Source organism: Moschus berezovskii, chromosome 27, assembly GCF_049115385.1.
Source record: "Moschus berezovskii isolate FMDL1 chromosome 27, NW_MosBer_1.0, whole genome shotgun sequence".
Classification (NCBI taxonomy): Eukaryota; Metazoa; Chordata; class Mammalia; order Artiodactyla; family Moschidae; genus Moschus; species Moschus berezovskii.
Window position 1 is genome coordinate 41,692,610 of NC_142486.1, and position 128,371 is coordinate 41,820,980.

General features: G+C 63.7%; 16 protein-coding genes and 1 non-coding gene across 41 annotated transcripts in view; 6 read left to right on the forward strand and 11 right to left on the reverse strand.

The window, feature by feature from the left end:
• The first annotated feature begins 6,439 nt into the window (after positions 1 to 6,439).
• FBXL16 (F-box and leucine rich repeat protein 16) lies at positions 6,440 to 11,313 on the forward strand. Its single transcript, XM_055408856.2, has 5 exons — positions 6,440 to 7,107; positions 8,016 to 8,524; positions 8,899 to 8,983; positions 9,273 to 9,336; positions 9,526 to 11,313. The coding sequence occupies exons 1-5, from the start codon at positions 6,466 to 6,468 to the stop codon at positions 9,672 to 9,674; spliced, it is 1,449 nt and encodes a 482-aa protein (XP_055264831.1). The 5' UTR covers positions 6,440 to 6,465; the 3' UTR covers positions 9,675 to 11,313.
• A 970-nt stretch (positions 11,314 to 12,283) lies between these two features.
• Positions 12,284 to 17,613, forward strand: WDR24 (WD repeat domain 24). Its single transcript, XM_055409055.2, has 8 exons — positions 12,284 to 13,455; positions 14,612 to 14,789; positions 14,932 to 15,604; positions 16,125 to 16,243; positions 16,322 to 16,443; positions 16,512 to 16,616; positions 16,713 to 17,053; positions 17,197 to 17,613. The coding sequence occupies exons 1-8, from the start codon at positions 12,975 to 12,977 to the stop codon at positions 17,548 to 17,550; spliced, it is 2,373 nt and encodes a 790-aa protein (XP_055265030.2). The 5' UTR covers positions 12,284 to 12,974; the 3' UTR covers positions 17,551 to 17,613.
• Positions 17,608 to 19,817, forward strand: JMJD8 (jumonji domain containing 8). 3 transcript variants are annotated; one of them, XM_055409059.2, is made up of 9 exons: positions 17,608 to 17,916; positions 17,999 to 18,097; positions 18,286 to 18,334; positions 18,415 to 18,511; positions 18,601 to 18,669; positions 18,756 to 18,875; positions 18,963 to 19,030; positions 19,115 to 19,249; positions 19,340 to 19,817. In XM_055409059.2, the coding sequence occupies exons 1-9, from the start codon at positions 17,825 to 17,827 to the stop codon at positions 19,418 to 19,420; spliced, it is 810 nt and encodes a 269-aa protein (XP_055265034.2). In that variant the 5' UTR covers positions 17,608 to 17,824; the 3' UTR covers positions 19,421 to 19,817. The 3 variants fall into 3 exon arrangements, with proteins under 3 accessions (XP_055265034.2, XP_055265036.2, XP_055265035.2); XM_055409061.2 differs by having other exon boundaries at positions 19,115 to 19,244; XM_055409060.2 differs by having other exon boundaries at positions 19,115 to 19,240; positions 19,340 to 19,475.
• STUB1 (STIP1 homology and U-box containing protein 1) lies at positions 19,467 to 21,825 on the reverse strand. The gene is made up of 7 exons (XM_055409058.2): positions 21,556 to 21,825; positions 20,865 to 21,063; positions 20,612 to 20,777; positions 20,339 to 20,426; positions 20,134 to 20,190; positions 19,930 to 20,046; positions 19,467 to 19,853 (listed from the first exon to the last, which is right to left on the reverse strand). Exons 1-7 carry the CDS (start codon positions 21,712 to 21,714, stop codon positions 19,728 to 19,730), a joined length of 912 nt encoding a protein of 303 aa, XP_055265033.1. The 5' UTR covers positions 21,715 to 21,825; the 3' UTR covers positions 19,467 to 19,727.
• Positions 21,826 to 21,897: 72 nt separating this feature from the next.
• LOC129545203 (uncharacterized) lies at positions 21,898 to 23,334 on the forward strand. Of its 3 annotated transcripts, none has more exons than XM_055409063.2 (5): positions 21,898 to 22,171; positions 22,243 to 22,336; positions 22,469 to 22,628; positions 22,795 to 22,947; positions 23,027 to 23,334. In XM_055409063.2, exons 1-5 carry the CDS (start codon positions 22,044 to 22,046, stop codon positions 23,209 to 23,211), a joined length of 720 nt encoding a protein of 239 aa, XP_055265038.2. In that variant the 5' UTR covers positions 21,898 to 22,043; the 3' UTR covers positions 23,212 to 23,334. The 3 variants fall into 3 exon arrangements, with proteins under 3 accessions (XP_055265038.2, XP_055265037.2, XP_055265039.2); XM_055409064.2 differs by having other exon boundaries at positions 21,902 to 22,171; positions 23,048 to 23,334; XM_055409062.2 differs by having other exon boundaries at positions 22,795 to 23,334.
• Positions 23,335 to 23,523: 189 nt separating this feature from the next.
• Positions 23,524 to 26,424, reverse strand: RHBDL1 (rhomboid like 1). Of its 2 annotated transcripts, none has more exons than XM_055409057.2 (8): positions 26,007 to 26,424; positions 25,413 to 25,571; positions 24,961 to 25,185; positions 24,732 to 24,880; positions 24,502 to 24,614; positions 24,330 to 24,430; positions 24,188 to 24,248; positions 23,524 to 24,117 (listed from the first exon to the last, which is right to left on the reverse strand). In XM_055409057.2, exons 1-8 carry the CDS (start codon positions 26,289 to 26,291, stop codon positions 23,846 to 23,848), a joined length of 1,365 nt encoding a protein of 454 aa, XP_055265032.1. In that variant the 5' UTR covers positions 26,292 to 26,424; the 3' UTR covers positions 23,524 to 23,845. The 2 variants fall into 2 exon arrangements, with proteins under 2 accessions (XP_055265032.1, XP_055265031.1); XM_055409056.2 differs by having other exon boundaries at positions 25,413 to 25,574; positions 26,007 to 26,418.
• A 1,121-nt stretch (positions 26,425 to 27,545) lies between these two features.
• RHOT2 (ras homolog family member T2) lies at positions 27,546 to 32,819 on the reverse strand. Of its 2 annotated transcripts, none has more exons than XM_055409049.2 (19): positions 32,663 to 32,819; positions 32,516 to 32,574; positions 32,352 to 32,433; positions 32,230 to 32,273; positions 31,334 to 31,387; positions 30,860 to 30,912; positions 30,675 to 30,783; positions 30,491 to 30,592; positions 30,320 to 30,418; positions 30,107 to 30,215; positions 29,895 to 30,015; positions 29,625 to 29,709; positions 29,409 to 29,551; positions 29,227 to 29,327; positions 29,017 to 29,147; positions 28,854 to 28,928; positions 28,622 to 28,744; positions 28,332 to 28,531; positions 27,546 to 28,100 (listed from the first exon to the last, which is right to left on the reverse strand). In XM_055409049.2, exons 1-19 carry the CDS (start codon positions 32,697 to 32,699, stop codon positions 27,974 to 27,976), a joined length of 1,854 nt encoding a protein of 617 aa, XP_055265024.2. In that variant the 5' UTR covers positions 32,700 to 32,819; the 3' UTR covers positions 27,546 to 27,973. The 2 variants fall into 2 exon arrangements, with proteins under 2 accessions (XP_055265024.2, XP_055265023.2); XM_055409048.2 differs by having other exon boundaries at positions 28,332 to 28,534.
• A 152-nt stretch (positions 32,820 to 32,971) lies between these two features.
• Positions 32,972 to 47,883, reverse strand: WDR90 (WD repeat domain 90). 8 transcript variants are annotated; one of them, XM_055409045.2, is made up of 42 exons: positions 47,128 to 47,883; positions 46,835 to 46,926; positions 46,537 to 46,713; positions 46,343 to 46,451; positions 45,983 to 46,144; positions 45,610 to 45,724; positions 45,466 to 45,533; positions 45,015 to 45,112; positions 44,714 to 44,932; positions 44,495 to 44,557; positions 44,191 to 44,259; positions 43,459 to 43,569; positions 43,246 to 43,391; positions 43,119 to 43,176; positions 42,617 to 42,735; positions 42,364 to 42,507; positions 42,148 to 42,278; positions 41,963 to 42,079; positions 41,427 to 41,662; positions 41,141 to 41,280; positions 40,904 to 41,034; positions 40,431 to 40,561; positions 39,998 to 40,159; positions 39,692 to 39,820; positions 39,462 to 39,592; positions 39,329 to 39,369; positions 39,025 to 39,153; positions 38,733 to 38,900; positions 38,338 to 38,435; positions 37,819 to 37,921; positions 37,533 to 37,654; positions 37,265 to 37,424; positions 36,981 to 37,171; positions 36,734 to 36,902; positions 36,502 to 36,613; positions 36,187 to 36,358; positions 34,828 to 34,950; positions 34,472 to 34,646; positions 34,236 to 34,366; positions 33,801 to 34,130; positions 33,605 to 33,689; positions 32,972 to 33,363 (listed from the first exon to the last, which is right to left on the reverse strand). In XM_055409045.2, exons 1-42 carry the CDS (start codon positions 47,714 to 47,716, stop codon positions 33,206 to 33,208), a joined length of 6,114 nt encoding a protein of 2,037 aa, XP_055265020.2. In that variant the 5' UTR covers positions 47,717 to 47,883; the 3' UTR covers positions 32,972 to 33,205. The 8 variants fall into 8 exon arrangements, 7 of the variants coding, with proteins under 7 accessions (XP_055265020.2, XP_055265019.2, XP_055265018.2 ...); XM_055409044.2 differs by having other exon boundaries at positions 45,983 to 46,451; XM_055409043.2 differs by having other exon boundaries at positions 46,835 to 47,883.
• Positions 47,884 to 48,025: 142 nt separating this feature from the next.
• On the reverse strand, positions 48,026 to 59,691 carry MCRIP2 (MAPK regulated corepressor interacting protein 2). Of its 5 annotated transcripts, none has more exons than XM_055409051.2 (7): positions 59,530 to 59,670; positions 53,026 to 53,611; positions 52,803 to 52,917; positions 49,970 to 50,125; positions 48,971 to 49,098; positions 48,638 to 48,739; positions 48,026 to 48,414 (listed from the first exon to the last, which is right to left on the reverse strand). In XM_055409051.2, the coding sequence occupies exons 2-7, from the start codon at positions 53,075 to 53,077 to the stop codon at positions 48,344 to 48,346; spliced, it is 624 nt and encodes a 207-aa protein (XP_055265026.1). In that variant the 5' UTR covers positions 53,078 to 53,611; positions 59,530 to 59,670; the 3' UTR covers positions 48,026 to 48,343. The 5 variants fall into 5 exon arrangements, with proteins under 5 accessions (XP_055265026.1, XP_088689370.1, XP_088689369.1 ...); XM_088833244.1 differs by having other exon boundaries at positions 53,026 to 56,551; positions 59,526 to 59,543; XM_088833243.1 differs by lacking the exon at positions 53,026 to 53,611 and having other exon boundaries at positions 59,526 to 59,691.
• A 120-nt stretch (positions 59,692 to 59,811) lies between these two features.
• Positions 59,812 to 59,882, forward strand: TRNAG-CCC (transfer RNA glycine (anticodon CCC)). Its single transcript has one exon. It is a non-coding gene; the product is annotated as a tRNA-Gly (tRNA).
• A 422-nt stretch (positions 59,883 to 60,304) lies between these two features.
• Positions 60,305 to 61,985, forward strand: METTL26 (methyltransferase like 26). Its single transcript, XM_055409038.2, has 6 exons — positions 60,305 to 60,588; positions 60,749 to 60,911; positions 61,087 to 61,146; positions 61,475 to 61,542; positions 61,634 to 61,712; positions 61,792 to 61,985. Exons 1-6 carry the CDS (start codon positions 60,392 to 60,394, stop codon positions 61,837 to 61,839), a joined length of 615 nt encoding a protein of 204 aa, XP_055265013.1. The 5' UTR covers positions 60,305 to 60,391; the 3' UTR covers positions 61,840 to 61,985.
• Positions 61,986 to 62,334: 349 nt separating this feature from the next.
• On the reverse strand, positions 62,335 to 66,181 carry WFIKKN1 (WAP, follistatin/kazal, immunoglobulin, kunitz and netrin domain containing 1). Its single transcript, XM_055409035.2, has 2 exons — positions 64,778 to 66,181; positions 62,335 to 63,896 (listed from the first exon to the last, which is right to left on the reverse strand). Exons 1-2 carry the CDS (start codon positions 64,946 to 64,948, stop codon positions 62,415 to 62,417), a joined length of 1,653 nt encoding a protein of 550 aa, XP_055265010.1. The 5' UTR covers positions 64,949 to 66,181; the 3' UTR covers positions 62,335 to 62,414.
• Positions 66,182 to 66,321: 140 nt separating this feature from the next.
• On the reverse strand, positions 66,322 to 87,109 carry RAB40C (RAB40C, member RAS oncogene family). Of its 2 annotated transcripts, none has more exons than XM_055409036.2 (7): positions 86,970 to 87,109; positions 86,028 to 86,246; positions 75,241 to 75,301; positions 74,753 to 74,813; positions 69,086 to 69,163; positions 68,566 to 68,788; positions 66,322 to 68,090 (listed from the first exon to the last, which is right to left on the reverse strand). In XM_055409036.2, the coding sequence occupies exons 2-7, from the start codon at positions 86,167 to 86,169 to the stop codon at positions 67,810 to 67,812; spliced, it is 846 nt and encodes a 281-aa protein (XP_055265011.1). In that variant the 5' UTR covers positions 86,170 to 86,246; positions 86,970 to 87,109; the 3' UTR covers positions 66,322 to 67,809. The 2 variants fall into 2 exon arrangements, with proteins under 2 accessions (XP_055265011.1, XP_055265012.1); XM_055409037.2 differs by lacking the exon at positions 86,970 to 87,109 and adding an exon at positions 86,826 to 86,941.
• Positions 87,110 to 92,437: 5,328 nt separating this feature from the next.
• On the reverse strand, positions 92,438 to 104,722 carry PIGQ (phosphatidylinositol glycan anchor biosynthesis class Q). 4 transcript variants are annotated; one of them, XM_088833196.1, is made up of 11 exons: positions 100,951 to 101,649; positions 99,257 to 99,388; positions 99,058 to 99,178; positions 97,574 to 97,700; positions 97,246 to 97,399; positions 97,024 to 97,135; positions 96,632 to 96,695; positions 96,377 to 96,457; positions 95,758 to 95,872; positions 94,403 to 94,464; positions 92,438 to 93,719 (listed from the first exon to the last, which is right to left on the reverse strand). In XM_088833196.1, exons 1-11 carry the CDS (start codon positions 101,637 to 101,639, stop codon positions 93,427 to 93,429), a joined length of 1,950 nt encoding a protein of 649 aa, XP_088689322.1. In that variant the 5' UTR covers positions 101,640 to 101,649; the 3' UTR covers positions 92,438 to 93,426. The 4 variants fall into 4 exon arrangements, with proteins under 4 accessions (XP_088689322.1, XP_055265005.1, XP_055265006.1 ...); XM_055409030.2 differs by lacking the exon at positions 96,632 to 96,695 and adding an exon at positions 104,598 to 104,722 and having other exon boundaries at positions 93,421 to 93,719; XM_055409031.2 differs by lacking the exon at positions 96,632 to 96,695 and adding an exon at positions 103,918 to 104,377 and having other exon boundaries at positions 93,421 to 93,719.
• Positions 104,723 to 105,832: 1,110 nt separating this feature from the next.
• Positions 105,833 to 107,758, reverse strand: NHLRC4 (NHL repeat containing 4). Its single transcript, XM_088833197.1, is given in 4 exon segments — positions 105,833 to 106,827; positions 106,829 to 107,172; positions 107,175 to 107,369; positions 107,744 to 107,758. Coding segments are annotated over 3 exon segments (912 nt in total). The 5' UTR covers positions 107,251 to 107,369; positions 107,744 to 107,758; the 3' UTR covers positions 105,833 to 106,335.
• Positions 107,759 to 109,292: 1,534 nt separating this feature from the next.
• Positions 109,293 to 111,280, reverse strand: PRR35 (proline rich 35). The gene is made up of 2 exons (XM_055408855.2): positions 110,178 to 111,280; positions 109,293 to 109,914 (listed from the first exon to the last, which is right to left on the reverse strand). Exons 1-2 carry the CDS (start codon positions 111,278 to 111,280, stop codon positions 109,293 to 109,295), a joined length of 1,725 nt encoding a protein of 574 aa, XP_055264830.2.
• A 7,886-nt stretch (positions 111,281 to 119,166) lies between these two features.
• CAPN15 (calpain 15) overlaps positions 119,167 to 128,371 on the reverse strand; it is a 16,514-nt gene continuing 7,309 nt past the window's right edge. For 3 of the 4 annotated variants that reach the window (XM_055409023.2, XM_055409024.2, XM_055409026.2), the window contains 11 exons: positions 124,842 to 126,270; positions 123,979 to 124,187; positions 123,726 to 123,909; positions 123,429 to 123,652; positions 122,657 to 122,782; positions 122,427 to 122,579; positions 121,802 to 121,963; positions 121,487 to 121,713; positions 121,131 to 121,297; positions 120,865 to 121,043; positions 119,167 to 120,794 (listed from right to left, as the gene is read on the reverse strand). In XM_055409023.2, coding sequence (XP_055264998.2) covers positions 120,617 to 120,794; positions 120,865 to 121,043; positions 121,131 to 121,297; positions 121,487 to 121,713; positions 121,802 to 121,963; positions 122,427 to 122,579; positions 122,657 to 122,782; positions 123,429 to 123,652; positions 123,726 to 123,909; positions 123,979 to 124,187; positions 124,842 to 126,270 — 3,238 coding nt within the window. In that variant the 3' untranslated portion in view covers positions 119,167 to 120,616. The remainder of the gene's footprint in view (positions 120,795 to 120,864; positions 121,044 to 121,130; positions 121,298 to 121,486; positions 121,714 to 121,801; positions 121,964 to 122,426; positions 122,580 to 122,656; positions 122,783 to 123,428; positions 123,653 to 123,725; positions 123,910 to 123,978; positions 124,188 to 124,841; positions 126,271 to 128,371) is intronic. The other variant, XM_055409025.2, reaches the window with a different exon arrangement.

Sequence of the window (128,371 nt, forward strand, 5' to 3'; positions counted from 1 at the left end):
GCCGCGCTCCCCATGACGGGAGGACGCCCGGTGGACATCGTGGCATGAGCCAGGAGCCCAGGCCGAGGTAAGGTGTGTGTGCCGGGCCAGGCTACAAGGTGGGGAGGGGGCAGGCCACAACACCGGGGAGGGGGCAGGCCACAACACCGAGGAGGCCACAATGAGCAGGAGGCGGGGAGGGGGCTTGGGACAGCGCCGCCACCCCCTAGGGCTTACGTAACCGCAGCCCCTTCCCTGGCGGCTGTAGCTGGGCCTCCAGCCCTGCCAGACCTTCCCTCAGCCCTTCACCCCAGTAGCTGCCTGGTTGAGGCCGGATCCCCATGGCAACTGGACCAAGGCTGTGGGTCGGTGCCACTGTGCTGTTTCCCCATGTGTGCCAAATTACAGGCCCCCAGCTGGGCTGCCTGGGTAAGGTCCCAGACCCCACAGTACTCGGGACTCCTCACCCCAGCACCATGAGCCCCTGTGCCTGGAGACAGGTGTTGGATACAGTTACACTCCAGGAGGAGCTTGTGAACGCGAGGCCTGGTGGCTGACCTGCCCCTGGACACCTGAGCCCGGCCCTGCACGGAGCTGCCACAGTGGGAGGTTGAGGGGAAGGGAGGGCGCTGGCCAAGGCTGGAGGGCCCCAGAAGCAGAGCTGGGCACCCTGAGACTTGCTGGGGGAGGGTCTGTCCTTCTGGGGGTTTGAGTGGTTTGAGGAGTCCCCCACCCATGACCCGAGAAGGAGAGAAGGCCTGGCTGTTGGAGCCTCCAGGAGCCTGCAGCCCGGCGGCCGCTCCTCCACCCCTCCCGGCCTCTGCACGGGAGGCCTTCCTTCCATGGACAGGGCCCATGTACCAGAGTCAGCCCAGGCCCCCCTGGCTGCAGGCAGAGCCTGGGCCCCTTTCTTTCCACAGATGCTTTCGAAGGATGCTGGACAGCAGCCTTGGGGCAGGAGACCTGGGCGGGTTGGGAACCTGAGAGGTTTGGGGTTCCCCAGGGTGACCCACTGGCTCCACAGGAGGTGGCCCTGGGGCTGGCCGAGGCTGTCTGGGGAGGAGGGGGATTCAAGGCCCAGTCCCAAACATGGGCAGAGCGGGGAGGCCATGCAGGCCCCAGGGGACCCCAGGACTCACCTAGCCTGGTGCCTGCTGCCTCTGTGGCCTGGCTCCCCCTCACCGGGGGCCTGGTGGGTCTCTGCCTCCCCTTGCTGTGGGCCAGGCCTACGGGCATCTCTGACGCTGCTGGGGTTCATGGGACCGATGCCACCCTCCAGCTCACACCCACTTTTGGGATGTTCACACAAGTCCTGTCACCCACTGGTCAGAAGGGAACAAGTGGCTGGAGGTCGGAGCACCCGGACACTCACGCCAGCTGGGCCCAGCCTCGAGAAGGGCTGCGCTGTGGGGACCAGGGAGACCTCTCGCCTGGAGGCTGGGGAAGGGGTTCCTGGGCTGGCACTGTGAGCTGTCTGCAGCCCCTGTCTCGTCATACATGGGAGCTGCTGCTGTGTCTGAGGGCTGGCTTGAGGGACAAGCGGAGGTGGCAGTGAAGTGGGTGGCCCGGAACCTCCCCTCCCAGTGGCCCGGGGAAGCCTCAGTCAGACCCACTGCAGAGAGTGGGCTTGGACACGTGCCTCCCTTGGGCAGTGTTTGAGGCACTGGATGCCCCAGGCCCTGAAGGGTGCAGACACTTCAGAGCAGAGAGGCCTGGAGCCTGGCACATACTCCCGGAGGCGCCTGGTCCCATGTGGCTGAGCTGCCCTGAGCTTGGCCACAGGGACGTACTCTGATGGAGCTCCAACTCGGCTCTCTCTTGAGGCCCACGTGCTGCCTTTCCAGAGCCCCAGGCACCCGGGTGGTGCAGCCCGCACCCCCAAGCATCTCTGAGCTGGGGGCGGGAAGGGAGCGCTGCTGCTAGGACGTGTGCAATGTGGTACGGATGTGCGTGTGCCTGAGTCACAGAGCTTGTCACGGAATTTGTCAGCCCGCACCGTGTCCCCAACCCCAAGCTACCCCAGTTGTCACCCCAACCCCTGGGCCGCCGCTGCAGGTTGACCTGATGTGAGCTTTTCTGGCTACCCATGCCCTGTCCAGCTCGATGACCCTCAGCCGGCAGGGGGAGCTGGTCAGTGCGGGCTCTACTGTATTAGATGGGGTATCGGGGGTGAATGAAGAGACCTCTGAGCTGAGGACCGGGACCATGGGTGTGAGCGCCCTTCCTGGGTATGAGCAGTCCCAAAGATGAGTGTTTCAGTGGTTAACACGCAGCTTGCAGACCCTGGAAGGAGAGCAGGGGCGTGATAGGGGGTACACTGGGAGAGACCTCTGGCCCAGGGCTCCAGGCTGGCAGAGCATACGGGCTGAAGCAGAACAGAGCAGAGAAGGGAGGCAGCAGCAGCAGCAGGGGGTGGGGGGGAGGTGCAGGGTTGCACTCTGGACAGCCATGCCTGGCCTGAGTCTTGGGAGTAGGACAGCTGGAGGACTTGGGGTCAAATCCTGGCTTTGTGCAATTTCTGAAAATGCACTCTGAGCCTTGCGGTCCTGACTTGTGTGTGATGGACTGAGATCAGCAGTGCAGCTGGAGGACGTGGCGCTGGGAAGCTTCCCTCCCTTCTAATGCGTCCTGTCCCCTTCCCCCTGGTCCAGCCAGACCATTGGGAACAGGCAGCCAGCACCCTCAACCCTGCAGCCCTCAAGGGGGGACTTGGCCATAAAGGAGACACAAGCCGTCCCCTTCCTGAAGGTCTGAGTAAAGGCACAGCCTGCCCCAAGCCCCAGGGTCTTGAGAGCCTTCTCAGAGACCCTGACATCACTCTCTCCCTCCCCCATGGACACCGGCCTCTGTTACAACCTGGACTGAGGAGCTGAGCCACAGCCCTTCCGTCGACTGCCCTCCATCCTGCTTCCGGGGAAGCTGCACCCCTTTCTACATGACCCTGATCATTGGACTGGCATTCTTCATTCATTCAGCCACTCAGCCGTCATGCTGTCTGTCCTCAGGCGAGACAGACAGGTAGACAGTGATGATAGTCCACGTCATGGTGGACATCTGGAGATACTTTCAGGCCAGGGGTCCCACGGGGAGAGGCAGGGTGGTGCTCACACTGAAGGATAGAACAGGAGGAGCTTGCGGGGTTAAGGATCCCGGAGGCCTCCTGAGCAAGCAGGGGTCCAGCATGTGCCCAGGCAGAGGGGGAGGGGAGTACAGGACAGCAAGTCTCGCTGAACTGTAGGGTCAGGTCTGGAAAGGGGCCAGAAGTGAGGCTCTAAGGTGGATTTGCTGGGTCTCAGGGCCCGGTGACTTCATCTGCAGAAGAGGCAGCTCCTCAGGAAGCCCCAGCGTGGCCATCTCCAGACCTGGAAGCCACCAAGGTCTGGAGTCCTTGCAGGACTCACAGTGCTCCCCAGGTGCCCTCTGGCCCCCACGGTTCCTGTGAGTCTGCTGGGGAAGCAGAGGCCTGGTTTGCTCTCCTTGATTCACCTCTGGCTCAGGCTGGTGAAGACAAGAAGCTAAACTAGTGACCACCTTCCTCCTCCTGTGGTGAACCAGGAGCCTGGAGCCCCTGCAGCCATCATAGGAGAAGCCCTCCCCCAGAATCCCACTCCTCATGGAGACACAGCACACCAGGGGCTGAGGCTGAGAATAATGCAAGCCTGACTATCTTATTTTAAAAGCCTCTTTCCCTGCGCATTAGCTGCTGGTGCTTTTCCCTAAAGGGGAGTAGTCCCCAGTGGACTGACTGCCCCTGCCCCATCCTGACAGGAAGACCAGGCGGCTCCTCCTGGACACACTGGGTGCAGGGCGGGCAGGTGCCAAGAAGGCGGAGGCTCTGCAACCTTACTGCTGGGTCAGGGGGTCAGAGCCAGGCTGAGGGGCCCTTGTCTCAGCCCCCCAGGGGCCTCTTGCCTCACCGGCAGGAAGACCCATTTCTGATTTGAGCATTGTCCCAAAGCCCTGACCCCTGAGCTAAGGTGTGGCTGTTTCCAGCTTTGAGCTGAAGATTCAGGGCTCAGACTAAGTCAACGAGGCTGGAGGGTGAGGAGCAGCTGGAACGCAAGACCATGGACAAGGCCGGGGAGCAGCAAGCCTGCCTCTTTGGGAAGGAGGCTCAAACCCAGAACGTAGGGGGCGGGGAGGCTAACCGATAGGCCGGCCAGGGGCTGGGGAGAGAGGGGCGGCCAGGCCTCGGACACTCCCTGCAAGCTGCTGTAAGCTCTTTTCCGTGGATGGGCTCCACCCAGAGGTCTAGGGGGTGGGGATGGGACTGTGGGTGTATGCAAATGTGAGCTCCTGTGGGGGACGGAAGGGAGCCCCGCAGATGCCCGGGGCATACACGTGATCCCCTCGACTCAGGCTCCACGTGCGCACCCATGGCTGGGAGAATTTTCAACCTAAATCGGCACTGCTCTTGAGTTATTTCTCCCTTGGTGCCGCCTCCGCCGCCTCCTCCTCCGGATCTTAGCCGAGCGGGCATCTTCTCCCCCCTCCCTCTGCAAGTCTCCCGGGCCCCTCCCAGCCAAGCTGAATTTGCCGGGCCGTACCCTCCCCGCCGCGTGCTGCCGCTGTCCGTGGTGGCGCGGCCCGGCCTGGCCCCGGAGCCCGCACGAGGCGGCTGCGGGGGTGCTGTCCATGGTGCTGCCGCCGCCGGACGCGCCCTGCTCTAGGGACGCAGAAGGTATTCAGACAGGGGTTGCCCCTCTAACCAGCACAGCCCGCACGACGGAATTGCCAGGATACTTTCCCCCTTGGCCCCAGGATGGGGGGGGGCACTTGTGGGCTTCATACTGTCCCTCCATGCGGCGCTGTTGTCCCAGGATGGCCCCTCCTATGTACTGGCATTAAGGGGTCTGGGGCAGCCCTCACGCTGGGCCACCCCTGCCACTGTGGGCAACTGTAACTCCTGGGAGCCTCAGGTTCCTGGCCTGAAAACCGTGATCACAGCAGTGCTTCCCCCTGTACCCCCCAACCAGCCAGTTGTGAGGCTGATATACACTATTCTCCCAGTGGGCACTCGGCAAGTGCTGTTAGGGATGTCGTGTATCAGCCCAGATGAGGAATGCAACTACCTGGTCATGACCTACAGTGAAGGGGCAGCCAAGGTGTGGGGGTCTCCTCTTGGGGCGTGGATTGGCAGCCTGAAGGTTCATGACTACCAGGGCATGAAGGCCTTTGGACTCAAAGCTGGCAGCTATGAGGGCCATGTGTCCCAGTTAGTCCCTTGGGCCCAGCCCCGGATGCATCCTCCCCAGATGTGGAATGCTGGCAAGTGTTGTCCTGTCCACAGCTTGGAAACCAGTGGAGGTGTGACGCTGGGAAGGACAGGGCAGGACCACCAGCTCCCCTTCCTCTTAGGTCAGTGAGCCCATGCCCTCCTCACTGTGAGCCATGCCTTGCACTTGGTCCTCTTCTTTTGCTGTTCCATGGGGCATATCGTCACCCCCAGGCTTTGAAGTGAGGAAAGTGAGGCTTGGAGCAGGGAAATGGCTCCCCAAGGCCACACCGCCATTTGGGGTGAGCCACTGGGTACCCACCTCCTCGCTGAGTGTCAGAAGTGGGGACGGGCAGGAGATCTGGAAAGAGAGGCAGATGGTAGCCCTGTGAGGGACCCACTGCCTCTTCTCTCTGGGCTCATCTGCATATCCAGTGCCCTCTGCCACTCATTCACAGCCTTGGAGGCCTGAGCAGGGGAACAGGGGATGGTCTCAGTCCCACCCTGTGGGAAGATCCCTACATATAGCCTTCCGCAGCCAGTTCTGTGTCTGTGTCTTGGCTCCACCACTTACTGTGACCTCACTCAAGCAATTCATGCTGCCTCAAGCTATGGTTTCCTCATCTGTACAATGGGTACAATCATCAAAGCATCGTCCTCCATGGGTTGAGTGGGAGATTAAGGAAACAATATGTGTGCAGAGCTCATTGTGCTGGCATCACCGTGAGCACCCTGGGAAGACACTTGCCCTTTCTCTGGGTATGTTCTGAGCCACAGAACCTCCTGCAGCCACGGAGATTCTCAGTGCATGAGCCTCAGATGGAGCACTTAAACCACTCCAGAGAGCTACACTGGCGTGGCGTAGAGGCATGGCCAGAGAATGCCCCAAACCCTCAGTTCCCCAGCCCTGCCTGGCAGAGAGGCCTGGCAGGGGCCGATGGTGGGCAGCAGAGGTGAAGGGGGCGGTCACCAGCGAGTGTCCCTCCACTTCTGTTCTGTCCTCCATAGTACCTGGGGGTCAAAAAGCTCTGTGGTGGTTGGAGATTAAGCTCAGTTCATACAGTAGGTGCTCAGGAGTGTCGTAGTCATGACCAGCCCTGCCTTCCTGCACCTGCTCAGTCAGGGAGGCAGGGCTTACCCTCAGACCCTTTCTGTTGGGCGTTTCTGGGAATGGCCTGGGAGGGGCCGCCGGGGTAAGGGACGGAGCCTAGTCCTCCCACGCAGGACTCACTGTCATCTCCCGGACCCTGTCTGCAGCCCGAGCGAGGAAGATGTCGAGCCCGGGCGTCGACGGCGACCCCAAGCCTCCATGCTTGCCTCGCAATGGCCTGGTGAAGCTGCCGGGCCAGCCCAACAGCCTGGGTACAGCCAGCATCACCAAGGGCACGCCAGCTGCCAAAAACCGCCCTTGCCAGCCACCCCCGCCCACCCTCCCACCACCCAGCCTGGCTGCCCCGCCGCCCCGGGCTGCCCTGGCTGGGGGCCTGTGCCCCCAGGCAGGGCTCCCCCTTGGTGGACCAGCCTTAGCCCCAGTGTCCGGGCCCCCAGCAGAGCGACCGCCCTTGGCCACAGATGAGAAGATCCTCAATGGCCTCTTCTGGTACTTCTCAGCCTGCGAGAAGTGTGTGCTGGCGCAGGTGTGCAAGGCCTGGAGGCGTGTGCTCTACCAGCCCAAGTTCTGGGCGGGCCTCACGCCTGTGCTGCACGCCAAGGAGCTTTACACAGTGCTGCCTGGAGGTGAGAAGGAGTTCGTGAACCTGCAGGGCTTCGCAGCACGTGGCTTTGAGGGTTTCTGCCTGGTCGGCGTCTCTGACTTGGACATCTGTGAGTTCATCGACAACTACGCGCTCTCCAAGAAGGGCGTCAAGGCCATGAGCCTCAAGCGCTCCACCATCACTGATGCTGGCCTGGAGGTGCGCACGGCCACGGGAGGAGCAGGGGTGGGGGGCTGGGCCAGGCAGCAGCCACTCAGCACATGTGTGTTGGTGGGGGGGAGGGTGAGGAAGAAGGTTTCACACACAAGCAGTAAAGTGGCTGAGGGTGGGGCTGGTGCCCTGAGGAGTGTGGCTCTGGGGTGGGGGGAGCAGGGCTGGCTACTTAGTTTGGGGGATCTAGTTCAAAATGAAAATTTGGGTCCTTTGCTCAGAGATAACTAAGGATTTCAAGGCAGTAACAGCAAAGCAGGGTGGCCCTAGTGCTAAAGAACCCACCTGCCAATGGAGGAGACAGCTTCAGTCCCTGGGTTGGGAAGATCCCCTAGAGGAGGGTATGGCAACCCACTCTAGTATTCTTGCCTGGAGAATCCCATGGACAGAAGTTGCAGAGCTGGACATGACTCAACCGACTTAGCACTCTTGCATGCAACAGCAAAGCAGACAAATGTGAGACCCTGCATGCCGAGGTCTCCTTGGGTAGGGAGGATGCTGGGGGAGGTGGGAGAAGCAGGGGCAAAGGTCAGAGGAACAGCTGTGGAGGTGGCCCCTTCCCCAGGAAGGGGACTTTAATCATCGCATCATTAACACCAAGGGCTCTGAGCACCTGCTCCAGCCTGGCCCCGGACTCTCAGATCCCCTGTGCCCTGCCTCCTCTCTTAGAATGTTGTTTATGTGCAACGAACACACTGTAAAGTGCACTTGGCAGAGTCCAGTTTGATGGATGTTTACACCGTCTGCACCCTCAAGAACATAGCTTCCTGCCCCTCGGTGGGCTCCTTCTACTCTGTCTGCTATCAGCCCACCACGCCAGTGGGGAGTGTCATGCTTGGGAAACCACAGTCGGCTTGAGCCCCATGGAGGCCTCCTGACCCCACACCTGTCCACAGGTGATGCTGGAGCAGATGCAGGGCGTGGTGCGCCTGGAGCTGTCAGGTTGCAATGACTTCACCGAGGCTGGGCTGTGGTCCAGCCTGAGTGCACGGATCACCTCACTGAGTGTGAGCGATTGCATCAACGTGGCCGACGACGCCATTGCGGCCATCTCGCAGCTGCTGCCCAACCTGGCTGAGCTGAGCTTGCAGGCCTACCACGTGACGGACACAGCCCTGGCCTACTTCACGGCGCGCCAGGGCCACAGCACGCACACGCTGCGCCTGCTCTCCTGCTGGGAGATCACCAACCATGGCGTGGTCAACGTGGTGCACAGCCTGCCCAACCTCACCGCACTCAGCCTCTCTGGCTGCTCCAAGGTCACGGACGACGGCGTGGAGCTCGTGGCTGAGAACCTGCGGAAGCTCCGCAGCCTCGACCTCTCCTGGTGCCCGCGCATCACCGACATGGCGCTTGAGTATGTGGCCTGCGACCTGCATCGCCTGGAAGAGCTCGTGCTGGACAGGTGTGCACGGCCCCACCCCTAGGCCACGGAGGGCAGGGCCAGGCGAGGCTGCTGGACTTCTAAGAAAGGAGCCTAGTGGACAAGCCTGTAGTTAGAGGGGGACTGCAGCGAGGGGGTAGGGGCTCTCATAAGAGGCTAGCCTAGTGTGGACTATAACACGGGGGGGCGGGACTGAGCAGTGCCGGCCACCACCACCTCCCCCCAGGGAATACGACCGAGCGGCCAGTTGGCAGAGCCTGGGTGGGGCGCGGCACGGTGGGGCAGAAAGGTAGCTCAGCTCTGGGTGTCTGGGGCGGAAAAGGAGGAAGGGGCCAGAGCTAAGGGGCGGGGACAGGTGTTTTGAAGGTGGGCAACCCCTTCTGTTGTGACCACAGGTGTGTACGCATCACGGACACTGGCCTCAGCTATTTGTCCACCATGTCGTCCCTCCGCAGCCTCTACCTGCGATGGTGCTGCCAGGTATCAGCCCTCCACGCCTCCAGAGACTGGGGAGTAGGGGGGGGAGGTGGGGGGCGCGGGGAAAGCCCCCACCCAGATATGCCGCTGACCTGCACCCGGCCTACTCAGATCCTGTAAGGAAGTCTGGGATCCCTTCACACCCAAGCGGCAGGCACGGAGTCCCCAGGGCCCTCAGCGACTCCGTGGGGACCTGAGAACCTACCCCCTGACCCCTACGGCCTGACGCTAGGAGTGGGGCTCCCTCGAATCGCGAACGGAAATAGCTAACTCGCCCCGCCTTCCCGCCCAGGTGCAGGACTTCGGGCTGAAGCACCTCCTGGCCATGAGGAGTCTGCGTCTCTTGTCTCTGGCAGGTGAGACCCTGTGCCGCCTTCCTGGGCAGTGGCCACTCATCCCCACAAAGGCCGACTCCGCCAGCACTACCGGGACCCTCGTGCAGACCCACGCCTGGTGTTGACTCACCGTGGCCCAGGTCCCACCCGGCCAGAGGGCGGAGTCTCGCCTGGTCCGGGCCACGCCCACTAAACCCCGCCCCTCCGCAGGCTGCCCGCTGCTGACCGCCACCGGGCTCTCGGGCCTGGTGCAGCTGCAGGACCTGGAGGAGCTGGAGCTGACCAACTGCCCCGGAGCCACCCCCGAGCTCTTCAAGTACTTCTCGCAGCACCTGCCCCGCTGCCTCGTCGTCGAGTAGTCGGGGCCTCCCTGACCTCGGCCCCTCGCTCTCCTCCCCGCCCCGCCCCGAGCAGGGAGGGCGGTGGGCGGGCCAGCCCCGCGCACGCACGCACGCTCGGGGAATTTGTGCATGCCCCTCGCGCCCGCAACTGCACGCCCGCCCTTCGCCACGCCACAGTCGCCTCCATCGTTCGCCCGCCCGCCGGAGGCGGAGCGCTGGGGCTCGGTCCTGGGGGCGCTTTGAGCTCGCCAGACGGCCGCCTCTATCGCCTTCTCCGCCACACCCCGCTTTGTCTCCCCACCCCGGGCAGGGCCCAGGGGGATTGAGGGGAGCTGGGTCCCCTAGGACACAGGGGCCCGGAAGAGCCCCCAGGGCTTCCCGCATCTTCCACTGCACCGCGCCTGGAGCCCTCCGAGGGGTGCGAGGGGAAACAGGCCGCCGCCAAAGCCATGGCCCGCCCAGGAGCCCAAGTCCCACCTGCCCTTCCCCCACTCATGCCAGACTGACCCCCAGCGACCTCCCTTCTTCCTTGCCGCTGTGTGAGAGAGGCCCGGCTCGCCCCACCCCACCCACAGGCCTAAGGTCCTTGGACCCTGGCCAGGCTAGGGCAGAACTGGATTAGGAGAGGGGCCACCGGGCTGACAGTGACCTTGGCATAATCAGCATTAGCCCAGCTGGCCCCAGTCCACCTCAACCCAGAGGTGGCATAGCTACCTTGAGAGGTCTGCAGCTGGAACGACCATTAGGGCCTGCACACCTTGGGAGCAGTCCTGAGTGGACCCTGCCCTGCAGCCCCTTTAGCCAGCTGGGCCCAGGCCCCTCCGCGCAACACTTCATCCTGGGCAGGTCTCCACCAGGTGGAAACTGGAAAAGGGGGCCCTAGCCAGTGACCAATCTTCCAGTGACCAGCTCCCCCTCAACACCCAAAGGGAGGGCTCCTTTCTAGCCACAGCCTCCCTCTCCCCAGCTTCCCAGACTTCTACCTGCCCACGTGGCTCACCGTGTTCTGTCCAATCCCAAGACATCAGGAAGTCCTGGGGTGCTCGCCCATCTTGGCGATTGCTGAGGAGGGGGCTGGGACCCCTTTCCATCCCAACCTTGAGCACCCACACCCTATCTTGGGACACTCCCCCCCCCCAATCTGGTTGGAAGAGAGTAGCCAGTTTCCAGAGAGCCAGAGAGTGACAGAGAGAGAGAAAGAGCGAGCGAGAGACGCTGTTGAAGGGAGACAGTTCAGCAGCCCAAAGATTTCCCTGCCCCTGGAGCGCTGGCCAGAGGCTCCAGGGCTGAGATGGTCAGGAGCCAGTTTCTTCAGCCCCTCCTCCCCACAGCTCCCAGTGGGGAGGGGCAGCTGTCCATTTGTCCAAAGTATTAATGCAACTGAAGCTGTGATATTTCCAACGACTGTAGGAGGAAAAATTAGGGGGACAGAGGAAAACAAAACCAACCAACCCCTAAAATCATTTTCTTATTGTACATAACGACCTCATTCTCCTGTATATGCGGAAGATATAACCTTATATTTGGTAAGTGTTTCTTGTGCTATTTTATCACGTGACCTGTTTATAAAAATATATATTAAAAAAGTTGTAAAAACACATGTCTGAATTGTTTTTAGGTCATCACACCATGGTGGGGGGAAGGTGTTATCTGTCCTGAGTGGCCCAAGTCTGAATTTTTGTGCACCCCTCATCAGGTTTATTGGTTCTTTCAATAAACATGCAGAGACTGGTAACACTGCTCCAGCCTGGAAACCCAGCAGTGGCCACCACAGAAGGCCCCTAACCTCTCACTGTGTCAGCGAGGAGCGACACTAAAATCATTACATATAACACTGCTTCCAAAATATTTAGGATCTAGCCCATTTTTCCAAGGGCAGAAATGAGGGCTGCTAGGGGTATCCTAGCGCAGCAAGCACAGGCCAGGGCGCATACCCAGCAGAGAAAGGCGGCTCAGAGAGGGTCACTGATTGAACCGTTTATGTGAACAGGTCCAGTCAGGCACCAGAGCTCTTGGAGACAGATGGATGCGTGTGAAACTGATGTAATCTGTATACCAGCTTGTGACGAGCACCGTGGAGGCCACTTAGATGGGTGGCCGGGGAAGGCCTCTAAAAACGTGCCATTTAAGCTGAACTCTGATGGATGAGGAGAAGCGTTCTGGGGAGGACAACGAGCGAGCACGCGTGATGACCGTGCGGCAGGCAAGGGTTCGGCCGGCTGGCAGCCGCCGTGGCGGGAGGTGCGCGGAGAGAACGGGGTCGGGAGCTCGAGATTTGCCTCCCAGCGCGGTGAGGACGTGTGGAGTCCCGCAGGCCGAAGAGTCCCTGGCTGTGCGGGGCTCAGATGAGGCAGGAGGGGGGACCCCTGGAGAGCCGCTAGGAGGCTGTTCCCGGGTCCCGAAGAGGGCGAAAAAGAAGGCGGAGACGGAGGAGGGCTGTGGGGCCAACCTGGGGATGCCTGGGCTTGCTGATGGACCGTGAGGCAGAGATGAGCACTAGCGTTAAAATAACACTACTAAAAGAGGAAGAGGAAGAATACCGGAGGCGGAACCGGAGGAGCCTCTCCCCCACCTCTGCTCGTCCCTCCGCCTCCAAGCCGCGCTCCCGTTCCGGAACGTTTGTAGTGTGGGCACCCGCTTCCAGCGCGGGGCTGGAAAGAAAAGGACCACGTTCGGCGGGGGGCGGGACGGAGACGGGCTGCTTCCGGCGCGGCCGTTCCTCCCAGGCCTGGCGGTTTCGGGAAATGGCTCAGGTGCCTGCGGAAGAAGAGACTTCTCCGTTCCTCCGGTTCTGTTACTGCTGTCTCCGTTCCCGCCGCAACCTCTGCGCCGCCGGACTCTCCTGAGCGGTAGCGCCAGCCACACCTCGGACTCCGTAAACAGCTCGGTCCTGGAAGCCCCTCTGACCCTCGCCCTTCTGTAGCCTGTCTCCGGACGCTACCTTTCCAGAGGCCGACTGTGCACGGTGGGAGCCATCTGGCTTCCCTGGCAGTTCTCACTGCCCGAAGGTCCAGTGACCATCCTGATCTGGCAGTTAGGGGGTTGGAGAAGTGGCCTGGCCTGGGGCTGACCAGGTAAGGTCTGCCCAACAGGTCAGACATGGGGCTGGCTAGCCTCAGGGCAACCATAGCGCCCTCCGACTGCCCGGCCAGGGTGATGGAACTTGCCTTTCAGACCGACTGACTAACGGTGGACTCCCCTGGACTAAGCAGTTTTGGAGGAACCACCCAGGGTGAAGGGTCTGAACGGACACGCCCCTGCCGCCAGGCTGACCAGGCCTGCCCACTTCACCGATCTGTCCTCGCTATCCGTGCAGCCATGGAGAAGATGTCCCGAGTGACCACAGCCCTCGGTGGGAGCGTGCTGACTGGCCGCACCATGCACTGCCATCTGGATGCGCCGGCCAACGCCATCAGCGTGTGCCGTGACGCGGCCCAGGTGGTCGTAGCAGGCCGCAGCATCTTCAAGATCTATGCCATTGAGGAGGAGCAGTTTGTGGAGAAGCTGAACCTGCGCGTGGGCCGCAAGCCCTCCCTCAACCTGAGCTGTGCAGACGTTGTCTGGCACCAGATGGACGAGAATCTGCTGGCCACGGCAGCCACCAACGGCGTGGTGGTCACCTGGAACCTGGGCCGGCCGTCCCGCAACAAGCAGGACCAGCTGTTCACAGAGCACAAGCGCACAGTGAACAAAGTCTGCTTCCACCCCACTGAGGCCCACGTGCTGCTCAGCGGCTCCCAGGATGGCTTCATGAAGTGCTTTGACCTGCGCAGGAAGGACTCTGTCAGCACCTTCTCGGGTGAGGCCCTGGGAGGCAGGTCAGGCAGGTGTGCATCTCTGTAGGTGGCCGGCCTGTCTAGGCAGGTGGAGAAGCGCTGTGTCAGAGGCCCTCAGGAGTGCTCCCAGAGGGCTTCCTGGAGGAGGAGCCAGCTGAGCTGGCACTGGAGGAGGGGGTGGAGGTCAGCAGGGAAGGAGCAGGGGTGGGCCTGGTGGAAGTGTGAGGGGTACCTGCAGTGTGGGCACAGCGTTGATACACTTGCGGGGCCAGCAGGAATTGAGGGTAGCGTGGGATCAGGGAGAGGGCAAATGGGTGGCTGCCCTGGCAGCTGAGCCTCCTCTCGCCATACCTCAGAGCTCCAGGTCACCTCATTGCATGAAGTGTGCTCCCAGGGTCCTCAGCCCAGGGAACTAGTGGGGAGTGGGACACTGCCTGGTTCCCGCCTCCCCCCAGTTCCCTTCCCAGCAGGCCCAGCTCCTGACATCCGCACCTTGAGCCAGCTCTTCTTTTTACCTCGATGAGACCAAATGAAGGACAGGGCAGAGCCCTCAGATAATCAGGGAGCCTCTTACGACAGTCCTTGAGCTCCCTGTGTGGGGGAAAGCTGGGTGCTGCATTCGAAGGCTCCTGGTGTGGTGGTCCTCAGGGCTGGATGTGTCCCCTCAAGGTCTTCAGTCCTTGGGGGCTGGCCAACCTGGCAGCTCCAGCTCGAGGTGTAGGGCCTGGACAGAGCCTGGGGCATTCTATCCCTGCCTCCTGGGGCCTGAGTCTTCCAGAGGATTGTATTCGGCCCACCGAGGCTCCTGTTCACACAGTGCTCTGACACCTGGTCCTGAAGCTGTGACAGCTTTGCACAAGGACATGTCAGATGCAGAATCCAGAAACAATCAAGGTCCAGAGTCCATTACAAACCACCTGATGCCTGGTGTCCCTCTCACCTGCCTCGGCATTATCTGCTTTGCCACGACGCTCTTCGCCCCTGTCCACCTGGACAGGCCTTGGCAGCGTCTCCGCCACCCTCCAGGCCTTCTGGTCTGGGCCACGGGCAGGCATGCAACGCCAGCCCACATCCCTCCCGAGGATTCCCCCTTGGTTGCTTACTCTCCCTCCTGGAGCTCCTGTGGGCCACCCTGTCCCCCACCCCCAACCTTCTTTCTTCACTAATGTCCGCTCACAGGCCAGTCTGAGAGCGTGCGTGATGTCCAGTTCAGCATCCGGGACTACTTCACCTTTGCGTCCACCTTCGAGAATGGCAACGTGCAGCTCTGGGACATTCGGCGACCTGACCGCTGTGAGCGAATGTTCACAGCCCACAATGGGCCTGTATTCTGCTGCGACTGGCACCCCGAGGACAGGTGTGGGGTGGGGGCCAAGGCAGCGGGGCAGGGTGGGTGGGCTTGTGGAAGGGCTCTCTCACTGCCTCAAGACCCGTGAGACAGAGTGGGGAGCCCTCCCACCTCGAAAGAGGTCACTGAGGACTTCATGGGCCTTCCCCAGGGGCTGGCTGGCCACAGGTGGGCGTGACAAGATGGTGAAGGTCTGGGACATGGCCACACACCGTGCCAAGGAGGTGCACTGCGTGCAGACCATCGCCTCCGTGGCCAGAGTCAAGTGGAGGCCCGAGTGTCGCCACCACCTCGCCACGTGCTCCATGATGGTGGACCACAACGTCTACGTGTGGGACGTGCGCCGGCCCTTCGTGCCCGCCGCCATGTTTGAGGAGCACCGGGACGTCACGACGGGCATCGCCTGGCGCCACCCGCATGACCCCTCCTTCCTGCTTTCCGGCTCCAAAGACAGCACTCTATGTCAGCACCTGTTCCGCGACGCCAGCCAGCCTGTTGAGCGTGCCAACCCTGAGGGCCTCTGCTACGGCCTCTTTGGGGACCTGGCCTTCGCAGCCAAGGAGAGCCTCGTGGCCACTGAGTCGGGGCGCAAACCCTACACTGGGGATCGGCGCCACCCCATCTTCTTCAAGCGCAAGCTGGACCCTGCCGAGCCCTTTGCGGGCCTTGCCTCCAGCGCCCTCAACGTCTTTGAGATAGAACCCGGCAGCGGCAGCATGAGCTGGTTCGTGGACACGGCCGAGCGTTATGCCCTGGCCGGCCGATCACTGGCTGAACTCTGTGACCACAATGCGAAAGTGGCTCGAGAGCTTGGCCGCAACCAGGTGCGCAGGGCGGGCTGAGGGCCAGGGTCTTGGTACAGGGCCTGGAGCTCCTCTGACAGCTGCAGCCAGACCCTGCCCTGAGTTCAGAGTTCAGCTCTGGCTGAGGACACCCCCAGCTTGCCCCAGTAACTGAGAGTGTCCAGAGCCCCAGGAGTGGGCCAGATGCCAGTGCTGTTCCTGGGGTGCAGGCCTGGGTGTTGTGGGGTCTTGGCCCCTCTTGGCTTGTCCTTGCTTCTAGATTTCCCAGGATGTCTAGCCCTACAGAGAATGTCCACATTGCCTTGCTCATCACCTCCCTGGGACCTCAGGCCCATTTCCATGTTTCCTCTGCCCCTACAGGATGGAGGCTAGGATTTTTGTTTTTCCTGTGGGCCTTGGCTTCCCACCTGGGGTGGGCCAGGACATTGGGTCCCTGGGGCAGCTGAAAGCTGAGGGTTTGTGGTTCTATCCAGGCAGAGGGGGGTCTGTGCAGGGTGCCAGGGACCCAGGACCCCCATGAGTGACTAGTGCCCACCCCTAGGTGGCTCAGACGTGGACCATGCTCCGGATCATCTACTGTAGTCCTGGCCTGGTGCCCACCACCAATCTCAACCACAGCGTGGGCAAGGGCAGCTCCTGTGGCCTGCCCCTTATGAACAGGTAGACACCTGGGGGCGGTTCTCCCCAGAGGGTGGGACTGTTGGTGCCTACCCACCCATCGGCCCTCCCTGCCCCCAGCTTCAACCTGAAGGATGTGGCCCCAGGGCTGGGCAGTGAGACTCGGCTGGACCGCAGCAAGGGTGATACACGGAGTGACACAGTGCTGCTGGACTCCTCAGCCACACTCGTACCCAACGAAGGTAGGGTGGGGGCGGGCAGAGGGCCTTCATGCGAGGCAGTCCTGGAATGCCCTCCCTCCCTTGGACAGATAACGAGGAGACTGAGGGCAGCGATGTGCCCACCGATTACCTGCTGGGCGAGGTGGAAGGTGAGGACGATGAGCTTTACCTGTTGGATCCAGAACATGCACACTGTAAGTGGGGCCGTGGGAAAGGGGTGGGGTGGGGGGCGGGGCGGGGCGGGGCGGGGCTGGACCAGAGCCTGCCTACCCTTCCTGCCTCTGTTGCAGCCGAGGAGCCCGAGTATGTACTGCCCCAGGAGGCTTTCCCGCTGCGCCACGAGATTGTGGACACCCCGCCGGGGCCTGAGCACCTGCAGGACAAGGCCGACTCTCCCCACGTGAGCGGCAGTGAGGCCGATGCAGCCTCCCTGGTGCCTGTGGACTCCTCCTTCTCACTCATCTCTGTCTCTCACGCGCTGTGCGACAGCCGCCTGCCGCCCGACTTCTTCAGTGCCCTGGTGTGTGACATGTTACGCTTCTATGCCGAGCAGGGTGACGTGCAGATGGCCGTGTCTCTGCTCATTGTGCTGGGTGAGCGCGTGCGCAAGGACATCGACGAGCAGACCCAGGTGGGTGACAGGTCTGGGGGTCTCCCCGGAGCAGCTACCACCCCGAGGAGGACTGCCCCTGCACACCCCGCCTATACCCGCACCTGTGTCTGTGCCCAGGGAAGCCCGGGCTCTTAATCCGCCCTCCCCGCCCTGCCCACCAGGAGCACTGGTACACGTCCTACATCGACCTGCTGCAGCGCTTCTGCCTCTGGAACGTGTCCAATCAAGTGGTCAAGCTCAGCACCAGCCGCGCCATCAGCTGCCTCAACCAGGCCTCCACCACCCTACATGTCAACTGCAGTCACTGCAAGCGGCCCATGAGCAGCCGGGGCTGGGTATGCGATCGCTGCCGCCGCTGCGCCAGCATGTGCGCCGTCTGCCACCACGTGGTCAAGGGGCCCTTCGTGTGGTGTCAGGGCTGCAGCCACGGCGGCCACCTGCAGCACATCATGAAGTGGCTGGAGGGCAGCTCCCACTGCCCCGCCGGCTGCGGCCACCTGTGCGAGTACTCCTGACCCGCTGCCGGGCTGGTGGGGACGGGCTTGTGAACCAAATAAAGGACGCGGGAGGCATTCTGAGCGGCTTGTCACCTTGGGGTCTCGTGCCGGCGCGACCCATTTTGCCGGGCGGAGGGCGGGGCCTCCGCGGCGCAGTAGCCAATAGCAGCCTTTGGAGCGGTCCTCGCCCCGCCCCCGGAAGCGCTCCCTCCTTCCGGGCCGAAGGAAGCGGTTCCCCAACCAGTCAGTGCCCCACGGAGGCGTTCCCAGCGTGCCTCGCGCCTGTGGGCTCATGGCGCTGGAGGCGCGGCCGCTCGTGTGGCTCGCGCTCTGGACGCTGGCGGTTCCCGCCCGGAGCTCCGGGGAGGACGCCGACGGAGGGTGGTGAGCGGCGCCGGGCGGCCAGGCGGGGCGGGGCGGGGAACGCGGCGGGGCAGCCTGCAAAGTTGAGCCGCTGTGTCGGCAGGCGGCGGCCCGGGCCGGGGGCGCCGGTGGCCGTGACGGAAGAGGAGCACTGCACCGTGGAGCGCCGGGCTGACCTCAGCTACGCCGAGTTCGTGCAGCGGTACTTGCGCCCTCCTGCGGGGCCATCTCCCGGAAACCTGTCCCTAGAACCGTCCCCTGCTCCGCCGAGGACGCGCACTATTCGTCCTCCCTAGGCCGCTTTCCCCTTGAGCCCCTTCAAGCGCGTGTGGGCGGGAGCCGAGAGTGGGCGCGGGTCAGACCTGGCCGTGACACTGCCCTTCCTTCTAGCTACGCCTTTTCCAGACCTGTCATTCTGCAGGGGCTCACAGACAACTCGGTGAGTATTCACGCCCCTCTCGTCAAGCGTGAGAGGTGGATTCCCCCCTCTCACGTGAAGTCCTTTCTCTACCTCCGCAGAGGTTCCGGGACCTGTGCACCCGTCAGAGGCTGCTGGCCTCCTTTGGAGGCAGCGTGGTCCGGTTGAGCACCGCCAACACCTACTCCTATCAGAAAGGTGAGCTGCCCCACCCTGCAGCCCAGCGTACTTGCCAACATCTTGCAGGCAGCACCGACTAGTCCTGACCAATGCCTTTCAAACTGCAGTGGACCTGCCCTTTCAGAAGTATGTGGAGCAGATGCTGCACCCCCAGGACCCCATCTCCATGGGCAATGGTGAGTCAGACAGGTGGCCATGGGTGTGTGTGTGTGGGGGGGGGGACTTGGAGATCCCCCTGTTGTCCTGTGTTTTCTGCCGGCAGACACTCTGTACTTCTTTGGTGACAACAACTTCACCGAATGGGCCTCCCTCTTTCGGCACTATTCTCCACCTCCTTTCAGCCTGCTGGGTACAACTCCTGCTTACAGCTTTGGAATTGCAGGTGGGTGCCCTGCAGGACGAGGGGACTTGGGGGCTGGGTGGGGGAGGATTAAGCTTGGTAACCAGGTGCTGGTAACTCGCCCCATAGGAGCTGGCTCTGGGGTGCCCTTCCACTGGCACGGACCTGGGTTCTCGGAGGTGATCTATGGCCGTAAGGTCAGCACAGGGTGCGGGCTGAGACTCTGGGTTCACTGACCAAAACACAAAGCATAACTTTGCTGCTCCCCCCGCACCCCCCAGCGCTGGTTCCTGTACCCTCCTGAGAAGACACCCGAATTCCACCCCAACAAAACCACACTGGCCTGGCTCCGGGACACATACCCGGCCCTGACACCATCTGCACGGCCCCTGGAATGCACTATCCAGGCAGGTGAGGTCAGTGGCTGGCAGGCGGGGCCAGGCTGAGCTGGGCCAAGGACTCCCAACCAACCCATCAACCCACATGTCCCCCCCACCCCTCGCCAGGTGCTGTATTTCCCTGACCGATGGTGGCATGCCACACTTAACCTCGACACCAGCGTCTTCATCTCTACCTTCCTCGGCTAGCCAAAGGGGGTGGCTGGCGAGCCCACCGCACAGCAGCACGCATCCCTGCAGTGCTCACAGGTTTTATTACAGGGACAGAGGTGGTGGCGGCAGCCTCAGCCCAGCCCACCCTCACCCCCGCTTTCTGGCCCAGAATGAGGATGAAAGGCGCATTGCCCAGCAGAACTGATGGGGGTGGGGGTGGGGACACCAGGGTGGGGATCTAGGGACACAAACTATATACAGAAAACTAGGGGCTACTGCCCCAAGGCCCTCCTGAGCTAGGGTACCAGGCAAGGCAGGTGGGTGGCCCATACACCCACCCTGCTCAGTAATCCTCTACCCAGCCATTCTCAGAGATGAAGGCATCGATGACCTCTTTCATGGCCAGGTTGGGGATGAGCTGTTCCTGGGTCAAGGGGCTCCGAGTCACAGGGTCAAAATGGCCCACGCGCTGTAGTGACAACAGGATCAGAATTAGGAGCTGCTCGGTGCATGGGGGTCCTGCTGCCAACACCCACAGGCCTCACCTGCAGGTGCTCCTCGATGTCCTTGCGGTCGTACGTGATGCCGCTGGGTGTGATGCAGGGCTCCCGCATCAGCTCAAAGCTGATCTTGCCACACAGGTAGTCGGGGATGTCTCGCTTCTGCAGCACACAGGGTCCAGTCAGGTCAGGGTCTGGGAAGGGACACTGCTCCAGCTACCCACAAGCCCCAGAAGACAGGCAGCTCACCTTTCTCTTCTCGTCTACCTGGGAGAAGAGCTCGTCCATGTCTGCCAAGTACTTGTCCTGCAAAGAACCAAGCAGCCACTTGTGGGCCTGACACCCCTCTCCCCTCCCCAGGGCACCGAGACACACAGACCCAACAGGAGCCAAGGCACCTCATGTCACAGCACGCGCACACACAGGACCCACACTTGGACTGGGGCACCCTCACATGCTTGGCTTCAATGCAGGCTTGCTGTGCCCGTATGTGGCTTTCATCCTCGTCACCCTCGTGGTTCCGCTGACACTCTTCCAGTTCCCTGGGGGTTGACCAAAAGATGATCAGAGATGGGTCTGGCCAGGGGCAGTCAGACTCCACTCCAGTCAGGCTCATTCAGGCCTCATTCCCCTTCATCTCCTGCGTGCCAGAGTTGGCCTTCAATAAACACTTGTGTTCACACCTCAAGAGTTAACCTAAGAGTGGTGACTCGAGGGGGGAACCCACCTCTCACGCTCAGCCACAATGAGCCGTGTGAGGTAAGAGTGCAGCTCATTTTCCTGGTGGATGCGTCGCTCCTCGATGCTGTTCCAGCGCTTCTTCTTTGCGATGCGTAGAGCACTGGGGATGTCATCCCCAAAGTTGAGCCGCTGCTCCTTGGCCAGGTTGTAGGCTGGGAGATGAGAGTATTTGTGTAAACTTCAGCCAGTCCACCCGCCTGGTCCCAGGCACCCTGGAACCGGCTAGCCTGTAAGCCCACCTCGCTGAAGGTTGGCAATAGCCTCATCATAGCTTTCCATCTCCAGCTGGCATTGCCCCAGGAAGAAGTGTGCCTTCACAGACTGCCCGTCCAGCTCCAGGGCGCGCCGACAGTCAGCCAGGGCTTGCTCGTGCTGCTGCATCTTCAGGTAGCACAGTGCCCGGTTGGTGTAATACACCGCCACCAAGGGGTTCCGGGTCTGGGGACCAAGGCCGGACCAGCCAGCATGAGGAAGTGAGCTCAGAGTGAGCCCACTCTGTCCCAACTTGAGGCCCACATTTGGAACCAAGATACTAGAGTTTTTCTCAGCTTCCAAGCCCGTGTTCTGAGAGAGGGTGAAGCCTACGTGAGCCCACTCTCTGGACTCCAACGAGTCTTGTGAAGGTAGCTTTTCCAGACTCATGGAAACCCCCAGCAACGCGTTTGACTCCTCAAGGGGCAAGTGTGCCTGGTCCCCCAGCCCAGTGGGCCTCGAACACCTACAGTTCCCACCCAACACAGTTCTCTGGCAACCCGTACTGGCTTGGGAAAGGCGCGGCCTTGGCCCCAGACCCCAAGCACCCACCCCTCCTTCCGAAAGTCTGGCGGGCACGGCCTGACATGTTCTGGGGAGGGCACGGGGCAGAAGCCGCAGCCCGGCCCCTCCCCTGGGTCGGACGCCAAGCCCCTCCCGCAGCGCGGGCGCACTCACGATGGCGCGGCCGTAGCAGGCCGCCGCCTCCGGGTACTTGCGGCCCACGAAGAGTCGGTTGCCCTGCTCCTTGAGCTCCTGTGCGCTAGGGCTCTTCTCGGGGCTGCCGCCGCCTGCGCCCAGCCGTGCGCCGCCCTCCTTCTCCTCCTTGCCCTTCATGGCGCCGCGCGGCACCGCCTGGGCTCCGCTCCCAGGCTCCGCGCCCAGCCCGCCCTGCGCCCGCAGCCCGCTCGGGCTCGGTCCAGCGCTCCGCCACCGGAACTTCCGCTCTGCACGTAGGCGGGGCCAGAGGAGCGGACCGCCGCGCTGGTGGGCGTGGCCGCGCGTGCCGCCCCCGGCGCGCTGCGGGGGCGGGGCCGGCGGGGAGCGTGACTCTCTGGTAACTCGACGCGGAGTCGAGGTTTGCGAAGCGCCGGGTTACCCGGGCAGACGCCCGCCGCGGCAGCGCTTCGACGCCCCGCCCCCGAGGCCCCGCCCGCCGCGCGGAAATGGCCGCGGCCGGCGGTCTCTGGAGCTGTGCGGACCCCAGCCGCTGGGCTGCCGTCTTGGAGTGCCGCGGGGCAGTGCTGCGGGCGCGCGCGGGCCCCCAGGGGCGGCTGGAAGCGCTGGACCGGTGGTAGGGCGGAGGAGGCAGGGGCGGGCGGGCCGAGCTCCGTGGCCCGTATCCCTAGCACCGCCTTCCCCCAGGTACCGAGAGGAGCTGCCCGCGGCCATCAAGGCCCGCGCGGAGAAGCACGTGACACGAGACGAGCTGGAGCGGCTGCTGGCGTGGAAACTGGCGGTAAGGCTTCCCACGTGGGGCGCGGCACAGCCACGTGGACGGGGCTTCCCTGGGGGCGCACCCTCGTGGCAGTCTTGAGGGGGCTCCTGGCGAGGGCCACCATCCGTGACACCCGACCCGACCTGGCCACAGAGGGGCCGCTTCCGACCGCGCCTGCAGCAACTCGTGGCCGCCAACACTCCGGAGCTGGTGGTGCAGCGTTCGGCCGCCGCCTTCCGCCTCCTACCAGACATGCACGCAGCGGTCATGGCTCTGTGCGCCCTCCGTGGCGTGGGCCCGGCTACCGCCTCGGGTTAGTCGGGAAAGCTGGACTACCCCCAGGCAGGGTCGCGGGCGGAACATGGCCTGTTAGTGTTCTTATCCATGAAGTGGTCTGAAGGCCAGACAGGTGACACGGGAGAGTTGCTGGAGACAGCAGGCCCAGGTGGGGCTGAGTGCCGTCCGTTCACCGCCCACAGCGGTACTGGCTGCTGGAGCTCCTGAGGTGGCAGCCTTCATGTCTGAGGAGGCAGTGGCCGCAGTGCCCGGCCTGCCCGCTCTGCAGGACACGGTCAAGCACTACCTGCTCTACCTGAGCCGGGTGCAGGAGCGTGCGACAGCCCTGAGCCAAGGTGTGGAGACTACAGGTGGCCAGGGTGGTCACGGAGAGCTCTCTCTGACGGTAAGAAGATCGGTATCTCCAATCCCCAGACTCCCTCTGCCCTTCTCTAGGCAGTGCGTTTGGGCTGTGGACCCCACACTACGTGGAGACAGCCCTGTGGACCTGGGCTGTAGGGCGGAAGATGTGCCCGGACCTGCTGCCTAACCTGGGTCCCAGCCCGGTCCTCGCTGAGGACACCAAGCCAGCCAAGAAGCGCAGGACCCAGGCTGAGTGACTTGGCTGCGACCCAGAGCCTGCTCACCTGCCCTGTGATCTCAGGCCATAAGTCTCTGGACAGGAGGCTGGCTGACCAGGAAGCTGGCTGCTGTCGAAGCTCAATAAATGCCTCTTGAACTGACACCTGAATGTGAGGCCCACAGCCCCTCCTCAGGGCTCCCGGCTCCCACAGACACACCTCATGCTGGGTACAGAGAAGCAAGTTGTGGGGGGGTGGGCCTCAGCCACTCTTGTGGAGGGAAGGGCTCTCACCGTTGCTCAGAATTAGGGGGAGACGAGCCCAGCCCAGGGCCCTAATATAGCCAGCTGATGCTGTGTAAAATATTTATTCGTTCTTCAAAAAGGCTCAGACTGCAAGTCTCAGGGAAGAGGCGGGAGCAGGGTCTCCTCTGGGGCCACCCTTGGGGATCTCCACCACCTGGCCGAGGCCAGCAGTCCTGTCCCTCTGGCCTGGGAGGGGGTGGCCAGGGCTGGTGTAAGTCTCGGCCTAGACTCAGTGGGCCACAGGGCCACCAGCCTACACTGGGAAGGAGCAGCCTTGAGACTACATTCACTGTGGGTGGATATGCAGGCCTGCCCGGTGGCTGGCCCTGGGGTCCTGCACCCTGGCCCCTGTGGCCTTGGGGACCCTATCAGGGTGGTGGGGGGATATGGGCACCCAACAGGTCATAGGCAAAGATGTTCCAGAAGATGGCGAACAGCAGGAAGGTGCCATAGGCAAGCAGCACCACCCACCAGCCACACTGGTCCCGCAGGCGCTCTTCGTAGCTGCGCAGGATGGTCAGGCCCATGCTGACGCCCACCACTGCGCCCGCCAGGTGTGCCATGAAGCTGGGCTGTGGGCCTGAGGCAGGCAGTGGCGGGGAGAAGCGCAGCCACACGGCCCGGCCCACCTCGGAGCTCACTGCAGGGGGAGGCGGCAGGTGAGGCCCCCTGACCAGGGGCTGAGGCCCCCACCCTGGCTCCCTACTTACTGCACACCAGGGCCAGCACCATCCTCAGCAGCTTGTAGGGACACCTCATCCCAGCCCAGTTCTGATGGGTTGCAAAGAAGAGGCAGTGAGATAGGTCTCATGGGCCCCTCCCCACACCGCATCCCAGGGGCTGCCCCATTACCATGACGACATTGGCCAGGTGTGCAGAACACAGGGCATAGACCCCGCCGGAGCCCCCCACCACAGGAGCCCGCATGTCAGTAATGGAGACGGTCAGGGAGCCTGTGTGAGCAAGAGGAGAGCCGTGAGGGTGAGGCCGGCTGGGGTGGCCCCGACACACGCAGCTGCCTCACCTGCCAGCACGCCTGCCAGGTAGAGCAGGCTGATGCGGAGCAGGCCGTGCACCATCTCCAGCGGCACCCCGATCATCAGCTGCAGGAGGGCATTGAACCCCAGCTGCTCCAGCCTGGCCGTGGAGGGGCAAACGGGTGTGAAGGGCAGGGTGGGGTCCCCAGTGGGGCTACCAGCCCCCTGCCCCCACCTTGAGGGGCTGAGCTCTCCAGACCCAGTCGGGGGTGCTCACCCGACGTGCATGAACATGTAGGTGAGAAAGCGCCAGGCCCGAGCGCGGTGGCCGGGGTGGTACACGAGGGGGCTCTTCATGAACTCGGGGTGGTAGGTCTGCAGCACCCACTTGTTGAGCCGGGCCCCATAGCACAGGAACACGATGATCTGGGGGGACAAGTGCTGGGGCCAGACAGGACCAGGGGCGCGGGAGGCTCCCGGGGAGCTGGCTGGACAGGCAGGCCCACCTGGGCGAGGGTGACCGAGGCCATAAACACGGGGGGCGGGCAGCTGCGGTGCCGGTAGAAATACCAGTGGCGGTCCACCTCTCGGGGCAGGATCTCGTAGGCCACGTAGCGCACGAACCGCTTGTAAACACCCAGGCCCGGCTCATCCAGCAGCCCGTCCCGAGGCAGTGCCCGCTGTCCGTTGGCGATGGCCCGCTTGAAGCTGCTTGAGCGCTTGCTGCTGATCTAGGGGGCGGGGCCCAGGCATAGACCACCACACTCCCCACCAAAGGCCGCCCCTCCTGAGAGGTCCACCCAGCTCCTCATAGGGTCCCAGGCTCTGCCCCATGTCCACAGCCCTCCCCAGTGGGCAGGGCAGGGAGGAGGGGCCACCTGCCCACCCCATTCCAGCCAAGGGACTGCACGTGCCAGGCCGGGCCCCCACCCCAGCTGCCCACCCACTGCGCACTGACCAGGTCCACCAGCTCCTGATAGCAGACCTGGCCCCGCTCGTTGCTCTGGGCCAGCGCCACCAGCATGTCCAGCTTGGCCGGGTCCAGGGGCAGCTCATGGCGGTGCACCAGGCCAGTGAAGGTGTCTGCACCGATGAAGCCTGTGTTCTCAGGGTCCAGCTGCTGCGGTTGGGGGGCCAGTGGCCAATGCTTGAGCGTGGGCCCAGCCCCAGACCACAGGACTGAGGCCAGCCTGAAGAGGCAGCCTCTGAACACTCCAGGTCCAGGCCCCTGTGCCCACGTGGTCCCAGGAACTGCAGGCACCAGCGCCTAGGTCCCTGGCCTGAAGCTCCCCTAGTTCTCCAGGGTTCTCCCCCCTTCATTTCAGCCCTGCCCATCGTGGACAGGTAGGGCCAAGGTCTGAGGGCAAGCACCCACCTCCCGCCACGCTGCGAGCGCCCTGCTCTGGCTCCCCTTTTCCTGGGTCTTGGGCAGGAAGCTAAGGTGCAGGGAGAGGTTGGGCTGAGGGTCTCTGGGAAGTCTGTTCCCCCGGCCCACCCAAGGGCGAGGGGCCGCGGCAGGGGCGGTGCCGTCGCCCCCCACCTCCGCACGCACCTGCTCCTGGATAAGCTGCAGCAGCGAGCTCCTGTCCATAGAGCCGGGCCGGGGGCCGGGGCCGGGGTCGGCGGCCGCGGCCGGGAGGGGCTGCTCTGCGGACAACTCCGCTCCGCCCCGGCCCTCCGGCTCCGCCCGCTCCGCTCGGCGCCGCGTCACGGAGCCGCCCGCCCCCGCCGCACACGCCGCCGCCGCCGCCCGCCCAGCCACGCGCGGTCGGGACCCGCGCGCGCCCCGCACGAGGACGTGCCCGGGCAAGAACGGTGCGCGGCTCCCGGTTCCCATCCCGCTAGTCCCGCGGGGCGGCAGCCGTGAAACTGAGTCACGCGCAGCACCCAAGCCCCTCCTGCGCACGACCCGTTTTCCCGGGCGGGGTCTCAGCGCCAACGCCACCTCCTCGGCGAAGGCCTCAGGGAACAGCCCACTGCTGGGACTCTCCAGGCGGGGGCTCCCAGAAGGTACCTCCCTGTAGGCAACTTGCCCGTCCTGACAGCCTGGCGTCACGGCCCAGCCGACAGACAACTAGCAGAGGGCAGGGAGGGCCTGCAGCTGGCCCTGCTCAGCAGGTGGGGACCAACACACCTAGGGCTGGAGGCTCCTGACCCCGTCTGTGGCCACAGCTGGGATGGGGAGGGGACCTGGCTCCCAGGGAGAGCAGGGAGACCCCTCCAGTAAGGAAGGTGGCACTCGGGACGTGCACCATAGGGCCACTCTCACCCCGGTGCAGCTGGGCCTTGGGATGGATGCAGCAGCAAAGAGCATCCTGCCAGGCCTGGCACCAGTGAAGACTGCACTAGGAGCCTCGGGTGTAGAACTAGGGGCCAGCGGGGTGGTCGGACAACTTCCAGGTCTGACCCCCAGCCCCTCCTGGGCTAGGCCTGAGCGTCCCTGCTGGGTGGGCAACTCCCCGCCCCCTAGAAACAGCTTGTCAGGGCTCGAGGGCCCGGGCTCAGGGCCTGCCTTGCACAGAAAGACCAAGCGCAGGACGAAGAGGACAGGAGCCCTAGGTGCACACTGGAGGAGGGCCTGAATGCCAAGCCGGGCCCCCGCCTCAGCTCCAGGAAGGCTCTCTGCCCCCTTGTCCTCAGGCTGTCCCCTGCCCAGTGGGAAGGGCAGAGGCTTTGGGGAGGGGCGGGGGGAGTGGTGAGAAATAAGGCAGCTCCCCCAGAGCAGGGCCACCTCACACTGGGAGCAGGGCACGCCAGCACGCCCCAGAGTCTCAGCACACTGCAGCCAAGCTGGCAGCCGGAGGCTGAGACTGGAGTGGGTACTTCTGGCATCGAGAAGGGGGTTGCATCAGGGGGACCTCCAGTATCAGGCACTCCAGCCTCTCACTCTCAGCCAGTGTGGACTCAACAGTCCTCAAGGCTCGGAGGCTGCATCAGGGCTGAACTGGTCCTGACCTGGACCCGAGGTCTCAGGGTGGTCACCCAGGCCCAGAGGGGAGGCATGAGCTCAGGAGGAACGTTCCCAGCCCACACCCACAAGGACACACTTGAGTTAATTCAAGAAGTCATTTTCAGTAAGCAGGACCCAATATGGAAAAGACACAAGTGACCTTTAATCAGGAAACACAATCTCACGTCTGCCCTGGACTGGTCTTAAAATCGGGGGTGGGGGGCACATGCTGGGCCAGCCGTTTCTTGCTCTCACCCCCTACCTTTAGCCCCAAGTCCCTGCCTTCGTACCCCTTTCACATCCACTGGCCATACACCAAGGACCAGGAAGAAGGGATGGAGCCCTGAGAATTCGGGTCTGGAGGCACTGACTTGCTCAAACACCCCCGGTCCCTTCAACACCTGATGCCCAGAGGCAGGCCACACCCAGCACCTGCAGCAGCTGGGAGCCAGGCCTACCCGTGGGCGGGGCAGGGGCAGGGCAGTGGGGGGCTGTCCTCAGGAGGAAACCGAGACTGGGGGAAGCCCTGCCCCCCCAGCACCCTGAGATAGACCTCGGGGCCCGGGGCCTCATCGGCTCTTCACCAGGACCCTGTAGAGGGAGAAGCTGAGGACAGCAGCGACGGCGGCCCCCACAGCCCCCAGCGCCACCCGGAACCAGAAGGAGGTAGCCTGCAGCTGCCCGTGGACAAGGTGTCTGTAGGAGAGATGAGACCCTTGCTGCTGTACCCTCGTTTCCCAGAGACCATGGAGCCCCTGCAGCTGCTCCCTGCCCACGCCCACTCAACAGACCACCCAGAGCAGGGGCAGCCTGCGAGGCCCGGCCCCTAGGGTCCTCCCTGCCCCACTGCAGTCCCGACACCACAGCCACGCTGCCCTCCTGGGACAGGGTGCCTCTCCCACATGGGGGCTGCGCGCTGGTACCCACGGGAAGGTGGCCATGGTGGCCAGCTGGGTGAAGATGCCCACACGGGCCTCGACTGGGCCGGCACAGGAGAATGGGGTTGGGGCGGGCAGCCGGTGCCGGCGGCAGAACTCAGCAGGTGACAGGCTGGGCAGTGGGATGCCTCCGGGCAGGTCAGCCTTGGAGCAGACGAAGAGGCAGGGGGTCTGCCCGTCCATGTAGTGCTGCTGCAGGGCGGGGGCCATGTGAGCACACTGGGGGTCCCTGCTCACGTCCTGCTACCCCGCAGGCCCCCAGGGCGGGCGGGACCTTGCCTTATAGATGCTAGCGCACAGCGCAAAGGACCTGGGGTCACTGCCGTCAAACATCAAGCAGGCCACGTCACAGGAGGCGTCCGCCGAGGCAGTCAGCAGGCTGTCCGCAGCCACCTCGCACAGCTAAACAGGATGGCCACAAATGGGCACAGGGCTGGGTCCCTGGGCCACGCTGGGCAGCCCCCACTGCATGCAGACGCCAGGCCCACCCTGGGGACCCCCCGGCACTCACGATTAGGTATTTCTCCTGCCCGTTGACCTGCACTGTGTCAATGGCATAGACGGAGGGCTCCCCGGCATCCTGGTGCTGAGAAGGGAGGCCCCTGCAGCTTAAGGCTCGGCTGCTCCCCAGAAACATAGCCCCCACGTCCCCTCACAACCTCACGGATGCTCACCCCCAGGCCATGGCCAAGGAAGGCCCGCAGGAAGGATGACTTGCCCACTCCACGGGCCCCCACCACCTTGCACAGGAGGACATTTCTCTGCGTCTGTCCCTTCTCCTGGTCCAGCCTCTTCTCCCGGGTGACTGTGGGCAGGGAGAGAGGATGAGCAGGGTGGGCTGCCAGGGGGGCACTGGCCGGGGCCGGGGTGAAGCGGGCGCCCACCTGTGACGGCATGGGCCTGGGAGTCCTGCTCGCAGAGCGTGGGGTAGCCCAGGTAGCCCAGGTGCTCAAGAGCGCGCCGGACATCCAAGTAGGTCACCAGGCTGGGGACGGGAGGGGGGCACGTGGCATCGCTGCGGGGCAGAGGGCACAGGCCTGTCTGGGCGAGCGAGGGTTACACTTACGTCCACTGGCAGAGGTACCCGTGCAGGGGCAGCCGCCCAGCCTTGGTGCGAACCGTGCTGGGGAGTTGGGGGCCCCAGGGAGCAGTGGGAAACACGCTGAAGAGGCTCTGCAGCTCCGCGGGGGAGAGGGCACCGTCCCGGTCCTGCGGGCAGAGGGGCAGCGGTGACAGGCGCTCAGAAGGCCGCAGGGGCACAGCCGGGGCCCAGCGCCCTCACCTGGTCATGCTTCTCAAACATCCTCTGCACAAACTGGTAACCTTGGTGGTTGAGCTCGGCGCTGCAGCCAGGGGGCACACGGAGCCTGTGGGCACCGGGGTGGGGCTGTGCTCAGCTCCCGGGCACTGCAGGGCACTTCCTCCCAGCACAGGCCATCCAGGCAGGCAGCCAGCCCCTCAACATACCGAGGGCCCCCAATGCAGGGTCCAAGAACCCCATGCCCAATCCGACACAGAGCAGAGGTGAGCCCTGAGCCTGAATGCCACTCACGGTGGGCAGAGATAGTCAGCTGTCAACTCCAGCGAGTCTCCATAGCCAAAGCGCCTCAGGATGGTCCACGTGGTCTCGTGGCGGCCTCGCTGGATGAAGAGCGTGTTCAAGAAAAGGAAGCCTGCTCAGGGGTGCAGAGGACAGAGTGGCACCGGGCACAGCCTGGCCTTGCCCACCCCCGATCCCCGGGCAGGAAGGGCATCAGGCCTCACCGTCCAGAGTCAGCTGGTCGTCCCGCACACCTCCCACCACGTTCTTGCTCACCACCATCTTCACGTCCTCCAGGGCCTGTGGGGCCAGCGGGTGCCCGAAGCAGGACGTCTGTCTCCAAGAGAAAGTAACTGTTGGTTGGGCACCCTCTCCCTCTGTCTCAAGGGCGGCCCAGGAGTGGGGGCCGCTGTTGCTGGGGGGCAGGGGTGCCACACCTGGAAGGCGTTAAGCTCCTGGTCACTGAGCGCCTGGTCCATGTCCTGGTCTGAGAGCCTGAAGATGCGGGTGAGTGCTTGGGCGCACGCGGGCCTCAGCTGTGGAGACAGCAGCTCAGCACCCCTGCTGCTCCCTCCTGCTCCCCCCCACCACCGGCGCCTGCTGCCCACCTGCTTGGCCTCGGGGTCGTAGAGGGGGCCTGTGGGGTGCAGCACAGCCTTCTGAGCATAGTAGAATAGCTCTGAGATGTTCTTCAGGTTCTTGGCCGAGCACTGGGACATGTGGCAGCAGACTCAGATGAGATGCGAAAGCGCACACCCTTGCCTCTGCAGCCCCGTGGCCCTGTCCACTCACCTCCACGCAGGTCTCGATCTCGGGGAACTGGCTCATGATGGGCAGCACCGCCTCCATGGAGCCCCCTGGCCGCAAGTCTGACTTGTTGCCCACCAGGATGATGGGAACCCTGGGGAGAGGCCCACAGTCACCAGGGATCAGGGAGCCGGCAGGGCCCAGACTCCTCCCCAAGCCCTGCCTATTACCTGGGTCCCCTCTTGGTATCCCTGTTCACCAGCGGGATCCATTTGGTTCGGACCTGAAAGGTAAGAGCTGCTCGTGAGGGCTGGGGCCCGCCCGGCCCACAGCTTCCAGGTGGAACTCTCACTTGGCTCAAGACAGGCCCACTGAGGAGTGAAGTCACAGCCACCAGCAACAAGGCCAGCGTGGGAGAGCAGCCAGCAGGCGGTTCCCAAACACCCACAAAGGGCCTGGCGTCTGCAGCCCTTCCCCCAGGCCTGAAGAGACTCAGATGTCAGGCCATCCACCATCTCTGCTCAGACATGTTCTGGGGAATTCCAGGGAAGCTGGGTGCCAGGGACCCCAAGAGACTCCGCAAAGCCCTCGTGAGACACGGGGTCAGCTGCGGGTGCAAGCTGCCCTGAACCAGGGCCAGCCTGGGGTGTGTGCGGACACCAGGCAGGTGACCGGGCTGAGCACCTGGAACCTGGAACACTCACCTTCTCGACAGTGGCCTCTTCAGACACGTCATACACCACGCACACCACGTCTGCCTGTTGAGGGAGGGCAGAGGTCGCGCGGCGGGACCTGAAGCTTCCTGCTCTGCTCACAGGCGAGACAGGATGGGGCTCAGAGACCAGGGAAGCCCACTGTTCCAGCTGCTCCCAGGCTGAGTCACTGGCCGTTGGCCACCCACACCTCAGGCCAGCCCTTCACTGCCCACTTCCGCTGCAGAAGCCAGGACCTAGTACTCAGCTCTGGCCAGCGAGTCCCGTGAGGGCTCAGGACATAGCCACCCTGACACTTGGCGCCCCAACCACAGCCTAAGCTCTTCGCTCCCTAGGCCCTACCAACAACAGCAGATAGAGAGAGACAGCACAACGGGGGTGATGGCAAAACAGTGGCTGTGGCCTGCACCCTGCGCGGCCGCACCCCAGGACACAGTGGAGGCTGCAGGGGTGGCACCTGAAGCTTGGTCCAGGCCCAGGTCCTCCCGAAAACAGGAAGGCAGAGAGCCCTCAGCCCTGGTTACGATGCCCAGTGCAACTGGGAGCCTCAGGACGGTGCGCTAGACTAAAAGGTCAGGACTGGAGATGTGCGCACACAGCTGTCCAACAGATCACTTTCAAGAACTTGTAGACTGCTCCCCAGGGTCCAGCAGAAGAGGGAAGACGAGGGGAGGAGAGCTGGAGGACTGACCAGCCCAGTGGGCCGGAGAGGCGGAGCCCCGCCCCCGCCCGAAGAGCTCCCCGCAGACAGGTCGGGACAGAATTAGCAAGGCTGTGGCTCCTTAATCCGCTCCCTCGGAGGATGAAACAGATCAGGCCGCGGCGGCCCCGCCCCCAGGCCGTGAGCCCTGACCCCGTGCCCAGCAGCCCCCCAGGACATCCTGTACCTTGTCAATCTCACCCTGGAGCTCCTCCACCGTCTGCTCGGTTTCTGAAACAAGAGACCCCGCTGCAGACTTGCCAGAGATGCCGGCTCCTGGGGGGAACGGTGGGCGGGCGGCCGCGCTACCTGAATAATCCACGATGTGGGTGGGCACCTTCTCCGGGGTGACGTCCGCGGGAATTGTGATCTCCTCCGCCCGGGCGGGGACCTGGGCATACGCGGCCGTGAGGGAGGAGGACGGGGTCACGGGGCGCGCGGGGGTCGCAGGGCCGCGGGGCGCTCGGCCTTACCTCCTCGGGGAACTCCTCGCCCACCAGCGACAGTATCAGCGACGTCTTCCCCACCTGGGCTGCGCGGGGCAGCGCGGTCAGCGCGGCGGCCGAGGTCGCGCCGCCCCGCCCCGCCCCGCCCCGCCCGCCCCGGACCCAAGCGCCTACCCTCGCCCAGCAGCAGGATGCGCACGTCCCGCTTCATGGTGGCGCCGGGAGCTGCGGCCCGGGCACACTCGCTGACCCACCACCGCCACCGATACCGCGATCGCGATCCAGATCCGGCCCCGCGCTCCCGGAGCGCGCACTTCCGGCCTCGCCCGCGCAGCCGCACTGAGGCCGGCGGGCCAGAGCGGCGGCGCCCCCACGTGGGCGCGCCGGGCACTGCGGGCGCGTGCGGCCCAGGCCTGGAGCGGGGCTGGGGCTGGGGGGAAGCTGAGCTCGGGCAGTAGTCTGCAGTGACCAGGAGACGATGCCTCACCACTACACGCACATTTATTTGAACTGTACAAGGCAGAAACAAAACCCCAAGGGAGAGGGGCTCCGCGTACTTCACACACACATGTTCAGGGTCCTGATGCTTCACACACGGTCCTGAGGCGCCAGTGCGGAGAGCCCAACAGGCCGACGGAACCAGCACAAGGCCTGGGGCCGACCCAGCTTCTCAGTCAAGCCTCTGCCCAGGCCAGGGGCCCAGATGAGCGACAGGGCTCAGCGGCCTGTGACTTCCCACACCAAGATCTCGCTGTGGGCCGCCGTGAAGAGCAGCTGGGCTGACGGGGCGAACCTGCACAACTGCACGGAGTCGTCATGGCCCACGAAGTCCTGCATGGCCCCCGATGCGCAGTCTAGCAGCCGCACCACACGCTCTGCAGGCAGACAGGAGGGGCTGGGCCAGGGCTGCCCCCTGGCCCTCTCTCCAGATGGAGCTGGTGCCTTGCTGGGGAACCCGGCGCCCCACCCCCTCACAGATCCTATCTGTGAGCTCTGGGAGTGGTGTCCTCAGTCCACTTTCAGGGACAAGGAACCCGGGGCCCAGTGCTGAAGAGTATGGCTCTATGAGGGGACACAGGGAGCCCAGCTGGCCTCACTCAAGTCACCAGCACTCACCAGAGAAGCCAACGGCCACGAGGTGGGCCCCAGGGGACAGACTCATGGACACAGCAAAGAAAGGCAGCGGGATCTTCTCCACCACCTGCAGGCGGCAAGCATGAGGCTCTGGGGGAGGGGGCCCCTGGCCCTGAGACCTGTCCCTCCCCAGCCCTAGGTCCCTCGGGCTCCCAGCACCACGGAGAGATGCACGTGCCTGCTTCTGGTGGAGGCTGTAGAAGACCACCTCGGGGTACACGCCGAGGCCCGCACACAGCAGCAGCGCCGGGTCCCAGGGGCAGAAGGCGGCGAGCGAGGGTGGCAAGCAACCAGGAGCCTGTCGGGGCACAGTGCAGGGTGGGAGGCAGGGGTACTGCGCCCACGATGCCGCCGGGACTCTTACCTCTGTGAGGCCAGGCGCTGGGAAGCTCAGCCAATCCACAAGCTCACAGTGGTCCTGCAGCCAGTCGGAGGCCCACACGCTGACTCGCTGGTCCCCGCTGGCGGCCAGCCACAGGTCTGTGCCCTCTGCCCCGAAGTCTCCACACTGGGGGACAAGGACTGGTGGGTGCCGCCTGCCCTGTTCTCCCACACCATCCCGCCAGCATGCCGGCCTGGGCGGGCTCCGCCCAGGAAGGACCAACCATGTCACCTCCTTCCTTGTGCCCTGGAGGGTGCAGATGGGGGCGCCGCGATGGTTGCTCAGCACCCGGAAGGTCATCCCCGTGCGGGGGCGGCTCACGGCCACGAGCCCGTCCTTGTCACCAGAGACGATGGTCTGACCTGGGCCAGGCAGACCCCGTGCTGTCACTCGTGCACCCGGCCTTCACCCCAAAGGTGTAACCTGGGCCAGGCAGAGCCAGGCCGCCACCGGGAGCCCAGCCTCACCGTCAGCAGAGAAGGCGAGGGCTGTGAGCGCAGCCGCGTGTGGGTGCATCTTGAGTGCTACGGCCGTGCGCGGGACACTGAAGACCCGCAGCGTCCCGTCGCTGTAGCCTGCTGCCACGTGCTGCTCTTCTGGGCGTCCGCATGATGGGGGGCTCCAAGCCAGGCAGAGGCAGCTCTGGGGACCACCAGCAGAAAACATCAGGACTCCCCGGGACGGGAAGGGGCCCAGGCCCAGCCAGACACCAAGGCTGGAGGGAGGCTGTGGGGCCTGCAAGAGCCAGGCCGGCAGGGACCTAGCCCAGGCGCTACCCGGGCGTGCCCCCAGCCCCGGGCGTGCCCCCAGCCCCGCCAAGTACCTGACTGAGCACCTGGAACTGGATCAGCAGCTCCGTGCCAGCCACACACCACACCCTCACGCTCCCGTCATCACTGCACGTGGCGCAGTGGGACTCGTCGGGGCTGAAGACCACCTCGTTCACCTGTGAGGGACCACCAGCCTGCCTGAGGCCCACGGCCAAGGAGAGACACAGCATAGCCACGTGGCTCTGGAGAGCATCCGTCTCCCCCTGGAGCCTGCCGGGCCCCAGCCCTGCCACGTGACACAAACTCACTGTCCCAACCTCCCCCATGAAGCCTGAGTGAAGGCCCCCTCCCGAGCTCCCCCACGAGGCCTGGGTGAAGGCCCCTCTCAAGGTCCCCCATGAGGCCTGGGTGAAGGCCCCCTCCCGAGCTCCCCCACGAGGCCTGGGTGAAGGCCCCCCCAAACTCCCCCACGAAGCCTGAGTGAAGGCCCCCTCCCGAGCTTCCCCACGAGGCCTGGGTGAAGGCCCCTCTCAAGGTCCCCCATGAGGCCTGGGTGAAATGTGAACCACAGGAAGCCCACTGGTCAGTTGAACTTGACCATCCACTTGCCGGGACATGACAGAAAGAACTGTCCTGACAAAACCTAGAACACGGGACTCCTGGGGGACACAGACAGAAGTAAAGGACGTGCTGTTCACCGGGCCTCATGGGGGGTGCGCAGTGGGGTGTGGCCGGAGATCATCACGTGTGTGGAAAGAAAGATTACACGGAATCGGGATCTCTGGTATAAAAAAACGAAACAAAGACCACGCACCAACGACGGGAGGACAAATACCAAGTCTTGAATTTGAATAAAAAGGTAAGAATTGAGCCCTGCTTGGGTGAGAAGTGCTGGCCCCTCTGGACCTCAGACCGTGACCTCTAAGCCCAGTTCCCACTGGAGGGGCACAGAACCGGGGGCAGGCAGGCCAGGGCCAGGAAGAGCCGCAGAGGGAGGGCCTGGAGCACATGTGCCCCTCGGGAGGCGGGATCAAAGTCACCACCAGCTCGGGGGGACTCAGCAGCAACAAGGCCACTGCCGCTGCCACCGCCAGACATGAGCACTGCTGGAGAGACACAGCACTCCCCAGGGAGGCAACGCTGGCTGTCTGGCCCTGCCTAGACCCCGGCCCGGCCTCCAGACCCTGGGGACCCAAGAGGGGCACACCCAGCCCCGCTGGTGGGGGATCCCAGCAAGGACAACCAGCTTTCTCCAGCAAATAAACTATAAGAAAAGGGGCAGGACAAGCAAGGTCGCAAAGGCCATGGGGCCTGGGGCTGCTGCGGGGATGCTGCGCAGACACAGCGCCCACGGGCACGGGGGAAGGAGCAAGGTGGCTTCCCGGCCATGTGAGCAGTGGCCCAGCACTCACCTTGCTCCAGTGGCCACTGATGAGGCGAGTGCTGGTGCCCTCGGCCCAGCTGACGTACCAGAGCGTGCCTGCCGTGGTGCCCACCACGCCCATGTCCATGCTGTCGTGGAAGACCGCACTCACGACAGCCCCATCGAGGATCAGCTCGCGCTCGAGAAACACGGAGCTGGACCTGGAGAGCAAGGATCACAGGGCAGCGGCGGGAGCCCAGGGCGCCAGGTGACAGCCCACGGCCCTGCCTTGCCCGAGCACGCCCCTGGGGGCCGGGCCCAGCTGGGCCAGAGTTCCCGCTCCGGACACAGCACAGATGCTCACCTGGCCCCCGGGCCCTTGCACCGCAGCTCCGGCACAGCCCCCACAGCCCATAGGCGCAGCCGCCTCGTATTGCTGCCGCTGACCAGCCAAGTGCCCGAGCACAGCAGCACTCCTGGGGAACAGGGGCTGGTGTGAGCCGCGTCCCGAGGCCTGGGGCTCGAGAGGGTGTCCCACCGCCCCGGTACCGTGACTCCCGGGGGAACCAAGCTCCGTGGGCTCGTCAGACACCCACCAATCTCGCCGTCGTCTGCCTCCCAGGCCAGGAAGCAGCGGCCAGCACGCGTGTCCCACACGCACACCTGGCCCTCGTTGGAGCCGCAGTACAGCAGGGGCGCAGCCCCATAGCAGAGCGAGCTCAGCGTGCAGCCCCCCGCCTCCCTGGAGACAGGCCCCCAGTGGACCTGGCAGGAGAACAGCAGGGGTCAACCACGCCCAGCCGCCTCACCCCGTCTTCCAAGGCCGCCTCCCAGCCCCGGCACCTGGAGGCTGACGTCACCCGCCCGCTCCCTCAGGAGCTGCAGGGTGAGGACGCCCCGGCCCACGCAGATCAGCTCGCCGGCATCCCAGGGGTTGAAGGCCACGCCGTGCACCAGCTCCGGGAGGCGCATGGAGGACACAAGCTGGCAGGTGGCCGTGCTCCACAGGGCCAGGGTGCCGTCGCCGTGGTCCCCTGGGGAGACGCAGAGGGCCCGTGTCAGCAGCCCAGGAGTCTGAGGACTGGTAGGGACTCAGAGACCACCGTCCTCCAGCCCCGCCCACTGACCCAGTGTGACAAGGAGCCTGTCATCCGGTGAGAAAGCCAAGGCCTGGACTGCGGTGTTGTGGTGAGAGAGGAGCTGCCGGCAGGAGCCCTGGGGCACGTCCCAGAGACGGATCTGGCAGCGGGAGGCAGCGCCGCTTTGGCCTGAGGCTGAGGCCAGGACCTGGCGGTGGAGGGGCGCTGTCAGCAGGGAGGGTGTGGTCCACGGGCCTGCTTGGGTTGCAGGGGCACCTCAGCTCCGGGCCTGCGCAGGGGACCGCAGGGCAGGCACCTGGGCATTGTGGCTGAGGGCCAGCGTGGAGATCTCCTCGGGGTGGCCGAGCCAGTGCTGCTGGGCGCCCGAGTGCAGGTCCTCCACCACCACCAGGCAACCGCATGTGTAGGCGAAGAAGCCTGTGGGTGGGATGGGGTCCGGCGGGTCAGCATGGCATGGCACGCGCACCCGCAGGCCCAGCCACAGGGGCTCACACCCACGCCTCCCCACGGAGAAGGGCTGGGGACGGGGCCCAGAGGCACATCAGGACAGGCCCCCTGCAGCCCCTGGGCCATGGCTGCACCGGTGTCCGGCCTCCAGACCAGGTTGGCGCGCCCGTTCCCGTTGTAGCCCACGACGGCCTTCAGGCGCAGCCACTCGTCGCCGGCAGGTGGCAGAGAGAGGCCCTGTGGGGAAGTGACCAGGATGCGGGTCCCCACCTCAGACTCTGCCCTCAAGCCAGGTCTGGATGGAGCCTGCAGGTGTGGCTCCGGGGGGAGGTGGCAGAGGGCAGGAGTGTGGGAGGCCAGGCAGGGGCTCCTGGGAAGGGCCTGGGGTGCGGGGAGACCTGGGCAAAGCAGGGAGAAGCCTGGAGAAGGCCGTGGTAGGGGGAGGCGGGAGGGAGCTAGCACAGTGGGCTGGCACACAGGATACTCCTGGTCCCACTGGCACGGCAATGAGCCTTAACCAGCCTGTCGGGAGCAGGGGTCGGGCTCGAGGTGGAGGTGACCCTCGGACACCACACCACAGGCCGCGCTGCCCGAGCCCGGCCTCCACAGCATCCGTCGGTGGCTAGGCCCAGGAGGTCCCCTGCCCTGCCCACCTGTGCCGGGGAGGAGGCCTTGTAGCGCGCGGTGAAGTGCCTGTAGGAGTCCGGGCGAGCGGGGGGCCAGGCCCTGGCTCTCCCTGTGCTGCAGGCGCCTGTCGGGCAGGGCAAAAGGCTGTGGACCCCCAGGACCACACAGCGACCTCCCCACTGTCACCCTGCCCTGACTAGTCAGACGCTTGGGTTCAGAGGGCACCGATGGCCATGTCGCCCTGCCCATCTGGCTCGACCGGGGCCTCAGGCTATCTGCCCTGCAGATGACCCCCCCCCTTGTCCGCTGGGGCAGCTGGCTTTGCCCTTAGACCACTTGGAATCCACGAGGTACATGCACGTGGGCCCCGACCCAGATAACGAGGGACCCTGCCCCAAGCTGCTGCCCCGCCCCTGCTTACTGGGCCAGCCACAGGGGTGGGGATGCCTGCTGAGGTCCCAGGGCCCTCCTGTCACCCAACAAGCCCCATCACCAGCCCGGTCAGCCTCCTTCTGCACCAGCACAGATGGGCCTGAGGCCTGACGGAGATCTTCGGGGCCACGGCTCTTGTCTGGTGGGAAGAGGGCACCTGGGGAGGTTGGGGAGACAGCAGGGGTGGGGAGCAGGTGCTTGGAGCCCCCAGCCTGCCGCCAGGCCAGGAGCAGCAGAGCATGTACAGGGGAGCCTCCCCTTCCCAGGACCCCCGCCCTCACCATCAAAGCCCTCAGGGGGCCCAGCACAGAGGCCCGGCTGGGGTGGGAGTGCCGGGGGGGACACGGACACCTGCTGGGGGGGCCCTCTGGCCCTGGACAGCACGCCCTCCAGTTGTCCTGCACCCGGGCCTGCGGACAGAGGAGCCAGGCTGTGCTCAGAGTCGAGGGCCAGGGACACAGAGCAGGAGGCATGCCAGCCCCCCACTCCCAACCAGCTCTGCCCTGGGGCCCCAGCACAACATCAGCGTGTGCCTCCCACACCTGGGGTCACCATAGGGCCTGCCAGCGTGGTGAGGCCACTCACCTGCTTTGCAGGTCAGGGGGGGCCTGGGAACACCCTGGACACTGCAGAGGCAACAGGAGAGGCTGTCAGTGTGTGTGGGGTGCGGCGGGGGCCCAGAGAGGCCTGGCAGGTTCAAGTGAAGGGAGACACTTGCCTTCCTGGAGGGCACCCCTCACGGGGAACCAGAATGTCCCAGAGGAAGATGGCGTCTCCCACGCTGAGGAGCTGCTGCTGGTTGGGGGTAAAGGCCACAGCCCGCACTGGCTCCGAGTGGCCAACGTACACCTGCAGTGGTGGTGCCACGCAGACCTGAGGCTCGGCCCTCGCCTGGGGTCAGCCCGGGGCCATCCTCCACCCTCCTGCCCACCTGCCCGGGGCACATACCTGGCAACCAGGGCTGGCCTGCACCACGTAGTCCCACAGCCTGACAGCCCGCTCGGTGGCTGTGAGCAGAAAGCGGCCATCCGCACTGAGGGCCAGGGAGGCACAGGCCGTGGGGTGGCCACAGGACAGCTGCAGGAGAGCGCGCTTGCTGCGAGTCAAGGTGGGCACACCCAGGACCGCCAGCCAGGGGAGCCCTCCCCAGAGCGCTGCTGCCCAGGAGCAGCAGGCAGCCCAGGGCCGCCTCGCCGCAGCAAGGCAAGAGCCAGGAGGAGGGGGGCCAGGCCACCAGCCACGGCCTGGGCTCACCTCTCGGACCACGTGGCCCGACCTGGCGTCCAGCACAGCGATCGTGTTTGAGGATGTGGACACCAGCAGGTGGCCAGGGGGCGAGGGGCCGAAGCAGAGGGCCACAGCTGAGTCCAGGCAGCTGCCAGCCAGGTCCAGACTGCAGACGTCAACCCTCAGAAGCTGTGGGAGGAGGAAGCATTGCCCCCACGAGCTCCGGGCGGAGCTGGAGCCCTGAGCAGAGGCCCATATGGTGGGCAGCCTCGGGCACTCTGCCCTGCCCAGCCACCCACAGCTCACGGGTCCTCTGTGCCCCTAAGGGGTCCAGGGCCTGGGTCCTTCCTTCAGTGAGTGTGGTCTCCTGCCCATGGGAACGACCCAGCCACCAGGGTCAGGGGTGCCCACGGGGTCTGTGCACCCTCAGCAGACACACGCAGGGCTCTGGCTGACTCACCTCATCCAGCGAGGCTGCATCCATGACAGTCACCGTGTACTTGGAGGGACCCACGAAGGCCAGTAGGCGGCTGTCCCCGCTGACCGCCAGGACGCTGGAGCTTGGGCAGGCCTCCTGGCATACCACGTTAGCTGCCAGCACACAGGGGCGGGAAGTCAGCTGGCAGGGTGGACCCCACGGCAGTGTGCACTGCCGGAGCGCCGGGGCTCTCCCAGTGACCACCCAGAGACCGCCTGGCTGGCCCGAGACACAGCGTCCATTGGGGGCCGGCCCTGCACCCTGGTGCTCGGGCTGCAGGCGATCAGCCCCTGCTGGCGCAGGGTGGGTACACTGATCTCCCACTTAGGGGGTGGTAAGCAGTCCTAAGACCACACCTGGCCCTGTGGATCATCTATGAGTGAGGTTATGGGACGCAGTGCCACGGTCAGGGAGGTACTGGGAGGCCCGAGCAGGGCGGGGCGTGGGGGCCTGACCTGCCACTCGCAGGACACGGCACCGGGGTGCACTGCTGTGGTACTGGGCCAGGGCACCCTGGGAGCAGGTACTGAACAGGAAGCGACCGTCGGGGCTGGTGGCCAGGCCAGTGATGGCTCCTCGGTGACACCTACACCACACAGAAAGGTGTGCGGATGCCCACAGGGTGTCAAGGGGCAGAAGAGGGTGGGTGTGCGCTGCGGGCGTCTGTGGGGCAGGCCCTCCTGGGCACGCACCTGTGCTCCACCAGGACCTCAGCGGCCTCCAGGCTGAAGGAGCGGACAGCCCCGCTGCTAAAGCCGCAGAAGAAGGTCGGCTGCATGGGGTGGAAGACGACAGCACGCGGGGCCTCCTCAGGCGACGCAAAGTCATACAGCTGGGGGGGTGGGTGGGGCGTGTGAGGGCGGACGGTGGGGCCCGGAGAGTCAGTCTCCCCAGGGGGCTTGAACCTCGGGCCCCAAACCTGGGCAGGAAGACCCAGGGTCTGCCCTCCCAGCTGGTGTCCCTCTGGCCACACCCCACCTGCTGCAGGGTCGCCAGGTCCCAGATGCGCACAGTGTGGTCCTGGGACACGGTGGCCAGCTGTCCCCGGCTGGGCTCAGTGGCAAGGGCCAGCACCGGGGCAGTGTGGGAGCGCACCAGCACGCGGTACTCCTGGGCTGGGATGTCCAGGAAGCCCAGGTGACCCGAGGAGGTGGTGGACAGCACACGCAGGCCGCCAGGGCTGACGCAGACGGAGGTGACGGGGCCCTCGTGCTCTGCAGGCAGGGGGCTCGGTGACCGCCCAGCCTGCAGTGGGGCGGATCCCGCACCACGGCCCACCTGGGCAGGCTGACCACAGCCAGGCTGTACTAACCACTAGCCCCGCATCCAGGACAGCGAGAAGTGCGTTTTCCTGCTGCCTGGAGCCCCATCTCCCTGTGAGCTAAGACCAGCACCACCCCCATGATCACCCACTCCCAGGTTCAGGACAGAGCCCCACAGAGCCCCGTGCTGTCCAGCCTGGGGACATGGCCCTCCTGTGCCGCCCCTGGGGCGAGGTGGTATGCAAGCCCCACCTGCCTCCAGGAGGACAGAGGAGAAGTCCAGCGGCCAGAGGCGCAGGTAGCCATCCTCAGAGCCCACGGCACACGCGGACCGGGAGACGCCGAGACTGCTGATGGCGATGCCGGTGCCTGGTAGAGGGAGCTGGGTTAGCCCCAGACAGCAGGGCCCCTCCCCCTGCACAGCAAGGCCCACCTACCCGAACTAAATGTCTGCTTCTGTGTGAGGGGGTCGCGGGGGGTCTGCAAGGGCAGGAGGCGCCGAGCATGCCGCACGGCCATGTGCTGGTGATCGATCTCCAGGATGTGGCCGCTGCGGCTGCACACATAGCTGCCAGGGAATGGCAAGTGAGAGCTGTGGCGGCGGGGGCGGGGAGCCAGGCCCTCAGGGAAGGGGCGGGGAGGGTGGTACTCACAGCGTGTGGCCATCCTGGGCTGGCCCGAAGGCCAGGTCGGTGAACTCCAGCGCATGGTGCTCCCCCAGGTCCACAGCGCAGGAGCGCAGTGCCCCACCTCGGAGCCGCCACAGCCGCACACTGCCCCGCCCGCACGACGCCATCCTGCAAGGGTGGGAGGTGAGCGGGACGAGGGGCCAGCTCACGGCTCAGCGGGAAAAGGGGCAGGCTCATGACTCAGCGGCCCCAGCACCCAGAGAGAGCAGGTAATCACCTGGCTTCGTCAAAAAAGGCCACCTGGAACGCCTGGACATCAGCATCGCTGTGCGCCTTCGCGAGGATGACAGCTTCTCCGTCTCGCCCCAGCTGGGCCATGCCCCACACCAGTACTGTCTGCAACAAGCCCGCCCACCCACCCGGCGTCTCCAACAGTAGCCAGAGAAAGCTACCCGTGCCCACCCACGGCATCCACAAACGTGTGTCTGTAGAGAGGAGCAGAAAACGCAACCACGAGTGGAGGGGAGGCCCCGGGGGAACACCCAGCTTCAGAGACACTGGTGTGAAAAAACATCTGTCTCAGGTCTGCAAGACTCGCCAGCAAAGAGAGCAAGGCCAGTCACTCGAAGGATAGCTCCGTCCACAAGGGCGAAAGAGATGCCCTGCAGAGAGTGTGACGTGGGGGTGCCTGGCCAGGCTGGCTGGGGAGGCCAATGGGGGTCCCTGCCGCCTGCCTGTACCCTGGGAGGGCTGCCCCACCTTCCCGCCGGCCCAGTTACCGTCCGCCCATGGCGGTCCTTGCCAACGCCACAGAGCAGCTCCCTGCTGTTGGAGAAACTGTGAACAGAGGCGACAGTCAGCATCATGGGGGTTGGCTCCCACCGCCCCCAGAGGCCCTGCACCCACCTGAGAGAGTAGATGGTGTGGACCGGGCTCCGGAACAGGGCCAGGCAGCTCCCTGTCTGGAAGTCCCAGAGACGCAACATGCTGTGGGGCCAGGCCTGGGCTGAGGCCAGCAGCGAGCCGCTCCCGTCCAGTGCCAGAGCAGAGACCTGGGAGCAGGGAGTTAGGGAGGGTACAGGCCAGCAGACCAGGCCGCCCCGGGCCAGGGGTGCCCACCTTGTCTGTGTGGCCAAGGAAGAGACGCTGTTCCCGGGTTTTGACGTGCAGGACGACAATCACCGCGTGGCAAGGGTACACAACAGCAGCCCCATCCGGGGTCCACAGGGCCTGCGAGCAGGGGCCGGAGGCTGAAGTCACAGGCTGGTCAGCTTCACTCCCCACCACCCTTCAGCCCCCTGAGGCACAAGAACAGGAGCCACCGTGTTGCATAAGCCAAAAGGGCAGAAAGAGCCCAGTCACATGCGGGCACGGCAGGGCTCCCGCTAAGCAGGGAACTAGGGGTTCACCTAACAAGAGACTGAGAGCCCACAAAGACACAGCCCACATTCAGGACAGCCTGGTGAGCGCACGGCCACCGCTCCCATGGCTGCCTCTACAGGGACCCCGTCTCGCCCACTCCAAGCCCCACTCGGCTGGACGACATGCATCCAAGACTTAAAGGATGAACAAGGGTCTCAGGTCTCTCGAAGCTCGAGCACCTGGACCAGCACCGCCCCAGCTGGTGCTCACAACACAAAGGGCCGCCTGTGTCTGGATATCACAGCAGCAAGGAGGCACCAGGCGTGTGCGGATGCAGGCAGGGCTGGGTGACCAGAGCATTGCAGGGACCCAGTGCCTAGGGGAGCTCAGAAGCCCACACGGCCAAGGCAGGGAAACACGGCGTCTGCCCGCTGTCTGCTCGGAGCAGCTGACACTTGTAAGACCCAACAAGAGCACAGGACCCCTCACCCATTTGGTGCTGTGACCCCCAAAGCCGATGACCCCCTTGAGCCTCAGGATCGGATCTGGGAAGAAGCTCTGAAACAGGCAGATGCACAGTGAGACCCAGGTGGCAAGACCCCTGGTGCAGCAGGGCTGCCCCGCCCAGGCTCAGTTCCGGCCTCCCAAGAAAGCCACCCAATCCTGAGCTCCGGCCAGCTACTCTGTGGCAGGAAGCCAGGACTGCAGTCACAGTGCTGGACCCTCCGGTGCCCCAGTCCTGAGGTCCCCCCGCAGACCACCAGCGCTGGGGGCAGGGCACCGGCTCTCTTACTCTCTCTTGAAAACGCTTCTTGCACAAAGCTGTCTCCAGTAAGTTCTGCTTCCTGCCAGGAGCCTGGATGAGAAGGTACCATCAGAGGGGACCACCCGTCCCCCTCCCCTGCCTGTTCCCCGTGGGCAGCAGCCTGGCAGCCCTCCATCCACTGCTCATCCACGCACAACTCTCTCAGGGGTAGAGTCCAGCCCCACCTTCCTCGGGAAAGACCCTCACCTTCTGCAGAGCTGCATCCTCTGGAGCCACGGGCTCCACCGTCAGCTGACGGGCAGACACACGGAGGCCGTCACCAACCGCATGCTCGTCAGTGGCCTCCACCCAGGCCGAGGGCTCCTGGCTACAGCCACCAGGGCCAGCCACACTGGAGACCTCTGAGCGCTCACAGGACACGCTGACCTCCGGAAGGGGCCTGGGCATAGAGGGGGCCCAGCAGGACTTGCAGAAGGACAAGTGCCCATGAGCATCCTGCCTGAGGCCAACACCCCCAGCCCCACCACCAAGGGCACCGGGCACTCACGGCTACGGGGTCATGCTTCTGGACCACGAGGGCCCTGCTGTCCCACACAGGCTTGCTGCAGGCCGCTGGGGAAGGGAGCAACCGTGGCACGTGCCCCGCTGAGAACGCAGTGGAGAAGAACCGACTGAGCAGAGTACAGACAGGCACAAGGCACTGGGCAGGGGCGGCAGAGGGCCCGGCCGTGCCCACTCTGCAGGAGAGGAGCCACGCTGACAGCGGCAGCCTGCCCTAGCAGGAGCCCCAACACCCATCCCAGCAGGAAAATTTGAAGCCCCAAGCACTCAAGTCACAGCCTCCTGCTGCTCTGGGACCTCGGGGCCGCCTCCTCACACCCTTGCAGGCACCACACTGCTGGGGTCACCTCCCCAGATGCAGCATCAGGACCCGTCTCCTACCGAGCGCCATGGGCCCTGCAGACCTGAACCCGGTCACCGCTGCCCCACAGGCCCACCTGCCTCAGGAGGAAAACCGCTCTTCTGCACCAGCTCGTTGGGCATGTGCGAGCTGCCGCTCGGAAACCTTGGCGGGGTAGAGGGAAAGTCAGCTTCCAGGACAGCCCTGCCCTCCCTGTGCCTGGGACGGCAGAGGCACTCACCGGATGTGGACATAGCGGTCGTGCCAGCTCTCCCCCTTTGGCACCGGGAAAGCCATTTCTCGAGGTATGGGGGTGACGGGCAGTTTTGCGCGCCGGGCTTCAGCAACACTGACGGCTGCAAAGAGCAGGGTTGGTCCGGGTCCAGGGAACCATCCAGGCCCCTCTCCCAGCCCAGGGGTCTCAACACCAGGGGCCAGCAGGGTCCCGCCTGGCCACCAGCCCAGTCACCACTCCCTCTGACGGCTGCCTCGGGAGCTGGGAAGTTCAAAGCTGGCACAGCATGGGCATTTTCAGAGTGCCAGGGACGGAGCGGAGGGCAGCACACAGGGAGCGAAGCAGGTGGGCTGCAGACTAACACAGCTGTAGTCCTCACCAGGGTCGAAGCACAGGTCACTGGTGTAGAGGCTCCGGACCAGCATGCTGGCACACAGCCTGACGCCCTTCAGGTGACTGTAGCATCGGCGCAGATAGACCAGCAGAATGTTGTGCAGGTCAAGCTGCAGGCAGGTCCAGCGGGCACCAGGGAAGGCCACACCTGGCAGGTGTGCAGGACTCGTGCCAAAGTCAGCACCTACCCTCTCACCAGCCAAGCCACAGCACCGTGTCCTCAGCCTGTTTCCAGTGTCACGGCCACAACCACCTGACCCCCACCCAAACCTCCCCCTGAGCCTTCTGATTGGACGCCTCTCCCAGACCATCCCCGTGTCCCACTCATGCCTCATCTGCACGTTACCTTCCCTCAGTGTCCCAGCCTCACAAATAAAAGGGAACTGAAGCCACGTAGCTGTGGACTTGAACTCCTTGAAGAGGTTGGAGAAGGACACTCGGATGACCTGTCTGTCCTGTGGGACACAGCATGGACTTGAGGGGTCCAGGCTGCTGCAGGAGTGCAGGGCCCTGGGCAGCCCCCCTCTCCCAGCTCAGCACCTCAGTGGACACATCCAAGTGAATGACGAAATGCTTGGCGGGCAGTGGCCGAAAGAGCACATAGAGGTACCGTCCGGTCAGCCCCAGGGACTGGGTGCTGGTTTTGGGGAGCTGGATGTAGTTGCTCGCAGAGACAGAGCCCCGTACGCGGTACACGGTGCACTTGAGGGTCTTGTCCTGGAGAGAGATATGTCTTGCAGACGTCCTGCACCCCGGGGAGATCAGGAGAGCTGCAAACAAGCGTCCAAGAAGAGAGGAAAGGCCGCCGCTACCGCCACCGGGCACCCCAGCCACTCACCGTCACGGCGGCCACGTCGCCCTCCTTAGTGGAGAGCTTCCACTCGTCCACCTTGAAGTGTCTGAAGACGTTGAGGAATGGCTGCTGCCACACTGGGGGACAAGGGGACGTGAGGTGCCAGGCCCACCGCAGGTCCAGGGAGGGCCCAGCAGGGCCTGCGCGCTCCCCAGCGGTGACGGCCAGCGCGGCGCGCGGACTGGGCAGCGAGCGAGTCTCAGCATCAACCCGTGCGCGGCGGCGCGGGCCCTTGGACCCCAGCCCCGGGCCCCCAGCCCCTGTTCGCGCGCCGCTACCTCGCGCCATGGCGCCGCAGCTCGCGCTTCCCGCCTCTGCCGACGTGCACCGCACGCAGAGCACGCACCGCGTGCCTAGCAACAGAAGCCTGGCAACAGCGCCACTGACGCCGCACGGCGGCAGGTACGTCACCGCGCCTGGCACGTGACCGCGGCGCGGGGCGGGGCCAGACCCCAGTTTCTCCGGCCGCCTCTCCTCGGGTAACCCGGGGTTGTTGTCCGGCCACTTCCTCTCTACTGCTGTCTTGCCACGGGGCAGGAGCTTCCGCCCCCGGGCCTCTGCGGCCATCCCCAAGTCGGGATCCCTTGGGCTTGCTCTAGCACCCGCGGCACCCCCGCTGTGGGGTCTGATCAGGGAGGTTCCTGACCCTGAGGCCCGTGTTCGCGATGGGAGTGAGACGCAGCCCAGAAATGCTGACCGCACTTGGCGGGGGCGGTCCTCCCCTCCCCTGCTGCTGCCCAGCCCTCTGGAGGCGTTTATGTCAGCCGCAGGCTCCACAGGACCCCGAAGGCTCCCCACCAGACCTGGGGGGTTTAGACCGCAGGCGTCGTGAAACCTGACCCCAATTCTGGGTGGCTGAGACCCCATCTCAGGGTCAGTTAAGTAACATCTCTGGGTCTTGAAAGCAGGTTTCGACACCCGACAATGATTACAGGGAGAGGAAGGGGGCGTGGGTGTCAGTGGGGTCGGCTGGCATTTACAGACTTCTAGGCAAAATGACCTGGCCCGGGACACAGGAAGGCAGCTGGGCAGGAGGCTAGGTGCCAGAGTTGGACAGAGCTTCAGCTGTGGGGAGACGAGGCTACACAGCAAGTCATGCCGGGCCTGGGGCCAGGACACGAGCGCCCCTCCCCTGCCCACTCCCTACAGCCCACCGAGTCATGGCCTCTCCAAAAGGCAGTTTCTCAACTTTATTAGCCTGGAGCTCCTCCCTGCCAGCCCCACAGGCTGGTCCCCGGGCACAGTGAGCAGGACTGAGGTCAGACAGTTTCAACCCCTGGCCCCCGGTAGCCTGGAACAGCTGGGCCAAGGGGTCAGCAGGGGCAAAAGTCCAAATGCTGGCACTTCAGGTGTGGCCGGCGCCTGGCCAGGCCCAGGGTGAAGCACGGCCTGCCACAGAGGGTGGACAGAGCGCCATGGTCCTCTCCTGGCAGAGGGTCCAGCGTGGGTCAGGGCCAGGGCCTGCACAAGACAGCCTTCCTTCCAAAGCTGTGACTACGAGCAGTTGGTGATTCTGGCCAGGAACTGCTGTGCCCACCACTCATCCAGGTCGATGGGTACAAAGTCTGTGGAGAAACAGAAGGCTGGGCAGTGACACACCTTCCCGGCGGACCAGCGTGTGTCCCCCCTCCAGCTGGCCACAAGCCCCTCACCCAAATCCCAGCTGTAGCAGACGCGGGAAGAGGGGATCAGGTTCCATTCCTCGCCCCACCCCCTTGTGGCTAGAACCTGGCTGAACCAGGTCAGGGGTGGAGGGGGGGCGCTCCTTGAGGGTGGGGGAGGGCTCACTCTGCAGCCGGGGGTTGGGGGTCCTCTCCACGTACTGCACAGGCCTTGGCCCGCTCTCACCGGCCGGGCCACCACCCAGCTGCTGCTCCACTTGCTGCCAGGCTGTAGGGAGAGGACGGTCACACTGAGTCAGGTCCCTGGCACCCTCCCACCCTAGTGGCTAGCCTGGACCCCTGCCCAGAGCTGGGAATGGGAACAGGTGGCCCGCTGGACGGTCACAGGACCGACAGGCCCAGAGCCCAGGTACGTCCCAGCCCTCCAGGGATTTCAAGTTCAGGTTACAGTGGAAAGGGGACCCGTGGCCTGGGCCATTCTCTTGGGCCTCAGCGCTACCTTCTGACACAAATCGGACGTTCTCCTCGTGGGCCAGTGTGTAGGGCTCCTGGGTTCCCTCGAGGGATGGGGACGTGGCCGGTGGCCGGCGGCCATTCACCCGATTGAACACGAGCCTCGGCCCTGGACTGTGGGAAGGCGAGGAGACGCTCAGCCACGTTCCCAGGCCAGGTGCTACCTGGCAGAGCTCCCGGAGCAGTCGCAGGCCACCCCGCCCCACAGGCTAGGCCCAGTCCGGGCACTTCCCTGAACCACAGGGCAGCTGTGGGCTGCAGCTGGTGGCCGAGGCCTTTCTCCCGCAGGCCTGCATCCCCAACAGCTCAGCTCACACCTGCAGCCCCTGGCCCTGAGGCAGGTCTAAGGTTGCAGAGGGGCTCTGTGTCCCCAGATCCCCGCAGAGCCCCATGCTCAAGGCACACAGACGGCCCCCCATGGGTCTCTCAGGAACCTCCACTGCCACCTGCCTCCCCCCTCCCCACTGATGGGCCAGGCCTCCAGCAGCCCAGGTTCTGACCTGAGTAAACATGTTTTTCGGCCCAACCCCGCCCCCAGGCACAGTTCTTGGTCACTTTCTTCCCCACAGAAGCCTCTTCATCTCAAGATGCCCCCAGGATGGAAGGAAGGACCCAAACAAGAGCAGGTGGACTTTGCCCTTCGCAGCTACCCCGGCCCCAGAGACAGCTCCTGGTCTGGCTAGACAGTGCCAAGTGCTGAGTGGGCCATCCTGAGTGGGGAGGGTGACCGTGGCCCTGGTCCACCCCTGCAGCTTCCAGGCAAGGACCGTGCTCTTGCCCACAGGGTAGGAATGCTGAGTGAGGAGATGGCCCTGGGTGCTGGAGTCTGGCCTGGTGGGCATTCAATGTCCAGGTGGCCACTGGGCCCACCCTGGCCAGCCAGGCCCAGGGCATGGATGGGCTGCCCTGACCGGAGGCAGCTGGCCCAGCCCTGCACACATGAAGCCCGGGACAGGGCCGTGGAGGGAGCGGGGCCCACACCTACAGCAGGAGGTGGGAGCCGGGAGTCCTGGGCTGCACGTGCCACTCCGCCAGGCACTCGCGGTCCCGCCGGCCTGCTCGCCATCCTGGGCTCAGGTGCCCCACCGCCGCGCGGGGTTCCTCCTCAGCTGAGAGGGGCACTAAAATAAAGAGGAGCGTCCTGAGGGGCACCAGTCCCGCCAGCTCCAGGCTGGCAGGTCGGGTGGCCACCGAGAACATGGAGGGGCAGGGCTGCTCCCAGGCTTGAGCAACACCAACCAAAGTGCGTGGATGTCTGTCCTGAAGTGGGACAGCCCCTCACCTGCCTGCTAACCTTACCCCTGCAAGGCCACAAACTCCAGGAAAACTTGGAAACTGAGCATCCAAGAAGGAAGAAAAGAATTGCAGTCAAAGGCAACAAACTGCCCAGTACTTAGAGGGTACTTTCCCTGGTGGCTCAGTGGTAAAGAATCCGCCTACAATGCAAGAGACCCAGGTTCAATCCCTGGGTCAGGAAGATCCCCTGGAGAAGGAAATGGCAACCCACTCCAGTATCCTTGCCTGGAGAGTCCAGTCCATGGGGCCGCAAGAGTCAGGCACGACTTAGTGACTCAACCACCAGAGGGCGGCCTGGCTAGGGCTGAGAAGGGGTTCAGGCTGGCACCTGCCCGCCCCCTGCTGGCAATTACGTAAGGCGGCCCCATGGGCCCTCTGGAGGAAAGGGCACTGTTCCCCTGTGTGCCTATGGTCAGGTCCGGTGCTACCCCCACCTCCACCCTTGTGCCAGCACCCAGGGACTCGGTCCACTGGCAGGCCCTGCCCACGGCAGCAGCAGCTCTGGACTCCCTGCTCAAGGCCTGCCAACTAGGGCCTCCTCTTCATCCCCTTCGCTATTCTCCAATGTAGACCACCCGCCCATTTTCAGCCCAGACTCAAGAGAAAAGTGACCTGTCCAGAGTCACACGTGGTGAGTGGATGGCAGCATCAGAACTGTACGCGTGTCTGAGCCCGAAGCCCACAAGGCAGTGCAGCTCCCAAGCCTCCTCCCCCACCAGCCTGCCTCTCCTGCACCATCAGATGGTCATAGGGTCCCATTTGCTCTCCCCCCCACCACCCTGACAGCAGGTCTTTCTCTAGCTCAAGGAGAGAGAGCTCATCAAAGGCCCAGACTCACAAGCCTGTTCACAACCAATGTGCAGCGCCCAGACCCAAGCCCAGTCAGGAGCAGACGCTTGGGGCACCCGCGGTGCGCCAGGTACAGAGCACCCCAGTGGCTCATACTCCTTCTTCCCCGGCAAGTCTGGCTGAGGGAGGGTGGACCGGAAGTCTGGGTGGAGTGATTTTGGTGGGTCCCCCCTGCCAGAAATTTCAGGAGCAAGGCTGTGGGTCCCGGTGTGGGAGACCTGTAGGTGCTCTGGCCTCCCAGTGAGGGATCAACCCTGAGGCTGGGAGGGGAGTGGCTCAGGGAAGGGGTGACTTCAGAGGGAAGGGGGGATGGCACGGCCAGCACAGTTTGCCTTCCTGCTGCCCCCCTGCCAGACGGGGCTGTGGAGGTGGGGCCGAGAACCAGCACCCCTGACCCAGACCTGGCTGGCTGCCGCCCCTTGTCTCTTCCATCTCTCCTGGCACCCGGACCCTGCACACACCGCACGTTTTCTCCCCCACTCCCCTGCAAAGGTGCATGGAGAAAGCACGAGCTTCTCCAGGTAAGAGAGTGGGGTCTTCCTGCCTGGGTGACGGGGGTGGGGTGGGGGGTGGTGTGCCTCATTTCCCTCCCCAGGGCGTCAGGGCGGTTAAGGACCAGGGCCGGCGTCACAAGGCAGGGTCACACAGCACAGTGGGCCCTGGGACGCGGCCCCCACGGCCGCACGCACCCCTCTCCCCGGAGGCGCTTGTGGTCCTCACAGGACCAGCCTCAGAGTGTCAGCGTGCTCCTAGCAGGAGGCCACTGGAAGGGGCCTCAGCCTAGAAGGGTCTCACAGGCTGCCCCTACCTGTGGCATCTCAGGCCGGTACTGAGCGGGAGGGCAGGATGAGGGCACCCAGCAACACAGCCCCCAGCTCTTACCAACCCGGAGGCTGTCTGTCCTCAACTAGAGAAGAAATCCCAAGGCCTGTCACTGCTGCCCCCACCCACCCACAGCCCGCAGGAGCCTCAGGCCTGTGTGGCCTGGACCAAGCCCTGGGCCCTGAGCCTGCAGAGAATAAGACCAGAGATCGGACTCAAGCCAAAAAGTTACAGGTTCAGTCCCGGAGATGGAGGCGCTGACCTCCTGGGCACAGTGACTTGGAGGCCACAGTGGTGGAACTGAGGCAACCAGCAAAACTGCTAGTCAGGAGAGGCAGAAAAGCACCGGTGGGGACTCGGGTAGAAGGCGGAGGAGAGCAGCGGCCTGGCAGGGCCCTAGGGAACCACGTGCACCTCTCCCCCGCTGCTCGGCCAGCACGGGGCTGGCAGCCTCCGGCGGCGGCCGCTCCCGCCCTACAGGGCGAGTCCGCGGCAGCTCCTCTCAAAGCTTGGCTTCCCCCGTCCAAGGTCGGCCAGGGCACCTGACTCAGCCGCCTGGAGCCCCTCAGATCCAGGAGCGGGTCGGCTTCCTCCCGACTCTGGGTGCGTGGGGCCCCAGGGCTCGGAGGTGTGTCACGCAACCCCGGACCGGTTCCCTCCGACCCAGCCAGGTGCCAGGTGAGGCGGAAGCGCGGAGTCGCGGTCGAAAGCCGCAGGCGGGCAGGGTCGGCGGGCTCCGCCCCCTCCGCGCCCGCCGGGAGCATGTGGCCCGGGCTCCGCTAACCTTTCCCCAAGGTCACCCTCACGGCCCCGCGGCGGCCGGCGGGGGAGGGGAGGGCCGCGCGTCTCACCTCGACAGGGGCCAGGGGCCCGGCGGCTGTGCCCGCGAGTGCTGCGGGTTCGGCGCGGAATGCCGGCATTTCAGGAGCTCGCCGAGCCTGCTCTCCACCTGCTGCTGCGTGGGACCTGCGGGCACCGGGAGCGCGCGTCAGCCGCCGGCGCCGCGCCGGGGGCGGGCAGCGTGTGCCGACCCCCGCCAGTCCCCTCCCTGACTTGCCCGCCCCCGCCGCGCACCTGTGCGCCGCTGCGCGACCAGCTTGCTGGGTCCCTTGGTGATGGTGTACATGGTGCGGAGGGGCCGCAGCGCGCCCGCGCCCTCCGCGCCCTCCCCGCCCGCCGGCCCGCGGCCAGACCTCGCGCCCTCCGCCCGGCTGGCACTAGGCTGGCGCCGAGGGCGCGGCCCCTTTAACAGGCGGCCGGCGCCGCGGGGAGGGGGCGGGCCCGCCGCACACCCCCCGGACCTTAAAGGGCCCGCGCCTAGGCTCGCGGCAGGGGTGGTGCTGGAGCCTTGGGGAAACTGGCGGTACCCCCCAGCGAGGTCCGAGGGCGGAGTTTAAGCAAGTTGCTCAGGGCCCGGGCCGCCGTCCGCCACTGGAGGAGGCTCGGGGGCCACGGGCACCCAGACGTGGCGAGGCTCTGGCTCAGGCCCTCGGGGGGTCGCCGGTGGTGTCCCAGGAGCCGAGACGTTGACAGGAGCTGGGAATGATCTGTGTGGACCCTGGAAGCAAGGGTGTCCCCACGCACCGCAAGTCGGAGACCCTCCGCCAAGTTGCTTGGGCCGGCCTGGGCCAGTGCTGCGGTTCACTCACACGCGACTGAGCTGGGGTCAAAGATGAGAACAGCGGGTCGACCCCCAGATTTCTGCAGAAACATGACACCCTGGGAATCTCTCTTTCTTTCCACGGGACAGGAGCTGGGTACCTTCTGCTACGTGTGCGCCTGCACACCCCAGGGAGGGGGCGGAAGGCCCCTTACCAATCCAGGAGCACCCTGGGTGCTGGGGGGGTGCAGAAAGCAGGTGAAGGAGCCCAGCTTGCCTGTCATCCCCCGCGGGAGAAAGACCACTTACTCCTCCACCCGCCCCAGGCACTGGGGTCAGGACACTAGACCTACTGCAGTGACGTGCCTCAGGAGGAACCAGACCTGCCTGCAGGGGAGGGGTCGGCGCTGGGCCCTAGCCTGCCCATGGCTCCTTCCCGAGGGTGAGGTGGAGCTGCCCCCACTCCCACAAGACCTGTGACCTGAAAGGGGAGAGCATGCCCAGGGAGCCAGGGCATGAGCACACACACCCACCTCCAGCCACGCTGGGCCCCCTTTCCACCCCTGGGGCCCATCCCCCGCCCCTCCCCCCCAGCTGTGTCAAGGCCAGCATGATCCTGTGTCATCCGTGCTCGCGGCCCTGGTCTCTTCAGTGGCCTCGAGCATAATGCTAACTCACGCTGGGGAGACTTTGAAGGGTGAGGGGCCTGGGGGTGGGGAGGGTCTCTTCCAGAAGGCACATGCTCTGGGCAGGAGGAGCCAGGCCCTGGGCTGACATAGAGCTGACAGCTCCTCCTCTTATGGTGGGCACCCCCCTCAGGCCAGCGTGGAGAGGACCCTGTTGATGGGCAGGCAGGCTTGGCCTTGATGGTGGGCAAGGCTGCTAGACCCTAATGTCCCAGCCCTGCCCCTGCTCCTTGTCTGAGGGCAAAGGTTGGGTCCAGAGCCCTAGGAAAGTCTCCAGGAGAAAGCCACAGAAGAGGAATGGTCCTGCCAGGCGAGAGTGGGGGATGGGTTGCAGGGCAGGCTGGGGGCGGGGGTGTGTGTGAAGGAACCCAGAGGTCCCCAAAGACACTGAGCCGGGGCCGCTGGCAGCCAGGGAGGAGAAGGCAAGTTTGTAGGGGGGCAGGCAGTAAAGCCCTGACACCTGTGTGCAGGAGGGAAGGGCCTCTCTCCCCACCCCGACTGCCACCCAGGGGCGTTCCCAGACTCCCTGATGCCAGAACTTAGCCTGAGCACCTGACCCACCCTGACTTGGGGACAGAGCCAGGAGGCATGGGGAGGGCCCAGCCTGAGGGTCTAGTCGGTCTGTGACCAAGAGCTCAGGTCGGTTCTCCAGTTGGGGTAGGAAGCCTGGCCAGTCTGGCCTTGCCTGGACTACACTGTCCATGACAGTGAGCAACCTGCTAAGCCCCCAGAGACAGTGTCTTGCAGCCGGCAAACATTCCCTATTGTCAGAGAGGCTGGGAACCCAGCCCAGAGTCAGTCACGGGCAGCTGAACAGGAGGCAGGAGCCTCACCCAGCACCCAGCCACAAGCCCAGAAACGCCTGGAGCCACACAGAAAACATGGGTGTCGTAGCAAGGAGGGACCTTTACCTTACTGACTCCAGTTAACCCTAATGAAGACGTTAGGGTTTTTCTCTTCTTTGCTATTGTTTAGTCACTAAGTTGTGTCTGACTCTTTGCAACCCCATGGACTGTAGCCCACCAGGCTCCTCTGTCCCTGGGATTCTCCAGGCAAGGATACTGGAGTGGGATGCCATGCCCTCCTCCAGGGGTTCTTCCCAACCCAGAGATAAAACCCATGTCTCCTGCATTGACAGGCAGATTCTTTTCTGCTTAGCTACTGGGGAAGCCCTTCTCTTCTGTGTGCATGAGTCGCTCAGTCGTGTCCAACTCTTTGTGACTCCATGGACTATAGCCTGCCAGGCCCCACTGTCCATGAAATTCTCCAGGCAAGAATATTGCAGTGGGTTGCCAGTTCCTGCTCCAGACTTTCTCTTCTAAAAGGCTCTAAATATGATACTGAAATTTTATATTAGAGGAGAAAGTTTAAGTTTTCAGCCATCCTCAGTCATTTTGCAGATCTGAAGTTCATGCCCTCACCAACCCAGAGTGAAGGATGGGCTTCTGCCAACAAAGCGTGGTCAGTGGCCCCAGGAAAAGCTCTGGCAGGATGCTCCTGTATCTGCCATCAAGTGTCCAGGGACTGCCCATCCCTTTTTGTTTGTTTGGCTGCAGCTTGTAGGCTCTTAGTTTTTTGATTGGAGATTGAGCCCCTGTCCTGGGAGTGAGAGCACTGAGTCCTAACCACTGGACTGCCAGGGAATTCCCAGGGCTTGCCCATTCTCACACCCAAATACAGTGAGTTGAACAGTGGCCCCTCAAAGAAACACCACCTGGAACCTCAGAAAATGACTTTGTTTAGAATAATGGTCTTTGCAGATATAATTAAAGCAAGGGATTTGAGATAATGTCATCCCAGATTAGAGAGGGTCCTAAAATCCAGTGAAGCCTGTTCTTGGGAAAGGAGAGGGTCGTATCCTCCCATTGTGTGAACACTGTATAAATCCTAATTATGTTGAATTGGTTCATAGTGCTTTTCAGGTCTACTCTATCCTTCGACTTGTCTATTCATCCTATTAATTTTTAAAATTCTATTAATTTCCAAGAGTTTGTTATTGAAACTCCAACTAAAAATCTACTTAAGAAAATAATTGTCATATATAGTGGAACTTTATGTAACTTTATATTTTCCAAGTATCCTGTAAATGTGTTATCATACTTTCATAACTTAAAAAAGAAAAAAAATTTAAATAAAGATAAAAAGGAGAGGGATATTAGGACACAGAGAGACCAGAGAAGAGATGGCAGGGAGGTGGCCACAAGCCCAGGAGTGCCTGGAGCCACAGAGGAGCAGGAAGCTGTGCTGACGCAAGAGCTTCCGGTAGGGCCGTTGGGGAGCCGACATCTTTATTCTGGACTTCTGGCCTGCAGAACTGTGAGAAAGGAAACTGTTGTTTGGAGCCACCACACTTTGGAGTAATTTGTCACTGTAGCTCTGGAAAATCAATATGCTGAGGGAATCAGTAGTGGGTGAGCACCCTGGGTACATTCTGCAGGGCTCGGGAGGGAGCTCAGCAGGTGGTGGGCGCCTGGGCCTGGACCCCAGGAAGGAAGCTGGACGCCGCTGTTGGCTCTAGACATCACGAGGTGGCAGGAGTAGCCAAGAGGGCCCTTCTGGCTCCAACAGTAACCCTCAGGACACAACCTCAGGAGGTAGCACTGAGCGCAGGCCCAGGCGTGGGACGCTTCCAGGGGTCCCATGTTCAGCATCTCCTGGGGGGCTTCAGAGTCTGACATACATCCGGGACTTCATGGAAAGTGTGTGCCCACACACCTTCACACAGTCCCAGGTGCTCCCATGCATGCATGCACACACGCATGCACGCTCATACTGCAGCGAAGCCCACTGCTCTGCCCACTGCTTTTGCCTCTGCCCCAGGCTCTGAGCCTGATGAGTGTGGAGGGAGGGCGGGTGTCAGTTCACACAGAATCCAGCCCAGAGGGATGAACGGCAAGCAGAGGGCAACTTGAGGTCAAGGGTTGTTAAATGGAAGACGTTGCTGGGCATGTGGGCAGCACATATAACAGGAAGGCTCCCTCCGTCCTACAGGACACACCTCTGACGCAAAGAGTTTGGGCTTTTCTTACTAAGCAATCCTCTAGTTCTCTTTGGACCCCATCTGGGTATCCTACAATCTAAGTGGATTCGAACTCCACCCACCCAGTGTCCACACAGATCCACAGGCTCAGGGCTCAGTCCCACAACACAACAGGCAAGAATACTGGAGTGGGTTGCCATCCCCCTTTCCAGGGCATCTTCCTGACCCAGGGATCAAATCAGTGTCTCCTGCAGCTCCTGCTAATGCAGGTGGATTTGTGACTGACCAGCTGTAAATCAGGGTCCTGTAACTTGCCAGAATGACTCACAGAACTCAGGGGAGCATTTTGCTTACCTTATTGGTTTACCACAAAGGACACAACTCGGGAACAGATGCAGGAGATGCCCAAGGAAGGTGTGGGAAGTGGTGTGGAGCCCCGCACTCTCCCCGGGAGCCACCCTCCCAGCCCTCCTCCTTCACTGGCTGGAAGCTCCCTGATCCCCTCCATCTGAGGTTTGAGTGGAGGTCCATCACATGGGTAGGACTGGTTAATCCTGTAGATTAACTTCGTCTCCAGCCCCCTATCCCAAGAGGTCAGAGGTCAGGAGTGGGGCTGAAGTTTTCCCTGGCAACCAGCCCCCCCACCCCCCTTCCTGACTTGTCACCCATCTGGTGTGAACCCAGGTGAGGTTGAAAGGGGCTCGTTATGCATAACAGATGCTCCTCTCACCCCTTCCTTCAGAAAATCCCAGGGTTTTAAGAGTTCTATTCAGAAATCAGGATGCAGACCAAATATCCATTTCTTTTTTTCTAAAGTTTCTTTGGCTGCTCTGTGTCTGGGTGTTTGTTGCCGCACAGGGGATCTTTGATTTTCATTGCAGCATGCAGGCTCTTTAGTTGTGGCATGTGAGATCTAGTTCATTGACCAGGGATGATGGCTCAGCAGTAAAGAATCCGCCTCCTGAGTGCAGGAGATGGGGTTCAGTCCCTGAGTTAGGAAGATCCCCTGGAGGAGAGCATGGCAACCCACTCCAGTATTCTTGCCTGGAGAATCCCACAGACAAAGGAGCCTGGCCAGGCTACAGTCCATGGGGTCTCAAACAGTTGACTGGGCAACTAACACTTTCTTTCCCATTGGGAGTGAAGAGTCTTAACCACTGGACTGCTGAAGATGTCCCTCTATTGTTTATTGTATGATAACAGCACAGGGCAGCCCAGGAAGGCCAGGGAGCTTTGTGCCCCTTGGGGGGATGAGGAGGCTGAGGGGCCCCAGCTGGCCACTGACCATCACAGGTGGGGGGCAGAGATTCACATTGACGGACACCTCTTGTCCACCTGGAGACGCAGAAAATACCCAACAAACCAGGTGTGCATGTGTTGCTCAGTTGTGTTGCCTCCCCACTGTGGAATTTTCCAGGCAAGAATCCTGGAGTGGGTTGCCATTTTCTACTCCAGGGGATCTATCTCAACTCAGGGATTGACCCCATGTCTCTCGCATCTCCTGCATTGACAATGCTGATTCTTTACCACTGGCACCACCTGGGAAGCCCCAGCAAACCAGGATTTGAGGCAAAAGTGAGGTAATGAAAGCTTATGAAATGAGAAAGTCGGCTAAGAAAAAAGTGTGGTAACGCTGAATGCTAAAGGGGCTGTCTGGAGGTCGGCCCACTGAGTGAAACTTTTCCAGAGGCCTTGTGTTCACACTGGCCAACCCTACACCAGGTCTTGGCCCTAAGAGGCAAAGGCTGTTCTCCCCATCTGACCGCATTCATACTGTAGTCTCCGGTCCCACTCTGCATGCCCCCGAGAGAGCAACCCCAGACAAGCCCGGTAAGCGCCATTCTCAGAGCTTCTTGTCAGAGCGACCCTGGGTGTGTGCGGGGGCAGGGAGCGTCTCGCGCAAGAAAAATTGCCAAGCAATGGAGATAAGCTAGACCCGAGTGTTGAGCGCCGCCTCGCACCTGCTAAGAGGGCCCTTTCCGAGACAACCAGGGAAGAGCGGTCGAACACACAAACCGGCCCCCGACGAGACTCGGAGGTCACCGACCCCTCAACACCCGTGAACCCTGGGTTTGCACTGCTTATCGCAGGGCCACAGAGACACCCAGAGCAGTACAGGCTCGTCTCCGCAGGCGGCCCGCCCCTCCCGGGGCCGCGCCCCGTCCACCGCAGGGAGCTCCGCCCCGCTTCCCCGCCCACCGCAGGGAGCCCCGCCCCACTTTCCCGCCCACCGTAGGGAGCTCCGCCCCGCGGCCCAGCTCAGACGAGAGCCCAGTCCAACCGCGAAGGCCATCCCATGGCCCCGTACCCACAATTTCCGGAATGCCGCGGTTGCTATGGTTGCTACAGCGCCAGTTCGAATCCAGTCGGCCAGAAACCGCGTCCCTCATCGCCGCTCCTTCCCCTGGAGTGCTGGGTGCCCGAGAGAATCGGCGGGACTCCCGCCTTCCCGACCCCCGCCCCTCAAGTCCCGTGCTCCCAGCCCTGCTGCTCGCGCCGCAGCGACGCCTGCGCTCTGACGGCTCTGCTCGGGGCTGGGCGGCGGGGCTTGCGTCATAATCTCTTAAGCCTCGCGGACACACCGGCTGTCAGCCGCGCCGCTGGTGTAGTGGTATCATGCAAGATTCCCATTCTTGCGACCCGGGTTCGATTCCCGGGCGGCGCAGCGGGTGAGATGTACTTTTTTTCCTCTCAGACCCCAAAATCCCCGAGGGATTTAATTAAAAAAAAAAAAGAAACCCAGACAAAGGGAAGGAATCCGTTCCAGTGCGACACGAATGAGACAACTTCGGAGTTACAAGGACTATGAAAAAGTGCTAGGACAGCCACGGGCACCGGGTGCTGAGCCAATGGACGCCTGTAAACTAAAGACCCAAGCTTGCCTCCCGGTTCCCGTCCCGAGGCGGCGGCTCGCGGCGCGCCTCCCTGGACTGCGGTGCCTTTAAGGCGCGGCGCGTGGCCTCCTGGGAATTGTAGTCCGTGGAGGGGAAAGGCCAATTGCAACGCGGCCAGGCCACAGCCCCCGCCCCCCTCACGGTGCTTGACTACCACTCCCGATGGGCGCCGCGGCTCCGGACTACCACTCCCGAAGGGCACCGCGGTGCTTGACTGCCTGCCCCGACGCTTCCGGCTGTGCCAAACTCGCGAAGGCGCTCTCCGCGGGGGAGAGGAAAAATGCTGGTTGCGGAGGCCGCCGAGCGAAACAAGGAGCCCATCTTGCAGGTGTTGCGGCAGTACGTGGACTCGGCCCAGCGCGGCGTCCGCGTGCTGGAAGTGGCCTCGGGCTCGGGCCAGCACACAGCCCACTTCGCGCGAGCCTTCCCCTATGCGGAGTGGCAGCCGTCCGACGTGGACCAGCGCTGCTTGGACAGGTGCGGCGGAAAGGTGGGACCCTGCGGGTGAAAGTGGGCCCCGTCCCGCTGCCCTGGATCCCTCCGCCATTGTGGTTCCTCTAAGCCTCCCCCAAGCAGGATTGCAGGGGCTCAGAAAAGGCTGCACAGGCCACCCCCACCACTGGCTGTCCTCCCGCAGCATCTTGGCCACCACTCAGGCCCACGGGCTGCCCAACGTGAAGGCCCCTATGTACCTGGACGTGACCTGGGATTGGAAGCAGTGGGGCGGGATCTTGCCGCAGTCGCTGGACCTGCTGCTCTGCATCAACATGAGCCACATCAGCCCCCTGAGTTGCACCGAGGTCTGTGGGAGCGTGGGCGAACCACCCACGGGCCACCCTCCTGCGCCATGTGGCACTTTTTCCTGCACTGGGAGGGAGCGGAATGCCCGATCTGCTCTGTATCAGCGATGGGGACTCAGGCCGGGGGAAGTCCTGGGAAAGCTCCTCACTGTTGTTCTGCTTCCCCCCTCCGCAGGGCCTGTTCAGAGCAGCAGGACACCTGCTCAAACCCAAGGCTGTGCTCATCACCTATGGGGTGAGTGCTCCTGCCTGAGCTGGGCCTCCCCAGGCATGCGGCCTTGGCTGTCCGGGCCTTTCTGGACTACCTTCTCGTCTTGGTATTTTCAGTTGCCTTTCCCTCCAGCTTCCTGTCAGCACTGAAGCACACCCAAGCCCTCTGCTCTCCAGCACTCCCCTGTTACTTGCCCTTGTTCAGCACTGTCCTCCACTGTCCCCTGTCTGGGGGTCATCGAGGGATGGGTCCTTTCCATTCTGTGGATGCCATCCTGCAAGTGTGCACAGTGCCTGGCTGGGGACGGCTGAGCCTGTGGACAGTGGCAGAATGGTGTCTCCCATCTCCACAGGCCTATGCTGTCAACGGGAAGATTTCTCCCCAGAGTAACGTGGACTTTGACCTGACTCTCAGATGCAGGTCAGAGTTGGTTGGGTAGGGGACTTGGCCGGGGGGCAGGTGGGTCGAGTGACCCCCCCAGGCCACGACCCCACCTCCTCCCCTCATGCAGGAACCCCGAATGGGGGCTGCGGGACACCTCCCTGCTCAAGGACCTGGGCCAGGCCAATGGCCTGCTCCTGGAGAGGATGGTAGGTGGAGAGGACTGTGGTCGTGGGCAGCCTCCCTGGGGACCAGGAGCAGCTTCTCCAGCCTAAGTATCTCCCCTAGGTGGACATGCCAGCCAACAACAAGTGCCTAATTTTCAGGAAACGGTAACTCCCTCTTCTGTGATGCCTGTGTCCCTGAACAAAGCCCCTGCTCCTCTGGGCCAGGCTGCGGGGCGTGGCCCTGCCCAGACTGGGGATTCTTGACCAGTGGCCACAGGGCTGCTAAGAACATGAGAATAAAGGCCTGCTACCCCACTGCTGGTATCTCCCATGTCATCTCCTGGGAGCACCCCTGCAGGGTGCCTGTGGGCAGTCTCTGTCTCTGAGGTTTCCATGCTGGGCACAGGAGGGGTCTGGCCTGTGGGTCAGGACTCGCGGGCATCCTGGACTCTGTTGCTCCCCTCGGGCAGTGAGTGGAGGGAGGAAGAAAGGCCCCAGGGAATGCTGAGGCAGGACCGAGCTGACTGCCTGGTCCTCTTGCCGTGGGGAGGTGGCACCCACCTCCCAGGCTGGTCCTCACTGGTGCTCCCTCCTGATCTCAGAGCGGAGCCACATGCGCATGCGGGGGCTGGGCCCCCAGCACCCACAGGCATTGAGATCCAGGACTTTTATTCAGGCGGAGGGCGGGGGTGTGGGGAAGGCGGGGCCTAGCATGTCGGCAGGGATCTGGTGTTGGTGGGGAGGCTAGTCCTGGAAGCGGTTGAGCAGCTCGCAGGCCTTCCTCTCTAGCAGCTCAGAGATCTTCTTGACGCGCTTCTCGCTGGCGGTGCGCACGTAGCTGCCCGCGTCCAGCATGGCCACGCCGTCGCGCACCTCGCCCATGATGACCAGCGGGCCGTCGCCAGCCGTCACGTTGGGGCAGGGGCAGGCTCGGTCCACACCGATCAGCGTCACCTCCAGGTACTTGGTGCCCAGGAGCCTGAGGCCCATCTTGTCGTCCTTGAGTACCTCGTCCAGCGCCACGCGCGCGATGCCACCGCCGCCCGCCTCGGGCTCCTCCAGCACCTCGGTGAGCCGCCCCACGATGGCGAAGTCGCTGCGGCACAGGCTGAGCGCCAGCTTGCTGCGGAGCCGGCAGGCCCGGCAGGGCGGCGTGCGCGGCACCGGGCAGGCGTGCTCGCAGCTCTCGCGGCTCTCGAAGTTGTTGCCGTTGCCCTCGCAGCCGCTGTACTCGAAGGGGTGGCAGTGCTGCAGCAGCGGGCTGTAGGCCCAGCGCGGCTCCCAGCCCTGGCAGGGGCCCTGCACGGCCGGCAGCGCGCAGGCGTCCCCGGGGTCATGGGCACACGCCTGCTGGCACGCCTCGTAGGTCTCAAAGCCCTGGGCTCCCCCAGCACAGCTGCCCACGGGGAAGGTCATGCAGCCGCGCCGTTGCGGGTCAAAGTGCCAGAGGACCCGGCCAGATGGGGGGCCGACACAGGCCTGCGTGCTGGGCAGACACTGGGCCGGGGCGGTGGCGGCCATGTGGGCCCCAGCCCCGGCCAGATCCCTCTGGACCACGGACAGCGGGAAGTCGGCCCGCAGCAGGCCGGCGGCGTTGCGCGCCGTGCACGTGTAGAGGCCGGCGTCCTCGGGCCGGGCGTTGTAAAGCACCAGCTGCCCGATGCTGGTGACCACCACGTTGCCATACATCTGGTCTGGCCGCATGATCAGGTTCTCCCTCTGGTCACTCTGCTTCTCCCAGGTCACGGCGGGGGGCGGGCGGCCGCTGACGTCGCAGTGGAGGCTGGCCGTGCCCCCCACATATACTGCCTGCGGGGAGGGGCTGCTGTAGAGGGCAGGCGGCACTGGGGCATCTCCGGGCGTGGGGCGGGCAGTGGTATCGGGGGGCCTGGGGCTGCTGGGTGGCCAGCTGAGGACGTGCTTGCAGGGCACGACACGCAGGCGCAGGCCGCGCAGGCACGCCTCGGCGTCCATATAGCAGCGGTTGTAGTAGGTGAGGCCATCTGAGGCGCAGGTGAAGCTGGGCTCCTTCTCGCAGCGGTCCCGGCAGCGGCACACTGGCTGCCCGTCCCAGATGTCGCAGTCGGAGCCCTGCTGTGTGCACACGAAGCCTTCACATGAGGCCGCCAGCCTGGATGCAGCCAGGCTGCCGTCAGGGAAGCGGGCAGCCACACAGCTTTGCAGCCCACACACGTTGGTACAGCACTTCTCGGTGGCCGCGCAGTCCTGGAGGGTGGGGGGCACAGCTCAGCGGACACCTGAACACTTCCTCCCACCCAACCCCAGCATGCCCAGCTTGGGCGTGGGAGGCCCACTGCCTCTCCTTGCTTCAGTGTCCCCCCCGGAGCTGAGCAGGTTGGCTTTCCATCTGGGGGTGAGCCACAACTGCCAGCAGCCCCTCACAGGTCACCTTGTTGAACCTCACCGAGCCCCCAGACCCTTGGCCCCCAAAGCAGGTGGTTGTTACTCCCATTGCACTGATGGGGACATGAAGGCCTGGGGAGGATGTACAACGTTCTTAAGGCCACTGTAGTGCTGTGGGGCCGGGCTGCAAGGACAGCACATCCAAACAGGGCCCTGGCCTCTGCCTTGCTGGGCCCGAGAACAGCGAGTTTCAGGGTCGGGGTGGGCAGGTCTGGGGACTGAGAAATCAAAGCCGCTCAGTCGTGTCCGACTCTTTGGGACCCATGGACTGTACCGTCCATGACGTTCCCCAGGTCTCGATACCGCAGTGGGTAGCCATTCCCTTCTCCAGGGGACCTTTGCAACTCAGGGAATCGAACCCATGTCTCCCACATTGCAGGCAGACTCTTTACCAGCTGAGCCACCAGGGAAGCCCATTCAATCTTCAGACACATGAAGGCAGCATCTGGGGGTGTCTGTCCCCAGGGCCCCTCACGTGGAGCACAGTGCGAAGAGTGGGGAGCCCCAAGAGAAAATGACCTCCAGGGTCAAGGGTGGCTGGGTCACCTCTGCAGTGCTGGCAAATCCTGGGGCAGGAGTGAGGTCTGGGCTCCTCCAGTGCTGACCAGACCCCCAAGACACCCTGGGCCCCCCAGGAGCTGGTCTCCCCCACAGCCGGGCTGGTGGGGACTGCCTGTGCTCACCTGATCTCCGACGCACTCTCGCTCACAGGTGCTCTGCGCGTCCACCCACAGGTTGGGGCTGAGCTGGTTGGGGCACACCCCTGGGTGGCCCCCAGGCCCCGGCGGCAGGCTGGCCCCCGCAGTCAGCCCAGCCAGGAGCAACAGCGGCAGGAGTGGTCTCAGGGCCGGCATGAGGACCGCGGGACCACAGGGTGGGGGGTGTGGCTACTAGCCCCTCCTCAGACCCTGCTGAGCCCCACGCCCTGCAGGCATCCACCCTCCCAGACCTGTGATCGGTGCCCTTGCTGTCTGCCCTGGGCTCCCCTGTGCCCCAAAGTTGGAGCCCACAGCGGACACTGGCCTCAGACCGGGTAAAGCGGAGTCTGTGCATGTGGCACTGGCCCCTCCCCCGCCTGGCCCCTCTGGTCAGCTCAGGGCAGGGGGCGGGGAGACGAGGAAGGGTGGGGAGGGGCCAGCGCCCAGGAGCACAGAGACACTGGCCACGAGGGTCACCGAGGGGCGGAGAAGGGCGGCTCTGGCCAGAGAGGGGAGGGGGGACTGCTGTAACCGGAGCCCCTCCTCCCTCCAGGCCCTGGGTTCAGGGATGGAAGGGCCCTGGGATCAAAGCTGTTCTGCAGGAGGGGGCAGGGCTGGCCAGCCCCTTTCCCCCACCCAACCCCTTCCCCAGAGCAGGCTGCCCCCTGGGAGTCACTGTGTCCGTGCAGACCTGCAGGGGATCTGCATCCAGCTGAGTCACCGTGGGGTTCTGCTCCCTTCCCAGGAGAGCCTCTTCCCCTGCTACTTCCCAGAGGCTCACTCCGCCAGCAGATCTTGAGGTCAAATCTAAATGCTTTCTGCTGGAGAGAGGCATTCGCTGCACAAAGGTACCTGGTGGGTGGTTCTGCCTGGGGTTGCTCTGGTGACCAGTGGTTGGTGGAGGGGGGAAGCTGATGCAGGGCAGAACTCTGCATTTAGGGGCCCCCCCCAGACCCAGGCGCCCAACCCTTGGTCCAGGGCTTTCCTCAACTGGGTAATGGTGGGTGCCAGCAAAGGGGGCTCCTAGAGCCGTGGTCACACGAGATGTGGACACTACAAGGGCAGTTTACTTGGACTGACTTGAGTCTCAGTGGCCGTGTGTGGCCCTACGTGGGGCCATGCAGTCCTGAGAGACACCAAGGGCATCTAGGAGCACCCTGAGAAGAGTCCCAGGAGAGCTTAAGAACAGTCAGGACCCAAAGACCTAGGCCTGCCCCCCGCAGGCCCTATGACAGGGAGCCCCGCTCCCGGCAGGTGGGAAGCCTCTCATGGGCAGGTGCAGATCAGGGCCCAGGGGTCAGACTGCCCATTCTGAGACCGACAAGAAAACATCCTGCCAGCCCATATCTGACCTGCTGACTTGAGAGGCAGGGTCCTAAGAGCCTGGTCTGGTGCAAACACCACCAGGAGACACCCCAGGTGCAGGGGACTGAGCAGGACAGAGCAGCTCCCTGAAGCACCATCTGCCGCCCAGCCCAGCCTGCTACAGCCAGACCTTCATTTCCTCCCAATGCAGCCCAGAGACCAGAGCCGAATTATGTTTACTGAACAAAGAAATGAAAACCGTCCCATGACAAGCCCAGGAATGGTGCGGGTGTGGACAGCAGCGAAGGGTAGTGTTGACACGGTGATCGCAGGACCATCCAGGAAGTGTCAGCAGCAGGGGTAGTGTTGACACGGTGAACGCAGGGCCATCCATTCCCTCCAAACAGTCCAAAGGGGCGCCCACTGGCAGACAGGATAGGTGGGCCTCCTCCGCAGGCCCTGCTGGCAGCCGGGCATCTGTCCACAGATGCTGTGGCCCACCCCCACCTCACCTCCCAGGACAGCAGCCCCCGGGGCACCCACCACGGAAGTCCTGATCAAGGGGTCACAGGACAGGGAGGGGCCCACAGGCAGGAGGTAGAGCTGAGCACCAGTGTGACCTGTGGCCACGTCACCAGCCAGGCGGACGGAAGGAAGCCAGGCCTCCAGCTCAGGCTGGCTGGTGGGTCCTCGAGGAGGGGGCTCAGTGTCCACCATGAAGAAATGGGTGAGGAAGGTTCTTGTGACGTGTGACCTCACATTGTGTGACCTCAGAGAGGGGCGAGTCTGGCTAAGGAGCAGCTATGGTCCCACCCAAGGTCAGCAAACTGAAGCTGGCCAGAAACTCCAGGGCAAGTGGGACTGGCTTGGTCCAGACCTACCCTGGCCTCATGGCCCAGCGAGCACTGCCCGCTTACAAACAGCTGTGCATCCTCAACTCAGAGAGAGGCCGAGCCAACTTCACATGGCAAGTACAAATGGAACTGAAGGCGCAGAATCACACAAGGCTGTCAGCCCCGGAGTTGGGGGAGGGCGCAGGGCAGAGATGTGGGGGTGTGCCCGCTTCCTTTTCCAAGAAACCTGAGACCTGCGCGTCACCCCTGGCCCCTGATCCCGCGGCTTGGGACTCACGGGACATCCTCCAAGGGGGGCTGGTGGGAGCCGTGGAAGCTGCAGCCTAGCGTCCCAGGGCAGGCACACCGACCACCGTGCTCAGAGGCTGACAGTGCAGCTGGGGGTCCCCGTGTCCCCCGCGGCCACACCCCATGTGAAGTGCCCTGTGAGTTCAGACCCAAGCCTGGATGGTGGCTCCCTTCTGGTCTCAGCCTCACCGCCCTGTGTCCCCGGGCTCACCCCCTCAGCAGCTGTGCACCCACTGCGTGGCTGCACAGAGGCTTCCCTGCTGGTCCTTTAAAAATGTACAAAATAGGTGTTACATAAATAAGAAAGGGGGCCTGGCCCCAGTCCTCAGGCCATCACCAAGCAGAGCCTCCTCGGGGCCCTTCTCAGCCGCTCCTCGGGGTCCCGGCATGCTCCACCACCATCTGCACAGCATGGTCCCTGCTGTCCTGTGCAGCTGATCTGGCTGAGACCACCAGCCTACCAGGTGCGTTCCCCATGCCTCCCAGGAGGGGCTGTGTGGCCAAAGTCCCCGGCACACAGCACGGGACCCAGAGCCCGCCAGGAGCATTCCCAGGCTGACCCTCTTGCGGCTAGGAGATCTTGCAGTTGCTGCGCGAACAGTTCTGGGGGGGGCTCTGCGGTGGCCGGATGGATTTGGACCGCTTGAGGCTGTTGCCCTTGCTGCCGCCACCCCCGGCCCCACTGGCCAGCGAGTAGGAGCGCCCGTGCATCATGACGGCGTTCATGCCATTGGCCATTGAGAAAGACTTGAGGTGGCTCTTGATGGTGACGGGCAGTGGGAGCTTGTCGATGAGGTGCACGGGGGTGCAAGAAACGATGGCCCGGCAGCAGAGGTCCTGTAGACTGAACACTGCAGAGGTTGGGGGCGGGGGGGGGGAGAGAGTGTCAGATGATGAGGGCTCAGGTCGTGGGGACGAAAGGGGGAGGGTCTTGGTGGCAACTGACAATCTCGCCATCAGATGAGCACAAGTGACAGAGAAGGGGCTTGGGGACTGGGAGGGGCGGTGCGCAAAGCTCCCAGGGCTCCTGAAGCGGAACGACCCCCACCCTGCACCAGGCAAGCTGAGAGCAGCCACTAGGCACCCCGCCCCCCGTCTTCTCCCCACCCCGCACGGCTCAGCGGCTAGACCCCCAAGCCCATCACCCTGGGTGGGAACTGAGGCTCCCTGGCCACCTCGTTAGCTCTGCTCTGGTGGGACTGGGGCCTGGAACCTGTCCCCCGTCTGGCGGTGGGACAGGTCAGTCCGCAGCCGGCCCCTGCCCTCCAGGCCCCGCCTCTGCAACTTGGCCCCGCCCCTACCCTGCAGGCCCCGCCCCTGCCTCACCTCTGTTGGGCCTCCAGATCTTCTCCATACCATGCCGCATGAGCACGATGCGGGACAGCTCAGTGAAGGACTCGATGACGTTGAAGTTGCACAGCGGACTGACCTCGAAGAAGGTCATGCAATTCTTCTCCGCGTAGGCGCGCGCCTGCTCTGTTGGGACTTGCCGCTTGAAGGCTAGGTGCAGCCGGTTCCCCACCAGGATCCGGGGGACTCCGGGTGCGTGCTAGGGCGTGTGCAGGACTCAGCAGAGGTGCAGTGGCAGGATGCCCCTCTGCACCCACCCCAACCCCTCAGCCCGCGGGTCAGCCCTCCATTGATTCCATGCTGAGGTGGGGCCCCTGGGGGCTCAGGACCCCAACCCATGGTGCCATAGCAGCCAGCAGGTGGGGACACACAGAACCTGGGCATGGGAGGCACTGCAAGTGGGGGCCAAAGAGGCTCCCTTTGCAAGTGAGGGATGTCGGCCCACGTGCCAGGGATAGACGTGGCCCTGGAAGGGGGTCTGGGGGAGTACACCTACCTCGTCAATCTCTTTGATCCACCGGTCAATGCCGTCGAAGGACCAGCGGTTGGTGATGTCATACACCAGCAGGATTCCCTGCAAGGCAAGTGCGGGTATTACGAGGTCCAGGTGTCCACGGGTGGACAGGGTCTTGTTTAGGCTCTGCCCTGCAGCCCACCTCCCCCACATGGGCAGGGCCAGGGGCACTCGGGCACCAGCCAAGCTGTCAGGTGGACATGCAGTTTACCCAACAGGCAGCAATGTGGCAAATGAGCTCTGAACCTTCCTCCTGCATTTAAGGGGGGCTCTGTGCACAGGGCTCGGCTAGCCCTGACCTGTCTCCTCACCGCGCATGCCCTGTCCACTGTCTGGGTGGGGGCCATCTGACAGGGACCTCACGGGCTCAGTACTGCCTCCCTCCACGTGGGGAATCTGCTGGGGCGAACTGTAGCTTTTCCATGTCTTTCCTTCAAGCACCTGTCATTACCCTACGTCGTTTACAAATCACTCCACTCGAGACAGGCAGGCACACACAGGACTGCAGGGTGGGGCACTCTTCTGGGGGAACCAGGGGGTGCCGAGCAGAGGTGTTTCTGAGCAGTCCCACCCATGTCTGCAGGGGACGTGAGTCCAGGAGCAGCTGCCCTGAGACCGCACAGAGGCTCTGCTGTGGGGACTTCCCTACCACAGCCCTCAGAGACCGCCACTCTGCCCGCCTGGCGGCAACCTCTCATGAACCTCAGGGTCCCGGGGTCACCCCTGTCTCTGGCCTCATGTTCCACCTTGAAACAGTCTCCGTGAGAACCACCCGCCAGCAGGGCTCACGCCCTCCCTGTGCATGTCTCAGTCACACACCGGGAAGGGGAGAGTGTAGCTGTGATGGAGGGCACCCTCCATCTCAAAATGAGGAATTCTGAAGCCTTTCCCTTTGAAACTGTGCTTCGAATTCTGGCAGATGAGGTCCTGCTAAGGAGCAGGTGGAGACCGCTTTCACCCCGGCCAGGGTGGGGTGGGGGATGGAAAGCCTGTGCAAGGCAGGGCGGAGCTGCCTGCAGGGGGCATGCCCGGCCTGGAGGGGAGCCACCAGCTGTGGGGGGCGACAGAGTCCACCAAAAGGCACGTGGACTAAGGGCTGGGCCGTCCACATCCAGTCTTTACGGATACTCAACACAGAACTGCTCATGGAACAAACATCAACAAACAAACTAAACGTGCGGCCCCCAGACCCCCGGGGCAGTCAGGCGACAAAGGCAGGGTGCACTTGCGCTCACCCACGCTGCTCGTGGGCACCACAGACAGCGAGGTGACAAACACGGACCCCAGTGCCACAAACGGGCAGTTTCAGAAACCAGAAACACAAACACACTACATGGAACAGGCGTCCACAGACGTGACACCTGGGCAAGGGCAGGATGGGGACTCATTTCCTTGCTTATGCTTCCTGTGTAATGTTTAGTTTTTGGTTCAAGCATCTTTATTAACTTATCAGTTACATTTTACACATAATATAAAAAGGGATCTACACTAGTACATCATGTTAATAGAGCAGTGCTCCAAAGTGACCATGAAGCTGGGGAGGGAAAGAAATTTTCATTCTGGTCTTTTTCTTTCCCCTCCAGCAAATTATACTTTCACTTAACACCAACAAGGGTATCACAAAAATGCTCTGCTCTGTACATTCTGTGTCTCACTGCAAATTAGGAGCAGCACTGGAGTCTGCGGGCACATGACTCAGTCTTCACTGACAGCCCAGTCCAGGCTGGTTGCAGCCCTCTGGCCAGAGGGAGCATGGACACGTGACCGCCGGGCCCTTCAGAAGGGGGAAACCTCCTCTGGGGCTGTCGGGCCCCCATCTGGCCTGGAGCCACACCAGGGCAAGAAGCAGGGGCTGCCGTGGTCGTGCAGGTCCAAAGGCCTGGTCGTGCCAGTCTGCGAGGTAACTGCCGAGGTGGGGGGTGAGCAGGCAGCCACTGAGGCCAACCGGAAAAGGTCAGGGCCGGGCCTGGCACGCTGGCCACACAGCCCAAGGACTGCGAAGGCTGTGGGGGCCCAGGTGCTGACCACGGCCCGAAGGCTGACCTCCACACCCTGCTGTGGGCACAGCTGCCCTGAGCTCCAACCAGCCTGACCTGAGCTCCTGGCGGCAAGCGGGGTGAGGCAGCAGTGCTGGGAGTACTCCCGACGGCCATCTGCCGGAGCCCTGACACCAGAGCATCCATCAAGCCAGATGCCGACAGGACATCTTCAGTGATTTCATCCTGGCTTGTTAAAGCGTCAGAAGCGGACCGCCATGCTCCAGAACCTGAGCAGACTGTGCTCCGGGAGCATCAGGAGCAGTGGCGCTCCTCCCACCACCACGCCCCACTGCCAGGGGCGCCTCTGGGTGGCCCTGGTTCCCGAGCCATCCAGCGCGCAGTGCACGCTATTCCAAGTTCCATAAGTTCTTGCCGAAGGTCTCACCTGGCCTGACTCAAGGGGCCTTGGACGGCCATGGATAAATACTGTGCTTCAGTTCTCTGACTTGCAAGGGTAAGGTCAGCACTATCAGATCTGTTGCAAGATCCCCATCTCCACGTTTCTGTCTCCTTGTAACTTTGTCAGCACTAATTCATCCTAAGTGTCTTCTTCATTATGAATGGGAATTCCTGAGACATCCTCCCCCAGCTGAGCTTTGATGATAGCTTCCTACTCAGTCCACCTGTCCATTCCAGGAGGTTCCATATATAAAACTCCAGAGAGGCACTGCCATGGTGGTCCAGTGCCTCAGTCTCCCAACGCGGGGGGCCCGGGTTCCAGACCTGGTCAGGGACCCAGGTCCCACAAGCTGCATCTCACGGACAGCTCACCTCACCGGCAGCTTGAGCGGGCCCCAGCCAATCGCACAGACCCACCAAGCCAGTGCAGGCAGGTGGGGAAGAAGAGGAGACCCGTAGCGTTTAAAAGCTTGAGCAAACGGAGAGAAGCCCATCTCTTGGGTTCAGGCTCAAGTGCACCCCAAGGCTGTTGAAGAGCCTCTGGCTGGTATCCTAGCTGGTGCCAGCCTAGGTGGCGCCTATCACCACCACCCGTGTCCGCCAGGTCAGGGTAATGACAGAGACATCACAGGATGAAGGACAGCGAGATGGCCACACTGTGGGCAGGGACCAAAGGAACCACAGACTTGGCAGGAAAGACACCTGAGAGTGAGCACAGGTGGCTTCCTTGAGACCCCAAAATGAGGCTCCTGGTCACCAGGACCCCTCCAAAGGACCCCAGAGTCAGCTGTGACCTCAGAGAGCCACAGAAGTGGCAAAGACATTCTTACTGTATTCTTCCCTTTTCTCTTTGGCTCAGCTTCTTAAAACTGAGTAAGCCTCCACGGTAGAAACAGAGGCTCTGGTCCTGCCCCCTGCCCCCAGTCACCTGCTGCTGTCTTTCAAGCGCCCACAGGCGTCTCCTAACCCAGAGAAGGTCCTGGCGCAAACTGCCCGGCACACCAGGGCGCTTCCCCACAGCAGCCACGCTCTCGCAGCAGGCTCGTCAGCAGGCACGGCTGCTGGGTCACAGGTGACGCACCTCATTTTGTTACAAACATCGGCAGCAAGCCTCTGCGCACACACAGGTGACTTGAGCTGCGAGAGAAAACCTCCCAGGCGTGGGGTGGGCGTGTGCACCTTTGTTGCCAAGGTAGTTTATTGAGCTTACACACCAAAAAATGTAGGGATTTCAGGTGTGACCTGTTCAATGAGTTTGGACAAACACACAGCTGCGCAATCACCACCCGACCAAGGTCGGAAGGTGGCTTTTACCAGTGAGTGTGGGGCTGAGTCACGCGCTTCTGGTACAGCAGCCAAGGAACCACAGGCTGTGGCTGAACACCCCTGCCCATGTCCCACGGCGCGAGCATGGCTCTGCCCAGAAACGAATGCGCTGACGAGGGGAGCAGATGACCCGCACACACCCCGCCCAGGCTGGTATCCTACTTGGCACTCACTGCAAGGGTGCATGTGCCCAAACCACTCACCTCTCTCCAGGAGACCAGCGCCTGGCTGAGCTCCCCTTGGTGCTAACCTAGCTGATCCCAAGCCCCAGCTCAACAGGACACTGCCCACCCCGGCTCCCCCCACACGCCCAGCCCTCAGGAACTGGCACAAGGGACCACGGTCCCCCAAGCAGGGAGTGCTGGACCCCTGGGCCACCTCAGACCTCAGCAGCAGAAACAAGGCTCACAGTCAGGAGACCTGAGACAGAGAGGGCCTCCCAGGAAGAGACACGAGTGCAGCCAGGGCTGTCGGCGGCTGTGGGGCCCGGGCACCCACGAGGCCTCCGGGGACTGTGCCAGGGCAGGAGGGCGACAGGACAGACAGGACCTGGGGAGGAGCAGCTGCTGATCGTACCCTGCGCCACACGGGCCACGCTGCAGCCAACGCGGGGCATTGACCAGGCAGGAGACCCAAGGTCAGCTTCCCAGCTGGAGACCCACTCCAACCCTCCACCCGGGCCAGAGACACACTCAGGATCCACGACTGGTTCCTTCAGCCCAGAAGCAACAGGAGCCCGCGAAACTAGCGCAGTCAGTCATCATGCGTGACACACCCACACCCACTGCCCTGCAGAGAAGTGGACGTGGAATGCACTCCCCTCCCCAGGCCCCCTCAGGCAAGCCCTCAGCCGACCCGCCTGCACCCGTCCCAGCGGAGCTGGCCTGCATTCAGGCCCCCAGGTCCTCCTTGCTGTTCCCCAATCGTCCTGTCCCCACAAACCAAGGTAACTACCCTCTACCATCTCATTTCCTGTTTTATTGAAAAAGTAGCAACGGGTGCATAGTAAAAATTGGGAAACATTCAAAAGCAACAGGAAGACCAGAGACCTTGTCAGGAAGCCTGTGGGCTCAGGCCCTGACACCCATCCCCCCGTGCACAAGTGGATTCCCCATCAGAGCCCTCCACAGACCGGGCCACGGGACACTCCTGGGTGCTCGCGCTCTCCCACGGTCCTGGGCTGTGGGGCGGCACCGGCACCCTTGTGTCTGTGCTGGTGCCGGCCAGTCTGTGGGCTGCTGGCTCTGACCGTCTGGGAGCAGCCGCTCCAGGTGGGACTGCCAGGCTAAGCGGGTCAACAGCAGCACCCTTGCCCACACCTCGGTGGAGGCGTGCCACAGCCGGGAGCCCAGCCAGCGGCTGTCCACCACACGCCTGCCTGCAGCAGGGAGCGGCACTCCAGAAACTCCTGAGAGGCACCTGCAAATGTGTCAGCTCCTGCTCGCCAAGCAGAGGAGGCCCGACCTCCACTGTCCAGTCCACAGTAGGGGGGCAGGCCCCACCTGGTCAGAGCCTGGGTCCCCCACAGGTCCCCTGAAGCCAGCCCCCTCGTGAAGGCAGCGAGTGGGCAGCTGGTCTGTTGCTTCCCTCCGTGCAGCCTCAAATCTCACACTGACGGTTGGCACACAGACTGCCATGAGACGCCCAGGACAGACAGGGACGAGCAGGCCCCCAGGAGCCCCCGCAGTGCACACAGCCCAGCCCCAGAGCTCCTACCTGCAGGCACGCCACCACAGCCTGTGTCCGCCCTCTAGCATCTGCAGCAGCCCTTCCCACAGGGCTCAGCCCTCTGTCCAGCCGGCTAACCCCGAGCCCACAGCTGCCCCGCTCCACACGCGGTGCCACAGCCCTGCGGCCCCCTGTAGGACGGCCGTGTGGGTCTTACCTGTGCGCCCCGCGAGTAGGACCTGAAGATGGTGCAGAAGCGGCCCTGGCCCGAGGTGTCCCTGAAACAAAGTGGGGGGATGCGACCCATGGGAGCCACCTGCATGAAGGACCCCGCCCCTCCTGCTCTGCACGCGCCCCGCGGACCTCCTTGGCCTGGACACCCCAGGAGACTGCCCTGTGGGGCTGGAGAACCCAAGTGCGGGGCAAGTCACACATTAACTGCGAGGGTCTGCAAACGCCCTCAACGTGGAGTCCAGTCGGGGCCCCCTGGAAACACATCTTTATGGGAGAAAGGGACCCAGGCTCTGCCAGGACAGGCAGCCCTGACCTTCTGGTTTCTGCATCACATGCGGTCCCGTGTCTACCCAGCTGCTGTACTGGTGGTTTCCTTAAGGACCGCCACTGACTTCACCCTGCTCTCCGGCCCCAGCAACAAGGGAAGCACGGCAGCCCCCGCCCGGCGTCTCAGCGCGCAGCCCGACTCACCAGAGCTCCAGTTTGACCCGTCGGCCGTCCAGCAGGATGGTGGTTGTCTTGTAGTCGATCCCTGCAACAAAGAAGAGAGTGGGTGAAGGGCTCGCCCGGCCAGGGCCCGGTCTCTGCAGCCCGGAGGGGTCAGGGCTGCAGCCAGGGAGCCCAGCGATCTCAGTCACCCAAGCTGGCCACCCTCCTGTCATCCCAGCAGCCCGAGGGGGGTGCCAACGTGCAGCCAAAGGGAGGGTGGTTGGTCTCAGCACTGGCCACGTCACGTGCTTCTCAGAGCTCATGGGTTTGCTGGGTTCCTGGGTTCACCCAGCACCCAGGTGCTGACAACTGGAGTGTGCCTGGAGTGCTGTTAATGACAAAGTGGCATCTGAAATGCCGCTTCTCTGGAAAGCTCTCAGAGAACCTCTGCTGGCCACATCTTTACTTTTTATTTTTTGAATACTTTTAAAATTGAAGTATACTTGAATCACAATTGCTTCAGCTATACCGCAAAGCGATTCAGTTTTATACACATATCTATTCTTTTTCAGATTCTTCTCCATTATAGGTTATTATAACATACTGAATTTAGTTTCTTATGTTATACAGCAGTTCCCTGTTTATTACTTTCTTACACTTTCATGCGGAAAAAGCCCAAGAAGTCCCATCCCTGGCAGGAGCAGGGACAGTGCTGGACACCTCAACTTACATGCAAGATCTTCAACTGGAATCCTAAAAGCTCGGTCCTTCCCCCTCCTCCCTGAAGCCTTAAGTGTCCCAGGTTCTCGGCTGTTCACAACACCTGCTCCAGGGAGGCTTGGAAATGGGCATTTTCCATGCAGACCCGGCACATGGGAAGGGTCCACCATAGCGTTGCATGAGGGGCCTCTACCCTGAGGGCCTTCCACCCCACTCACTGCTGGCCATGTGTCAAAGCCTGGTTCCCACCCATCAAGATACTCAGCAGAAGGAAAACGCAACCCACAAAATAGGACACGATAAATACTTGCAAATCATGTATCTGAAAAAGGACCAGTATTCAGAAAACATAAAGAAATATTACAACTCAACAAAAAGAAGCCAATTAAAATGTGGACCAAAGACGTAAAGAGAAGTTTCTCCAAAGATATGCAAATAGCTAATAATCACATGAAAGGTGCTCAAGATCACTAATCATTAGGGAAATGCAGATCAAAGCCATATGAGACACCACATCACACCCATCAGATGGTTATTATCCAAAAAACCCAGAAAACAAGCAGTGTTGGTGAGTATGCAGAGGAACAGGAGCCCGTGAACACTGTGGTGGGGCTGGAAGATGGTGACGCCACTGGGAAGACAGCATGGCGCTCCCTCAGAATGAGACTCAGAGCCACCGCGGAACCCAGAAAGCCCATCCAACACGCATGTATTTGCACACGCACGCTCACTGCAGCACTATTCACGACAGCTAAAAGACGGACACAGCCCCAATCTCTAAAGATGAAAGAGTGAATAATCAAAACGCGATCCATCTGTACAACAAAGTATTATCCCACCTTAGAGAGAAAGGAGAGTCTGACACATGCTGCAATGGGAATGAACCTGAAAGACATTATTATGTTCAGTAAAACGAGCCAGACATAAGACAAACCCTGCCTGACCCCTTCTGCGAGGTCCCTGGAGCATGAGCCTCAGACAGAGAGTGGACGGAGAGAGGCTGCCTAGGGCCAGAGGCAGGTAGGAAGAGGCGCTCAGCAGGGAGTCTCAGCTGGGAAAATGAAAAAGCTCTGGAGATGCTGGGAGGGCCACTGAACTGTACACCTAAAATATTTAAAATGATAAATTTTACGTTGCATATATTTTGCCACAATTTTTTTCAAGACGGAAGAGAAGATTCTCCCACACGCACTCTCGAGCTAAAGAAACACAAAACTCGGGTGTCTCCACTGTCTTTCCTGTGCATTCACCTCCCCTCAACTGTCTGCCGACAACCCACTTCTTTAGGTGGGAACTCCTGGAATTCTCTGTCAAACGGGGAGCTCAGATTTGGCCCCGGACGCCTTAGAGGGTCTGGGCTCTCCGGCTGCGTGAGCCAGACCCTGTGAAGACAGTGCTGGACAGCGATCCCGGGAAGGCTGCAGACGCCCGTCCTCTAGGCAGTCACCTCTGTGGGGGCTCAGCTCAGTGGGTGCTGGCCACAGGGACCCACCCCGAGGCAGCCCCCACAAAAGGACTACGGCCGACTTGGCGCCAGGGCCCAAGGGCCAGCCTGGAGCTGCGGGGAGGAGTGGGTGCCCAGGGAGGGCCCAGGAGGAAGCAGGGCATAGGGAGCCGCTGGGAAGCACGCCAGCCTCCGTGGCCATGGGGTGGTGCACTCAAGCACCTCGCCCACCCCCCGCCTAAGCTCGCCTGACTCCTTACTCAGGACGTCAACTCCAAAGAGCATGGCCAGCCCTCAGCCTTCAGGGCCTCTGCTCAAAGCGCTGCCAGACGCCCCAGACCTAAGCCCTGTGCAGACAGGCTCGCAGAGCTGGGTACAGGCACCGCAGAGGGACCAGTGCCGTCTTCCCCCCAGCACCCCCACACACACAGTGGCTGGACCAAAAGGCCCACAGAGGGGAACCAGTGGGACTCCCGCCCAGGAGCCCGACTCAGGGCCAGAGGATCCTCAGGGCAGACAGCAGGGTCTAGCTGAAAATGGCCAGGGGCCTGGCTCTGCAGAAGACCCAGGAAGCCGGCAGACTGACACTCCCTCGGAGGTTCTAAACAACCTCGCTTCCCTGGCGGTCCAGGGGCTAGGATGTTGTGCTTGCACTGCAGGGGCGGAGGTCCCACATCCCTCGGGGAACTAAGATCCCATGAACCACACAGCGTGGTTCAAATATATCTCAAGTATGCTCTTCATGCTTACTCTGCCGCTCACCCACCCACCCCCCACACCCAGGCAGAAACATACAGTGTGCGTTACAGACTCAAAAAACCCACACACTGGAGTTCAAAGGGAGGCCTGCCAGCAGAGGCAGCGCCTTCTGCAGGGACAGCGCCAGACCTCACGGCTTCCCAGTCAGGAGCCTCTCTGTGGCCTCAGGACCTGTCCCAGCAGAACTGCAGTCCCCCGCCCAACCCTGAGGACCAGCAGCTTCATGGGATGCATGTAACACCTGGTGGGCAGAGAACATCACCAGTCCCAGCTGCCAGGGCGACTGCCCAGGGCACACAGGGGTGGGGCAAAGGCACCTCACACAGGGGGAGGAGTCCCCACAGGACCTGGCCAGAGGCCTGGGACTGCAGACACTCCTCCAATGGACTCAGGGCTCAGGAGGCCGCCAAGGCCCAGAGCAGGCCTGCTGTGTCCCCACTGGCCCCTGGCTGCCCAGGCTTCAGCTCTGCGCCCCCTAGCCAGCCAGCCCCTCTCTCCTGGGGGCTCACGGGAGGTCTGTCTGCTGCTCCCTGGGGCTTCTGAGGGGGCACAGTTCACCTGACACGATGGCCTTCTGCACACCTCACTCCACCAGGCCCCGGCCACCCGTGTGGCCCTGAGCCAGGAACTGCAGCCTGAGCGTCAACTTCCACCCCACGCCCCCACCGCCTCCAGGTGTTCACAGCCGAGACCCCACCTTGCACACCGCGTGGGGTCTGACATTTCACAGCAATGTTTCCACTTTATTAATCATAGGAGTCTGTTGTTTGCTCAGAATCTAAACCGTTCACCATTTCAAAAACAAATCGCATCGTGCACAGTGACACCGCCACCAGGTCCACTATCGCCGTCAGCTTCTCAGCGCAGCACAGCTGTCCCCAGGCACTGACTTACTCGGCCACAACCACCTTACGCCATCGCCCGCACCCTTTCTTCCTGCTTCACGGTACAGACGTGCGTGGGCAGAACAGGTGATCCACTAATTCCACTCATTCTCAGGACAGTCAAGGGGATGCTGCAGAGACCTGTCCAGAAGGGCTGACGCCTAGGACCCCGCTCCCCCACAGACCCCGCGTCCCCTGGCCCACGGGACCCACCCAGCAGGGAGGCGCACAGCCCGGGAGGCAGGGATGCGACAGGAACTGCGCGGCACTGATGCTTCCGCCCTCCCCAGAGGTGTCAGAGCAGGGCTCGGAGGAGGAGAAGGCAGTCACTCAGGTCCCATCCTGGCAGGTGCCCACGTCCTAGTGATCAGGGAGTCTACTGGGCACCCCTCAGGCCCCGATAGCCACCGCACCAGGGGCTGGGACTGCGTGCAGGGACACACAGGAGGAAGGCCAGGTGGCACCAGCTAGCAGGAGACCACCCCCGCCCCGGTCTTCGCAGCCTGGTGGGGCCCCCACGGCCCCAGGGTGCTCCTGTGGAGGATGGCCTGGTGCGGGGGCCGCCTCCCTCAGGCCCTTCTCCCCTCAGTGCAGCAGGTGGTCCTCCCTTGGGACCCACATTTCCCACACCTGCGGGCACCGATACAGGACAAAAGACCTCAAGAAAACCCACCTTCGCTCAAGCCGTGGGAAATAACAAGGTCAGCTGATTGAAGGGGACAAGCAGCATCAGCTCTCAACTTTAGCCTGTGCTCAAACCAAGACCGCAGGTGTTCAGAAGCCCAGGGCTCTGCCCTCCCTGGGAGCAACAGCTTTCAGGACCAAGACAACCAGACACAGCCTGCCTGACCCCTGGGGGCTGGGGGGGCATTTCCCAGGGACCAGTCCAGGCTAAACTCAGACCCGTCTGCAGGACCGGCAAGGAGGGGTGCCCCACCCACAAAACAACCTGCCAGCCTGCTTCCATCCGAAGTTTAGTCTTTATGGAGGAATCGGCTGCTCTAGTATACATCCACCCAGGGGCTTCCCAACAAGATGAAAAACCACAAAACAACCTGTTAAAAATTCGTAACAGTGAGAAAAAACCGAGTGATAAAGACTGGGTTAAGAACGAAAGAGAAAATGCTGATCAATGCCTTCCCTTGCGCCTGACACAGGTGCAAAGCTCCCGGGCGTGGAGGGGCTGCCGTCACCCCACCATCCCTGTGCAGGAGGAGCTGGTCTCCCAGCACGGCCCCCAGACCCCCGCTCCCCTCCAGGACCCAACACGATGCCAACGCTCAGCGTCAGGGTGCTGCCCCAAACCCAGACAGGCAACCGCTGCTCCTCAGAGCTACTCCTTAGTGAGGGAAAACCAGATCTCGCAAAGTTCTCAGAGACAGACAAAGGCAAAAAAGGTCCAGGTCCTCGCAGAACCAGAAACAGCGTTCAGTAACAGCGGCAAACGTGCAAAAGTGCTGGGGGCTGTGCATGGCCGTGCAGGTGGCACCACGCTGAGCAGTCCTCCTGACACACCTGACCAGCCCTTGCACACCCTCTCCCTGGGGGTGGGGGAGACAGCAAGGCCTCTCTCTGCCACGTGCCTCCTTCCAGGGCACGCGGGGGGCAGAGGAGGGTCTCCCGCAGTGTGGCGGGCCCTCACAGGTGGGCACAGGCCCCAATCCTCCCGAGGGTGATGGGGGCTGAGCCTGGTTTCTGCCCCTCAGAGAAGGGCCCAGTGACGATGGCCCCTCCACGATCATACTGCACGGACAGCCCTGCTGCTCCATGAAGCAGGATGCTCCGAGGGAGAGGCCTGTGCCCAGGAACGGAGGGTGGGCACCACCGCTGACAACACTCAAGCTCAGTGGGCCTTCGACCTGGCCCACAAGTGCGCAGAGCCCCTGAGGCCCGGATTTCTGCAGACATGTGTGTGGCGCTTTCTGGTCAGCTCAGAGCTGAAACAATTCTGCAGACTGGGACTCACAGACAGCAGACATTATCTCTCGCTGTCTGGAGGCTGGGAGACCACTCAGAGTGGGGAGATCCAGCGTCTGGAGAGGTGGTTGCCCACCGTATCCTCCGGTGAAGGCGGCGAGGGAGCCCTCCTGACCAGATCACCTCCCGAAGGCCCCACCTCCTAACACCATCTCCGGGGTCAGGTGTGAGCATGTCAACTGGGGAATGCCCACCCAGTGATGGCAGTGGCAGAAACACGGACGTGTGCTCCACTGACCAGCCTGCAAAAGCCGACCGACACCAACAACCCAAAGACCCCTCCGTAGGGCTGTGTGGTCCTAGCCCTGGAACCTGAGGACATGCTTCCCACAGGGTGAAGGGCTTGGCTGACATGATGCGTCCCGGGCATCAAGAGGGGAGAGACCCGGGGCTTCCCGACCCGATGTCATCGCGAGTCCTCAGAGGTGGGCACCCCTGGCCAGTGAGTCTGACAGACGCAATGGAAGAAGGGCCCTGCCCTGGCTCTCAGAGTGGAGAAGGGGAACCTGGTGAGGGGTGCAGGTGGCCCCGAGAGGCTGGGACAGCCCTCTGTCCACAGCAAAGCAACAGGGACTCAGCCCCACCCGGCTGACCGCTGAGCCTGCAGAGTGGCGAGACGGTGAGAGACGGCAGAGGGAGCGGCCGGAGGACGGGCGACCGGGGCGGGGGTCTCAGGGGACTGCACCATGGTAGGGGTCTCAGGGAGCAGCTGGGGGACGGGAGACTGGGGCGGGGGTCTCAGGGGACAGGACTGCGGTGGGGGTCTCAGGGAGCGACCAGGGGACGGGTGACCAGGGTGGGGGTCTCAGGGAGCGGCTGGGGGACGGGCGTCTGAGGCGGTGGTCTCAGGCCGTTTCTAGTAACAACTCGACAAGGTCTAACCCCGCCTGCTGGGAGGATTTACCAGGAGGCAGCCCTTAGCACAGTGAGCGTGGAGTGCCCGCAGCCCTCATGCCCTCCCCATGGGGCAGAAACTGCACGTTTGCTCTGGAAAGCTGCCGGGTGGCGCCCAGCCCCAGCAGTCACCACACCCCTGACAGAAACACGCGTGCTCACTCGCCAAGACACATGTGAGAATCTGCACACCAGCGCCCCTCAGGGTGACTCAGACATGGAAACCTGCTGGTCGAAACAAAAAGACAAGAGAGGCCATGTCATACGGCTCCGCTTACAGAAGTTCAGGCAAGAGAAGCGGGCCAGAGGGGGCATGGGGTGGGGCGGCTGGGGCCTGAATCACACCGTGATCAGGGCCACCCGCTGATCTGCTGACAACAGAGATGCTCTCAGCACAAACACGACATGCTGGCCCCGCGCCCACCCTTCTCCAAAGGCACAGGGTCGGAACCACAGGTGCAGGCAGCAGCCCGTCATGGGCCTGGAAGGGACGGAGTGGACGCCCTTGCACGCGGGCACTCGGGCTGGGGAGCAGCTCCAAGGAGGTTGTGGGCTGGTTCCCTTAACACTCTCCCCACCTCAGACCAGGTGACAGATGACTGCTCCCCAGGAAGGCACAGGTGGCTGTCAGCTCAGCTCACGCCCCCAAGAACCGCCCTGGTCCCAGGACATCTGCCCACGGAGGGCCCACACTGACGTGCTCAGTCTGACCCACAGAACACAACAGGTAGCCTTTCGGGCTCACAAACGTGTTTATCACCAGCCAAGATCTCTGTCCAGGGGCTTCCCAGGTGGTTCGGTGGTAAAGAATCTGCCTGTCAATGCAGGAGACCTGGGTTCAATCCCTGGGTCAGGAAGATCCCCCAGGGAAGGAAATGCTGGCAACCCACTCCAGTATTGCCTGGAGAAGCCCATGGACAATGGAGCCTGGCAGACTACACTCTATGTGGTTGCAAAGAGTCAGACACAACTGAGCAACTAGGCAGCACAAAGACCTGTGTCCAGGGTTGACACGGACTCCGCTGCCTAGATCTGCACTTGCTATGGACAGAGAACCGGCCCACTCCCAGGGCTCAGGCCTTTGCCGCTCTGCTCTTCCGTCTGACGCCGGGCGTCTTCTCCGCCACGCCCTCTGCACGCCTTGACTCAACTAGGCAGAGCCCGCCCAGGATCCTGGGAGCCTGCCTGCTGGCCGAGTACCCTGCCTGTGTGCGAGCACTTCCCCTGAGCGCTCCTGGTGGTGCCCACCGCCCTCATCGGGCCAGTCTCCCTCACCGCTGTCTCCGCCCCCCTGCTTCTGAAGGACGCATGTCCACAGCCAACGAGGGTCTGGACATTCCAACCTCCACAGAAGAAAACTGTCCACCACGGACACCAGAACCTACTCATGACTACAAGATCCCAAACGTAGCTGAGAAACCTCAGTTACCACCTTACACTCAAGAGTTCAAGTTCACCTTTCCTGCATGCCCAGTTGCTCAGTCCAGCTCTTTGTAAACCCGTGGACAGAAGTCCGCCAGCCTTCTCTATCGAATTTCCAGGCAAGAATACAGGAGTGGGTGTCACTTCCTCCTTCACGGGATCTTCCAGACCCAGGGATAAAACCTGCGTCTCCTGCCTTGGTAGGTGGATTCTTTACCACTGTGCCACCTGGGAAAATTGACTTCACTTTATTCACTTCTATTTCCCAGCTTGTTCCCAAAGGACTGACGAAGTCCAACTTTCTTTCCATCCTAACAGTGATCTGCACATGGTCTCTGACACCCGCATGCAGTTCCAGCATGCTCTCCAGAGCGCTCAGGTCAGTACAGCCAGCCCAGCGCCACTTCCCCTCTCTCCCGTGTTTCTTCCACAGCTCGCTCCAGGTCAGGGTGCTGGACACTGACACCTTCCCCACGTTCTCCAAGTGACTGAGGGATGATCTCCTAACTGATGTGGTCCTGCGACACCCTGTGAAAGGCGTGTCCCCTGCACTAAGTACTGCCCACGCCCAAACGAGGCAAATGGCCAGCTCTTCAGGAAGCAGCCACTGTGCACCGGGTCAATTCCTGGGATGAACTGCAGATATGAAGTGCTGCAGCGGAGGACTATGGTCATCACGGAGAGGAGCCAGTTCCAGGGTGGAGATACAACCAAGGGTGCAAGCACGAGTGTAAGAAGGGCTTGCCGCTGCAATCTCACCCCAGAACCCAGCACCCGACAGAGGGAAGGCAACCCCGAAATCACTCGGCTCCAGACTGAGGCACCCAGGAAAACACAAAGAAAGAGACTGGGAGGGACTGGGTGATAACCGTGAGCCCAGGGGTGCCATAACAGGCTGCCTGCTGTGCCTCCCAAGCACAATTCTCCTGCCAACACTGGGGACAAAGCAACAGAGAAAACAGCAGGGGGCACACCCCAGCATGAGAGCTCCAGGATGCAGCTTCCCTCAGGTTGGCACTGAGGACAGAAACCAACCTCCAGCCAGCCCCAGAAACAGCTGGACCTGTCCAGGGATGCAGCGGCACCCTGGGTCCCAGAAACAGAAACAACCAGCAGGGCAGACCCTGGGCCGGCCACCCCTCAAACCAGCTCGCCCCTCCGGCCCCTCCATCTCTTTCCTTCCCTCCCCCATACCCCAGGCTCAAAAGAGACACATGCCCAGCAGCACTGGCGCCAGAAGCAGACAGTGAGGACGGAGCTGTGCCTTGTCTTCAGCCTCCCAGGACCTGGGCGCGTCCCAAGACGTGTCTTCCCGCTGCCCCAACCCTGAAGACTCTGGGAGCCAGGGTGCCAAGGGTGGAACTGCCCTCTGTGAATGGGAAGGGCCCGAGGGGCGGCAGAAGGTTTCAGAGCTCTGGGGTGCACTCACTGCCCCTGGGACCCAGAAGCGCGGACAGCGCCGGAGCGGAGTCTGTGGAGCCCTGGGGAGAAGCCGCTGGGCCGCTGGCGCCTCCCTCCCACCAGCCGCCACTGTGCCAACAACTCCCAGAGACCGGTCCACAGGAGCCTCCACGCCAAATCCTGCCGCAGGCACAGACCCCTCCTCTGGCCCCATGGCGGGGAGTTAGCAGAAAGGAATCTGAGCTCCTAGGGAGCGGGGAACGAGAGGACCAACCGCGAGGGGCTCCCTTCACCGTTTCTGGCTGACCCGCGCTGGACCAGGTCACCTGGAGTCCCTGAGTCTCTGCCGTCTCCACGCCTCAGGCAGCGCTCCGCCTGTCACAGGGAAGAGGCGGGTCCCCTCTCCACCTGTGGCTGTGTCCCCAGTGCTCACCACACCTGGTGGAAGGACCCTCGGCAGCAGGGGTCTCATCTGAGGAAATCCCTGCTGCCCTGATGGCGCCCTGGCCTTGAGATCTGCCAGATACACACCACCGGCCTCCTCGGTAGTGGCTCCAGGAAGGTGACTCAAGTCCACCATCTGCGCCTGGAGACACCAGGCAGTGGCGGCGGAGGCCTCCCGCCCCTAAAACGAACCCAGGGCCCTACTCTCCCTGAGGCTGGGAGCATGTGCTTGAGGAGGGGGCACAGACCTCAGCAGGAGGAGACCCGGCCAGCCCAAGCCCCACGACCCTGACAGTCCTGAAAGGAAAGGATGGAGGAGCAACGTCCACAGCCTCAGCCGACAAGCCAGCAGGTTAGTAAACAGCCTCGGCGAGAACCAAAGACACAAAGACTGTGGAGGACGAGGACGCCAAGAAGCAGAATTCCTCAGGAAAGACAGCCTTGCCAGGAGCACGAAGGTCCCGGGGAAGGAGCGCCAGAGCCTGGGAGGAGCCGCGCTGCCCCGTCAACCGCGGACACTGAGAGGAGCCCAGGCAGGTGCCAGTGATGCGTATGTGCCGTGTTGGGGCACACGTCCGGGAACGTGGACAGAACGTTTAATCCCGTCAGGAGGGCGCGTTTTCCTCCAGCACAAGGTGCTGATGCTCGGAGCCCGGAGCCAACCGCCTTCCTCTGAGAACGCCCCGGTGTGCACACCTGGCGCGGCTGCGCGGCCAAAGCAAGGCCCTTCTTCCTCGGAGGCCCGAGACCAAGTCTCCGCCCCAGACACGCCGCGGGCCGCGGCGGGCCCCGGCGAGCTAGGGCGCTGCTCCCCGGCCCCAGCCCGGCACCAGCCCGCGGCCAGACAGACGCAGGTCTCCGGGCGGCGCCAGGTGCCGGCTTACCGTTGCTGTAGGCGTATGGGGACTCGGCCGCGCCGTCCTGCAGGCTCTCCAGGATCTCGCCCTTGCCCACGTCGCTGTCGCCCACCAGCAGGAACTTGAGCAGGTAGTCGTAGCTCTTGACCGGGCTGCCCTGCGTCCCCATCGTCGCTCACGCGCGCGCGGGCCTTGCCCGCATTCCCACGGCGCCGCGGAGCCCGGCGGCGGAGGCCTCCGGCCGACCTGCGGGAGCCGGAGCGGGTGAGCGGGGCCGGGGGACGGCGAGGCCACCCAGCCCGCACCTGCTGCACCACCCCCGCCGGGCCTCTTCTCTCCCGTCCTCAGCGTCGCCGCCGCCCCGCCGCTTCCCGCAAGGCGCCGCGCAGCCCCGCCGCCCCGCCCCGCCCCGCGCGCCGCCATTGGTCGTCCGCCATCGCCCTTCCCACGGCCATTGGCCGGCGGCCACGTCCTTCAGTACCACGGGCGCCCCAGCCCCCGCCCCCGCTTCCCAGACTTCGCCGCGAGACCTCCGCGCGCCCCGCCCCGCCGCCGCCCCGCCCCCGCGCCGTAGCCTTCGGTCATGCCCCGCCCCCTCTCCGCGGCCACTAGCCCGAGCGCAGGTCCATCACAGATGCCCCGCCCCGCCGCTTCCCAGGCCGCGCGGAGAAGCCCTCAGATGCCCGCCCCGTCGCCGCCGCGCCCCGCCTTCCCTCCGTTGCCATTGGCCCTCTGCCGCCCGCTTTCCCGGAAGCACTGGTCCGCCTACACGTCCGTCACAGCCCCGCCGTCCCCGCTGCGTCCCACGGAGCATCGCGGACTCACCGGCAAACCTGCCCCCTGCTCCCGCGGCTCCTCGGCCCGCCCTCCCCTTCGCCACTGGCCGCCGCTGCAGACCCTTCCAGAGCAACTGGACCGCCCTCACGTCGGTCTCGGCCTCTGAGCCCGCCCCCCTTCCGAGATGCTCACCAATCAGGAGCCTGGAGCTCCAGGTTGTTTGCGTACGCTCCTCCTTCCGCGGACGGAGCAGGACGGCGGCCGTCCCGAAGAGGGCGTGAGGCGGATAGGCGCGGGAGGACTGAGGTCTCGGGAAAGTCGCGGCCGCCGCCCCCACGGAAACCTCGGACGGAACGGAGCAGCCCACCTGCCTCAGCGCCCTCGGAAGCTGAGCTCTCCGACGAGGGGGGCGTGGCGCGGAGAATGGAGCCAATCGGCGCTCGGAGTGGCCGCGGGAGGTGGGACTTCCGCTCTCGTGTGGGCGCCGGGGCGATGAAGTACAGTGTGAGGGGGCGGGCCCGGAGACCGAGGAGGGCGGCGGGTGGCGGCGGGTGGCGGCGGGCGGCGGCGAGGAGGGGATGGGCGGGGGCGGCGAGGGGACGCGTGGGTCATGGCGGGGGCGCACGGCCCCCAGCGCATCAGGTCCGCTTCGGTCCTTCGCCTCTGCGTTTCCCCTGGCAAGGCCTGCAGTTAGACAGCGGGGCTCCGATGGCCCGACGCTGCGGAATGGCTGGCTCATTGCGCTGCTTTTCCTCCGGCTCCAGAGGAGATGGCATTGCCGGCTCGGAACTGGTGTGGCCGGGTGGGGAGACCCAGGAAGAGGGGCAGGGTGTGGGGCTTTGAGGTTTGACCAGGGGCCCTCCAGGAGGAAGTGACTTTGGGGTTGTTTACAGGATGGATTAGAAATGCGTGTGAACACGTGTGAAGATAACAATTTTACTCTTCAAGGTGGAAAGTAAAGAAAAATAATACTCTTCTCCCCACCGGATCAGCAATGTCACATGTGGGCCACGATGTGGGGAAGAAGCTCTCTGGGAGGGAGGTTGGACAGCCTAATAATCCCGTGTCTTGTTTAGCCTGGAGAAGTTGTCAGAAGCAAGCTCGAAGAATCACTGTAGCATTGTAGTGATGGTGAAAGTGGTGAAACCACCTAGACCCGGAATAGGGTGCCATTAAATCAACCAGGTTTACGCAGCCCCTTCAGTCACTGAGGTAAACTGCGAACAATACTGAGCTGAGAAGACAAACAAATAGTACAGTTATATCCAGTGTAACTTTAACAGGAATGCTTTAAAATTTTAATTCGTTTCATTCTAGATTTGTGTGTAGAGAAATATAATGTGTGCATAGGATAAAGTCTGGAAGAATGCTTACCAAATGGACAACATGGTTTCCTTTGGGGATGGAGAGAGGTGTTCTCATTGATAACATTTTCCCGAGAACATATTCACACATGACATGTAGTTAACAAAAGTTTAGCATATGGGCTTCCCTAGTGGCTCAGTGGTAAAGAATCCACTTGCCAATGCAGGAGACATGGGTTTAATCCCTGGTCGGGGAAGATTCCACGTGCCACAGAGCAACCAAGCCCATGTGTCACAATTACTGAGCCTGGGAGCCCAAGAGCCTGTGCTCCGCAACAAGAGAGGCCACTTCAGTGAGAAACCCGCACGCCACAACTAGAGAGTAGCTCCCTCTCTGCAACCAGAGAAAAGCCTGCACAGCAACAAAGACCCAGCACAGCCAAAAATAAACAAAAATTTGTTACAATCCCAGCATAAAAGTACCATACAATGCAGCACTTCCTCTCCTAGAGAAATGAAAACACACTCTTATACAAAAACTAGCATATGAATGGTCACAGCAGCATTACTCACAGTAACCAAAAAGTGGAAACAATTCAGACATCCATCAGCAAATCAACAGATAAAAATGTGGCGTATGCACACAACAGATTTTCATTCGTTAAAAGGAATCAAGTGCTGATGGCTGCTACATTTATATAAAACATCCAGAATAGGCAAATCCACAGAAAGTAATCAGTGGTTGCCAGGACCTGAGGGAGGGGGAACAGTGAGTGCCTGCTTACTGGGCACAATGTCTCTTTGGGATGATGAAAATGTTCTAACAGTGGTGATGGTTATACTATTTGGTAAAGCTATTAAAAATCCAGTGACTGTAGGGACTTCCCTGGTGGTCCAGTGACAAGGACTCTGCGCTCCAATGCAGAGGGCCTGGGTTCAATCCCTGGTCAGGGAACTAGGTCCCACATGCTACAACTAAGATCCAGCGCAGTCAAATACAAATATTTTGTATAACTCAAGAATTGTACACTTGAAATGGGTGAATTTTGCAGTAGGTAAAGTATGCCTTAATAAAGACATTGAAAACAATAAGTCAATGGAAAGGACCCAAGCTGGCAGAGGCCACGTGTGTTGGGGCTCCCTAAAGAGATTGCATGCAGACGGGACAAGCATGCCAGCACAGCAACTAGGCCCTGAGGACAGCTCAACTGGCACGTGTCCAGGAGGTGAACAAGAGGGCACCAGGAATTCTTCCTAGCGGGTCACCGAGCCCGGGCCATTCTCCAGCAGTAGGTAGTCTTCATAGGGAGCAGACCTCTGAGTGGCAGGGGCACAACTGAGTGACCACCCCCTACAAGCTGCAGATAACCTGCAGTGAGCTGTGTGGACTCTGCTATTTCACTTTGGTGGGGCACCTGGGGAGGCCTCCTAAGGAGGCCTGGTCACTCTTTTGGGTGCACAGCAGCACCTGGTGAGCACTGGGCCCTTTCTCACCTGCCTGCAGGGAGAGGCTCTTGGTACCTCCTAGCTCTGGGGCACTCGTGAGCAGGGGGCTGGGCAGGGCCACCCGGTTCATTCATAATCCACAGAGTGGCCATAGCCTGGATGCTGGCCCATGGCAGATAAGGCCGCCAGCGTGCCAAGACAGGGCACATCCTCCCACAACAGTGTTCGCAGAAATGCCAGCCAGTGGGTGGAGTCTCATTCCTCAGCTGGCGGGGCTGGGGAGCCACAGCCAAGCCAAGCCTCTCCTGCAGAGGTCACTGCACCAACCCTGGAGCCCATCTCTGCCTGGCCTTGCCTTCTTCCTGCTTGGAAGTCACTCCTCACTGGTGGTGACATTTCTTTCTGAGTCTGAGGCTGCTTGGAAGTGATGATGGGTGAGAAACTGTTATCCCACTTTGAAGAGAATTTTAAGTCAAAATCACCCTTTGTACCTCAGGACTGGGGGCCCCTGCTCCCTGGTTTTCCATTACCCAGGACGGAGCGAGGCCACTGGGTCCTTACCAGCACAGCCTGTGCAGCAGGCACAGCCACCTGAGACCTGTCCGTGGAGTCCAGTCCTGAGAGAAAGAGCAGCAGCAGCCTCCCAGGTGCCTCCTGTCCTGCGGACTTAGCAGTTTCCAGCGCCGCTGTCCTCTCTGGCCTCAGGGCAGAAGGTCTCGGCAAGAACCCACAGGGTCTGGAGCCTGAGGGGGGGGCAGCCCAGATGAGGGAGGGATGGTGGAGGGGTGCCCTTCCCTTAGCCCAGCAGGCCCTGTGGGTGGAGGAACTGGCCTCCACATAGCTCGTGCCTTTCTGCCGGGATGAACTTTGAGGAGCCTGAGGCCAAAGACACAGCAGCCCAGAACAGCCCCCCGCTCATAAGTCCTGCATCAGTCCCACAAGGCACCCAGGTGCTAGGTGATCAAGGATCACTCTGGGCCCCTCTGGTGAAGAGCCTGATGGTGTCCCCTGCCGTTCCCCCATCCACTGGCTGGGGCCAGGATGGAAGCCAAGCCCCCAGACCCAGCCTCTGTCCAGAAAGGGGAACAAAGAAGTGGTCTGGGGCGTCTACCCCTCCCCACTGAGTAGGGCCTGGGGTCCACCCATGGGGTGAGTCACACAAGTGACTGGCAAGTCACACAAGTGACTGAGTGGCCCGCTGGTTACTCAGCTCCCAGCCCCAGGCCTGGGTGGAGGGCACTGGAGCATGTGCTTGCCCAGCAAGAACCAGCGGGGGACGCTGCAACCAGTGGGCCAGAGTGGGAGGAGGGATGGGACCGGGGGCCGTGTAGCTCTGTACTGATCACTGTCATGTGGAAGGGAAAGCAGCTTGCAGAGGCGGCCCTGGTGTGTCAGGCTGCCATCACAGGGATGGGCAGACACAGTGTTCCTCCCAAGGCGATGCCCGAGGTCACAGTGGCATTTGCGTGTTCCCACCAAGAGCACAGGAGCTGAAGCCCAGGATCATCAGACCAAACCCACGTAGGAACAGGCTACCAAGTGACTGGCGGGATCTTAAGGACCCCGGTGCTGGGACAGGCAGAGAGGAGCTGGGGACGCGTGGGGGCAAAGGGAGCGCGGGAAGCGGTGGCCCTGCCCCTCTCAAGTCGCCCTTTCCCTCACCGTGCCCTGAGTACACAGGTCAGGCCTTGGCCTCACAAGATAGGAGGCACACTGGGCCTTTCAGGGCACAGGTAGGGGCAACTGATGATCAGAGTATGAGCTCAACGAAGCGGCCACAGCAAGCTGGTGGCCACGGGGATCTGGTGACGGGCGCGAAGTGGCATGCCGCCTGTCTCCCGGTGAGAAGTCACAGCGGAAAGGCACCGTGCGGCTCAGGCCGCCTGCTTCATCAGCTGGCCGTCCCTCTCTGAGCCCGTCTCTGCAGCAGAAGAGCCCTGGGCCCTTCTCTGTGGGCGGCCGTTAAGACTTGTCAGGAAGGTAGCAGCCCCAGATGAAAGAGGACTTGTTCATTTCTCAGAGCACCCTGAGTTGTATGTAGCACAAAGCCCTACCAGGTCAGCATAGTAGAAGCGGTCAGAGCCCTGGGGTGGGGTGGGGGCCACTGATGAGAGCCATAGTGGTCCAGAGACCAGACAGGATGGGAGCAGCATGCCTCGGCGGCTGCCAGTGGCCAGTATCCCTCTGCCAGCTCTGGTGCCAGGCCTGGCCCTTAGGAGACAGGCAGGCAGTCCTGCACCCAGAATGAGTGACAGCTGCATGACAAGGCCGGGAACGTGGCTACCGCTGCCCAGAGGGCTGAGCACAGCAGAGAATTCAGCAGGAGGTGAGGCAGGCCCCCGGTGCTGTTTCTGAAGGCGGAGACCCTTCTCAGCAGAACATGGGGTGTGGTCCTGCCTGCCAGGCCCCACGTGGGTCCTCTGCTGACCCCGGTGGAGAGGCTGGCCTGGCAGTTGCCAAGTGGCCTCTTCAGGCTTCTACCCTTTCCCCCACAGCCCGGATAGCAGGCTCAGGGCAGCCACCCGCGGGCCCTGGAGGCTGTAGGATGGAAAAGTCCATCAGGAAGTACCCCTTCCGTGTGTGGAGTCCCAGGTCTCAGGCAACAACATGCTTATCAGAGCTCACCCACTCACCCAGAGGTCTGCACCCCGGGCCTGTGTCCTGCTCTGGGAGCCCCTCACACCAGGGCAAGGCCCAAACTAGTTAGCAAGTGGCCCTGGGTCCATCCATCCACGCCAGGACATCTTCAAGGTGCTACACACCCAGCCCCCAGATCTGCTGAGGCCTGCGGAGTGCCCACTGCCCCCCAGCTTGGTCGTTGTCTTAGGACAGACAGCGGGGGCCCCCACCCCAGGAGAAGGGGCACCTCCCCAGACCCATTGCTCAAGTGCTGATGAAGGCACAGTGGCGTACTCCAAACACATTGGAAGCTTTATTGTCCCAGCAGAAAAGACAGAGCCAGGACTCTGGGCTGTGGGGATGCGCCCAGGCCTCCCCCCCAGGGGAGCATGGGTGTCAGGTGGGCAGTCCCAAGTGCCTGGGTAGATGGGGGCACAGCCCCACCGCCTGCTGCACGCACGTCTCCACCTTCACGATGACACGCTGTATGTGACGCCACCGCCTCTTGAGGCTCCCCGCCCCTGGGACTCTGGGCTCACACCCACACCCAGATCCTGCCTATGGCTGCCAGGCAGGTACAGACCAGCGCTGGGACCCCTGCCTGGGGGCTGCCTGCCCTTGCCACAAGCCAGTGACAGAATGGAAGATATGGCCAACAAGCCTGTTCCTACAGGGAGCAGGGCGGGAATGGGCAGCCAGGTGGGTGGGTCCCTGCTGCCAGCAGGGGCACCCGCTGTGGCCTGGCTTCACTGAGAGACACCCAGAGGTCCGTGGGCAGCTCCTGCTGCAGAGCAGTCTCCCCAGAAGTGTCGACAGGAAGCCCCGTGTGACTTGGTGCCGGGGCGCTGCTGCCCAGCTTCTTGGAACGGCTGAACCGGGCTGGGGGTCGGCAGTGGCTTGGACCCCCCAGAGTGGCTGGCTTCTGCCCCACTGAGACAAGCTGGAAGGCACTGGGGACCCCAGAGGGCAGACCCAGGGAAGGAGACGCTTGGGGGCCACAGTCTCAAGGTTACTTGACTGTACCCTGGGAAGGGCCACCCCACCCATGACAGGGCAGGGTGCAGGGGAGCAGCCAGGAAGACCTGCTGGCCCACCCCACTGGGAATGGGCAAAGCAGGCAGAGGAAGGGCTCTGCACACCCGTCCGGGTCTGGGGCAGGCCCAGGGGCTGGTGGGACCAGGTGAACTGTGCCATCACAACAGGTCAGCAGGGGGCCCCGAGGCAGAGCTGATGATGCTAAAGCTGGGCACTGGCCTGGCTGACTGCGCACATCCCCCTGCTCACCACCCCCAGGACCAGAGTTGGGCGGAGATGCGATGGGCGGGGCCTGCAGAGGCCCCGACAACCAGGGGCAGCAAGAGGTGTGTGCTGGCCTGACACCTGGCAGGTGGCGGTGCGAGGCAGGCCGGGGGCCAGGCCCTCAGTCCTGCTTGTCCCCTCTCTGTCTCCAGGGGTAGATGAGCTCCCCGAAGAACAGCTTGCGGCACAGGGAACCCCACGAATGCTTGGGGGGGCAGCCACAGCTGGGGAGGCGGTAGGTGCGCACCACGTGGCGGAAGGGCAGGGGGTTTATCTGGAAGCACAAGTGCAGTGATCAGCCGGGTCGCGGTGCCCAACCCCCGGGGCTCCTGCTCCAGGCCTCTCAGGCTGTCCTGGGGGTCCCTGGGCTGCACAACCGCAGGGCAGGGCCGGCTCCGAGCCAGACATGCTTTGTTTGGGCACATGGGTCGGGGCGGGCAGCTTGGGAGGCAGGCACCGGCCTCAGTCAGCAGTGCTCTGCTCTGGCCTGGCTGCGAGGGCTCATAGGTGCCTCCCCAGAAAACTACATAGGCTCTTCAGCCTCTGAACTCTCCTCTCAGGCTAGCCTGGCTGCCTGCAGCTGACAGGGGCTTCTGCGCCTCCAACAACTGGTCCACAGCCCCAGCAGGACAGGCCCCCACCCAACAGGGCCGGCTTGTGCCAAGTCTCTGCTATTCTGCATGGAGACAGAGCCCCGGCCAGGGCAGGAGACAGGGACGCAGGCCGGAGCCTGGGTGCCCCAGGGTGTCTGGCACACCACAGGGATTCCACGCTGGGGAAGGGCCCAGGCAAAAGGGGTGTCACAGCACCCAAAGGCCTTGGGGGTGGGGGAGTCTCCTTAGGGCTCCTGAGGCCCCTCACCAGGGGGGCAGAGAACACGCCCCAGAACAGGGGGCCTCACGGTGGGCAGGGCGCCTGTCCATGGGCAGCAACACGAGGGCCGCAGACAGGCCTTACCTGCATCAGGAGGCGCAGCGGCCGGCCGGCCTCGTGTTCCAGGACCCGGAACTTCACGCCGGCTGAGAGGAGAGCGAGGCCCGGTGAGGAAGGGCAGCCCCCACAGTGCGCCCTTCGGAGGGCTGCTGGCTGTGGGCAGCAGCTGCCTCTCCAGTCCCGTCCACCATCCGCCCCTCACCAGAGCTCCGGCAGAACCGCACTGAGACCAAAGCCCAGGGTCTGCAGACAGAGAACAGCCAGCAGGCTGTGCTGCTCTGTGAGCAGGACAGGGGTTTTCCAGAGTGGACAAGGCACCCGCTGGGTGGTAGGCACCCTGCTCATCTCAGTGCCTCCCAGCACGGATGACTCGGGGACCCACCACACTCTGGCCTGCAGTGTAGGCTCCCACGCATGGGGATCCCGAAGCTGGAAGGTTCTTAAAAGGAGAAATAAGAGCTAATTATCAATTGACAAAGAGGCCCCAAGGCAACGCAATGGAAAGAAGAGGCGGCATCTGCGGCCTTTCCTGTGAAGCTAAAAGGACTGTACTGGTCTGAGCACGGGTGGGGACAGGGAGGTGCCGGGTCCAGGGGCTGAGGTGTGGTAGGGACTGGGGGAGCCTGGGTCACCTGGGGGTCAGCAGAGGAAGCTCTTGGAAAGAGGGTTTGAGGACATCCGGTGGGCAGACTCAAGGCCCAAAGGCCACAAACACGGACATTCGTGTCTCCTGACTCAAACGGCTGCAAGCAACCAGTACGAGCTCTGGGGTGGGCTGAGCTGCTGGCTGAAAACCGGCCCAGGGCCTACCGGGCACACTAGTCACCCGGGAGCCATGCCAGGAACCCCCAGGTCCCCTAACTGTTCAAAGACCCTGCACTGGGTGACCACAACTCTGACCCGTCAGGTCGGGCCTCCCTTAGGCCTACAGTGGGGACGGCCTCCCGTCAGGGGCATCTGGCCAACCTGTGGCTGGTGTCAGTGTGCAGACAGGGGCCTCTGCCTGCAGGGGGGCCAGTGAGGGCGGCTGGGCTGGCCAGCGTGGCCCCAGAAGGCAGCATTGTTCTGGGGGCAGCCCCCAGTGGAGGGGCGCCAGAAGGCACACACCCTCATAGCCACAGGGGACACGTCTCTCTTCTGAGCCACACACAGGCGCTGCCCACAATACACAGCAGATACGCTTCCAAGCAAACTGCACACTCATCACAGGAAAGGCTCAGGAGGCAGGAGGGCTGCACGTGTGGCCTCTGAACCTGAAGGTGGGGCTCCCCACTGCAGCTCATGCCCCGGAACCAGGGCCCTGTGTTCACTGCCCGCCCACCGCACACGCGCCGCGGCTTCTAGGGCCCCTGGGCGTGCTCCCCAGCACGCAGACCTACCCGCAAGCCTGTAGGGCCGGCACAGCCGGAGGCCGAGTGAGTACAGCGGCAGCGAGTTGATGAGGTCCACGAGCAGATGGACCAGGCCTTGCACAGTGACCACCAGGAGCCGGAGCTGCAGCACAGACAGTGCTCAGGGCCTTGGGCCTGGGGCCGTGGCCAGAGCCATGCTGCACATGCCTGAGCTGAGCAGCCTGACGGGTCTCTGGGGGGGGCAAGGGCCCATCTCTGAACCTGAGGCCTGAGCACAGGAGACAGGAAATCCCCTCCCGCTCGGTCAGAAGGCGGGACACTCCAACCCAGGGACACACGCCACTGGCCCCTCGGCCCGGCCCCTCGGGTACCACGCCCCTCCTGCTGGCCATACTCCGCCCCCCCCGCACCAGAGACCCCTGCCCTCCATGCATCCAGCGGCATGTCCTGGGGCAGTAGGGGGTGGTATCCCCCAGGGTGGACCCCTGCCTGCTCCAGGGCCCAGTACACAGAGTCCAGAACAGCCACCCTCTGTTGTGGCCGGCACGGGTGGGTGGCCTGCCTACAGCTGCTTGCTGGCAGCAGAGCCGGCAGTCACCACTCTGAGCACTGGGAGCCAGGCCCCTGGATGCGGCACTTGGCTCACCAGGGTGAACACCAGGTAGTACAGGGCCGTGGTTGGCAGCAGGAAAATCAGGATGGTGAAGAGCAAGGTTCCGATGAACAGCTACAAGGAGAAAGGACGCCAACATCAGCGGCAGCAAGAGCCCCATGCTGGGGGCGCCCCCGCCTGCACTGACCACAGCCCCTCCACCCATCCAGAGATGAAGCGCCCATTAGCTGCCTGACGCCACTCGGGACAGCCCTCTCCAGTCCTGGGAGGGACGTCTGCCCTCCAGACCTGGTGACACAAGGGCAGAGAATGGGTAGAGACAGGACCAGCTGAGAGATGTGCAGCCCACACACTAGACAGGAGGGGAGTGAAAATTAGGCAGGAAAAGAATGCCCTGGAGAGCAGCACTCAGGGTCCCCGTGGCAGGTGTGGACAAGCTACCAGGACAAGCCAGGCCCTGTGCACGCTCACTGCCAGCGCCTGCCACCCTGCAGCCTCCCGGAGCAGGGTCTATTCCCGCCTGCAGCGAGTGCTGCCCCGTCGGGGCCCCACGTACACCCTGCCCCTTGCAGCTCCCTGCACCCCCAGGGCCTGCGGAGCAGGAGTGAGGCTGCCCCTCGTGATGCCCAAGCCACTGCACGTGCTGGCGCAGGCCGAAGGCTGGTTGGACGAACTGGTACCTGGTCCAAGTCGTAGGAGCAGGAGTCCACGCGCTGGCGCAGGACGTTCCACTTCTTCCCTCGGAACAGGCGCCACAGTGAGGACAGGCCGTGGATCTTCAGGCAGTAGAGTCTGCAGACCACTGCCGTCAGGGTGGGGGCTGCTCCATGCCCACCCGGCCCAGGAGCCTGTCTGCGCCCAGGGCTGCACGCGCCAGCCCGCAGGGTGGGGCACACACCCACCTGGCGCCGTAGACATAGAAGCAGTAGATGTGGAAGGTCAGGAGGGAAATGATGTCTGACAGGATGGACAGGGCGACCGTCAGGCCCAGGCAGGCCGAGAGACCCAAGTGCCACAGGATGTGCTCGATGAAGGGGGACATGAGGTGGATGTAGCCTGGTGGGACAGGGTCAGCCTTGAGGGGTGCCCGGGGTCCTGCAGCCCAAGGCGTGGCCCGGCTCCACACACAGGGTGCTAGGCCAACAGGAAACAGAAGCCAAGGGGTCCCAATGCCCCCTCGGCTGGGCCTCTGTCCCTGGGGCCCGCACCGCGGGGCTGGCAGGCACTCACTGATCCACAGGTGGATGTGATACAGGAAGAAGCGGCCCAGCACCTGGTCCAGCGCCCGGTTCATCTTGAGCCCGGCGGGCGCACCCATCAACCACTGCAGCAGGTGCTGGAGTTCCTCAGCCACACGCTGCAAAGATGGGGGTGTCACCCGGAGACCCTACATGAGCCTGAGGGGGTCAAGCCCATCAGGGGCCCACAAGCTGGGCGGGGGCGGGGTGGCTGGAGGGTCCCACGGAGGGAAGAATGACAAGGGGTAAGGGTCTGGCATGGGGCCTCACAAGGAGCAAGTAAGCCAACCCCCGTCCCGGCCGCCCCAGCAGGAGCGCGGTGCCAGTGCAGCGGGCAGGCCCTCAGGCCTGGGCCTCAGCACCCACGGGGGCCACAGGCACACTGTCCCTGCCCTGTCTGCCAGCCCCTCCCGCCTGCACGCAGGCCTCTCCCAGCCCTGGGTGACAGCCTCTGCCACGTCTGGGGCAGTGAGAAGGGAACAGAATGTTCTTTATAAATAGAGCTTATTTAATATTTAAAGGGTAAGAGCTTGGCAGCAGGAAGAGGCTTTCATTTTTAAATTAAATATTTATATTTCTGAGCAATTCTGCAGAAAAGAGGCCTAGGAGAAAACTGGCCAAAAGGCAGAGCGGGGATTAAACGGGTGGAGTGGCCGAGCCCCCTCCCAGTCCCCAGGTGCCCCCTCCTTCCTCTTGGGCCAGGCCTCTTAGAAGCTACGGGACTCGGACTGTGGGCTCCTGCCCTGTGCGGTCCTGGTCACCAGCAGTCCCAGTGCCCACCTGTACCTGGAGACTAATGATAGCAGGAGTGGCTGAGCCCACAAGGATGCTGCAGCCAGATCTCAGCAGCTTGACCACGCCCAGGGCCAAGAGGGCCCCAGAGGCCTGGGAGGGGTGCTGAGGGGCTGCCCTAGGCAAAAAGACAAACTCGCGATACAAGTGCAAAGAGGGCAGAGAGGAGGAGGGCTCAGAGGCGGTGTGGACAGACAGTGGGCGGGCAGCCGTGGGCGGGAGAGGAGGCCGGGACCTCTAGCCCTCATCACGGAAGCTGCAAAACGGGCGCCGGGGTCAGGTGGGAGGCTCAGTGCGCCACAGAAAGCAGCCTGGAGGCGCGGGGTCTCCGTGACGCTGGCCTGCTAACTGTGCGCAGGCCTGGGCTGATGGCCAGCGGAGCAGAAACGACCGTGCACAGTGGGGCCACAGGGCACCGGGACCTGGACCTGGCAGGCAGGCGGCACCCCTGCAAAGTCTGGACAGGGGCTCCAGACAGCCACTGTCAGGACGGGAAGGCCAAGGCCAATAGCGCCAAGGTGGCCCAGTTGCAGGGCCCACGTCTACGCAGCCCCATGGGTCCCGCAGGACACAGTGGCTGCGAGGGGACCGGGTGGGCCTGCAGCGAGCTGCTCCTAGGAAGGGCCCGCCCTGCCCCCGGGAAGCAGGTGCTGGAGAGCAGTCAGGGCCCTCCCGCCAACTCACGTCAGCCACGGGGATGAGCGCCTCAGCCAGTTGAGCGAAGCGGTCCTTCCTGTGCAGCCAGGACAGCAGCAGGAGGCCCAGGGCCATGTCGAGCAGCACGGAGACCAGCGTGTTGGCCTTCCTGGAAAAAGGTTCAGCGGGTGAGTGTGCAGGTGGCCACAGGGGTTAGCGGGGGGCAGGGGTCCCGCAGCACCCACACCTCATCAACTGGGCGGGGCCCTCGGCCCTGTGGGCGCTGACGACAAGCATGAGCTGGTCCAGCCGGTGCCTGAGCTGCTCGCAGGTGGACAGCTTGCTCCAGATGAAGGACAGCGGCCATGGCCGGAACACCCTGCGGGGGATGGAGGCAATGGGCCTTCAGGGCCTTGGGTTTTCCTGCACTGGGGCCGCCGTGGCCACGGCCACTACCCCTCAATGTGAAGAGGGAAAAGGCCCTGGTGGCCCCAGACACCTTTGGCCACACTGCTGAACTCTGTGGGCTGTGGACATGGGGGAGGGCCCCAGTGGGCAGCCCAGTGGGGGTTGCAGTCGCTCCTGACTGTCAACTGGGAACACGAGGTGCTGACTCCAGGCACTAAAGCTGAGCACCTGCTGGACGGATGACCGTGTCAAGGGTCAAGCCTAAAAGACTGACCCCTCACGTGCAAAAGCACCACCAGATGCTTCACAGACCTGCAGATGTTGAGGGGACATGTTCTCAAGCAAAGATGAACAAAGTGTCCAATGGCAACTCAGCGCCTGACTCCGGGGCAACCCAGAGCCCTGCTGCTGGCCAGAGGGGCTGACAGGGCACCTGCCAAGTGCAGGGCCACCAAAGGAGCACACTTAGGCCCCCGGGGTTGGGGGAGAGCACGCTCAGGCCCCCAGGGGGAAGGAGGCCTTGACCCTGGAGGTTTAGACTTTGACCCAACTCCCAGAGAGAAATGTGGTCAGCACACCCCCGTCCCACCCAGTGGAAGGCAGGTGATGGGCAGGGTCTCCCCAAGGCCCAGGCCAACCCTGGGCAGCACCCTGGGGCTTCACTCCTGCAGCCACAGCCACACCTAACACTGATGTCCCCCGGCTCCTGATGGCCACCAAGGACTAGCATCTGCCTCTGGGTCTTCAGGACGGGAGGCACGTGAGCAGCTCACAGCCGTCCTTGCATTCTTCAAAAGCCAACAAAAGCAAAGGACCTTCTCTTCCTAAAAGTGCCCCCAGGCAAGGCCAGACACTTTCACATGACTCATTTCAAGGAGTCATGAAGTTCTGGAACCCACTCCGCAGGTCAAGACACTAGCAGCCCCCATAACCTAAGGTGCTGCCCATACACAGCTGCTGGGGTCTCTCTGTGGGGACAGGGCCACGTGCCCCCGGAGCCCCTGGGGAGTCAGCAAGGCCTGTCCCCAGACCTGAGGCCAAACCCCTTGATCTGGGGTGCAGCACGGCTGTTTCGCACCCAGCAGTGCCTCTGGGGGGCTTCTCACAGGGAGAGGGCCCACAGCCGGGAGTGCTCTGGTGAACCCCAAGACCAGCCCCCAGCAGACAGCGAGGGGCTACTGCCCACAGTCTCCCGGGGCGGCTGCTCCTGTAGCGCCAGGGAAAGGGGTGGGCAAGTGCCGGGGGACCAACAGGGGGCCCTGTATTGAACAGTCCAGGTCTCCCCATCACCTAAGTTCCCTGTCGGGGCCTGAGCTGTCTGAGGGTCACCGCGTCCCTTCCCCAGTGGGTCCCACGCAACCACCAAGGCTGCTGGGAAGCCTGACTTTACCCTGAACAAGAGGCACCAGGAGAGCAACCCCCAGCGGGGACAGGGCGCGGGACGAGAGCGGGGCTCGGGGCAGCGTAGGCCTCAGAAGGGCCCGTCTGGCCTCTGTGAGCCTGACCCACCCGCCCCACCCCAGGGACACCTACCGACAGGCGCTGGCAGCGGAGACCAGTGACAGCAGACAGGCCAGCAGCAGGCAGATGGGCCCTGCTGCACGCTTGGCCAGCTCCACGAGGATGCTGGCCTCCACACCCTCCGACTGCCAGTGCGTCAGCCGCACGGGACCCTCATCGAACCGGTCACTTTGGAAGAGCACCTCACTCCGTGCCACTGTGTCAAAGACGGCAGCCAGGCCGCCTGCGCTGGCTGTGGCGTCCCCAGCCTGGCGCTCGGGCAGGGCCGCAGGCGGGTGCAGCTGTGACAGCAGCACCTTGCGCTGGTTGTAGAAGATGAGCATGACCTGGTCCTCGCAGGCAGGGGTGAGGGGGGTGGGACCCTGCCGGCGGGTGGCCTTGCAGCTCCAGGACTTGCTGCCCCTCTCCCGACACAGCTGCAGCCAGGGCTCGTGGGAGAACAGGGCGCCCAGGCCCTCCAGGAAGTGGCCCAGGCTCTCCTCTGGCTCCTGCCGGCGGTGGCACCAGGTGCCCAGCACAGTCACGCCCACCTGGCTGGCCTGCTGCACCTGGGCCAGGAGCTCCTTGACCTGGACAGGGATGAAGGGAAAGTGCACCACAGCCAGGACCACAGCACTGCTCTGCTCCGGGACCCACCGTCCCACCAGGAGGCCGCTGTCCGCTGATGCACAGCACGTGGGGAAGAAGGCCTTGAGCACCATGCCGGGGCCGCTGGAAGAGAGGAGGGCTCAGCTCAGAGCCACCGCCACCCCGCGAGGGCCCAGGGTGGCTGCCAGTGCTGGGGAGACAGGCTCTGGCCACAGCTCATGGCTCAGATGACCCTGACAGACACATCCACGTAGCCACTGGGCCCACAGGTGGGGGCGATCCAGCTTCGGGTCTGGTCACGAGGCTGGCGGGGGAGCCCCCAGCTGCCCATCTCCACCCTGGGCTGCAGTGAGCACAGGCCCAGGCCATGCCCACCACCACCCAGAGGCAGGGTCGGGCTTCCCTCCTCCAGACACAAGCACCTGAAACAGGTGGGGTCACACGACCCGCTCAGCGCCACTGACAGCCTACTCGGGGCTGAGCACAGGGCTAAATTTTTGTTTTTAAAGAACTGACTAGTTTTTGACTGCAGCACAAGGGAAAATCTACAATCTCATGAACAATTAAAGTAATTTAAACATCTCAAAGCTTGACTTACTTACTAAGCTAGCAAAAATAAAGATGGACATCTAAACAAATCACTGCTGAGCTGAGGAAAGTCAGGCACGTGTCCACTGCTGGCAGCTGTGAGCCTTGGTGTGGAGGCCCCAGAAGATGCCCGGCACATGTCTGGTGCCCCAGTGAGCCCCTGGGTAGCCTCGATGCTCAGGCTGGGATCCACCGGCCTCCACCCTGCCCCAGCCTCCAGCTGCGTGGGGCCCACCCCTCCCTGGGGCACCACCCTCTTGTCACAGCTGAGCACCTCCCTCAGGACCTTCCCCCACAGGCTTCCCCCACAGAGGTGTGGGTAGGGCTCCCCAGCCCTCCCAGCCTTCATGTGATCCTGGGCAGCAAGAACCTCCCCAGTAAGCTGCGGTTCCTGAGTCCTGCAGGGCTGCGAGCCTCCTCCGGCACAAGAGTCAGCCTGCTGTGGAGCCAACTCTCAGCAGCTCTCCACGTCTCACCCTGGTGGGACTGGCGGGCAGGAGCTTCGCCTTGGTGAGGGCTCACTGGGGCTCTGGCCCCCTCCCAGACACGAACAACCCCACTGTCCGCACAAAGCGCAAAGGAGCGGCCCTGACACACCTGAAGGAGGGACACAGGCCTCCCACTGAGCCTGGCCCTCCAGGCCCCAGGGCTCACCAGGCCCTCGGGGACAGGGGGACAGAGAGGCTGAGGAGGTGTGACTTTGAGGGAGCCCTTTCCTGAGAGTCTGGGGGCTCTGGAGGGGGCCTCACACACCCAGGACTTAACAGGTAACTGAGGCAGCTACTTTCCTCCCCTCCAGGGTGCCCAGAGTGGGCTGGAGGGAGAGGCCTCTCCCACCTGTGGGTTCTGAACGGGTCCCGAGTCCAGCAGCAGCCAGACTCCCAAATGCCCCTCCCTGCAGAGATCAGAGACAGCAGGCAACATGGCGTCTGCAGGGAAACCTGGAGCCCAGAGGCAGCCCCGGGCCAAGTCCCTGTGGCCAATGGCAGGGGCACCAAGGACCGCCCTGTCTCCTGACACCCGTCAAGGGCATCACGAAAGGGACAGAGGCATTCTGCGTGTCAGAGTCCCACCAATGCATGTTGACCACCAACGGGGAGCAGCCAGGACAGCCCAAGCCTATCAGCACCAGCCAGCTGTAACCACCAGGTCAGCCAAATGACAGAATTACGGTTCCCTGCTTGGGGATTCCTCTCACAGGAGCTAAGAAAATTGCCCATAGCTACTGTCAGAAGACAAACACACTTGGCCTAACAGTGAGCAGATGCTCTGGGCAAAAGCTGGTTACACGGTGGGTTCACTTGCAGAAAATTCATCGAGCTGTACACATACGATCTGTGCACTTTGTGTGTTTTCTGATTCATCTACAAAGTTTACCTAAAAAAAAAAGAAAGAAAGGGGAAGAAGAGCTCCTCAAGTCTGAGGAAGGGAGCAGAGGGCAGAGGCTGGTGTTCCCATCTGTGGGGCAGTGAGAAAGAACTCTTAAATTGAGGGGCAAATTTCCACACCCCCCCCCACCTCAGCCTCTGGGAGTGACCAACACAAAGAATTCTGCTCAGATCAGACAGCCAGAAAAAGATGAAAGAGCGAACAATCAATAGCAGAGGTGCAGATGGGAGAAAGCCGGGCAATAACTCGGCACCGTGTGCATCTTTAAAGACTGCGATAAAGACAAGGGCACAAGCCCGGGAAAGCTGCCTGCTACCCAGGACACCAGGTGCCCTGTGACCCAGCCCACCATCCCAGGTCAGGCAACAGTCTGTGGGACACCCCTCTCCACACGACCTGAACTCAACCATCTACCTTGTGAAGCCGGCAGTCTGCTGTCCTCCGCCAGAAGTGATTCAGGGCAAACGACCAGTTATGACTGGCCAGGGACCCCTCACTGCCTAAAACCATCCTCTGGGGAGTCTCCTGATCACTGCCCTTGGTAGCTCACAAGAATTCCTTGTTACTCCTTATGTCTGCGCTTAAAAACAACAAGGATTCTGTTTAAAGAGGGCTTTCCCCCTCTCTTTTCAGAAGAAAGGACACGAATCCAGGGCTCTGGGTTTTGGCCTGTACCGCAGTCAGGGACGACGATAAAGCGCTGATGGCCGGGCCCCTTGACCCTGAATGCCCTTCCACTGGGTCCACGGCGGGACCGGGTGGGGCGGGCCAGAGGGCACCGGCCGGCCGCCCCTCACCCCACAGGGCCGGGCTCCAGACGCCCGCCAGAGCGCCCCCGCGGCCCGCCGCGAACCCGGCGTCGCTGGGCTGGCGCGGTCGCAGCGCCTCCCGTCCCAGGCCCGCCCCGGCCGGCCTCCGGTGGCGCCCCCACTTTACGGCTGAGAAAGCAGGGGCTCCGAAAGGTAAGAGGCCCGCCTCGGCTCCGGAGGCCCCCGGGCTCCCCGGCCGCCGCGGCGGGGCCTGGGCGCACAGCCCGGCGGGCCGGGCCCCCAAAGTCGCGCCCCAAGGCCGCCGGCCTCCCCCGCGGTGCTCACCGGGGCCGCGCACTGGGCCGGCCGGGTCCGGCTGGGGTCAGGGACCGCGTCCGGAGGGCCCAGGCGGGCGGCGGCGCTCCAGGCCCCCAGCCCCGCCGCGGCCGAGCCGCGGGACACGCACCCCATTTCCGCCCGCTCCCGGCGTTGCCGCGCGACGGTCCGCCGCACAGGCGCCCGGGCTGCCCGCTGCCCCCAGCCGGAGCGTTCCGCGCACGCTACGTTCCGGTCTCGGAGCCGGCGGCCCGCCTGCGCAGTGCCCCCGGCCCTCCCGCGGCCTTGTCTTCCCACACTCTGTGCACAACGGCCTTGTCCCCGTCGCAGCGCTTCTGTCCCCCTCAGTCTACCTACAGTGTCCCCCAAACGCCTGCCTTCCAGTCCCCCACCACTGCGGCCAGCCCTCCCCTGTCCCTGGTTTCCTCCTCTGAGGGCTCCAGACCCTACCTTGCCCCATCACCGCAGGGTTAAAGGACTCTCAGGCCCCGGAGGGGGTCGGGGGCCGGGAGTCCCAGAAGAAACTGCTTCTCCAGCCCCAGGATGGCCCCCTCGCACTCTGCTCCATGCAGAGGCCGAATGACCCCTGAGGTTGCAGGGCCAGTCCGGAGGGTGAAGCCATCTGGGGTGGGGGTCGGGGGCGCCTCTGGCTGCCTCTTCTCCGGGGAGCAAGACCCATAACTCAGCAGCAGCCATCAGCATGGACGCAGCACCTGTTCCCCACACTTCCTTACTCTGAGCCACTTAATCCAGGCCCACGCTCTCAGGAACCAGGACACATGGAGGGACCCTGAGACCACCCCCTCACTGTGCCCAGGGCAAGACTAGGCGTGGCCCACCCCCAATGACCCCTGAGGGAGCTGGGAGCCTGGCTTGGCTCAGAATCCGAGGAACCCCACTCCTCTGCACCCCCAGCCTGGTTTTCCTATCTGTGCTCACAGGAAGGCTCTCTTACTCTTGACCACTGCCCAGGACTCTCCCCCTGCCCATGAGCCTGAGCTGTTTGGTCCAGCTCCTGGAGGTCAGATAGTCTCACATGGGCCCTGAGCATGGAGGCTGGTAACCCAGCCGTGTGTCACCCCAGGGTGCCTCCAGGTGGCCCGTCCTCTGCTTCCCCCCTTACCTCAGTTGGGTCCAGAGAAGCTTCAGGAGTCTCGGCACCCAGGGCGCCTCTGAAAATGGGGACAGTGAGGAGCCGCACCCCTGCCCAGCCCAGCCCAGCCCAGCCACACCCACCCTGCCTGCTTTCCTCCGATTAAGAGGCTGGGGCTGGAGCACTGAATGGAGAGCCAGCCTGGGTAAGCGCTGGTGGCTGGCCCGACATGCTGGAGACCTCTAAGCTTCAGCTGCTGGCCCCAAAGTGCAGATCTCCTAGACCCTGGGGGCTGGAGGCAGCTGATTCCGGCTGCCCCCTGAATCTGAATCCTCTCCAGGAGAAAGAGAGGAGGCCAGGCCAGGGCCCAGTATGATGGGGCTCAGGACTGTCAGCAAATGTGCAGGGTCAGGAGGGCGAGGCCAAGGCCCAGGAGAACCCTGAGAACCCTGAACGTTCCTCCCATCATGGTCCAGGCCCTGGGGGCTATGCCACGCACGGAGAGGGGTGCTCCGGTTCAAGCCCATGGTATTGAACAGCAGCCGTCAGCATGGACGCAGCACCTGTTCCCTGCACTTCCTTACTCTGAGCCACTTAATCCAGGCCCACGCTCTCAGGAACCAGGACACGTGGAGGGACCCTGAGACCACCCCCTCACGGCGCCCAGGGCAAGACTAGGCGTGGCCCACCCCCAAGGACCCCTGAGGGGTCCAATTCCAGGTGGGACTGGTACACTTTGATGTCGCCGTCCTCTGCGTCTGCCACCAGCAGCTGGCCCTGGGGCCCACAGGCCACACCCAGGGGCCGCCTCAGCCCCTCGGAAACCAGGCAGATGGGTGCCCTGGCTTGGGGGAACAGGGTCACCTGGCGCCACCGCTGGTCCGCCACAATGACACCGCCCGCTGCATTGGTGCACACACCTGCCGGGCTGCCAGAGGGGTGCCCGGTCAGGTCCCCCAGGGAGCCCAGGGGCTGGTGGGCACTGCCAAACAGCCGCACATCCCCAAACTCCTCGCTCACAGCCAGGCCCCCGTCAGGCACCAGGCCAACCCAGCAGGTGCCTTCCAGGCCCAGCAGGGAGGTGGGAGCCAGTGGCGCCAAGTCAGGGCCCAGTGTGAAGCTGTGCACAGCCCCAGGCACGTAGTCTTGTCACCAAGAGGCAGCCAAAGGCATCTACAGCCAGCCCCCGGGGGGCGGAGAAGGAGCCCACTGTCACCCAGCGGCCTTGAGGGGCTCGGGCAGTGTGCTGGAGCGCACGGATAACCCCGTGGACCAGGTTGCTGACCACCACGAGCCCAGCGGCTGTCACCACCACATCTTCCAGCACAAAGGCCCCAGCCCCTGGCACGTGGCAGGGCAGGTGGCAGATGGAGTGTCCCTCGAGGTCCAGCACATGGACGCAGGGTGCGGTACCCGCCGTCAGGAACAGCGGGCCATCTGGGGAGCAGTGCAGGCCCCAGGGTCCCCCGGTAGCCACGGCGGGCACTGGGATCTGCCAAGCAGCCGGGGCCGCTGGCAGCAGGCAGGGTTTCCGGGAAGGTCCAGTGCGGGGCACGGTCCCTGGGCCATGGTTGACACACTGGTGGGAGGCCCAGGAAGTCCAATCAGGAGGCCTGGGAGCAGGCACTGGGCGGCCGTCACAGCCTCAGCATCTCTGAGCCAATCCTCCAGCCCAACCAAGCGTGGGGCTGCAAGACAAGTAACACCCCGCCGTGTGCCGGGCAGCGCTGCGGGCCCAGCACGGCTTCCTGGCATCCTGGTGTCCTATAGACCTGACTGTCCCACCACGCCCCGACTGCCAGTCGTGCCTCTGGGCCCTGTTTTCCCAGCTGTGGTCCCTGAGCACAGTTCTGAGAGACACAATGACTCCCCAGATGGCTGCAGTTCCGCTCTGAGGTTCAAGAGGGGCTCAGGACACCTCGCTTTCCGAGGTGGGGGAGGGGTGACAGTGACAAATGAGCAGTGTTTCTCTAAAGGCAGAGGAACAGGGCCTTGTTGCAGACCTCCAGCCCTGAGGGGTAAAAGCAGGGGTCCTTTCCTAGGCTTCGGAGGGGTCTCCTACCTGGGACCAGGCTCCCTGGGCCACAGGCCTGTGTTGTTGGAAACCAAAGCTCAAGGGGGTGGGAGGAGCCACCTGGCCTTGGGGAAGGGCAGAGCTCTGGCCAGGTGGCCTTTGAGCTGCAGCCCGAGGAAGCCTGAAGGAGCCCAGCACTCAGCTGCTACGTGCCAGACACCCTCCAGCGCCGCCGCATTCCCGCCTCGGGGCCTTTGCACTGGCCTCTGGGACATTCCTCAACCTGCCCGACTGGTTGCACTCAAGGTCCACCCAGCCACACTCCCCAGGGGTCCAGGGCATCTACTGCCACCATCTCAGGGGATAGCACCCGCTCCGTCCTCCAGCCAGACCACAAGTTCAGGAGTGGTGGAAGGGCTGTGCCCCTGGCCTGGCTCGCTCACTCACTGGAGCCCAGAGTGGGGCACCCCTGCACAGGCTACAGGTTGGGTCCTGTTTCTGCACCTGTGATGCGGGGCTCACACACCTCCTGCAGAGTCAGGCTTACATCTGTCCAGTGGGTGCTGAGAAGTGGGGGTGCTAATGGGGGGCTGAAGTGGGAGGGGGCTCCCTCAGACTTGGGACCTGGGGATTCTCCAGACCCCTCATGCATGACTCAGCCCTCAGCCCCTAAGCCCCTCCAGGAAGCCCCTGGAAGGTGGGGTTCAGCCCGTGTCTGTGACCCATAGCACTCCCTACCCAGCCGGCTACACCCCAGCTCTAGAAGCTGTGGGGGGTGGGCGCGATGCTATCTGCTGTCGCCATGGCTGATGGGCAGCTGCAGTCCTGATCCGACTGGCCCCAGCCTGGCTGGCCCAGCCTGGGGAGCTGGGAGCAGGCAGGAGCGGCCCTCCTGGGGCCACTCCTGGGTGGGCACAGAGGTGTGGCCAGCTCCTGGGCAGAGAAGTGATTAGCTGGTCCAAGGGTCCCCAGGGCACCCCTCCCCCCGCTGTGGGAAAGCCAAGTCTGGCCACACTGGGAGGGAGGCAGTGGGCTGTGAAAGCCGCCCGATGCCTATCGCGGCTGCAGGGGCTGGCCAGGGCCAAGTGGAGGCCATGCTGCATGACCAGCCCTGGGCCACAGCACGTGGGGTGCCGTTTAACCAGAGTGAGCAGCCTCCTGGACGAATCTGACATTAGGGCTGGCCGGCCAGACGGGGCTGGAGGCGTGCCCCAGGGTCCCTGCCCACCACCCGTGTGCAGAAACGCAGAGAATCAGAGACTGTGCATGCCTGCCTCCCCCGCCCCTGCTCTGGGTCCCCAGGGAGGGCCCAGGACACCATACCCCGACGCCCAGTCCGGGGACATTTACGTGGACGGTGACACTGCAGTGGCAGTGAAGAAAGAGCCCAGACGGGTGTGTGAAGGTGGTCTCCGTTTTAATGTCCACAGTCATGCTCACTAAGGGGCCCTGGGCAGTGCCTGCATGGCCCCAGAGACAGGTGTGGCCACGGCGGGTGGGGGTCTGTCCCCGGGCATGCTGGGGTGGGAGGGAAGCCAGGTGGCAGGTGCAGGGTTGGAGGAGGGTGCCCGTCCGGGAAGGACCACGGGGGCTGTGGTCAGACCTCGGCACCCGGTGGGCTCTGCAGGCCTGGGACAGCCTCGGGGGTCCAGGAGCCCCCAGCCCCACCGCGGGCACCCCAGCTGCCGGGAATGATAGGGTCCTCGGGGGCATGCAGGGGAAGGGCCGGCGGAGGGACACTGGAGTCGGCCTCACACTTGGTGGTGTGGCTGGTCAGAGGCTGGGCCGCCAGCAGGCTGCGTGGCTCCGGGGTCCCCCGGGCCAGTGTGGGGCCCACCTCCGGCTGCGCCCACGGCCCTGTGGGCACCTCGCGCCCCTTGGTGGGTGCCCGTTTCACAGAGAGGTCAAGGGGTGTGTCAGGCGGCCGCACGGCCTGCGCCAGTGCCTGGTGGATGGTGAGCAGCTCGCGGCGGATCTTTCCCAGCTGCTCCTGTAAGGGCTGTGGAGCCAAGCCCCCGGCAGGCGCCAGCTGGCCCAGGCGCTGCTCCGCCCTGGCACAGTCACCCAGGGCCTGTGTCAGGTCCTCGCCAACGTGCCCGGGGCCCCCCAGTGCCAGGCCCAGCGGCTGTGGGGGCAGGGAGGCCGCGGGGCCAGCGGTCTTGAGGTCACTCAGCTCCTTGTCCTCGGGCCAGATCATCGCAGAGGGGTCGGTCCGCAGGCTGGGGTGGCGGAAGCCGGTCAGGAGGCTGCACTGTCCCCACGGCACCTGCCCCTCATGCCCCTGTCCGGCCTGGCGCCCTGGCCTGGGGCCTCGGAACCCCAGAAGGGAGGAAGGCTGGCTGTGTGCTCCCAGTCTCCCCTCTGCAGCCTGAAGCCCATATTCTTAGCGGCTGAGCTTTGGTGGGGGGGTGCCCGGCCACCCTGTCCCCTCAGCCATCCTCCCGCCTCCCTGAATGCCCCATGCCTGGGCCCCCACACCCACCTGCTCTGGGTGCTGACGCTCGCTCGGCTGCAGGGGGCCTTCAGGGGTTCTGGCTGGGCCCCCAGGGCCGGCTTTCTCTTGGGGTCACTCTGGGCTGCCCGCCCCAGCTGCTCTTCCTGCCCGGGGTCCCTGAGAGCGCTGCGGGGCCAGGGCCCACCCAGCCCCGGCACCGGCACCTTCAGCAGCCCAGGCACCAGGGCCCCAGGGGGCCCTCTCGGGGGCACGGGGGACTTGGCGAGAGCGGTCTTACCAGCTGGCAGCCCCAGGCTGTGCTCCAGCAGCAGTGGGTAGTACAGGCGGGGGACCAGGGTGGGGCGTTCGGGGGGCTGTGGGGCAGGGAAGGCAGCGGCCGGGGGCAGCAGGGGGCTGGCTGAGGCCAGGAAGGGCATGTGGGCGGCGGCGGCCAGGGAGGGCCCCAGGTAGGAAAAGAGGCCCGGGCCGAGAGGGTAGTTGACACCCAGCAGGGACAGGTGGAAGCTCTGGGCCTCAGGGAGCTCCCCAGAGCTGGGCGGGGGGTAGCAGGGGACGCTGGTCTCAGGGCCCGCAGCACCCACCACGGCCGAGCTCCTCCGGCCCCCGCCCGACCCCGGCTTCCACGACTCGGCCAAGAGGCCCCCAAGGCCCGCACCCTTCTGCATGTCCCCGGCCTCAGGGGGTGGTGTCCCTGGGGAGGAGCCCTTGGCCCCCATCTGGGGGCCCCCGACCCGGCGGTGCAGGGAGAGGACGTTGGCGGCCGTGAGGTCCAGGTCGGGCTTGGTGGGGACGTCCAGGAGCCGTGCCCCTTGGGGCCGGGCGCTGGGGTCAGCTGGGGCCGAGGGGTCCGCGGGGCGACCCGGGGTGGCCGCGGGAGGCCGGGACGTGGCCGGGGTGCGGCGGCAGGCCCAGTCAGGGGAGTCCAGCAGAAGGGACAGCGAGTCCTTGCAGAGGCTGTACTTCATGTGGTTGTAGAGGTGGGACTTCTCCAGGCAAGTGAAGGGGCACTGGAAGCACTTGTAGTTGTAGGGCTTGCCCCAGGGCCGCGGGATGTAGTGTGGCTTCTTGGGCTTCCGCGCACGAGCGCGCGCCCCGGAGCCCAGGCGGCAGGAGCCGGCCTCTCGGGACATGGCGGCCGCTAGCGGGCGGGCCCCAGCCCCATGCCACCTGCAGACGGGGCCTGGGTCAGCGCTGGCACCCTAGCCGACACCCCCGCCCCGTCACCGCAGTGGCCCTCCGCCTCCCCGGGCTCTGCTGCCCAGAGCAGCAGGCCTCCCTGCCGGCCTCCCTGGAGGGTCAGCAGACACGGTCACCACACAAAAACGCAGGACGCCCGGGGAAACGGGACTCAGGCAAACAGCAAATGCTTTCTGAGTGTAAGTATGGCTGAGCCAACATTTGGGCACTAAAAGATTATTTGTTGTTTATCCAAAATTTAAGCCCTGTGCTTTCCTGGTTGACCCTACATACATTTCGGCCAGTCCCCGGCAGGCCCAATTCTGGGGTGACTCCATCCACACCCATCTGCCCCACGCCAGCAGAGCCTGAGTCTCCATCTACCCTGGGGGAGCAGACTCACTCCTGGGGACGTGGCCCTTCCTTGTCTCACCCCGCCCCCAGAGACCCCTGCCCCCTGGGCAGCCGAGATGAGGAATAGCAGGAGCTCTAAGAGCCTGTTGACACAGCACGTCCCTGCTCTGCATGGTGTCCCTGGGCACTGCGGTCTCTGAGAGGGTCACCCTGCGTGGGCCAGGCCAGGCTGAGGGGCGTGGATGTCCGGCATGGCCCCACGGCATGGCCACCTGCTCAGCCCGGCTCCATCTGGGTGGCTGCCGGCAGGTCGGCGGCTGAGCCTGCCGCGGCCGAGCTTGGCCAAGACCCTCCTCTCCCCGCACCCCGCTCGCCTGCTCAGAAGCCACTCCACGGTCCATCTGGGCTGCCACCTGGGCTGTCCACCGCCCCAGCGTGCACCTCGGCCGGGGCTCAGCAAGTGCGTGCACACAAGCATGCAGGGCTCCTACCGAGCTCTCCTCATGCAGCGCCCGGAGAGACCACCTCGGCACAGCTGGGCCACCTCGGAACAGAGCCAGGCAGCTGCCAGAATGCAGGGGCCCAGGCACACAAGGCTCTCAGACCACTCAGAGTGGACAGGTCACCGCCCACGTGAATGCGCTGCGCGCACACACACACACACACCGAGGACACACAGGGTCACAGTCATTCACGGGTGTGGACACACGGGCATGTGTCCCACTCCCTGGGGCTCAGCCGGGCAGGGCGGGGGCAGTCATCAGGAGCAGACCGTCCTCCCTGCCGGCCTTTGGGCTCTGCACATTGGCGGGGAGTCACGTCTACTGCCTCCAAACACTGAGTGGGCACCCTCATTATGGGAATGGCCAGAGGGGCAGAGAGGGTCACCCATTTGGACGGGCCCTGGGAGGGGGCTAGCACGGCCAGGGCTCGGGTGTGGAGGGCTGCAGTCATCCAGGAAGGGACAGGGCTCTCAGCAGGGCTGGGAGAAGGGGGCTGGCTGAGGAGACGGGCTGGGGCCCCCGGGGCCTCAGACACGCCCTAAACTTGGCGGTGGGTGCAGAAGCAGGCCCCATCCCTGCTCCCCGCCCGCCTAAGACACAGATGACAAATGGGTGTGTGTGCTCCAGAGACAGAGGCGGCTGCGCTGGGGCCATCGATCACCCAGCCCTGGGAGCCACACAGCTGTGCCGCCTGGTGCCACCACCACCCCACCTCCCAGCCGGGCCCCTGGACTGGGGGGGGCTCCTCCTAGACCCCTGGACTCAGCAGGCAAGAGGCTTGTCCTGTGTTGGGCTTTGAAGCAGTCATCTGGCTGCAGGGGGGCTTGGTAGGGAGCCATCTCATTGCCGCTGACCCAATGGGGGCCCAGAGAACACCTGGTACCTGCCCAGCATGGCTGTGCACAAGCAGAAGACACCCCCAGATACCAGCACACCCCCCACACCCCCAAAGACGTGTTCATTCGCACACGTGTCCCAGCCTGTGACTGTGACTGCGTGCCCGTGCCCAGCGTGGCCTGCCCCCCAGTGTGCTTGACCAGACACCTGGTCCCACTAACCCTTCCCTGGCTGGGGGAGAGCTGACTGCCGGCCAGGCAGGAGGCCCCACCCCAGGGGGGAGAGGGGGCACCCAGCGCTTGGAGCCCCCCATCAGCCACCAGGGGATTAGAGCTTGCGGCTGGAGCCCTTGGGACTTGGGAGCACCCCACAGGGCGTGGTGCAGGTGACCAGGCTCCTCCAGGGCTGAAGTCCAGACCCCAACTCCCTCCCCGCTTCCCTCCAGGGCATCCTCCTATAACGACGCTACTGCTGCGCCCTAATAGTTCGTGGAGCCTGGACACCGCGAAGCCGGGGACGCGGGGCTGGAGCAGCCCCGCCCACTCCCGGACAATCCTGGCGGCCCCTCGCGGCCCCCAAACTTCAGACCCGCCGCCGCCCGCGCCCACTCTACCTGCGCCCTGGGCAGAGCGGAGACTGCTGCGCCTTGATAAGTCTGCGCGTAGCCCCGGGACCCCGCGGGAACTTCCAGGCCCTCCCCGCCTGGCGCCGCCGCGACCCCGCACCCCCGGGGACCGGCACGGACTCTCGGGGCGCGACCCCGATTCCCGCCATGGAAACTGCGGAGGGACCCCGCGCGGTCTGCGGTCACTCACTAGGCAGCGAGTCTCCGAAGCCTCCGCCACGGACCGCGTTCCCCGACGCCGACTCGCACCTACCGAAGTTGGCGGCAGGAGCGGCCGCGCGTGCGCCACGGCGCCGGGCTCCGGGGGACGCGGCGACCTCCGACCCAGGCTCGAGGTGGGCGGAGGCGCCCGAGCGCCGGCAGCGATCCCCTCCCCACCTCGGGTGCACCCTCGCCTCTCCCACTCCCCGGCCTGCAGTCGCACCCTCGGCGCACTCACCGGCCTCGCGCGCCGGGACCGGCTCAGCAATCTGCGCCGCGCCAGCAACTCGTGGATGGAGTCCTGGCCGGTGACACCGGTGGCGCCGCCCGAGCAGGGCAGGGTCGGGCAGCCCCGTGGAGGAGCGCGCAGTGGAGACGCAGGTGTGCGGCCGAAAGAGGGGCGCCTGGCACGTCCCCGCCCCTGTCGCCTGCAGGCTGCCGCGGGGGTGCGCAGAGGCAGCCAGGTCTCCCGGGGTCCCCGCAGCGGTGTGATGGGGTGTCAGAGGCGGAGGGCGCAGGGAGTGGGGCCGTCAGCCCTCATCCGTCAGGGCAGGGCTCTGGCCCCTGACAGCCCTTCCGCCTGAGCCAGGGCCTGGAGGCTGAGCCCCAGGACAGGAGGACCTTGGAGAACAGAGCCGGCTGAGGAGGGCAGAGCCCAGCACACCGGTGCGGCGAGTCTCCTCTGCTGACCAAGTCTTGCCTGCAGTGCCCTTCTCTCTTCTCCAAACAGGAGGCTGAATGACTCTGCACCCCCAAGCCCCTGCCCTGCCCACTGACAGTCACTGACTCCGGAAAAGAGGGTCCCATGCGCTCACTCCCGCTTTTTGGAAGCATCACCCCCAGCCCCCTGGCAGGTGCTCTGGGGAGGGCCCTGCCCCTGCCTGCCGCTGGCAGGCCTCCTCTTCATTGCTGGTCCCTCCCAGGAGGGCCGCTGAACCAGGTGGGGCGGGGAAAGGGCCCACCAGGAAACACCGCCCCCTCTATCCTCACAGCCTGAGCCGCTCCACCGCCTGCGGAGCTTGACTCCATATTGATACCAAACATCCAAACTCAATAGTCAGGGGCCCCACGTCTCAGCTGGGTCCTAGCAGAAGTCCCCCTGAGCAGCCAGCACCATTCTGGAAGTGGACACAGACCACAGGGCAGGCCAGTTGTGTTCCTCAGGGGATGTTTGCCTTTGTTCAGGGGATGGTGTCTGAACCTGAAGGTGCGTGATGTCCATCTCAGGAGTGGGGTGGGGTCTGCCGTCGGAGGGGCGTGTGCTGCCCCAGAGGCCCCTGTGAGCGTCCGCTCGACCTTCGCAGGGCAGCCCAGCTCAGTGCGGGTGCAGGGGCAGTTTGGTGGGCAAAGGTATGTCCTGTAGGGTCTCTGGGATGGAGTGCTCTGGGCCCTGTGAGCTTGGCTGTGGTTTCCCCAGCTGTGCAGGAGGGTGATGGCCACAGCGCTGTTGCTGGCACTCTGGTCAGCCCTGACTGGCGTTTGTAAGGAGCAGGGCGCCATGTTCTGGGGGCGTCCAGTGCCAGGACACTGGTGTGAGGGTGACTTTCCAGTGTCACCCTCCCTGATACAACTAGGGAGACCCCACTTCCCCCAGGCAAGCCCACTGGGCAGGGTGGGAGGGTTGGAGGGCTGCGGGGGGGGCATGGCCCACCAGCCGTCCCTCTGCCCGCCTGGCCTGGCCCAGCTGACCAGCTGACCGTGCAGGCAGCCCCAGGCCGGGAGACAGCTTGAGCGGTCGTCACGCCAGCAGCTCTGCAGAGCGTGGGGGCCGGGAGGCCTGCTCCTCCTACACACAGACCCCACTCCGGACACAGGCTCGGCCCATCTTGGGCACTGCCCAGACAGGGCAGGGTGCACAGGTCACCCTGAGACCTGGGGCTGGGGGTCCCAGGGATGGCGCTGAGCTTCCTGGCCCCCCACTGCTGACTCCTCCTCCTGGTCTCAGGGAGACCCTGCTGCCCACACAGGGGGCCGGCTGGCTGGAAGCTGTTGCCACCCTCCAGGGGAAGGGAGGGGCGTCTCAGGACAGCCTGATGAAGCACTGGAGATGGGGGAGGAGACCATGGAGGGCAGCTCAGCCCTGTGGATGGCACTCCCCGGAGACTGGGCAGGACGAGGAGTGGTCCCACCCCCTGAGTTCAGGCTGAGGGGAGTGGCCTGGCTCCAGGAGGGGTCTTGCCAGGGGTGCAGGTGGGCTCCGAGCGCACAGCATGGGTCCCAGAGCTCGGCTGTAGCTAGAGCCTGACGGCCTGTCCCCAGTGCCGAGTCAGGGTGTGCAGGCCGCCCCCAGCTGCGGCAGGGGAGGCTGCTCAGAGGTGCTCTGCTTGAGCCACTGCGGGCATTTCTGCTCCCTGCAGCTGGTATAGTGTGCCCGGAGCCTGTCCCACTTTCCACCCTGCAGTGGGGTGTGGCAGGAGGTCATGACCCACCCACAAGCCCCACCCCAACAGCCCAACATGCTGGGGCATGCTCGGGCCCAGGGAGTTGGTCCTACCCCAGAGGCAGCGTCAGGGACCCCCGATCTCAGGGGCTTGATCCCCTTGTGGCCTGAGCCTGGAAACCTCTGCCCACGCTCCCTGGGTATCAGTCTGGACCTGCAGACAGGGCAGGGGGCCCTAGGGAGCAGCCTTCCCTCAGCTTGTCCTGGTGCAGGGCGGGGGGACACGCAGCCTCTCCCTCTGCCTCCAGCCGGAGGCGTCGTGGCCATTAACCTGCTCTGCCCGCTTGCCCAAGGCTGCGCACCTGTCACTTCCACTGATGCCGGCACTTGTGTGCCAGGGGCACATGGGCAGGATGGACAGTGGGTCCAGGGAAGGCAGGGGGACAGCAGTGTGGTGCCCGAGGCAGGCCTGTCTCCTCCCCTCAGCATCCATGTGCAGCCCTCACCAGGACTGGTGCTGGGGTCGGGCAGCCTCTGCTCGCCCCGTGGGAAGAGGGACAGGGGCACAGCTCGTGAGCAGGGTCTGAGCCCTGGGAGGGGTCAGCGCCAGGCGGACGATAGCCATGGCTCATGGTCACCCTCTTGCTGATGACATGTGGCAGCCCCCCAAGCGTCCAAGAGCCCCACCACGAGCAGAGCCCGAGTCGTCCTTGGCACTTCCCTCCTGCACACTCGAGGTGGCCTCAGGGACTCATGGCGTGGTTCCCAGGCGCACGGTCACGCCCAGGGCCCTGAGAGCACTGGGGAGCCACAGCAGGTTCACTGCAGGTCTGTGAGGGGGCAGCAAAGCCACACTGACAGCACTGGGTGATGCTGGTGGGGGCTGCAAGCAGGTTCAGGGACCTCGCCACAGACCCGTGGGGTGTGGGGAGCATGCCCATGGTAGGCATGCTCCAGGGAGGGCATTGTGGGGCTACCCAGCCGGCCCAGGATATGGGGTAGAGTGGGCCCACACTGAGGGAGAGGGTGTGCAGATGGGAGGCTCCCGGCACTGGGACCCCAGAAGGCCTCTGGTCCCAAACCTGCTCATTGCAGCCCTCCCCCAATAAGCGCCATCCTCTGGAAGCACCACCCCTTCCCACCCCCCCACCCCCGTCTCTCCCTGAAAGCCCACTCAGAGGCCCCCTGGGGTGGGGTGTGACCAGTCCTCCACGTGCGCTGGAGGCCCTGGAACCAGAGGCTCCTGGCCGCTCACTGGAGGGGCTGCCGCAGGAGTGAGCTCCCTCTCGGGGGACGTATGCCAGTGGGGCAGGGGCAGGCGGATCCGAGGGAGCAGTCGGCCAGGCGGGTTGGGGCGCAGCTTGGGCCGCAGAGCTCTGGAGCGCTGGCTGAGCAGTGCCCGGGGCCGACAGCAACCATATGTTGGAAGAGGAGTTGTGCGTGTCCCGCGTGGCCCCCGGGGCCCGGCCTTCCTGGGCCTGTCACAGGCGATTTTTCCTGCTTGAGTGGCAGGCCGGCCAGCAGGCGGGGTGGCGGGGGCTGCAGTCTGTGTGGCTCGGGGTCCATCCCCCCACGGCTCTGCACGCTGGCCCTGGCGCTCGGGACAGGCGGGTGCCGGGCTGAGAGCGGGAGCCCCTGCTGGCCCGCCGGACGCCCGCCCCTCACTGTCACCCCCCGTCCAGGTCAAGGTCGGGGGCCACAGAGGAGCCGGCTGGCCACGGCTGTTGTGGGCGGGCGCCCGGGGCGGGCGGGAGTCTGCAGAGCCCAGAGCCCAGAGCGCGGAGGAGGCGGGAGGCCGCAGCTAATTTGTACATTAAGTGCTTCTGACAGGGCTGCCTCACAAGTGAGAACACCCCGCCGCCCGCCTCGGGAAGGCCACCACGGCCAACGGGTGGGCAGCCAAGTGGCCTGAGCGAGGGGCCCTGGCCAGCAAAGACTGGGGATGTCAGGGGACGCGGCCCAGGATAGGCATCCCCGCAGGTGCGTCAGGAGGCTGTGCCTCACCCACCGCCCACATCGGCTTAGGTCCAGGTGCTGCCAGGCCCCACCTCAGCACCCACAGCACCTCCCGGGAGCAGCTGTGTCCCCAAGAAGGGTCTTACCCGCGGGGCCCCGACCCCCAATTCCCTCAGCCCTCCCTGCCGGGGAAGGTGTCCAAGGGGAGTGGGCACATGCCGGGGTCTCCAGACCAGCTGACAGGGAGGCTGGCAGTCCCCGGGCCCGTCAGCTCTCACGTCCTGGGCATCTCGGGGCTGCAGCGATGTGGACCCAGGTTCCCCGGGACACCCTGGGGTAACGGAGCCCGGCCCCCCGTGGACCAGGTCCGCAGTGCCGCACAGCCGCGGATGGAGTGGGGGTTGAGGGGGGGCGTCTCCAGGCACTGAGCGGAGATGCGTTGTGGCAGCTCCCCGCCGCCCGAGGCCCGCCCGGAGCAAACACTGCTGGTGGCTTTAATTGCTTTCACATTCGATAGGCTGGCCCGAGACAGGCCTCTCACACCCAGCGCAGCCTCGGCACCCCAGCCCCCTTCTCGCTGGGAACCTGGCCCCACATGCAGGCCGCACACTGCCCAGCCTGGCAGGGAGTGGGCACTGGGTGGCAGTCTCCCAGCCCCACTTGCCCTCTGTTCCGCCTGGGACTGACAGATCCAGATAGGCGCCTGAACACAGCTCTCTCTAGGAAAAACCTGGCACAGGCACGGCCCTTCTGAGGCTTCGTGGGTGCCAGTCTGCAAACCACCACAGGGTTGGGCCTGAGCCTCTGCCCCACCTGAATGCCCCATCCTTCCTGGGGTGCAGGCAGTGGGTGGCAGGCTCCCTGGGAGGCAGGCCTGGGTACCGGCCCAGGCGTCCCGGAAAAGCTGTCCCTAGGTGGGCACAGCTCTGTCCTGGAGAGGAGCCCAGGGGCCAGGGGCCCCTGGGAGAGATGGACGAGAACGAATTTACAAAACAAAACATCTTTATTTGGTCCGTCGGAGCCTGAGTCTGGAAACACCCATGGGGTCATCCTACGGGGATGGCGTTGACATTGATAAAATAGTCTCTGCGTCAGAAGAGCTGCCGTATGTACAGGGTTAAAAATACTCACAGCTCAGAGTGAAAGGAGAAGTACAAAGGGGGCGGGGCCAGGGGTCTAGTGCTTCTGGTGCTTCTCCAGGTGCAAAGCCCCCACTCAGAGTAACAGGAGGAGTACAAAGGGGGCCGGGGGTCTAGTGCTTCTCCAGGTGTGAATCTGCACCCCCACCCGGCAAGCCCCACAGAAGGCGAGGGACCACGGGCAGGGCCGTTCACTGCCGGGGGCTGCTGGGCAGCGAGGCCGGGCACCCAGGAAGCGGCCTTAGTTGTCCCCAGGCAGACACAGAGCTCAGGGCTGAGCAGCACAGGGAGAACGCTGGCTCAGGGGGGAGGGGAGCGGAGCTGGGGCCCACCTTGCATGTGCCTGGACACGGCCTGGGGGACTCTGGGACTCTGCTTCTCCTGCAGGTCAGGTGGTGCCAAGCACGGGGCTGGGCCCAGGCCCACCTGACCACCACCCCAGCCCCAGCCCAGAGCATGGCTTCGATCCTGGCTGGCGCGCCAGGAATTGCATAGTGTCCCTCCCCACCCTGGTTCAGCCCACAGTTGCCAGGCACCTGCCTCCACGGACCTTGCTGGGGCTCCAGGGACCCCTGCTGGCCGCATAAGGGCTTGCGGGGTGGGGGTGGTGGGATATGGGGGCAAACTGAGGGAAGGCTCTCGACCTCTGGCCACAAGGGGGTGTCCCTAATCTCACCCTGGGGTCTTGACCTCTGACCTCCCCAAACTGGGGTGGTCCCTGCTCTCATCTTTGAGCCCAAGCTTTGACACCCTAAAATAGAGGTGGTCCCAACTTTCACCCTGGGGCCCTGGCCTGACCCAAAAAGGGGGTGGTCCCTGCTCACCTCAGGGTCCTGGCCTCTGATCACAAAATGGAAATGGTCCCTGCTCTCACCCTGGAGTCCTGACTTCTGACTGCTACTACGAGAGTGGTCCCTGTTCTCATTCTGGGGTCCTAGCCTCTGACCTGCCCAGATTTGGATTTGGAGCACATGGCTGCCTGACCCAGGCAGGAGATCCAGGCCCATGGATAAGGGGCAGCCTCACCCTGATCCTGGAGGTTGGAGCCAGACCTCAAGGTGGCCTGCTCAGAGAGGCTGGCACACGGCCCCCTAGAGCTGGAAGTGGGTTCGAGGTAATCTGCTGGGTGGCTGGGAGGCCCTGGGCAGGAGGGAGGGGCGGGGAGGAGGGCTGGGGGAGCTGTGCCTGCAGCTGGAGCTCCCTGGGTGGGGGTCCTGAGATTGTGGTTCAAGCGTCCTGTGTTGGGGTCTCCCTCATAAAGTGCGTGTGGGGGCAGGCAGGTGGGGGCAGGGAGGTCACAGCGGCCGGGGGCCGTGCAGGCCAGCGACCTCGGGCGTGAGTGGGGGGCTGTGGCTGCCCTTGGAGGCCGTCCAGTCGCTGAGGAAGGCCTGCGCTGCCTTGCGGTGCGCCAGGCGGTGGGTGATGGAGAAGCCAGCGTTTCCTTCCAGCTGTGACAGGATTACCAGGACCTGCCTGGGGGAGGGGGCCGGTGAGGGCCTGCGGGGCCAGCAGGCCGCCGGGGGCGGGGTGGGGCGGGGCGCACCTGTGCAGGGGTGGCACGCTGTCCTGGGTGCGCAGGCTGCCGCGCGTGGACACCACGTTGAAGCTGTCAGAGCAGTCGCACTGCACATGCAGGTAAGACTTGGGGTGCCGATTCTCCACGACCACGATGAGCCCCGCCCAGCCATGCGTCAAGTAGTAGCAGGTCATGCCCTCGCGGCCCTGGGCACAGGCAGTGCAGGTGTGGGTGGGCGGGCCGTGGGCAGTCACCTCCTGCCGCCTCCCCAGGGCCCACGCCTGCCCACCCACCTCGTGCCGTTCGCCCCTGCTTTCCGTGAGCAGGATGATGGCATCGGCCAGAGTGGTTGGCTGGGCCTCCACGGGCTCCACCATGACGAGCCTCGAGCTGTACACGGCCAGCACGTGTCCAGGCGCTTCCAGGGTGTTGCGCGGGACCCCTGCAGAGGGGCTGGAGGCTGCAAGGAGCACCGAGGGAGAGTGAGGGAGTGGGCACCCCTCTCCTGCGTTCAGGTGGGCCCGTGCTGATAGGGACGGACTGGGCGGAGCCTGGGGCCGCGTGGGCCTGCCCTGCCGACTGGGATGGTGTGGGCGGAGCCTGAGATGTGTGGGGCGGGGCCTCGGACCGAGTGGCCACAGTCACCTACCCTGCAGGGCGGGGGGGCCGGGCACAGGGCCCCAGTGGTTGAAGGCACAGCACACCACGGCGTACTCTCCAGGCTCCAGCATCACGTCACAGTTGACGAACTTCTTCACGGCGCGCTTGCTGTGGGCTAGCAGGCGGCCCAGGCTCAGGCGGCCGCCGCTGCCGAAGGAGGCCCGGAACACCAGGACACACAGGTCCAGGAGGTGACTGTCCACTGAGTCTGCGCGCCTGGGCAAACGGAAGGGTTGCGAGTGGCCAGGCCCCGCCCCTAGACCTGCGCTACCCCACCATCCCGCCCCCAGTCCGCCAGGCCCACCTGCTGCCCTCCTGGAAGAGGGCAAACTCCAGGGATGCGCGCTCCAGCACCGTGAGGGCCGTCACGCCCACTGGCCCGCTGGCGGAGCTGGGGAAGCTGCCCTGCACCCGCGCTTCCTGCCAGTCCGAGTGCACCTTGCAGATATCCACGGAGTCAAAGTACCTGGGCAGCGAGAGGATAGCTGGCTGAGCGGCCTCCACCCAGCTGCCCGCACAGCATGCATCCCCGGGCAGGGTGACCGCAGCAGGCTCTTGCCCGCTGGCAGCTCTTCGAATCCGTGTTCAGAAACCCCAGTCCTGGGACTTCCCTGGCGGTCCAGTGGCTAAGACTTCAAGCTCCAATGCAGGGGGCCCAGGTTCGAACCCTGATCAGGAAACTAGACCCCACGTGCCACAACTAAAGATTCCCGCATGCCACGACTAAGACCCAGAGCAGCCAAATAAATAAATATTTAAACAAATAAAAATCCCAGTCCTGGCTGTTGTCTGTGGACACCTCCATGGGGCACCAGGCCCTAAGGCTGACCCATGGGCAAAGCCCCAGCAGAAGCACCCCCGCCAGGCAGTAGACAGGCCGAGCTCCTGGGAAAGACACTGTATGCGCCAGGGTGAGCAGTGGGTGGTACCTGACGAAGTCACTGTACTCCATCCAGAAGACACCCTCGCTGCTGCCATGCGGCATTAGCTCACTCCGCAGGTGCCCCGGCCAGTGTGGCCACTCGTCTGACCAGCTGCCGTTCCAGGAGAAGCGGCCCCATGGGTTCCGCAGGCGCAAGAGCCTGTGGACAGACCACACGGTTGGGGGCCCAGCCCATGGTCATGCCCCTGCCCCGCCCATGGCCATGCCCATCCTTACCTGGAGCCCTGGACATCCCGGACATCCAAGATGGAGTAGGCATGGCGGGGACGCAGGCCTAGACTCTCATAGGCAGCATCATCTACCTTCATGTTGCCCCCACCACATGAGGCGCCCATGAGGAACCTGTGCAATTAGAGCAGCCCACTGACTGGGTCCCCTTGGTATTGGGGTGGGCTCCCTCTGCCTTGGGGAGGTGCAGCCCCAGGTGGGGGTCTTCCTGCCTTTGGGGGACCCACGTGGGACACCGGGTCTCAGGAAGTGGTGGGCCAAGCTCAGTGGGGCAGGCAGGCCTGGGGCCCTTGGAGGTCTGGCAAGGCTGGGGGTCCCGCCAGCTCAGAGATGCTGCTTCCCAAGGGGTGGAGCCGTGCCATTGCCCACCACAGCTGAGGGCAAGGGTCCTGGACCCTCCCCAGACACTGGCCAGTGCATGCTGGGGCTCAGTAACCTCCACTCCCCCAACCTGTCCACCCTGGGGGCTGCTACTGCCAGGTGCCACCATGGAACTCACTCCACGTGGACCCCCAAGGGTGCTGATGGTCATTACAGGCCCAGGTCAGCACAGGGCCTTCTAGGTACAAGCCAACAGACAGCACCCTGCCTGCCCTCACACCTTCCAAGGAGGTGGAGTGGCCAGCATGGCATGGACAGCTAGGCCGCCCAGCCATGGTCAGCCCGTGCCAGAAATATCTTGTGAAACGTGGGTGCAGATCAGGGCGCTGGCCTGACTACTCCTGCTGCTCCAGGTCCCCAGAGTGGCTGTCTCTCTTACCCAGCCTCTTTAGAACTCAGCATTTTGGCCCAGATGAGGTCAGTGTCCACTGGTTCCTCGCGGGGGTTCGTGGAGCTGACCTGCAAGGCCAGGCTCTCACAGGGGGCGCCGGTGAGCGTGGCCAGGCCCTCTATGGCGCGCCCGGCCTGGAGCGCAAAGTAGGAGCCGTGCAGCTTGGCCAGCGCCTTCTCGATGAGGGCCACCCACAGCTGCTTGCGCTGAGCCTGTGGGGGGGCTGGAGTCGTGAGGCTGCTGCCTCCTCGCACCTGCCGCCCACCCGCCCGCACCCCCGCCCACCTGGGAGAAGAGCAGGAAGCCGGCCTCGTCACAGGGCAGCATGTCGTCCACCAGCACCGTCGTCCACGTGCCGTCCTTGCACAGTCGCACCTGGTACGCACCCTCTGCACACAGGCTGCGCGTGACCATCACCCGCTCAACCAGGTCCGGCCGCTCGGCCAGCACTGCCAGCGCACTCAAGAACCTGCAAGAGACCAGGGTTCAAGGGGAGCTCGGCACCCCCGCCTGCCTCGGGTGGGAGATCCTCACTCACCAGCAGTTCCCCAGGAGACCCTGCAGGATGTCCGAGGGCCGGAGCGTGTGGAACACGGACCACGAGGTGCCGTGGTCCCTGAACACAGAGCAGTTGATCTCGTGTGGCCGCAACCACTGTCGCACGCGCTGCTGGACGCTGTCGCCCGCAGGGAAGCCCACAGACGCAGGCCCAGGGGGGAAGCTGTCGTCCACAAAGTTCACGCTGTTCTGCAGAGACCACAGCCACAGCTCAGGGCAGGCTGAACCCCACCCCACCCCAAGAGAGTACCCAGCTGCCTGAGCCCGAGAGGAAGGGGGGGCGGCGTGCAGCCCGCAGTCTGCAGATGGCATGGCTGAGCCTCGTGAGGCCCACACCACCCTCTTCCAGGGCATGGCAGGCTAGCGACGGGCCAGTGGGAGGTATGTGTGCCCCAGGGGACGGTGTGGGGTCCAGCCTGAAGGCTGCAGGTGTGGGTGTGGGGTGCCGAAGGCCCCAAGAAGAGAGGTAGGGGGCCTGATGGGGGAAGGGTGGCCAGGATACAGCTCTGGACGGGCTGCCGGCAGCAACAGAGGGCAGCAGCCCAGGGGGACAGACTGCCCCCAGGCCCCTGGGGGTGACGCCCTGGGCTTAGCCTCCTGCAGTCCAAGGGCAGAGAGCACGCGGGGCACCTGTCTCAGCTGGGGCTCTGCAACCGGGGGCGGCACCCGGCCTGCCTGTCCCCACCTTCCTGTGAGGCCACTGCTGCCGGCACTCACACTGGGGGTAGGGGTCAGGACCCTCGCGGACACGGAAGAATGGCCTGAGAATCTCAGGTGAGTGGTCATGTGGGGGTCACCGGAGCTGAGGCTCGGGGGGGAGAAGAGACCACCACGGGCCCGCACCTCCCGGCAGAAGGCCACGATGTCCTCCCATAGGGCCTTGGCCTCGCCCTCGTCCGTCTGCCGGCGCTTCTCCACAAGCACGCTCTCCCTGCGCCGCAGGGGCGCCACACCCCGGCGCTGGGCCGCCAGGAGCTGGGGGGTGTGGCAGGTGGCACAGTGCTTGGCCCGAGGCGTGTTGAGCAGGGTGCAGGCGGGGCAGGCCCACTGGCCTGGGCGCTCAGATGGTGCCGCGGGGAGGGGGCGGCCAGCCTTGTGGGTGGGGCAGGGCCCAGGCCTGTCCGCACTGCAGTCGGGGCAGTGGGCGGGGGTGTCGCCATGCTCCTGGAAGCCATGAAGCTTGGAGCAGCCGCACACCGTGCACCGGGGGGTCGCCGTGGGGTTCCTGAGCGTGCACCTGGCGCACGACCAGGTGGTGAAGTCTGGGCTGGAGGGGCTGGCCGGCGTGAACCGCACGCTGTCGCCGCCCAGGTCGATGACGTCGCTGCCCGGCGTGGTGCTGCCAGCCTCACAGTGCGCAGGGCTGCTGGGCCCCGGGGGGTGCAGCATGGGACCCGCCTCAGCCGCCTCCTCCTCCAGGAAGCTCAGCCGCTTGCCCGACAGCAGCTCTGCCAGGCGGGAGGCCCCGGCTGCGGGCCGCCCCAGGCCCTGGGGGGGCCCCTTGGAGCTGGCAGAGGGCGAGGGCTGGGCGGCCTCAGGCACCGGTGGCTGCAGCTGGGGGGGCACCTCGCGGCGACTGCGAGGCACAGGGTTGTTCTGGAGGGTGGGTGAGAACGGGCTGAAGGGTGGCCCCCGGGGGGGCTCCTGGTCCACGGCAGAAGGAGGGTTGGCCTCGGCGCCTTCCCCGGGCTGGGCCGGGGCCGGCATGCCAGGGAAGCCTGCAGGAGCCACGACTTCTGGGACGACAAGTGCTTCGGGAGGGATCCTGGGCAGCGAGAGTTTCCGGGGCCCCCCACAGGCCGAGCAGGAGCTGGCCACAGGAGTGTTGTGCAGTGTGCAGCGTTGGCAGGCCCAGCCACTCCCAGGCACGGCCGCGCCCCCCTCCTGCCCCTCTGCCTCCACCGGCCGCCCACCCGCCGGCTCCACGGCCACTGGCCCCGCCGTCCGCAGGGGCCCCGCCTCGTCCCGGCAGCTGCCTGGGGGATCTGGGGGCGCCCCGTTGATGATAGGCAGCGGGGGGGCCCCCGGGCCGGGCTCGGGGGCAAAGCCGCACACCTCGCAGGCTCCCCTGCCCAGAAGGTTGCGGAATGTGCAGCGGGAGCACGGCCACTTCTGTTCCTCCACGCTGAGCCGCAGGATCCGGTCCAGGTCGGGCTTGTGCCGCGGGGCCTCGCAGATAGAGCACTGGCGCTGGCCGGCCGGGTTCAGGAAGGTGCAGCGTGTGCAGGCCCACTCCCCGACCGTGGCCATGGGCCCGGGCGAGTGTGTGTGGCTGCAAGGGAAGGCTGTGGTCAGGGGTTTCTGACAAGGGCATCAAGAGCAATCAGCGGGGAGTGGATGGTCTTTTCAACCAACGCCCAAGGAGAACAGGATCTAAATGCTAAAGAAGGAGTTAGACCTGTATCTCACGCTATATTCAAAACTTAACTCAAAATGGATCAATGACCTAAGCGTGGGAACGAAAACTATGAAACTCTTAGAAACAGAAAACGTGGGTAAATTTTCATGACCGTTCAGGCAAAGTAAGGAAGATACAAAAGAACATCAAAACTAACATCTTCCATGAGTTAAAGGACACCATAAAGAAAGTGAGAAGATATCCTATGGGAGACAATGTTTGCAAACTGTGTGTCTGACCAGGGTCTAGCACCCAGAACGTATGAAACGTTCTTACGACCACACGACAAAAACCTGGTTTTAAAAATGGGCAGAGGATTTGAGGCGACTTTCCCCAGAGATATGGAGAAGCCCATGGAAAGCTGCTCAGCAGATCAGTCAGGAAAATGCAAAGTGCACAAGCCCACCCGGCAGGGCAGGTGCCAGGACCTGGAGCTGGAGAAACCCGGCCTCCATCACTGGGGGAGCGCAGTGGGAGACTGTTCAACGGCTCCCCAGGAGCTACGGAAGGACCACAGTCAGGACCCAGCAATCCCACCAGCACACATCCACACGTGGTCACGGCAGATTTGCCCACAACAACCAACTGGTGGAATCAAACCAAGTGTCTATCAGTGAGTAAACAGATAAATCAGACAAGGAGCACTGTTCAGCAGCTAGGAGCGAAGCACGGATACACACCAGCACTGGGCCGCAGCACATGGCGTGATTCACCCTTGGGAAGGAGTCAGGGTGGGCAAACTCAGAGGCAGGAGAAGCGGGCGGCTCCCACGGGCTGAGCAGGGGGTGGGAGAGGGGTTGGCCTCTCACCCATCTCTCGAGGCCAGCCCGCGTGGGGGCGTCCACGCTCTCCTGCTCTGACGGTGGCTGATCTGCTTGGCAGAAATGTCAACTATTCTTTAAAGCGAAGCGTGGGGTTCGTGTTTCTCATGCTGCATTTATGCCAAGCGCTCCAGGGATAAAGAAAACTCCCCTCTTCAGAACACAAACAGAAACTCTCCCCCAAGCAGCACGGCAATCCCTGGGCCCAGCGCAGGCCGACGCCACCTCCCCGGGCGCGTGGCCGAGCCTCAGGGCTGACTGCGGCTGCCGCAGCGCCCAAGTAATGAACAGACCCTGGCTGGGTCAGCTTGGGCTTCTGCATCACCAAAGCCTAAGAAATGCCCCTGCGGCTCCCCACTGAGGAAGGCCCACAGGCAAGGCATGGGCACACGTAGCCACACAGACAAAGCGCGCACACTGGAGCCCAGGCCCAGGTTCAGACGGCTGCCCCACGCCCTGTGTGCCCCGCAGCCTGGGGGAGGCTTGGGGAAGACTCGGGCCTGCCCTCGGCTCCTGGCTCCCGGTGGTCCACGCGTGCTGAGCACACACAGAAGGGCAGGAAGCCCAACCCTACACCCCTCACGCCCAATAGCTGACCAGGCCCGTGCCTGGATGAACATGAGGCCACAGCAGGATCCTTGGCTGGTGTCCTGGGAGGGCGGGAGGCAGTGTGGGTTGCCTCCCTCAGGGACCCTCACAGCCCATGCTGCGTCTCGGTGTCGCAAGGTGGGCAGGGACAAAGTGGCTCAGGGGGCGGTGGTGGGTTGTCTGGAGGAGCCTGGTCCTTCACCACGCCAGCCCCAAAGCCAGGGTCACTTCCCAGCACCCTGATGTGCCGGAGCATCCACACAGACGCTCCCAAGCACTGGGCACTCTCGGAGCCCGGGTGGCCACCCTCAGGACGCAGAGGCTGGCAGGTGGGACGGACAGCGCACACCTGCTCGGCTTCAGCTCTCTGGGCTGCGGCCTCGGCCCCAGGCCAGAGCGAGGCAGGGGCAGGTGCTCCCGGGACGCAGGGGCTGCAGCAGCTGGGAGACGGCCTTCAGCCCCCGGAAGCTAAGTGGAGTAAGCGGGGTCCCCACTCAAGGGTCCCGCTGCTCAGGCCAGCAGGCCTGAGGCCGCGCTGCCTGGCAGGACACCCACCTGACCCTGAC

Bases quoted from the DNA above. Each gene is read 5' to 3' on its own strand.
- JMJD8 (XM_055409059.2), top strand. From the start codon at position 17,825: ATGGCGCTGGAGGCGCGGCCGCTCGTGTGGCTCGCGCTCTGGACGCTG. The intron at 18,098-18,285 runs GTACTTGCGCCC...CCTTCCTTCTAG, and splicing joins TACGCCGAGTTCGTGCAGCG to CTACGCCTTTTCCAGACCTG. The intron at 18,670-18,755 runs GTGAGTCAGACA...TTCTGCCGGCAG, and splicing joins CCCCATCTCCATGGGCAATG to ACACTCTGTACTTCTTTGGT.
- WDR24 (XM_055409055.2), top strand. From the start codon at position 12,975: ATGGAGAAGATGTCCCGAGTGACCACAGCCCTCGGTGGGAGCGTGCTG. The intron at 16,617-16,712 runs GTAAGTGGGGCC...CCTCTGTTGCAG, and splicing joins GGATCCAGAACATGCACACT to CCGAGGAGCCCGAGTATGTA. The intron at 17,054-17,196 runs GTGGGTGACAGG...CCTGCCCACCAG, and splicing joins ACATCGACGAGCAGACCCAG to GAGCACTGGTACACGTCCTA.
- PRR35 (XM_055408855.2), bottom strand. From the start codon at position 111,280: ATGTCCCGAGAGGCCGGCTCCTGCCGCCTGGGCTCCGGGGCGCGCGCT. The intron at 109,915-110,177 runs GTGGGTGTGGGG...CCGCCACCCCAG, and splicing joins AGCGTCAGCACCCAGAGCAG to CCTGCGGACCGACCCCTCTG.
- PIGQ (XM_088833196.1), bottom strand. From the start codon at position 101,639: ATGGTGCTCAAGGCCTTCTTCCCCACGTGCTGTGCATCAGCGGACAGC. The intron at 94,465-95,757 runs GTAGGTCTGCGT...CTCTCCTCTCAG, and splicing joins CCGGCCCTACAGGCTTGCGG to CCGGCGTGAAGTTCCGGGTC. The intron at 93,720-94,402 runs GTAAGGCCTGTC...TTGTGCTTCCAG, and splicing joins CGCTGCGCCTCCTGATGCAG to ATAAACCCCCTGCCCTTCCG.
- MCRIP2 (XM_088833243.1), bottom strand. From the start codon at position 59,607: ATGAGGGACGCGGTTTCTGGCCGACTGGATTCGAACTGGCGCTGTAGC. The intron at 50,126-52,802 runs GTGAGACGCGCG...GGTGCCCCTCAG, and splicing joins GGCCCCTGGCCCCTGTCGAG to GACGCTCCTCTTTATTTTAG. The intron at 48,740-48,970 runs GTAGCGCTGAGG...CTCTCCCTACAG, and splicing joins CGTCCGATTTGTGTCAGAAG to CCTGGCAGCAAGTGGAGCAG.
- LOC129545203 (XM_055409062.2), top strand. From the start codon at position 22,044: ATGGCCGCGGCCGGCGGTCTCTGGAGCTGTGCGGACCCCAGCCGCTGG. The intron at 22,172-22,242 runs GTAGGGCGGAGG...GCCTTCCCCCAG, and splicing joins CTGGAAGCGCTGGACCGGTG to GTACCGAGAGGAGCTGCCCG. The intron at 22,337-22,468 runs GTAAGGCTTCCC...ACCTGGCCACAG, and splicing joins TGCTGGCGTGGAAACTGGCG to AGGGGCCGCTTCCGACCGCG.
- RAB40C (XM_055409036.2), bottom strand. From the start codon at position 86,169: ATGGGGACGCAGGGCAGCCCGGTCAAGAGCTACGACTACCTGCTCAAG. The intron at 74,814-75,240 runs GTGAGTCGGGCT...ACTTTGTTTCAG, and splicing joins CGGGTCAAACTGGAGCTCTG to GGACACCTCGGGCCAGGGCC. The intron at 68,091-68,565 runs GTGAGGCAGGGG...CAACCTCTGCAG, and splicing joins GATCTGGAGGCCCAACAGAG to TGTTCAGTCTACAGGACCTC.
- FBXL16 (XM_055408856.2), top strand. From the start codon at position 6,466: ATGTCGAGCCCGGGCGTCGACGGCGACCCCAAGCCTCCATGCTTGCCT. The intron at 8,525-8,898 runs GTGTGCACGGCC...TTGTGACCACAG, and splicing joins GAAGAGCTCGTGCTGGACAG to GTGTGTACGCATCACGGACA. The intron at 9,337-9,525 runs GTGAGACCCTGT...GCCCCTCCGCAG, and splicing joins GCGTCTCTTGTCTCTGGCAG to GCTGCCCGCTGCTGACCGCC.
- METTL26 (XM_055409038.2), top strand. From the start codon at position 60,392: ATGCTGGTTGCGGAGGCCGCCGAGCGAAACAAGGAGCCCATCTTGCAG. The intron at 61,147-61,474 runs GTGAGTGCTCCT...CCATCTCCACAG, and splicing joins CTGTGCTCATCACCTATGGG to GCCTATGCTGTCAACGGGAA. The intron at 61,543-61,633 runs GTCAGAGTTGGT...CCCCTCATGCAG, and splicing joins GACCTGACTCTCAGATGCAG to GAACCCCGAATGGGGGCTGC.
- RHBDL1 (XM_055409056.2), bottom strand. From the start codon at position 26,291: ATGGGAACCGGGAGCCGCGCACCGTTCTTGCCCGGGCACGTCCTCGTG. The intron at 24,881-24,960 runs GTGGGCCTGCCT...TTGTCCCCCCAG, and splicing joins CCTCGGTCACCCTCGCCCAG to ATCATCGTGTTCCTGTGCTA. The intron at 24,249-24,329 runs GTAATGGGGCAG...GCAACCCATCAG, and splicing joins ACCTGGCCAATGTCGTCATG to AACTGGGCTGGGATGAGGTG.
- STUB1 (XM_055409058.2), bottom strand. From the start codon at position 21,714: ATGAAGGGCAAGGAGGAGAAGGAGGGCGGCGCACGGCTGGGCGCAGGC. The intron at 21,064-21,555 runs GTGAGTGCGCCC...CTTGGTCCCCAG, and splicing joins CCTGCTACGGCCGCGCCATC to ACCCGGAACCCCTTGGTGGC. The intron at 20,191-20,338 runs GTGAGGGTGCCC...GGTTCTTTGCAG, and splicing joins CCTGCATTGAAGCCAAGCAT to GACAAGTACTTGGCAGACAT.
- RHOT2 (XM_055409048.2), bottom strand. From the start codon at position 32,699: ATGAAGCGGGACGTGCGCATCCTGCTGCTGGGCGAGG. The intron at 30,419-30,490 runs GTGGGCAGCAGG...CTGTCTCCACAG, and splicing joins ACGACCCCGAGGCCAAGCAG to CTGAGGCCCGCGTGCGCCCA. The intron at 28,929-29,016 runs GTGAGCATCCGT...CTCCCTTCTCAG, and splicing joins TCCTTGGCCATGGCCTGGGG to CACCAGGATGCCGGGGAGCC.
- WFIKKN1 (XM_055409035.2), bottom strand. From the start codon at position 64,948: ATGCCGGCCCTGAGACCACTCCTGCCGCTGTTGCTCCTGGCTGGGCTG. The intron at 63,897-64,777 runs GTGAGCACAGGC...CCCACCCTCCAG, and splicing joins GAGAGTGCGTCGGAGATCAG to GACTGCGCGGCCACCGAGAA.
- WDR90 (XM_055409039.2), bottom strand. From the start codon at position 47,716: ATGGGGTCTCAGCCACCCAGAATTGGGGTCAGGTTTCACGACGCCTGC. The intron at 42,279-42,363 runs GTGAGTACCACC...ATTCCCTGGCAG, and splicing joins GCCCAGGATGGCCACACGCT to CTATGTGTGCAGCCGCAGCG. The intron at 41,663-41,962 runs GTGGGGCTTGCA...CCCTGCCTGCAG, and splicing joins CTCTGTCCTCCTGGAGGCAG to AGCACGAGGGCCCCGTCACC.